This window comes from Meleagris gallopavo, chromosome Z (assembly GCF_905368555.1).
Source record: "Meleagris gallopavo chromosome Z, MGAL_WU_HG_1.1, whole genome shotgun sequence".
Classification (NCBI taxonomy): Eukaryota; Metazoa; Chordata; class Aves; order Galliformes; family Phasianidae; genus Meleagris; species Meleagris gallopavo.
Window position 1 is genome coordinate 70,065,703 of NC_139435.1, and position 144,179 is coordinate 70,209,881.

Consider the following 144,179-nt stretch of genomic DNA (forward strand, 5'->3'; position numbering starts at 1 on the left):
GTTCATGGGGAAGAGATTTATGTGTATGGTTATCTGTACTTCCTGAGGGTATGCTTGAAATATTGTTCTGTTTAGAGATGGACTTTATAGCTCTAAATGCTTCTGCAGCCACAGTGGTTTCCCAGATGATCTTGATGGATTGGAGCTGTAGAAGTTTTTATTTTAGTTAATTGGTTTAAAGATTCAATCTGAGATTATATTCATCTGCTCTGATTCAGGAAACTCTACACAGGAAAATTTGAACATGTTCCGACTGATTTAGGAAATGGGATTTTCTGACATATTCACTAATAGGCACCTAATCTCTACAAAGCTTGCATGACACTTGCAGAACAAAATACCCCAGTGTATTGTGCTGTTATTATGCACACACAAAGTAGAGTTGTGCCAAAACTTGGTTGTTACGTAGAGATCTTTCAAGTGAACTGTAAGTTCCCGGACAGAAAACACTTCCAAGTAGTCACCAGTGGCTGTTGTATCCTAACATGGATAGCTGGTGGGCCCAGCACCAGAAAAGAATTAAGTGTTGCATTGTATAGAGTAAACGTTTATTTCTCTGACTTGCAGGTGGGGTGTGTTCTTTGGGACACTTGTGATGTTGCTCCAAGAAGCTGGAAGCCTCACTGCAGGAACTGCTGTTGAAACAGAAGTTTCAACTCAGGAAACAGTGCCGTGCATTAAGGAGAAATGGCAGAGATGTACTAACATGCGGTGCATATTCAGTGTCAGCGTCTTTCTCTTTTTACATGTAATTGATTATGTTGTGTCAGGACAGAAATTTCTGGTTTCCACAAATAGTATTTATCCTGAGACCTTTAAATCTGTCTGCACTTAGGGAAATGTACTGAATTACTGAGTGGTAAGGTGTTGTTAACGTTAAATGGAGCGATGCTGCAGGCACAAGACATACAGAGTATGTCTTAAGCAAATGAGGAGCTGAGACGTACAGCACTGAAAGATTTGGAAACTTTTCCTTTTTTTTTTTCTTTGAACAGAATAGGGTGTAGGTCCTGGGGAAGATGTTCGCTGAAAGCAGCAGAAAATGCTCACACTCAAATGATGTACTTCTGGGAAAAGAGAGAATGTGATTTTTATGGTGCTTTTCTCTGTGTTGTGTTGCAATAACAGATGTTACCTCAAAACTGTTTACCAATTGATAAGTGAAAAGACTATTAATTTGTTGACCTGTGCATAAACACAACTCATTATCCCCCTACATGCTGGACCTGCCATACAGGACAATACATAACTCTGAATCTTCCTAGGGCTTTCAGCTTGCCAGTGTGGCAATGTGCACATGTGGCTGCATATTGGTGAAGAAGCAATGTGAGAAAAAAGTCAGCCTGTATTATTTCTACTATGTACAGAGTGACCCATGAACCCTCTCTCACAGATTAATCATGTGAATAATAGTTGCTTTGTGATACTGGTTTATGATACTAGCATGAAGATAAGCCCTTATTTGCTTTCCCTCAAAATAATTCTAAGTGATACAACTAGCATGCAAGAAAAAAAATCAGTGTTAGCTGACTTGGAGATGGACAGAGACTCTTTCAGGTCAATATAATTGCGATTTACTCATCTGAAGAACTCCAAATGCTTGATTGTGGAAAATGCATCTTCCAGGCTTCTTTTCAATGTCCCCTGGCACATTTCTGCTTCTGTAATCTCTCTTTGGCCATCTCGGTAGCTCCATCCATGAAACCAGTTCATGGTCCGAAGTCTAATTGATGAAACCAAAGCTGTTCTATTTGAGCTAGAAGTAAAGAAACTAGAGTGTTCAGAGCTGGCTATTGAGAACTCACTTGGTTATTCCCTCCTCTACTTCTACTTTCCTTCCTGAGCTGCCACACTTGGGCCAGAGGAATCCCAGGCATCCATACAGACTGGGAGGAGTGGTACTTGAGAGCAGCCCTGTGGAGAAGGAGCCGGGGGTCCTGATGGATGAAAAACTTAACATGAACCAGCAGTGTGCTCTTGCACTCGAAAACAAATGGTATCCTGGGCTCCATCAGAATAAGGGTGGCCATCAGGGACAGGGAGGTGATTGTCCCACTCTACTCTGCTCTTGTGAGGCCCCATCTGCAGAACTGTGTCCAGGTCTGGAGCCCCCAGTACAACAAAGACAGGGAGCTGCTGGAGAGGGTCCAGAGGAGAGCCACGAAGGTGATCAGGGGACTGGAGCACCTCCCCTACGAAGACAGGCTGAGGGAGCAGGGCTTGTTCAGCCTGGAGAAAAGAAGGCTGCAGGTGACCTCATTGCAGCCTTTCAATACCTAAAGGGAGCCTACAGGGGGGAGGGGAATCCACTCTTTGAAAGCGTAGGTAACAGCAGGACAAGGGGAAATGGTTTGAAGTTGAGGGAGGGAAGATTTAGTTGGATGTCAGGGGGAAGTTCTTTACAGAGAGAGTGGTGAGGTGCTGGAACAGGCTGCCCAGAGAGGTTGTGGATGCCCCGTCCCTGGAGGTGTTCAAGGCCAGGTTGGATGGGGCCCTGGGCAGCCTGGTCTAGTGTTAAATGGGGAGGTTGGTGGCCCTGCCTGTGGCAGGGGGGTTGAAGATTCATGATCCTTGAGGTCCCTTCCAACCCTGGCCATTCTGTGATTCTGTGATATAACCCGCATCCAGAAGTTGATCTGGTGAATAGTAACTCATACAAAAAACACAGTTAACTTTCCAACAGATATATGAAGACAGAAAAGATTCTGTAAGACAGTCCAGTATCAAAAGAATGAATGTCCATTCAGCGATGCCAGAAATCTAGGAGATTTACTGCCATTACTTTCTCTCTGTATGATTTCCTATGATATCATTCCATGAAGAAAAAAAAACAAAAAACAAACAAACAAAACAAAACAAAACAAAACAAAAAAACAAAACAAAACAAAACAAAAAACAACCAACGTTTGGAAACCACAAGAATATTCTGAGGCGGTATCTCTGTACATCTGCCTTGCAACTCTCTGCTTCCACAAAAGTCATTGGCACAGATGGGTGAGATGGGCCAAATTCATCAGCAGAGATTAGTTAGGCTTCCAAGTAGCTCTGCTGCTCTATTAGCATCAGAGGAAAATCTTCTATTTGTATGGAAGATGATCAGTAATAATGTATTTGTCCTGTAATGATTTTTTTGGTTTGTATTCCCTCAGGAAGCACATAGAGTGACACAGCTCAACAAGTGCTATTTCCCATCTAAAGAAATGTGACATTTTCTTAAAGTTGTCTTAGCCTTTAATATTAAAGTTGGAATTTTCTGTCATGGCAAGTGTGCTCCAGGAGAAGGTGGAGCGTCAGTTAAGTCCCATATTCATTTTTCTCCTGCAAAACCAAAGTTACTTGCTGACACACTTCATTAGCTTTCCTCCATGGCTTTAGTAGTGAAATCAACCTCTATGCAGGAACACTGAAAAGAAATTATCATCTCTCTCATTTCTTAGTTAGTTTGCTTTTTGTATTCACTTCTATTTCACGAATTAACAGCAACCCCTTTGTAGAAAGCAGATCCAGCATGTCATGAGTTTTTTCTTTATATTTAAAATAATCTCTTTAAGCTAATTCTAAACATTCCATTTATGCATCTCATGGTTCTCGTGGTTCTCTTTGCTCTGGGGTAATACATAACAACTATACAGAAAAGTACCTACTGTTCTACAGGATATTTAATTTTTAATTTATCACTGTTAACATTTTCATCACCTTAAACATAGTTAACATAAAATGTTCACAGAATCACTCAAGTCAACTTATTTACATAATCTATCTTTTTTTTTTTTTTTTTTTTAATAATAGCTTTGACATTAGATAAGCAAGCCAAAGAGTCTTGCAATTCATTATTTGATCCCAGTCCTTCCAAATTAAGTCTTGGAATGGAATCAAGGTGCTCATCAAGCAAGAGTGTGCCTTTATTTGTTAAAAGACAGGTGAGCAAGGGAGGATAAAGAAAAGAGAAGAAGAGGAGAGAGAGGAAAAAGGAGAGGAAAGCAAGTCACCCATGATGTCCCATGATGTCCAGAGGTCCATCCTTCTTCTTCTTCTGGGGTGGTAAGAATGTGGTGGGGCACGTGCTGCTGGCTGTGGGGCTGGCAGTGCTTTTTTAATACCATATGATGGTCCCTTTGTGGTCATGGTTGAGGGGGGGACCCAAGACCATCTTCAGCAAGACAGCTACCTCCTGGCTCCTCCACACCTGAAGAGGTGAACCTCTTCATGAAACTACCGCTGCTTTGAATATACAAGAAAATTCACCGGTCTAAAAAAAAAGAAAGAATCAAGAGATTAAAGACTGAATTCTACACATACTGCTAAGATATCATGCAGAGTATTCAGATACAAGATCCTTTTTAACCTTTTAACTGAACACACAAGATCCAGCAAGAGAAAAAGTAAAGAATGAAAGAGCATATTTAGAATATATTCAAGTTTGATTTCCAGATTTGTGAAAAATACTATCTTGAATGTCCAGTTTAACACCCACCTTTGCAAAAGCTTTTATTTTCTGTCTTCCTGAAACCTACCTTTACCTGTGTTTTGTTGTTTTTTTTTTTCCCCAAGATTGCGTATTGAAAGACCACAAAAGCAGTTTGATTTCCAGGCCATAAGTATTTATTCTGGTCTAAAATGATACAGTGGAACATTCTATCTTCTGCAATATGCAGGAATATACTGCAAAAACAGATGCATTCAAATTACATGGGAAGACAGAGATTTTAGTATCTAAACAATAGAACATGCTTTCTTAAACAGCTTTTTTCCTGGCACTGTCATTATTTAGTAAGAATATCTTTTTGTTCTGTTCTTCTTAGGTCATAGAATCATCTAGGTTGGAAAAGACTTTAAAGGTCACCAAGTCTAACTGACCTGCTGAGTCCCACCACTGAGCATGTCCCTTACTGCCACATCCATACACTTCTTAAACACCCTCCTGAGATGGAGGCCCGACATAGCCAGATTAAGGATATGGAGCAGGCATGTTTATTGCAGCAGTGCACATATGCTGGGTGCAAGGGGGATAGATCCTCTTAACTTGTACACAGTAGAGCAAAAGCTTGGTACAGATATATGCCGAACTTAAACATAGTCAAGTGATTTTCCTGGAATTCACATACATACTCATCATATTTTCGAGAACCCTGAGCATACGGTCCCTCCCCCTCACGTGTGTGTCGTGAGCAGTGGGGGTCTCCTCCTGGTGTTCCTGGGATGAAGGCTCATCATCTTCCTCATGAAGGCTCATAGTCTTCTGTGCTGTAAACTCTTGACTCTGTGGGAGGGGTAGCTCCCAAACCAGTTCTAACTTGCCTTGTTATTACTTCTTATCACTTACTCACTAAATGTCCTTGAGCTGTTCTCAGAACTCTTATCTTTATGTCCTCCACCCCTCCACATTGTCCTAATCCTAGCTTGTTGCCATCCCCATTCTTTTAGCAGCCTCTGCATATTTGCTTCTGTAAACTATCTTTTACCCTTTGTTTCTGTGAACCATTTTCTATTCTTCGATGGGGAACACCCTGTGCAGCCCCTTCCAGAATTTGGCCATCTTCTCTGTAAGAAACTATTCCTCACACCCAAGCTAAACCTGTCCTGGTACAACTTGAGGCCAGTTCCTCATGCTCTATCACTTGTCAACTGAGGAAAAAGACCAACACTGTCCTATGCAAACTACTTTTAGGTAGTTGTAGAAAGCAATGGGATCTGTCCTGAGCCTCCTCCTGATTAAACAGCCTCAGTTCCCTCAGCCACTCCTCATAAATTATATTTTCTAGTCCCTTCATCAGTTTGTTTGCCCTTCTCTGAAAGCATTTCAGCAACTCAACATCCTTTTGTAGTGAGAGGCCCAGAACACTTCCAGCTCCCTGAACTGCTTTCTAATAAGAACATTTTGCTGAACAACCTGAGCATTTCAATGCACATGTAAGGGTGTTACTGCTATGCTTTATTATAACCGTGTGGTGTCCTGGGCCATCCAAGAAAGGTGATTGAACTTGGAAAGTTTTAAGCTGTATAGGATTTTCACTACTGCATAATCAGCCCACTCCTGGCTCCGCTTGGGAAAATGGTTCCCAGTTGTACTCTCATTGCCCCCAGACTTCTTCCCTTGGAAAATTTTAGATCTCCAGCAGTTTCACCAATTCTGGTAGTTGTTACCTCTGGGGACACTGCCACATAAAGCTTTGTACCACTGCTGTTAAATAAGAGGGTGCATTCCCATTGGTTGTTCATCCCACATTGGTCCCATCAGTAGGAAACCTCAAAGAGGAGACCTATTTAAGTTGAATCAGGCACATCAGTTGCCTAAGTAAATGAGCTTGTATACTCCTAACGATGCCTAACGATGGAAAACAACAGTATTCTTGCAAATCATGCCAGGACTAAACGTGAGCAGTACATCACAGAGGCACTGCAGAGGGTGCTATTTTAGAACAAACACCAATCTTTTATTATTTGAAATGGTCTTGATGTCTCCCCCAGCATTTGTCTCAAAACAAACAAACAAACAAACAAACAAACAAATAAATAATGGCAGCCTTACTAAGAAAGTAGCTAGAAAACCTAGCTCAGCAATAAGTAAATAGCAGCAGTCTGGATTGTCTCATCTCTTAAAACCCAAGAAGTGGTCAAAATGACAAGTCTCTGTATTGTGATGGTCTCTGTTTGCACTGCAATGGCACACCCTCTATCCTTTGCCTGATTACATAACACACTGTAGTGCAATTAGAGCATGAATTGCTGCGTTGGGTGGGCTTACACTGGCACAGAGGTCTGAGCAAACTGGGGCTTCTGGCTCAGGACCTTTTGGCAGCAGTGCAAATTGCAGCACCAGAGAAGCAGCACTATGCAATCTGCTGCCAGCATGCTCCTATCATACTGGTTACTTAATGGGGGGGAAAAAAAAACAAAAACAAACATTTTTACTAACAATGTCTAGTTGGCTTAGTAAGGGCACATTCAATAGAAAGAATATGAGCAGAACAAAAGGTGTCCATTCACACTTCTGGTGAAGAATCAGTGGATTTTCAAGTTCCCCTCAATCTTATGCAACCAGCCAATTTCTTTCATGAGGATCACTAATGGATGGGAGTTGCTAACCTAGGATTTTACTGCCAGTAATGTGAGTCATGCCCTTCACCACAGGAGTGCCTGGGCTTTTTGAATAACCAATGCCACCTGCCTTCTTTCACATCTCTAGCTATTAAACTATTAAACTCTCTATATCTGTTGAAGTTTCTATGGAAATAAATAGAAGGCACTACTTTCAGAGCAACCAACGTACGTCTTAAATAATTTATTATCTCCTGGAGGTGACTACTTGGCTGAAACAGTATTATTTTTGTCTTTTGGAGTTAAAGTGTCGTATAACAATTGTATTAACCAGCTAAGGCTTTTACAGAATAAAGTGGATTTAATTCCCAACAAAGAATTAATAACTACAGTTGTGCTGGAATATAAGAGACCTTCAGAAGAACAGAAGAACACTGAAGTGGCCAAAGAACTTTATGAAGGATTGCAATCAAACTAGTTGTTTACAAACATTAGATATATAGCAAGTTACAGCACACTTTCCTCAGGTAGGAATATATTTCAGAATACCAAATAAAAGGCATTATAAAAGTCCTTGCTCCTCCATGACTTCTACTCAAACATTTTATTTTCTGTGATTAAGTCACTTGCTCATATGTAAGTCTTAAAAATTTCTCTTCCACATAGAGAATAGTGCATCACACTGCTGTAAATAACACATTCAGCTGCTATTTGCAAAATCTAATTAGCAGTCTACTATTGACAAATAGCTTCACCTGGTTCCAGTGCCAGCAATCCACTACTTCCCCTGCTTTCAGAAACTGTGATAGGATACAACAAAGCAGAAGAGTAGCAGCAGTTCAAAGCCTGCGGTTCTGAATTTTTAACATTCACTAAAAAAAAAAAAAAAAAGCAGCAGTGTATGTTTATAAGTAAAAATAAAAAATAAAGTTGTGTTTTTCTCCAGTTAAAAATAGTATAGCAAGAAGAAAGTTATTTGCAGCAGTGTTCCCATCAATATCATTGCACAATAAGCAATATTGTGCTAATGAATAAATTATTGATTGTGTGTCATTTAACACTTGTTATTCACTGGTGTTACACAATAAATAGTAATTAACTTTTTGCAACCATGGAAGATGCTGGGAGAATTTGTATTATAACTGCAAGTTCCATTATGTTGCATACATCAGAAGCTCCAAGCCATGAATTGCTTGGAAAGCAGATTAAATGTTACCATTATTGGTTGCGCTGCCATAGAAGAAGTCGAATGTCAATACAGATAACATGGTCTATGGAATCATAATTTGTACACTCAGCACAAGTCAGTCTGAAATCACAACCTCCCTACAGAGAAAATCTGTTATCTGTCTACAGAAAGTGCTTACAGTGGGATTATTTATAATATGCACTTTATGTACTTACAAAAATATTTGAAGCTGAGAGTCCTCTGCAAAGCTTTTCAAAAGATGGTTTTATTAAGAATTATTAAATCTAAATTTCAAATTAAACTTAAAAAAATAATTTAGCTTGATTGCTGTAATGCTGTATGGAGTTAAAGTTTGCTTTCTGAAGGAGAGGCAGGAAAACTGAAGTGGTTCATTGAGCCTAATAACACTTCTCCTAGCTGTTAGCTCAGCGTGTAAAAATGGCCAGCCTGCTGAATGCTCCTGCTCCAAAACAATGAGAAAAAAAACTCAGAAACCCAAGAGATTTCACAAAATGTAGGTTTATTTATGCATTGAAAAATAGCCCCGTACTGTCCACCCCGAGAGCACTAGGTATCTGTACAAAACTCAACACGTAGTTTGAAGCACAGATCTACCAAATGGAAAAATGGTAAGGAGGCAAGGGATAGAGACAGTGAAGGACAATGATAGGCAACGGAAGGTTATCCAGGCCACCTCAATTCAAGTTTATTAACTCTAGTTACTTCCCCTTTTTCCCAAATATTCTGTATTCCATATTTGAAGTCTGAAATAGTGATTTTATACATCAGAAGTTACACAATTTTTTAGAGTATCTGATTTTCTGACAGAATTAGCATTGTAGTAGCTGAATTTCAGACCATTTTCCTCACCATGAGTTTTAGAAGGTACATGGTTTCAAAATGCTAGGAGAGTTCCTCGCACAGTCATTCATAAGGCTGTTATTGAAACTTGATTCCTTGAGCCAAAGGTAAATCCTTGCTGTAGTTGATTGTACTGGAAGAGAAACAATTAGTTAGAGATCAGAGAGACGGATTATGCAGCCTCCTTCCTATATACACAGCTTCTGACCATGGTAACCAAGTCAGCACAGGAAAATGCAGGAGACAGCAAGAGGGAATAGCACTGCCTGACTGCTAGAAGATACCTTCACAAGATTCATGGAGAGATATCCAACACTTCAATAAGTCACCCACGCACAGGCAAAACTAGCCCCTCTCTCTGTGGTTCCTATTCACTTATTTTCTGAAAAGTTTCAGTTATCTCATAGTTAAACATCAGGCAAGAGGTAAAAGAAAAAGCATTATAAAGCAAAAACAATTTTTAAAGAGTAATTTATGTTTCCAGATCCTAGAAACCATCCTGCTCTGTAAATGACATGTTTATCTTAAGGAATAATGAATAAAGAAATGTCTTTAATGAAATCATTCTCCATTGGGAACACAGACATGATTCCTTACATGTTAAGAAAGAAAAAGTGCACTTTTACATGATTATTTCACATTTAGTGAAGATAACATCCTGTAGTCAGAGATTTTTCTGGGCTTTAATAAGCTATATGTAATTTTATATTTGTTCAAAAGAAAAATGTATCTTACCACGTTGACCGTTTCATATAAAGCTTCCATGAATCACTTCCAGATTCTCTTCCTCCACCAGTATGCTTCTCACCACCTGTAGGAAAAAGGTTGTAAATGAAAACAAAATTTTTTTTGGAGCATGGGAACCTGGATTCACTCAAGGAGGTTCAACAACTGTAAAAACTCATGGAATAAACTTCCCTATCCTTTGTTCTAAGCCTGAAATAAACTACCAAGTCACCACTACATACAACTCATACAGTTAGTTCTCTCTTCCCTTCTTGATTCAAAAACCACCTGCCTGAAATTGAAAATCTCACCATGCTGGTGACAGAGGACGTTGTTTTAAAGATATTTTCTTTAAGCATGAGACAGTTGTACTAGAATGTGCTGGTTCTTCTACTGTTCAAACGATCAGATGAGTATCTCTTCTTCCCTCCTCCACTTTCCTTAGTATACTCAAAAAATAAATGAGACAAAAATCTTGGGAAGTTCTCACAAAGCAATCTATGCTTTAGTTTTTGTGTGCATATGCAAACATATACAAAAAGTGTGTTCAAGACTGTTTTAAATAAAACTTAGATTTAGACAGTTTTCCATTCAGCCATGTCCCTGAACACATTCTGAACATACTTTTGAGTTACTACACCTTAATGAAAGAAACAAAAAGATACATGCAGTACTCAAAAATCAAACACACGTACTTTTACAAGATGGGTCCCAACCACCTCCAGTCATTTTTCTCATTTCTGCTACAGCAGTGCAATTCAAATTAACTTCATTCCTTTCTTCAGATTAATTATTTAGATGGATTGATTAAAGCCTTGAAAAAGTAAGATGACGAGACCCAAGTTATACTAATTTTTCAATGCTTTAATTTGGTCTCCATCTGAAGTTTTTCTTTTCACGAAAAGCTAATAACATCATTAGATAAATGAAGAATCATTGAAAAATGAAACCTCAGGAATAATATCAAGTCACTAGATCTGGCACTAGAGATTTCACTGTTTAAAGAAAGAAGAAGCATACACTGAAAGTAACATACCAAAAGCACCGCCAATCTCTGCCCCACTCGTTGGGATGTTGACATTCACAATGCCACAGTCAGATCCCTTTGGTCTGTGGACAAAGATGAGACAACTACTGATCAGGATCAGCAAAGACTCCTTTTATAAAATAAGAGCTAAACAATGTTCAGCTAGCAGCATAGGTAGGTATAGAAACAAAACAAAATACAGTAATCTGAAGTTTAAATACTGTAAAAAAATATTTTTAATTATACCCAAGCCAGCGAAAAATCCTTCCCAAATCTCTGGTAAAGATGCTGCTGGAAAGACCTTGTTTTACTTCATTATTCCAAGCAAATACCTCCTCTTCCTCCTAGAAAGAAGGAATAACAATAGTTGAAGCGCATCTATTCAAAATAATTAAAAAGAAGCACTGTTAAGGAAATTCCAGTATACTGCAGGTGTAATGCAAATAAGCAGAATACCACTTTGCAAATACATATGTAACAAATCAAGGATAGGATATCCCCACCACTGCAGAGAAAGACAAAACTTGCTATAAAGCAGGCTGACGTAAATGAGAAGATCTGCTCCTGCACAGACTTAGCTCAATATCAGTGCTCTTCACAGAACACGCATAAATGTAGCTATGTGAGGAGATATGCCATTACAGTGCAGAACAACAGCTTCTTCAACTGTCAAGAAAACTGCATATACACAACACACTTCAGAAAATGCTCTCCTGAAATCCCTGACACAATTCACTTTGCTATTTTACCTTAAATTTCAGCACATACAGTATGGGAGCAAATGTCTCTGTGTGGACAATGGGTGCATTATGGGCAAGGCCAATCACAATGGTTGGTTCAACATAGTTTCCAGGGCGATTTATAACCTTCAAAATACAAAAGAAAAGAACTGAGTAAGTTCAGCCAAACTAGCATCCTCCCTAGTACTAGTGTAGGAAGGGAATCCTTCATAGTTTTATTACCGTAGTTGTATCTATCAATCAGAAATTCAAGTTCAGATCATCTGAATAAATAACCTGGAATTTACTTACTTATACGTTTAATATATAGAAGTATAACTTAATTTGCTGAAAAAGGTAATTAAATCTACCAGCTGAAAAAAGAAGTTACTTTTTTCTACTTGAAAGCTGATCAGTAAGTCAACTAGAAATTTAAAGGCAGCAGGAACCATGAAGGTGTCTATAAAAACAATTCTCAATAAATTAAGTCCTGGAGATATAAACAAGATATAAACATCATACATGAAGTCTGCTCTGAAAGTAGTACCTCCTATTTTATAATGTTGGTACACAACATCAAAGGTGGATGGTGGTGATATGGCAGTAGATATTGAACCTTCCCACCAATATTTCAGTATATTTTGTTGCCACAAGACAGACGGCAGCAAAGGGGGCAGCCTGATGAAACAGTCTGACATGGCAACATGTATGAAGCAAAACTGTGGAATTTAATTTCTCCCTGCAGAAAAAAATTGCACCCACGACATTCATTGACACTTGCTGAATGCTTACGTTGACCAAATGGTGGATGTCAGCACAGTAGGTGGTGCATTTTAGCAGTGGTGACAGCAGATCACCTCTGCTGGTGCAGACTTCAACATGCAGGCTCTTGTTCATTACTGGTGAAAATGCATAGCTAATGGTGTTGAATATGTTGAAAAATAGTGCTCTGTAGGTGAGAACTTGATCTATCAAAAAGTGTTATTATTTTCTTTGTATTTGTTGTCATTTCCATGGAAATAAACAGGAAGCAACTTCAGGCAAATAATGAAGATGTGTCAAGAGACTTCTTTGAATCTTCAACATTTCTCAAATTTTGATACAGTGAACCTAGGAATAGAACAGCAATTTTTCTTTGTTATGTGCCCGGCAGACACCATTTACACTGCTGTCAGTATTTTCACCATCCTCTGAGATGGAAGAGTAGTGCAGGGAGTTGCCGAAAACTCAGCCATTTCTTGGTATTCTATATTACTGTAAGCAGAGGACTTCAATTTGGACACTTTGTGACTGACTTCCCATAATTGATGACATAAACTGAAATACAATCTTGGCCGAAGCCACAATGCTACTGCATTTTTTTCCCTAGAAAATTAACTGTAGAAGGGAGAATAAAAGTTACTCACCTTTCCACCATAGACCACAGAGCCACCTTGCTGTTTTGCTTGTTCTACTGCATCAAGAAACATCTTCACTGCTTCTCTAGTGTGAAGGGGACCATACAGAGTGTCAGCTAAAGAAAAATCCAAATACATTATTTCAGGAAGACTGTAAACTTTTAATAACATTCTTACAAAATTTGACGAGTAACTAATCTGCCCAAGATGAACAGTGAGAGCAGGATTCTTTATCTCCCTTTCAGGGCTTGCATTCTGCATAAAACTAGCTATAACCATTCTCTAGGAAACTGCTAAAATTAAAATTAGGTATCTTTGATCTATAATCGCTTTAGAATTTAAACAGAAAGGTGCAAACTTAAATGTCTCCTAAACCCATGAGTTGGAAACTGCTACTTACAATCCCATGGATCACCGATGCGGACCTGGGCATAGGCCTTCGCAAGCTTCTCCACCACCTCATCATGGACACTTTCATGGAGGAACTAAACAAAACGTGGTAAGAAGACTGTAAGCCAACAAAAACCTATGTCATTCCTCCTGAACTACTACTGCACTTTGAAGATTTCCAAAGGAAGTGTAGAGGTAGTGCTGCTCATATTTAGCAAATATTCTGCTTAAATGAATACCACAGAAAGTTTGAAAACAGGAGCACCACCAAGAAGGCAAATCATGAAGATTTAAAAGAAATAAAGATACAAAAACCCACTTTATTTAACCCATTTTGAACTAATTTGGAATTAGTTTTTTAAGTCAGAGCTATCCAAACCAGTTCAGTTAGATTTACACACCAGTCGTCTGGCAGTTGTGCATCGCTGACCCGCTGTTCCCACAGCAGCAAACAGAGTAGATGGGATGACTAGGTTCAGGTCTGCATCTTCAAACACTTAACAGAAGTTAAACATCAGCATGTTAATAAAGCAAAGAGAAAAGGTGCAAAGTGGTGTTTAAGTGTTGAAGGTTCTCTAAATTTGCTAGATTTAAGACACTAAATGGCATGCAATAAATTCTAGCAAGCTGCTCAAGAAGTATGAGGAATAACAGCAATAGCACAGCACATGAGTGCACACAAAGGCTGCTCAGAAAATAATGCCTTTTATTTCATTATGTTGACCCATGTTGGCAGTGGTATGGCAGTAGGGCTTGAACCTTCCCACAGTTAGTCCACTACATTTTGTTGCCATGAGGCAGATGGCAGCAGAGGGGCAGTCAGATAAAACAGCACCTGATATGGAAGTGTATGTAAAACAAACGTAACTGAATCCTTCCGTGAGGTAAAAATTGCACCCAGTGACACCCAACACATGCTGAACATTCATGGAGACCAAAAAATGGATGTTACCACAGTAGATGGTGCGTTTCAGCAGTGCTGATAGTGCCAAGACACACCATGTACAGGACAGTCATGCGCAGCTGTCACACCACAAAATAAGGAGCATCTCAAACAACTCATTTGCACCAATCAGTGAATTACAATTAGGGAGTTGTGTACAGAGCTGAGTATCAGCTTCAGTGTTTTGGAAATGATGGTGAATATCACAAAGTTTGCACCAGGAGGGTGCCATAAATGGGACAGGAACAGGAGGAACAAGGTATGTCAGGATCTACTGAACCAATGCAAAGCTGATGGTAACGATTTCCTGGATGACAACATTACCAGAGATGAAATGTGGTGTCACCACTACAAACCATAGTCAAAATGAAAGTCCGTGAAATAGTGAAGCATGAATTTCCCATCAAAGTTCAAGACGAAGTGATGTTCAAACTATCTTTTGGGACAGAAAACAAGTGATCCTTCTGGTTTCTTGGAACCCCATCAAACCATCCACTGTGACTGCTACAACACAACACTAAGAGGACAGCTCAAATTTCTAAAGATAGAACAGCGAAGACAGCCTTTCCCTAGAAACATGATAATCCAGGCCCCATGGAGCAAAATGACATTCTCAGGTGGACAGTCTGAGTTCAAAGTCCAAGCAAGTAAAGTTTAAGCCTTCATTTAAAGTCAATTTCAGAAAAAACTGGGCTCTTATATGAAAAAATAAACATTCTTCCCTAACTATATAGCAAGTTCATGCTCAAGAAAAAAAAAAGACTGCTCAAATTGTATTTTTGAAAGTGCTTAATATTCTAGACAAGCAATTATATTGGTTCAAGTCACAAGAAAGGTGAAAGAAAAGGCTTTAATAAAATATGAATGGCAATTTAGGTATTCAGGTGGTTTCTATTTTCTCTCTAATGTTCATTTTTACAGTATTTATTTCATTTTTACTTGTTCATCAGAACATGACCTAAATCACCTACACCTGTGAAACAGGCTACTGAAATGAATACCTACGTGCTCTACTTCCAAATACTTTAAGAGGTCAAATACTGCCATAGATGTCACTCGTATGTCTGTCTATACATATGTACATGTCCTTTTACTCTGCAGTGTTAAAAATTGTGCTGAAGTGTTCAGATCCTAAAGTCAAATTCCATTAGCAGCATTGTTCACAACCTCATGCCATTCAATACAAAACTAATAACATGAGTTTGAACATTCATTTTTATCCTAAATCACTGCTCCTCAGCAACACTTAAGACAGAAAAAGATTATAAGAACACACAAAAACATTCTACTAAGCACTTTTTAAGCTCCAATGAAAGAAAAAAGAAAAAAAGAACAATTCGTTACAAACATATGTATATGAAATTTCAAATAATGTCTATGGGACTAAATTTCCACACTGCATATTACCAATGATGGCATTGTTTCCTCCCAGTTCCAGGAGACTTCGGCCTAATAAAAACATACAAAAATTGCATGAGTCGTACATGTATTCAGTATGCATTTCAGCAAAGTCATCAGTAATTGGATTTAGATTTCATTCCACTTTCTTTTCTGGACAGTCAGAAATTTTTAGGCATCACTGTCAACAAACTGCACTAGCCAAAGGAGTAAATTACATTGAATACTACATCTATAACAGACTGTGAAGAATGACACCTGGAGAACAGCTGGAAAAGAAAAAAGTTTAAAAAAAATGAGATAAATAGCACTAGAAAGGAAAAGAAGAAAGCAAAACAAGCTGCAAAATAAATAATACGAGGCAGATGAAGATTAGGTGCTATGCATACAAAAATGAATAAATTAACACTTCAGCAGTCTTACTTATTTCCCTAGCAACTGCTTTATCTCTAATCTGAATGAAGGAATCACCATCTACTTATGAATTAAAGTTTGCAATCTATTCTGTATTTTTTTTGGCATTTAGGATAATCTTGTCCACAATATATCCTTTTTAGAACTAAAAACTTAGATCCCTGCAACTGTGCATGGGTTCACACCTATGCAATTTTTACTGTAGGTATTTGAAGATGTATCTCACATATTTATAAGGAGCAGAGGTGAAGGGATATTTTTTCATGAATGGATTTGCCAAAAAACTATCATTTGTCAGTCTGTCAGACTGTCACAAGAATTTCAAATTAACTGCAGTAAAATGGATTTGTGGAAATCTTGGAGAAAAAAAAAAACAACAACAATTGAATTGTGACTGAACTAGAAGAAAAAACAGTAGCTAGATCTGGGGAGTTTCCTCATCCTCCCTTCATCAAGATGAAAAAATGTTAAAACAGGAGATAGGTGAAACAAGTTGTATTTTAAAATCCTACCTTTCCCAACCACAAAAAAGAGAAACAAAAGACTCCCACTCACCGAATCTCTCCTGAACCATGAGCGCTACCTGCTTGCCCACTTCCGTGCTGCCAGTGAAAGACAGCAGGTCCATTCTCCCATCTCTCGCCATTGCTGTCCTGCACAACAGGACATGCCACCACATTTGCAGGAAGAGTAAACAGCTGGAAAAGCTGCTCACACCTCCCACGTAAACCAAACATTGGGTAAACGACCGAAAAGCCATCAGGAAAGCTTCTTATCACTCAGAGAAGAGGGACAAGACTGCTTCCCTGCTCTGTTTCATGCCACATAATAAGTGCATCACCTGTACAATTAAATACATGCCAAAGAACACAATGAGATCAGTTTCAATTCTTCTGTTCCCTAAGAAGATAAGATCCCTATGACTTCAATAGCTATAATCTATTTTGATATCACTTCTCTTGAAATGCTGAGCTATGCATTTATGCATAGGAGAAATTTACACATTTTAGAGCTTCCAAGCAATGTTACACATCCACGCACAGATGCACAGCTTAGTGTAAGCATGGAACATGGGGAATCATTCTTCTCTACAAATGGTCTGAAAAACTGATGGACTAAAAAAAAAAAAAAAAAAGAGTAAGATGAGTGAAATTTTATGTAGGCCATATTCTTTAGATATAACTACATGCAGTAGAATGAAAACTGATCCATGTCTCTTCATTTCTTCACTTAACTGGAATGTCTGGTAAGTTACTAGTTAGTAGCTAATGTCACAATAGCAAGTTAGAATACATAGTATGTTTACACTAGATACATACTTACAAAACACAAGAAACATTACCTACCCAATGTCTGCTCCACCACAGACCAAAGAACAGACCGCTCCAGGTATCTTGTTATCCTCCAAGACTTCAGCAATTATCCTAGAATCAAAAATATAAAAAATTCAGTTATCCAATAGGTGCATATAATGGGCAATGAGACACATTAAAGACACATAAGAAAGCCTCAGATTATTATTATTATTATTATTATTTTTTTTTTTTTTAAAGCAACAGTCTTGCAGATAGTTTATACAATAAATATTCACTCAAGGATATTACAATCATTGCTCAGGCAGAAAAACACTTGAAAAAACATTCCCTATGGATCCGCATAACTGGCACAGAGAAGCATTAGAGCAGTGTATAAAAACCTAGTCCCTACAATCTTTCACCATTAGAAAGAGATGCTTACATAACTTCAAGAAGAACACACAGATCCTTCTCCATAGAGCACCTTTCCAGTAAGTCAGCCCCTAACCTATATTGATGCACAAGGTTATTTCTTCCTGGGTGTAGGATTCTACACTTGACCTTATTCAATCTCATCAGGTTCCTCTCTGCCCAACTCTCCAGCCTGTCCAGGTCTTGCTGAATGGCAGCACTGCCCTTTGGTGTGTCAGCCACTGCTCTCTGCTTTGCAACATCAGCAGCTTGCTGAGGGTGCACTCTATCCCTTTCTTCAGGTCACTGACAAAGATGTTAAAAACCAGACCCAGTACTGATCCCTGGAGAACACACTGCTAGCTACAGGCTTCCAAACAGACTCTGCACCACTCATCACAATCCTCTGAGTCACTCAGCTCTCAGTCCACCTCACTGTCCACTCAAATATCCCACACTTCCTAAGCTTTCCTACAAGGATGTTAGAGGAGACAGGGTCAAAAGCTTCGCTTTTGCATCCACTGCTCTCCCCTCACCTACCCAAAGAATTACACAGATTGGTCAAGCACTAATTTCCCCTTAGTGCTAACTATTCCTGAAAACCTTATTTTCTTCCACTTGCTTGGAGATGACATCCATAATAAATTATTCTATCACTCTCCCAGAGACAGAGATGAAGCTGAGTGGTTTGTAGTTTCCCAAGTCATTACTCTTGCCCCTTCTGAAGACTGGAGTGACACTGGCTTTGTTCCAGTCCTCAGACACCTCTCCTGTTCTTCATGATCTTTCAAAGATGATAGAAATTGGTTCAGCAATCACTTCTGCCAGCTCTCTCATCACCAATAGGTGCATTCCATCATGGCACATGGATGCTTACATGCCAAGTTTGCCTAGATGATCTCTGACCAGATCCTGCTCCACCAAGGGGAAGTCCTCCCTTCTTCGGATTCTCTCTCTTACCTCTTGAGGGTCAGTCTTAACAGTAACAACTGAAGCAAAGAGGCATTTAGGAACTGAGGCACCTATCTTATTCAGCAGCATACCCACATTTTCCCTAGACTTCTCTTTGCTATTAATATGCTTAATCCCTTCTTGTTTTTCTTGATTGCCCTTGTCAGATACAATACTTGCAAGTGGTCTGTGGCCATGTTCTCAGGTCTACATTAAAGTTACAAGACTATGAAGTTAGTCATTTTAAAGGAGTACATTTATATTTTGCATAAATCTTTGCATCATGCAGTAGATACACACTTAAAATGCCGGCATAGTAAAAAAAGTAGCAATAACTCTAGAGCAAGTATCACTATGACATTTATTTGTCAGGATTCTCCTTTCTCTCAGGAATGAGTTTTGAACCCTGGAAAGCCATGCTATGATGTTACTTACTAGTTTTAGATAGTAAGGACTGTGAAAACATATCTTCAGGAGATAGGTCTGAGGAGCCAACCAAAAGAATTGGCCACGCTCAAAAAATGAAAAAAAAACAACATAACCAAGTGCTGATGTTGGGCTTCAAAAGAAATGGATGATTCAGAAATACGAGTGATTAAGAGTAGCTGAATTTTACAAGCTATTCATCTTCTATAGCAAAGCAAACACCACAGCTAGATGTTCCTCAGAAGAAGCACAGCATCGGTCCCAGAAAAAAAAAAAAAAAGAGCAACAATACAGGTAACAAGCAATATACAGCGTATATTATTGCATTATATGTTACAAGGGAAAAGCAGTTCTTCTTACCACTAAACACTATGTTACCCAGAAGACAGTTTGTTTAAAAAGGAAAACAGAAAGCAAGGAACCAGAACTCACTTTGTAACAGCTACACTTGTGAGAGATGTCGTGGGAGCACCTTTCCTGAAAAAAAAAAAAAAAAAAAAAAAAAAAAAAAAAAAAAAAAAAAAAAAAAAAAGAAGACAACAGACATTGTTTTCAATTCTTCAAATGAAAAATAGTTTAATTATGCATTTAATACGGTATGTCAAATACAACATGCTTAAGCTGTTTTTCAGACAAATGTTCAGGCAAAAACTCAAATGCTTCTGTCCAGCACTGAGGATTCAGATCTGATGAGCTGGAGATGTGCCAGATATTATAGTGAAGCATACAGATGGAAGAGAAGCAGGAGTGAGTGGGGGGAAAACAAACTTATTAAGATCCCTAATTTTATCTCTACCAGTTCTGAAAAATATTGATTTTTTGTTACTAAGAGTGATGCTAAACCTCAATTTACGTTTTCACCAATTTGCCATTTGACTAAACCTTAAATGGTCTGGATCTCAGTACCTCATTAAAGACATTAACAAGGTTACAAAAAAAAAAAAAAACACCAACATTTTTTGACTTATATACCTTACAAAAAAACAGAAATTAGTCCTACATGAAATAGAATCAAATATATGGAAACACATGAAATATTATAACAGTTACATGTCTGAGGAAATAGTTCTGCAATTTTAAAATACTGTTACAGCATGCTGGGCAGCTGTGCCTTACCAGAGACAAGCATTTCCACAGATCATTGCAATCGCACTGTTCCACCCATACACTGCTACAGGGAAGTTAAAGGCCGTGATGATTCCCACTAATCCAACAGGATTCCACTGCTCTATAAGAGCATGACCAGATCCTGAAGGACAAGACAGAATATACCACGATTTGTATCCATTCAATTAATGTATAACATGTTATGAGGAGGGGGTCTGTCATTATTCCCTGTCTATCAGAGCATGAGCTTGTAGAGAGCTGTATTACAAGGGCTCTGCAGCTTATGGAGCAAGATTAGCTAGAATGCAGGGAAAAAAACTAATGATAATGAGAAATTTTGCTACTTTAACTACTTAGTTTATAGAATGTTGGTTGCTCAGTAACTAACAGCTGACAAAAGACTTCTCATTTTTAAGCATACTGACAAAATTTTTACGTGCTTTTCTCCAGCACCTTTACTACAGAGATGGCAGAGAGAATATAATGCTTGATGGAGTAGAGGAAAAATCCCTTGCCTCTCCTGACACATGCCATAGGATAGATACTTCATTAGGTGGCACTACTGCGCACATCTATTTATAGACAACATGCTTGATAAATAAGCACAGAGATTTTGCTGCAGTACACCACTCTATTATTCAACCTTCCACTAACATGAAAACTAAAAATTGAAAAAATGGTGAAGAAAAAAACAGAACACATACTTTCTGAAGGCAAAACAGGTCCACCAATCATTCGGGACAAACCAACAGCATAGTCGCAGACATCAACATACTCCTGTACTTCCCCAACGCCCTCAACATAAATCTTTCCCATTTCCAATGAGACCTGAAAATATCAATAACAATATATATATACACATTAATTTCCAATACATTTTGTCTCTTACTACTATCAGGTATATATGCACACCAAGTAAAATTCAATATAGATTTTTTTCAACATAAGACATTCAATTCTATCTGAGTTATTCAAAGTTTAAAGAAACAACACAACAGATAAAGGAGTCACACTCTCATACAGTAGGAGGAAATTAATAGAGGAAAATAATAAAGAAAATAATAATAAAAAAATATAATGAAAAAATTATTCAACATTTTTAGATTAAAGAACATTTCATTTCAGCCAGGACATTTGTGTACATTTTTTATATAATATAGAGTAAATTGTAAAAGAGGGATAACTACCCCACAACAACACAGTCATTTAGATTTTTCATGAGCAAATGACTCGTTTTTACAGCATCTCAGAGCAAGTATGCAAGATTCAATTTCCAAACATTGCTGAAAATGAATGCACATCTTCAGTCTTTCAGCAACCTGTTTAACATCTTTTTCTAAGCTATGGCCCTCTATTAAGAACATGTTATATGTACACAGCAAATAGAGACTGCCAATAGTATGTTGATATCTGAAATCCACTCATATATGAACTAAGAAGTCCCCTGTTCACTCCCATTTCATTTTACAGAGCTGTTATGATACTTACAAGCAACTTTACACAAATATCACCTACCACCTGAAGTTGAGAATTGTACTTTGAAAAAGCAAAGATTAAAACAGAGCAGATTAAACACATTCCTAGGTATTTCTATGGTGCCTGTCGTCCCAAAGACTTACTAGGCTACTCTGCTCACAGAGGAACTCCACATCTGACTTCTGCTTCAACCTAAAGAACAGGGAGCCATTAAAGAAATGAGGACACAAGAGTTCATGTAACACATTTGCTGGAAAGCTGTTTAGAATTTGTGCAAACTCAGAACAGGATGTCCAGACAGCTCAAGATAGAGGGAAGAGACTGTAGGCTAAGAATATGAGCTTACCTACATGAAGTTATTCAAGGATAGCTGTTTCTGAACAGCTGCAAATATAGGTGAGCACTGTAAAAGGATAGCAGCAAGCTCCTCACTTGGACTCTTTTCTTCCCTAGCAACCAAATAGTGTTTTAAAGGAATGGTCTTTCTACCTTTATATCTGACACAGCAGTGGAAGATAATCTCATTAAGCCCATCTCACCTTCTGAAGCCTTACAGCTCCACATCTCAGTTCTCAAAACCCTACAGATCACCAGAAGAGAGCTCAAGGTTAAACGCTCTTCATTAGAGGAAAATCTTTTTCAGGACATTTTTAGTACATGATAGTGAGCAACATGTCAAGTGCAACGAAAAAACAGCACGGCAGCAGTTACAACACTCTTCCCTAGCCCACATACAGGCTCAAAATGAATTACACTTTTTTTATCCCCACTATAATGCAAAAAATTATTTTCAGTATACAATGTTAGAATGCAGTCTCCTGCTTTTTTTTACACATTACATCTATGTCATGGTTTTATGTTTTCTGGTTTTCAGTATTCCACATCACAACATCATGTAGTGTACTGGGAGTTCAAGTGTTAATGCTCCAATTCCAGGCACCTATCCCTATACATTACGGAAGTCCTGGGATCTGGCCCTTCCGGGTGGGGCGGTCTCTTCCTGCCTGGCAGTGGGTGCTGGAGGTGCTTTCCTGGCTGTTCCAAGCTTTTCAGGTGTGACTCGGTCTCGGGAACTCTCTCTCTCCTATCTTATTTGATTTCTTAGTCTCAATTTCAATCAGATTGTATTATATTGTGTTATCTTGCATTCCGGTATCATAATAAAATAAGTTTTCCTCCATAGATCATTGCTGCTTTTTTTCCCTTCATTCCTTCCCATTTTGTGGGGCCGGAAGAGGGGGAAATGGGGAGGCAGGAGCCTACTGCCCCCCATCACGGGCATAGATTGATCAAGTTAACTCCGTAACAATCTAAAATCTTTTAAGCAAGTTAAAAGAACTAACAGCATTTTAACAGCCATTAAGGTTAATACTGAAGAGTGTGGTAAGACCATATCAAGAGTTTTGACCATTTTACACCCCTGCTTCCTAAAACACCTTACCAAGCTTCCCAGAACTTTGATTTTTTGTCTCAGAGCATCACCAATCTGCCGTACAATTTCTCCACGCTTAGGTGCAGGGATCTAGTAAAACAAAACACAAAACAAAACACAAAACAAAACACAAAACAAAACACAAAACAAAACACAAAACAAAACACAAAACAAAACACAAAACAAAACACAAAACAAAAGAATACATTTGAGATTGAACATCTGTGATTTCTTCATGTATATTATGTTCACTTTCTATGCCTGCAGCAAGAAATCACTGATTGTGGTAATTTTTCACCCTCTTCCCAAGACATGGTTACTCATTCATTTTTATCATGCAGTTTTATGACAAATTTCTTCCCACTTCACAGAGATCAACAACACTGCATACATCTGTATTTGTTCAAAACTGTTTCCACTGAATACGCAGAAATATTCAGGTTAGTAGTTCTCTTTGTTTTACTGCTTCTGTTCAGATGTCCCAATCATAGAAAAAGTAAACAATTTTTTAACATTTTTTTTTAATGTGGTGTTAATATATAAGAATCAAAAATTAGGATCAATTCTCATGCAACAACATATATAGGATTAGAAAGTGCTGATGAAGAGATAGCTAGAAAGTGAGGAAATCCACCAGTGAACAAGAATATGTACTAACAGAAAAAATCTTTCAGATAAGCTCATTAAAATCAACATAATCCTCAAACTAGAAGACAGCTCTGAGATAAGGTTTCAAAGCTGTTGGTTTTTATTTTAAACCGCTTTCAGATTATCTCCAAATACATTATAAGCCTGGCACCCTCTCTCTAATATTACAGATTGTAACAAAATAATGTTTTAAGATATCTCAAGGAAGCTGTGGTATTTCCCCTAAGTTTTTATTTTCTTCAGGTAAGGAATATAATACAGAATGCCCAATATCTTACAAATTCAGTTATATCAAAGAAATGCCCAGTGTCTGTAAAAGCAAGCAAGAAGACTGATGCTGCTTGCAAACAGCTCGCACAGGGACAATGACAGTTACAGCTTCCTAGGGGGAAACAGCAGTCTGATACAGTAACATAACACAAAAGTTTTGGAATAATAGCAGTTTTCTGAATTAATCAGGATTCAATGGATGGTCAAGAATATACAGTCAAAACCAGCAGGTTTACTCACAGCACAAAAGCAAGATTAACTCCAGGAGTTTGATATCCAAATACTCTGCAGAACTCTCACAGGAGAAAGCATGCTAAACTTAAAAAACAAGGAGAGAGTAATTCCTTGCTTACAAGATTTCAGAACTTCAGCAGACCTGCTAGCGATAGCTTACAGGCACTAACTTGGGTAAACACACCAAGCTTCTCAAACAAGCATTTCTCAGAAGTCAATGTGCTCATTTTTGTGCTTAGAGCTCACTACAGATCTTTCCTTTTCTGCAACATATGTGACACGACTATGTTTTTACATCTCCAACAAAAAGGGCAACGTAACACCCTCTAACTGCCAGAGACACAATTACAACGACGAAGGCCATAAAAGATAACTGATAACTTACATCAGCCCAGACTTTCCACGCCTCCTTAGCCTTCCTCACTGTTTCTTCATAATCCTCCAAACTAGCCTGCAGGAAGAAGCAAGCCAAAAAGGAAGTTAGGAATACTGAAACCCCAAAGCAAACTCCGCAGAAAAGCTTTTGTGCCCAGCTCGAGCACAGGGCACCTCGTGAGGGAAGGCCGCGCTACAAAAGATCGCTCCCAGAGATTTATATCCTCTCACAGGATACAAACGGACACAAGCGGTCCGCCACGCCAACAGCCGGCTCTCCTACCTGCCGCACTCTGGCGATGGGCTGGTTGTTCGCAGGACAGTACGTGGTCACCACCTAGAGCAGAAGGACGGCGTCAGCCGACAGACAGAAGGCCGAACATCGATCCGGGCAGACATCCGTTCAGCAGCCCTGCTCTCCCCTCCCCCCCACGCTGCCCACCCGTCCCTGGCCGCACCTGGCCGCCGCCGCCCCAGCGCCCATTGTACACGCCCGGGTTGTCTTCCTGCAGGCCCAGCTCCCGCAGCCAGGCGTACTGCGGCTGGCCGACCAGCAGCGAGGACATGGTGGCCACGGACCGCCGCCACCCGGCCCGAGTCTGCAGCAGCAGTAGCGAGGCGGCAGCGCGGCGCCAACCCAGCATCGCCTGCAGCCCCGCGCGGGTGGGGGAGCGACGCCGCGATGGCCGCCGGGCCCGCCCTCACGCAGCCCACGCCGATTGGTGGGGGCGCGGAGTCGCCCCCCGACAGGCAGCGACCCCTCGCGGCGGCGCCCCCTGTCGGTCGGCGGTGTGCCAGCCGCGCAGCCCGCGCCGCCCCCGGCCGTCCTGGAAAGCGTCGCCCGCCGCCGGCCGTTGTTCCTAATTTCGTGTATATCGATTAGCGCAATTACTGCACTTGGTACAAATTCATCTTGCAAAACTGCAAGTGATTTTTAACCCATGTTTTAAACCATAGCTTCCCTTGACAGGCTGTTTAAGTGTAGATAGCGAGAGTTTGAAACTAGATGATCCTTGAGATCCTTCTCAGCCCAGGCCTTTCTATGATTCTTTGATGATTATCATCATTTATACCATCTGTTTTTGGGGGTGTAATATTTTCTGAATAGCCGAATCAATTGGGAATAAGTGCTGGTACTAACATCTAAATGCCTGATCACATTCTAAAAGGAATAGAAAAATGTCACAAATTCCAAGACTGCCTTAATTTATGTTTTGATTTCCACAACTGCTTACTGTTAGTTGCATTGACTGTAAATAATTCATCCTTTGAAAAAAGATTGTTCAAGTAGTTTTTTTCAAATGAAAAGCGCATTTGGATGATTACTTTAAAGTAGTCTGACATAGCTTAAGGCCTGTATATGTCACTGGCTTTAGTACATGCAAGATTGAAGCTTCACTTGTATGAGAAAACTGGTTTTGGAAACTTTAAAACTTGTAGGAGGGATCAGTGCATTCACTTCTAAAGGAAGTATATAAAGGACATTGAAAAAAAGCATCTTGAAAAGGAAAAAGATATATCTGAAAGATAAAGCTCTTTTTCAGAAAGAGGATGAGACCTTACATCTGTCTGGTTAAAGAGCACAGTCAAAAGAATAACAGAACAGCAGATTTATTGCCCTGCTTTGACGTTGTGCTTTTACTTGACCTCAAGAAATTATCCTGAGGATGGTACAGCAAATCAGTCCCTGGAGCTGACTGTTCACTGTTTGGCCGGCAGAGCCTACCAAGAGGGCCCTGGTTAGAGCTGGAACACCTTCTGCTCCTTTCACATCGGGTGTTTCAGTTTCACACGTGACCTGAGGTGAGTTAGTTTTGATCTAGTGACCCAGAGGTATAAAGCATCCTTTGAGTTGTTCTGTCTCCTGATGATTGTTAGTCATAGCACAGATTATCACCTTCTCAAAAGGTAAGTAGTACTATAGATCAAATATACACATTAAATAGGTTCCAGTTGTCTGAACAGCTTTATGCACCTGGAACTTCAGCAGTTCCTCATAGTCCTCAGGGAACTTTCAGGGCTTTTGAAAGAGTATCTGGCTTGCTTAATTGAAAGGCTTTTGTGGACATAACTGTCATTGCATATTACTCATCCTGTATGATAAACCCCCAGCAGAACAGAAGCTCTCTGCTTTATGTTTGAAGTTGTCTAGAAACCTTGTGGAAACTACAGATTCCAGTTACTCTACAGAAACTTCTCAGAGATGACCCCCATAAGATCATCTCTGAGGCTTTGATGCCTCTGAAAGGGATAACGACAGGAGAAATAAATAGCATAAGGATGCAGGCTTTCTCTCAGTATTAAATACCGAGGTAGTAAGTTCACCACCTCAAGACAATCACGGTCCTGACAGCATTAACAGGCCTTAATAGCTCTAGCCAGACTCACACAAACCTCAAATCCTCACTCCCACCCATCCAGACTCTATCAGACCAGGTACCAGTTCAGTCCTTGGATCCTCTCTGCCTGTACCAGAGGAGTGCTGAGCTATGGTTGCATCCATGCTGCTGCCTGACCATGTAACCCAGTGAGGCAGACCTGGGCTGCTGACCTCTGTCCACCACTGCCAGCTGCCAGCTAAGTCCTGACAAGCACACTGACTTCCTGGCTTGACCTTGGACCTTTCTTGTTACCACAATATGGTGTTTTGGCCTTCACCATGACTTTGGGTGGTGAACCCGTCCTGCTACCTGCAGTATGCTCTCTGGCTTCCTGGGGAACAAGGGGCCCTTGCTGGGGGCTGGTATTTTACAATGATCTTTGTAAGGTGGTAATTACTGATGTATTTCACTGTCTGGAATTTCACCTAATTTTTTGCATAATATATATGGTTAAATTGTATTTCACAGTAACACCTACAAAGTGCCCATCCCAGGGATTGGGTTCTAGAGGGGAAAAAGTAAAACAAAGGAAAAAAAAGGAAAAAAGGGAGGGGGGGAAAAAAAAAAGTGTTACTGAAATGTTTAGGTCAGTAGCTGTGGCTTCAATCAAGAAGTTTTTGGTTTCTAGTTCCTGCATGCACTTTCTCTTTTACCACAGGAGAGCAGTTTCTTTGTCTATGTCTACAGATGTCTATTGGTATAGCAACTATTGGTCAAGCAGAAAGAAAATGGAAACCCTGGCACTGTGCCTCACTTGGCCCTCTTCTGTTTTGCTAAAGAGCATCCCAACAGTTCACACCGTCACTGTAACAGTTGTGGCCAAAGTCCTTTCAGGAGGAACACGGGCAAACTAGTCTGCAACATTGTGGTCAGAGATCAAATATGCAATATTACAGTGTGAGTCACATTGGTTTTTGTACCACCCACTGTAGTGAACCTGATGTGCCCAAGTCCACATCTAAATCTAATATTCAACTCAAAAAAAAAAAAAAAATTGATTATGACTCTCCACTAGACTTCTATGAGATCTATATTGCTTCTATATTGCTTCCCTTCTCAATCATGCCTAATTCATGTCATTACTTTTTGGCACTACATACATTTGTGAACAGCTCTTTTCAAAGTTGAAGTACTGGAAGAGCAAAATTTCATCAGAAATCTCAGATGATTACCTTGAGGCCTCACTGAGAATTTCTTCTATCAAATAGTGTTATTGTGCTTTTTGTATCTGTTGTAGTTTCCATGGGAATAATCAGAAGGTATTCCTTTCTAAAGTATCTACATATATGCATCTCAAAACAATTTCACTCAATGCAACCCAAGCAAACCAAAATGGTTGAGAGGCACATGGTTGAGAGGATACAGTAAAAATGTGCAACAGGGAGTTGTGCAACAGACAGGCTGAGACAGAAACCCAGATGAGGGACCCACAACCTTTCTGGGCTGATGTGTACACCCAGATGGACTTCCCAGGGAGCATAAGAACTGCCCAGACCTTTGGTGGTGTGGAACTCTAGAATCTGGAAGAAATCCGAGGTACTGAGATAGGTGGAGAGTGTTGTGGGTACAGGTTTGCTCAGCTTGATGATCTTTTTGAGCAGCTGACCAGGCTGTGAGAGGAAGTCATCAGGCTGAGATGAATCCAGCAATTGGATAGAGAGATTGACACCTGCTATGATGGTGTGGCACAGGCAGACAAACAGCCCCCTCTTAGGAAACAGCAAAGGAAAAAAATGCAAGCAGGCTTCCAACAGGAGTCAGTACTGGGGTTTGTCCTGTTTAATTTCTGTATTGATGACCTATAGAAGGGGACTGAGTAAGTTTGCAGGTAGCACTAAGTTGGAAGGAAGTGTAAATCTGTCTAGGGATAGGAAGGACCTACGGAGGGATCTGGACAGGCTGATAGCTGGGCTGAAGTCAATGGGATGAAGTTCAATAAGACTAAGTGTCGGGTCCTGCAATTTGGCCACAACAAGCTCTGGCAATGCTCCATGCTTGGGGCAGTGGAAGAAATGAACCTGGGCGTGTTGGTCCATGCTCAGCTGAACATGAATCAACAGTGTGCCCAAGTGGCCGAGAAGGTCAATGGCAACCTGGAAATAGTTTTGCCAGCAGGAGCAGGGAAGTGGTTGTCCTTCTGTACTCAGTCATGCTGAGGCTGCACCTCCAGTATGGTGTTCAGTTTTGGGCCCTTCACTACAGGGAAAGCATTGAGGCCCTGGAGAGTGTCCAGAGAAGAGTAATGAAGCTGCAAGGGGTCTGGAGCCTTATGTCTTAAGTCTTATGAGGAGTGGTTGAGAGAGCTGGGATTGTTCAGTCTGGAGGAGGCTCAGGGGAGACATTATCATTATCTCCAGCTACCTGAAGGGTTGTTGTGGTGAGGTGGGGGTTGCCTATTCTCCCATATAACTAGCAATAGGACAAGAGAGAATGGCCTGAAGTTGCAAGAGGGTGTTCAGGCACTGGAAAGGGCTGTCCAGGGAGGTGGAATCACCACCCCTGGAGGTGTTCAAGAAACATTTAGATGTTGTACTGAGGGATGTGCTTTAGTGGGAAATATTGGTGGTAGGTGGATGGTTTGACTAGATGATCTTAGAAGTCTTTTCTAACCTTGTGATTCTATTCTAAGCACGGCACACAAACACATGGCATAGGGAGATAATATGCAGGCTTGTGCAGTATCTTGGCAGGGAGTACAGTAAAATAGGTGTACTGTGTGCTGTGTGAAAATTGTTCCCAAATAGTATTGTATGAAATCACCAAAAGTCATGTGTCATTGAACATGATCATGTGGTTCTCCAGATTGATTTCTTAAGCAATATTCACTTAGAATTCTTGGCTGTCATTTTGTGGCTGCAAAAATAGTTTAGAAGAAAAGGATGAAAATGTATGGATTTCTGATATAGTTGTCTGTAATACTATTTTGTCACACAAACTTGTGTCTAACCTGTGCTGATCAAGGAGAGAGATAGGACACAGTAGAAGTATTAAATATAAATATTTATTCATGTGCATGAAGTGATCTGGTTATGTTGGGGCATTCTGAGTGTGTTTTTACATAAATTTTATATCTTTCAGGCGTACAGGTATAATATAAATTATCCAGTCACTAATTAACACAGACTTATGACTTCTACTCACAGTAAAAATTAGCAAAGCAACTCAACTATTATTGATTTTGTAACAATTACTTATCTCTGATGTCAGACAATGATGGGGTGGGCTGGATTTCAAGAGGGGGCTGAGATGCTAGGATTATCCTGATTGTTTTGCTTGTAAGTCTACTACTCTGGTCATCTGAGTAGCAAAGTCTATATCTCCAGGGCAATGTGCTTGTACCCTTTTAGTTTGCTTACCCAAGCATATACAATACCAAAGTCCCCAGTAAAATTTCACTAATCAGCATCTGAGACGAACAAACACACTGTAATATTTAATGATTGATTGGTACATTTGCCAGGGAGGAAAATTTCATCACAGTGAGGAATGTTAATGGAATGGAAATGAATGAAAAGAGTGAGGTAGCTACATGTTTATCTAGAAGTGGTGACAGTTATAGCCCAGCTGGAAGAGTATACTGATTGAATGCATACAACATGTGTAGGAGAAAAATTTCCCCATGCTCTCTCTCTGTTTCAATTGATGGACAACATTCTAGAGGCTGGTCTAGCCCAAAACAAGAACTTGACAGGCACAACTAGTGATTCCCTTTTTCTGTCATCAGGGTGGAATAGCAGCCATTCCCTCTACTTTATGAATGAGTCTCTATTCTGCATCCTCTCATATTCTCTTTTATTTACTTAGTTCTCAGTACAGTTTGCTCCAAGTGCATCTCATATGGTCTTTGCCTATAGCAAATTTTATTGCTGATCTCTGTTGATTTGACTTTTTTTCCCTCCTCTGTAATTTTCCATCTGATACAACATGATCTGATAGCAGGACAGTATTGACCTGATAGCAACAAAATGTCACTTTTCATTGTTGGTAGGTCTGAAACAGTCTCTTTAACAAAGGGGATTAATGCTAAGCAGAACCAATCTAAAGCAAAGTGCACACTTGCTGGGTGAAGAGCTCTCCTCTTCCAGGCAGATTTGAAGGTTCTTTTCTTATAGACTGCTAGGGAAAATCAGGTGTCCACATCTGTCATCCCACTCCCCATCAAATGAGGTATGTTGAGATGGAGCAACTGAATAGCACCTCTCTACCTCTGCATGTGCTTCAATGGTCTGTCAAAACTTGATTGTTCTCAAAGAAAATTAAAAGGCAAATGTCCTGGGAGGAACAGCACAAGTTCCCAAACTTTCTCCAAAAATGGCATTCATCAGAAATAAAGGTGTACTGAACTCATTTTCTGCCATTTTGTCTCTTTGCTTACTGCAGTAAGTTTGACAGTGAAGCTTAGGATTCAGAGTTTAAGCAGGAGGTAAATCGGAATGGGTCCTGCCTGGAGCTGTGTCTGCTTCACACACAGGGCTGATTTGGGCTGCTCAGGGTCTATAGGTGATACATGAGCAATGGATGAGATTAAAAATAAAGGATTGAAATTAAGCTGCTTGAGTTCTATGAACAGGCACTGAAGAAAATACTTTCCTTTCAACAGTGGTAAGCATACACAGCATACACAGTTTCCTGCTGACACAAAATAACTATGGAGGAGAGATGCATGTGCTACTTCAGGTTGAAACCTCCATTGCACAGACAGGTGCTGAGGAATGGATCCTCCATGGGAGGATCTCTGTACTTTTCCATGGATATTTCATAGAGTTGTGAAGTCATAGAATAGCTTGGGTTGGTAGAGACCCAAGAATCATCAAGTTCCAATCCCCCTAACACAGGCAGGGCTGCTAGCCACTAGATCAGGAACTAAAACAGATTGTCCAGGGCCAATAGTGGAGGACAGTTACCTCCTGTCCCTGTTGGCCACTCATCTTCTGATGGATCCCAGGATACCAATGACCTTCCAGGCTGCACTGGCTGTGATCTTCTAACCAGTTCTTTATCGACCAGATAGTCCACCCTTTCAAACAGTACCTCTCTAATTCAGCGATAAGGATGTGGTGGGGGACCATGTCAAAGGCTTTGTAGAAGTCCAGGTAGATGACATTTGTTGCCTTCCCTTTGTCCGCCGATATTGTCACTCTATTATAGAAGGTCATCAGACTGGTCAGGCATGATTTGCCGTTGGTGAAGCTCTGCTGGCTGTCTCAGACCACCTGCTCATCCCTCGTGTACCTTAACATGTCTCCCAGGAGGATCTGTTCCATGATCTTCCTAGGCACAGACGGAAGTGAGGCTCACCGGCTTGTACTTCCCCAGGTCCTCTTTCCTCCATTTCTTATAAATGGGAATGATGTTTCCCTTTTTCCAATGCCCAGAGACTGCACCTGATTTTTCAAATATGATGGAGAACATTACACCAGCCATCTCAGACTGCTCCTTTAGGACTCTGGGATGCACATCCTCCAGCCCCATAGACTTGTACACATTCAGTTTCATGAGACGATCTTGGACTTGCTCACCCTGACAATTTGGAGGTGTTTGCTGTCCCAGTTCCCACTTGGAGGTCCAGGTTCAGGGATGTAAGAATCTTGGATGCCAATAAAGACAGAGGCAAAGAACTCACTGAGTACCTCAGCATTCTTCGTATCTGTTGTAGCCAGTTCTTCTTTCCCATATATCATGCTCTCTCTGGCCTATCTCTTCTGACCTTTGTACGTGTAGAACCTCTTCTTGTCTTTAACATCCCTTGCCAAGTTAAGTATTTCACTAAAGATCACCAAGAGTTCATCTCCAATTGAAATTAAATGTAATATCAGCCATTTTCTGTATTTTAGTTCCAGGACTGAAGCCCAGGTGGAGTTCAAACTGCTTGTTGTTGAATATTTAAAATAATGAAGTGCTTCATTTTGGTTACACAAGTTTGAATCCTTGGGGAAAGTGGTAACATCTTTAAAGAGGGCTGGGTGTGGAATTTTTGGTACGTGATATGTTTTTTCATCCTCATGCACCATCAAAAATGAGAACACAAATTCTTCCCATAGGTTATGAAGTGTCTAGATTTCTAAAGTAACTGGGACACAGTATTTTAAGCCCAAGCCCTTATCATCTGAATTAACTGAGGCTTTGCTGAATTTCTCCAAAATCATAGGCGGAAAAGGTCAGAAAGGAGAGAAAACTTGTTTTGAGAATTCCCTGAGATGATGCATATCTTGTATTTGTTATCATGAGGAGGGTTTCTGTTCTGATGTGGGCTTAGTCATGATAACAATATTGCCAATAAAATTAATGTACTTGCAAAATTCTTTGGGACATACAGATCTCTGTGGCCACCACTGTGTCAAGGGTGTTTTGTAGAAGGACAGAGTATTTGTGAATGAGTGAAGCATGAGCAGTGCATGCAAGCTGACCAGCTGTTCCTGTGGAGGATTGGCTCAAGGACGGTGGTCATGTTTTCCTGTCCTTGGACTGTTGTGAGCAAAACAGCACGTGGGCTCAAGGACGGTGCCTCTGATCAAGCCAAATTGAGGAAGTCACACCAGGGCAGGAACATGATAGTGTTTGTTCCGGAATGGCATCTGGAAAACCTCTTGTGGATGTAACCTTGGAAACGAGATTGCGAGCACTGCTATTGCTAGCATGTATAAAAATATACTGATCAAACAATAAACAAATCATTCCGCATGTTAACCATATTGGTGTATGGCATGATTTCTATGTGCGCTGGGAAACTCCAGAGAAACTCTCCACAGTTCCCAAAGGCAACCAGGGACCTGCCTGCCAGGGCAGACAGGGCTGCAGTGGAGATGAAATCTGCTTTGGTCACCAGATCTTTAGTAATTAAGTACCAGTTCCACTTCCAAGCTCTGCCACTGGAAGACTCAGCTAACTTGGAGCACGGATGACCTGTCATGTTTTTTGAACCAGAGGGTAGCCACCAGCTATGCCATGGGTGTCCAAATTTTGGCTTGCCTGAACCATGCTGAGTGAAGAGGAATAGTCTTGGGACACATATACATAGGTAGTTCTGAAAACAATGGCTTCATAATTATTTCCAGGGAAACTAAATAGATACAAGGAGCACAATAACACTATTTGATAGACCAAATTCTCAGCTACAAAATGTTATCTTTTCAATAGTCACTCATTTTTTGCCAGCAATGAAGAGCCTGCATGGCATGCTCATAAAAATCTGTGCCAGCTGAGGCGATCACTGATGCTGTTGCCACTATTGAAACACAGCACCCATCGCCTCACTGTGCTGACATCCACTGTTCAGTCTGCATAAATCTTCAGCAAGCATCAATGAATGTCTGGGTGCAATTTTTTCCCCATGGAGAGAGATTCAATTCCGCACCATTGCTCCACCTACACTTCCATGTCAAATGCCATTTTGTCCGACTGTCCCTCTGCTGTTGTCTCTCGCCTTGCAACAGAATGTAAAGGAATACTGTTGGGAAGGTTTAACCTCTACTGCTGTAGCACCAACATCAGCATCTGACATCATGGGCTAACATCATAAAATATGAGGCATTACTTTTGGAGCAACCCTCATAAAATATAGAATATAGTTAAAATATATAAGTAATGATTTATTTTAATGTTTAATATTTCTTATTAAAACATTAAAAAAAAAAAGGGAACAACAAAACCATAAACTAGTGGGACATTTGCCTAGAGAAAAGAAGGCTGTGGGGTGACCTGATTGCAGCCTGTCAGTACCTTAAGGGAGTCTACAAACAGGAGGGGAGTCAGCTCTTTGAAAGGGTAGATAACAGTAGGACAAGGGGAAATGGTTTTTAGTTGAAGGAGGGAAGATTTAGGTTGGATGTCAGGGAGAAGTTCTTTACAAAGAGAGTGGTGAGGTGCTGGAACAGAGATTGTGGATGCCCCGTCCCTGGAGGTGTTCAAGGCCAGGTTGGATGGGGCCCTGGGCAGCCTGGCCTAGTATTAAATGTGGAGCTTGGTGGCCCTGCCTGTGGCAGGGGGGTTGGAGATTCATGATCCTTGAGGTCCCTTCCAACCCGGGCCATTCTATTAGTCTGTGATTCTATGACCTTGTTTTTGTGAAACTAATTACAAAATCACAGAGTCACAGAACTGGGGGCGGAAGCTGCTTTACCAATTGACAGGGCCAACAGGAAAGACGCAGACACCAACAAAAGGGATAGGCTTATTTTACTGTCTGTTTAAAAATAATTCTAAAATTAGCATTATTAGAAGTGCATATAGTAAAAAGATAAGGTTAACAGTAAAGAAAATAAGCAAAGTAATGTATCTATTCATTACTACATGATGTTAGTGACTGATTAAGAAAGATAATTCACCAATTGTCCTAATACTTTACCATCATCCAGATCCAGTTGCTGGGGTGCCCTGGTTGCAGCAAGGAACTGGAGAACCTACTCTGGCAATTAGGAAGTTCTATGGTGGTGCATCCATCCCATAGGTGCAATCTCCAAAGTCACTGCAAACAGATCTAGCCTTTATACCATTAAATAAAAAAATCTATGTAACAGCATAAACTAGGTGTTAAGTGTCTCCAGACAGAAAAGGTAATTAGTGTTTTTCTACACATATTGAAAAAGACAGACATAGAAGGCTTGCATTTGAAAAAGCAATCTAAGCTTTGAGTAGTCCACTGGCTGCTTGCTTGCAGCCTCATGAAGTGCAGATGTCCTGTGTTCACTGTCAGTGAGTGCACCTGCTGAGAGTAAGCTGCTTAATTGTATGCAGAACTGATAGTAAGCTCTGACATGAGATGCATTTCCTTATCAGGTATACAGGATCCTGAACGTCACTGATTTCACTTCTTGAAGTTGAAAAGAGACTTAGGCTGAAGAGTGGAGGTCATATTTTTACAAAGGATTACCTTTACTCGCACAATGCAGTTTTCTTTCAGCCTTTATGACATTATAGACAGAAATCTTTGCAGAAGGCAAGTGATGCAATGCCTTCAGAATTTGCTCAATATTCTTGTGGTATCTGGATAGTAAAAATCACTCTGCTTTTAGAAAATAGCACCAATGTAAAAGAAAGGATAAGTATACAAATCATATTTATCTGTAACATACACTCTCATTACTCTGATCAACTCTCTCTCACATATATTTGAACCTTGCTTTAGAAAAGAAAGCAGATGCTGACAGGCATTTCCTTTTTTTTACAATCCAGGAAACAAGTAATTTTTTTCTTTGGTACAAAATGCTTCCATTTTCTTGAAATGAAAGTGCTGCTTCTCTTATTATTGAGAAAACGCATTGTTTCCTTTCCTGTATGTTGGACATTGCTTCCAAGAGAGGGCAGCAAACAAGCACAGAAACCACATGCCTGGACCTACAGTAGGTTATATGTGAATTTATTCCAAGGGATCGTTTAGTACAGGACCTCTGTATCTCACTGTGACTATGTTTGAAGCATTTAACTTGCTGCCAACTCATTCCTGCTCCAAAACAAGCCTCTGGTTTGTGTCGTTTTCTTTGTGTTTTCTCTCAAACAAAAGAAATGAGCCAAAACCTTTGCTGAATCATTTGAGAACAATTGCTGCAATGTGAAAGCATGATCAGACACACTAAAGGCTGCTCTTGAGTCAGTGCAGAAGGAACAGATTCCACCCTGCATTCCCATTCCTGCAGCTCACAGGGTACTAACAGTATAATTAATGAACAAGAACACATAAAGATAAGTTATGTCTTCATTTCCACGTGTAAGATATCTTAATTGTTCATCAACCTTCCTATTGCAGACTGTTACAGATAGTATGCTGTCTTGCTCTGCAGCAGGTAGCATTTTTTCTGAAATCCATCATTGTAATTTTCAGAACCATCTCTCTCCTGTTCAAGGCTGCACGACCAGATCAGCATATATTATTAAAGACATTTTTATTCTAGTATCTGTTGACCATATCTGTGGGAATACAGGAAAAACTGTTCAGAGCAGCAGCTGTGGAGCAAGATAAACAGCATGAGAACCAAGGACACCTCTAGAAGAAGAAAAAACATCTCACGGCTCTGACTGGATAAGTGCCTGCATGAACGATTGAAGAGTGTTTGTAGAATGCTCTGTTGACATGTAAAGGCGGATGGGAAAGATGTAGGGGCAGATGGGAAAGCTAGAAAAAGAAAACTTGTGAAGGTACATATGTGATGTGGGAACTTGTAATAAATGATTTGGATTGTTCACATCCGAGTCCGTGCATCAGACGCTGCACACATTTAGGCTGAACATGTTCCAGGCACAAAAGCAATTGGCTTAGGGGCAGCTGGGTAACTGTACTTTTGAGATCTCAAGATCAGAGCATCACATGCATTGTAGACCTTCACTTAGAGGGAAGTACCACATTCCAGCAGATGACAGCAGTTACTCCACAACAGACCTTTTCCTGCTGCGGGACACATGCACTGTGGCTGCCCAGGCCCTGCTCCACCAGTGCCAAACAAAGATAATAGTACTTCACCCAGCTATGGGAACAACTGATGCTCTAGTGGTAAAGCAGAGCTAACATTTAGTGACAGAAGGAGCAGAAATCAGGGCCTAACACTCTGTACAGAACTGAGAGGATTTAGCACCATGGGACAGCACAATACAGTGGGTGATTCCTGTCACAGGTCCTATACTTAGACCTGAATGAATTTATGTGGCTTAATCTTGTGTCCAAGGAAGGAAAAGCTGTAAGTCAGACTTGACACAGCAAGTGGCTGTTAATGCTCTTGATGGATGTCTCAAAGCAGGTAGGGCAGGACAGCACCCAGCCCACCATCAGCACACCTAGACCCAGGCTGCTTGCTTAAGAAGCCTCAGCCTGGTAAGGGAGGACATCCATAGTGGATTTATCTGTGGATTTGCTCATGTCTGTAAGGTGTGTCCATGGTATTAAGAATCCTTGCTCTTCCAGCTTATTTGCACAAGGGGAGGATGCCCCTATATGTTTAGCTCCAGCCATGTAAACAACAATTAAAGGAATTAACAAGAATGAGACAGCTTAAAAGCCGTTTGTGTGAGTTCCCCAGTGTGTCCCCCACCTCACCGACTTTATCTGGAGCAGAGCACAGAGGGATGGATAACCTTCCAGCCTGCACTCTCAGCAAAGCATCTCCCTTCACAGGACAGGCTCCATGCCTAGACAGGATCCCAGGGTTTGAGTCCTCCATCTATGGTGACAGGTGTGTATCCATACATATCAGATCTACCCATGAGTGACAGAGGGCCCAGCATCCTATTCATCAAGGAAAAGGGATGGCAAGTATTGAACTGGAAGTGTGGCTTTTCTCTGTTTTTCTTTCATTGCATGATAGCTTTCTTAAAACAAACCTATATGTGGCATTTTAAAAAGACAGGGAGTTCTTTTTCAGCACTGCCCTCACACTTTAACACTTTGTAGCTTTTTTGCTTTTTTATTTCGTTTTTTTGTTTGTTTGTTTTTTGTTTTTTGTTTTTTTTTGTCATTCAGAGAGGAGACAACAGATGCCAGTCACACCAGCAAATCTTTCCGGAGCATGACTATTGTAACAGGCAGTTCTAAGCCCAAACAAACTTCCCTCACTGACAGCTGAGAAAATCTAGCAGCCTGAATACAGGCCAAAGAGACTTTAGGTTAACTAGTGACCTGCATGGTCAATCTATTGAAATCTTTGAGAAACAAGTATGTAGATATTTTGATTTTGTTGCATTTGTGATGTTTTTATATACAAAAACATTTTCAGATTGCTTTATTATTTCAACGGAAACATCCTGGTTCATTTTCACTAAAGACCGGTATGTTTTTTAGAGCAAAAAAACTCAGTTTTTAGAGAAAAAAACTGAAGTGGGAAGACCCACAGAACTTGCACTGTTTTGAATCACTTTTATTTTTATTTCCAAATATCCAAGTTCTTTACCCATTATGGATAGATTTAAGCAATATCCTCAGTGGTGCTTTTTATTCCTGTGTTTGATAAAACTGCCACTTATGATTCAGTAATCCACCTTACATTAGATTTCAGAATAGTTTGTTGCTGGTATAGACTGCAACTGCCAAAAGAATATTGGAAATCTTAGTGGGTCTTTTTGTTTGTTTATTTTTTTCCTGGTGGAAATGCAATTCAAACATGGCAGATTATTATTTTCTGAAGGACTAAAAAAAAAAAAGAGCACGTTCTGAATGTGAGGACAGTCATCTCTGGCCAAAACTGTGCTTTGCTGAAGAGAAAAAACTATTAGAGGGGCTCCAGTGTTGGGATCTGTACTGACACTGTAGCAGTGGAGAGCAGTACCAGATAGCATGGTACTTGTGCCACTGCCTGCATGCAGCCTGATTTTGGACACAGTGTTTTGTGTTCTGTTCTACTTTGCAAGTAAGGAGCATATTAGCTGTGTATCTCTGCCTCAAGGCTCGAGCAAGAACCGGTTACAAACACACAGAGTGCTCCAATCACCTGCAGGTCACACCCCTGTGCTGTGGGAGAGGTAATGCACAGATCAGGGGACATGCTGGGGCAGCCCTGACCCACCAAGCCCCTGGTGCCAGGTGCAATGCCCATCTGGACAGGCAGCTGCCTTCAAGCAGAGGCACACTTCACCATAAGTGAAGGTAATACACTGCGTCCCTGAACCCCTCGTCACAGTGGCACTGCTGGAGCTGATGGAGCAGAGCCATGAAGAAGGTTCCAACTGTGGGTGTACTTCTGAGATCCTCTGCTGGTGCTGATTTGTCTAACTTTTCTTACGGTATCTTTTTTTCCTGTCTGGTGTAAATTTAGATTTTCCTGTTAAATTGGTAAATGTAAGACAGCACATCGATAGTGTACAGTATATAAAACCACACTTGTGGGAAGATTATGCAGAGTAGGCAGAAAATGAAAGGAGAATTGAAAAAATCTCAGAGAAAAGGGAGGAGGAGAGGTGTATCCCCAGCTATTATGTAGCCAAATATTTCCAAAAAGGGAAGCCTATTCTTAGGCTCCTGCTCCTGAGCTACCAAGTCAGTACACTACTGTTAGTTGCTGTTTCCATTTCTATGAAGTTATTTCTTCTGGCTGCACCCGGAAGACATCAGTAGCTCTGCAGTGAGAAACCAATACTTGCAGGCAATGTCCTACAGTACAGCTTCCAGGCAATGTCTGGGAGCAAAAGTCTCCAGGTCATACATGTCTAAATGTGGTTCTCTTTCATTAGACATTTCAAATGCAAAATGTTCCTGCAGTGTGATACTGTCTGCTGATACTAATGCATACTGCCTGCAAGAACCACACTTGTAGCTATTCTGCATGCTAGATGCCTGCCAGTAAAAATTTCCATCTCATGTTAGTACCAACAAATGCAGCTTGTCATTACTGGTGCCATACTCAACTTGCATTTCAGAAACCTTTATCTTTCCCATTGTATGATATGTGACTGTAGCTGAGCACTGCTGGACTTACTGGGCTGCTTAGTGTGCTACCAGCAGCAATCAGCTGCCCAGCCATTGAAAGCCTGCCAGAGTTGCAGACCTCAGCTAAGCAAACCTCCTATCACAAGCTTTAGACTGTACCCACTGCTGACTGCTGCTTCTACATGCTTCTTATAAATTGGCTGTGTTTGGGCTGTCTGCAGAGTTTTCAGAGTACGTATTTTCTAGTGCTTAGAAGAGTGTGTGGAGCTATTATGAGAGGAAATTTGTATCTGCACTAAGAAAAGCCTGAGAAATGTGTAATGTCATCCAGCTATGATCTGCCCCTGCTCTCATGCTTGTGATGTGAGCAATGGAGAAGCTAGCTGGGTCACCTTACCCCATCAGCAGTATGGTAAAAGAATTTGTGAGCATACCACCAAGCGAGCAACAGAGTACAATACACTGCATATATGAAATTAAGACTGAGGCTGAATTTCCTCTCTGCAGAATATGGAGCGCAGTTGCCATGACAATAACATTTGTAGACTCTTGCTTGCATCCCAGAGCACACTGCAACAGACAGCCCTGACATCACCTCCTCCCTATGAAGGTCTCAGATTTGGAAATCAGTGGTGGTGAGGCGAAGGGCTACTCCACGCACTGTGCATCTCCCACCCACTCTGGGGCGGCTTGCATGAGGGGGGAGACACCTTCCTGGATGCCTGGGTGCTGAAAAGCTCAGGAAGCACACTAGAAAACTGTTCTGCAACGTGTCTGGTGGGTTAGGTGCTGAACAGCCTCTGAAAGCACACGAGTAACCTCTGCGCCTTATTATTTACAGCTGTAAGCAAGGATAGCAATTCATATGTTGCTATCTGTATTTTATTTGCCAAGATTTATTAGCTGGAGTAAGACATACGCTCTTTTTTTCTCACTTAGAAGTATATTCCTGTTGCAAAATTTCTAGCCCAATCAACCTGGCATGTGGCAAACACGAAGCCTAGGTGCCATGTCACCTGTTCACATAGAGAAAGGGCAGGGTTAAGTTAAACCAGAAGCTCTGCTTCTCAGAAGATAGAAATTCTCATTCAGCATAACTGCTAGGAGGGACAAAAGGCTCTCAAAATACAGCCATTCAGCCTTCCCACGCCTTCTCAAATTTCAGTGCCAGAGATAGTTTTCCTGAGCTCCTTGGCTGGCAGCCAGAACTGGGGGTACCTAAGGAGAGGACTGTGGCTATGTACCCAAGGTACTGGTAGCATAAATTCAAGGGATCTATAAATCTTAAATAAACTTAAGGCCATCTGTGGAGAACAGGTTTAATAAGCTGAGTGTCATCAGTGTAAAAAAAAAACAAGCAAGCAAACAGCTCCAATCTGCTCCAGAAACCTCTTCTAAGGAGTCCTAGTCTGTGAGAAGCCCTAGTAAACTAATCTGTGCAAAAAAAAAAAAAAAAAAAAAAAAAAAAAAAAGGAGAGAGTAAATTCTCATATGCTGCAGCAATGGAACAGGGAGGCTAGATAAGGAGGGAACTGGCTGCCGTGGTAATTGCTGCAGATTTGCTCAGAAATGCAAACCGCCCTAACCTCCCTACTAAGAGCTGCTGGTGAGGAGTTACACAGGCAGATAAGGTGGCCAACGGTGGTTGTGGCCAGCAGCAGCTCTATAAGGAGAACCATCCCCCAGAAGTCCCAGTCTTTCTTAGCAAAAAGCCACCAGGCAGACAGGCAGAGGAAACATCCCCATGCAAAGGAACTGGAAATATTGAGAAAAGAGCTTCGTGTTGCAACAAGCCTCCTAGCCTAGAGTGAAGCCAGGCTTGAAAATAACTTTCTGACCAGCCAACACCAATGTTTCTCAGTAGTGAGTTGGGGACAGCGGTCAGAAGTAAACCAACAGAAAAGTCACAACTTGCAATCTAATGAGAAACAGCTCCCGGAGATGAGGGGCAGCATATTTGCCTCTGACCAGCTGCCACTGCAAATGCTCTGAAGGCAGAAAATGAGAAGAGAAGCCCCCTCTTACCTGCAGACATCCCTATACACACAGATAGAGTGCACTGGCCTGCAGGTTTCTGGTTATATTCAGAAAGACAATACTCACGCAAACTGCATGTTGCTGCTGCTGCATGCTTTCAGGGACAACTACAGCTGCAGATGTCTGAAATTTAGGGCCACGCTAGAGCCAACATCAAAGCCAAAGGCTGGAGGATAGCAGAACATTCCCAGCCATCCCATAGCTTCTGCTGCAGCTGCTTCACGCTGCGCCAGGCCATGCCCTGCAGTGTTGCAGTCCTGCCTGTTGCCTAGCACTCGTGTTGTATTGTTGTGTCTATTCTCTGTGCTAGTGCTGCTTACAGCAAATGCAGCATTTCCCTGGCTTCCAACTGCTCCCATTCTACTAAGTCTTCTTGAGGGAAAACAGCTTTACCACAGAGATGCTTGCTTCCAATGCTTTGGAGCCCTGAGAGCCTTCTTGAGCTCTGTTTCATTCCAGATGATCAACTCCTTCCTTTTTGTGGGTGTGATCAATCAATGGAGGGATGCATATTACCAAATATCACAGCTAGCCTAATAGGCACCGTGGTAGGTGAAACACTTAGAAAATATTTAGAAAACAGAGGTTATTATGTATTTTTTATTCCACTCACTGAAGAAATCTTTTCAGTTTCATAACTACAGTTCCATGTATCTGTATCAAAGCTGTCAGGCCTGTCTTTGCCTTGGCCTGTGAGCAAACAAGGGAAAAGAACAGGAGGATAATATGGATGGGGTAAAGAAGGGCAGGATAGAGGCTGTCCTGGATTTCACTTGTGTAACAAACCAGAACAGGTATACCCTGCGGGATGTAAGAGGCTTTTGGTGTCACAAGGTCTTGACCTGGATTTTAGCAAATCAAGGGATTAGTCACACCAGCTCCCTGCATGCAAAGCCACCACACACAACCAGTGTCTCTCTGGTGTGGATCCCATCAGGGCACAGCATGCCTTGCTCTGGCCAGGATAGCACCATCAGAATTACCACCTCTGCCTAATGGTTAAAGCAGGGCAGACTAATTTTTAATGTGTTTGCTATCTACAGTTTAGTCAATTGCTGACTTGGAACAACCATACCGATAAATCTGAGGATATTTTGTAAGTGGCAAATACTGCTTAAGGAATCAATTTTATGTTTGGCAGTTTAAATTTAAATTCTGCTGTATTAAATTCACTAGTTTTGCTGTTTGGAATAGCACTTATACACTTTCAATTAGTAGACCACTGTGCACATTTACGGAAGTGAATCAATAAATCACTTTCCATTTTACATTTATAATACATGCACATGTGTACATATATGCATAAAACTAACTTAAAAGCCTGTAAAATTGGTGTGCATGTTTTTTACATATTGTAACTAAATTACTATTTTCTTATTTATCTCTCCAAATTTCTTAGTACAACTATAGAAAATTAGCGAGCCAAATACAAATATAGAAAATTAGCAAGGCTTTCAGTGAGGTAAAATCCTAGCTCAGCTGACACTGTTGGAGGCAAAGTTTCATCTTTTCTCTCCAGGGCACAAGGGCAGAGATGCTCATTTACCTGTTGAAGTGAGGAAATAAAGGACCAGACCTCTCCCTCTTGGCCTGTGTCCACGCATGGGCTACAGAATGTAATTCACAGTTGTGAATTAATGGCCCAGGTAGAAGGAAAGCTCGCAACTTGCAGCAGGGCTGCAGCAGTTGAAGCAGAAAAGGGCTTTCTACCATGCAGCCAACACAAACATTGCTCAGGATATATTCAGGCTGGGGAGGGGTCAGAAGTTTCTTAGGCCCTCCCTCCAGCCTTGGGGCGCAGGTTTATCCCTTGGCCAGCTCACATGACACAGTCCTATACATTCTTCCTGATCTAACTCTTGGCCAGACCAGCCTGGGTAACTGAATACTTCTTGAGATGGGACATGATAGGATATGAGATGTGTAAACCATAAAAAGCAGCTGGAGCACACCGGTCATAAAGAAGCTGCAGGCTGCCATGAGGTCTCCCCTCAGTCTCCTCTCTGGGCTGAACAAACCGAGGGACCTCAGCTGCTCCTCATACATCTTGCTCTTCAGATCCTTCCCCATCTTTGTAGCTCTCCTTTGGACATTCTCCAATAGCTTTGCGTCCTTCTTATATTGTGGTGCCCAAAGCCACACACAGTGCTTGAGGTGAGGCCACACCAGAACAGGGATAGTCCCTCTCTCACTGGCAGTACTGGGTCTGTGCACCCCAGGGTACAACAGGCTCTCTGGCTGCCAGGGCACACTGCTGACTCAGCTTCAGTGTGCAATCGAACAGAACCTCCAGAACCTTCCTGTGAAGTTGCCTCTCATCTCCCAGTCAGTAGATATAACCATGGCTGCCCTGTTCCAGGTGCAGAATCCATCACTTGCTCTTAAACTTCACATAGCTGGTGATTTCCATGCCCATATTTTGTTATCAACTCTCTACAAGGCTCCTCAGCCATCAAGGGAGTCAATGTCTTCTCTCAACTTAGTGTTGTCCACAAACTTAGTATGTCTCCAAGTCCTGATCCAAGTTGTTGATAAGAACATTAAAGAGAACTGGCCCTAGAATGGAGCCTTGCAGAACCCCTTTAATGACTGGCTGCCAGCCTCATCCAACTCCATTTACTAAACACTTGGAGCGTGAGACATCTGCCAATTGTTCACCCATCACAGTATGTTTTGTTGAGCTGTAGGCTGGATATTTTGTCCAGAAGGATACTGTGAGAAACAGAACTGGAAGTTTTGCTGAAATGCAAAAATATTACATTCATGGTCTTCTCTTGGTCATCTAGACAGGTGACTTTGTCATAAAAGCAGGTTAAATTAAACAGGATCTCCCTGCAGGCAGACCTGCTCCCTTCCCCCCAGTGTGTTACATATATACACTGTGATCAGCCCACTCCCATTATAAATGACTGTCAGAGTGCTTCCAGAACTCCACAAACGATTCCATCCTAACAGCACCTTCCTATCAGGGTATTATTTTCGCCGCTCAGCATGCACTTCCCTTTGTTCCTCCCACACACCGCTGATTAACTCTTGTAATCCTTCAATCACTCCTCAGTTCCATCCACGTACCTCCCAAAGCTTCTCTATTCTCCCTACCCCTTTATAGCTCCCATTTACACGGTTTTGCCTTTTCCTTGACCCTACAACCCGCACCAACAACCGCCACCTCCAGGCGGGACGCCATAGCGCGCACTGCGCCCCGCTCCGTACAGAGATCCGCCCCTTCCGCCCTCCGCCCCCCGCCCCGCCGCGCTCCCGCGGCGGCGCAGTCCCTCCCTCCGTCCGCCCCCAGTGGCTGCTGGGCGCCCGCGCGGTTTCTGCATTGGCGGCGGCTCTGCCTGCCAGGCTACGCTGCGTCCGGGTGCGCGGCCGCGGCTGAGCGTCGGCGGCGCGCCGCGGTCTGTTATGGAGGCGCTGGAACGAGGGTGGCGGGCGGCAGGAGAGTTCGCGTGAAAACGGCGGCAGCGATCCCGTGGGAAGGTAACCCTTGGTCCGGGCTGTGCCGTGGCGGTTGCGCTGCCGCGGGCAGGGCTCGGTCCGGCCGCCGTCCTGGGGCGGCGCTGCGCGGCGCCGGGAGGGTCCGCGAGAGGCCGCTGGGTGGGTCGTGCTGGGTGTCTGCGGGAAGGGTGGAAGCATTCTGGATTGTTTTTCTTGCAGATCTGTCAAGGAGAGCCGGTGATTGGTCTGAACCTCGCTCACGGACTCCATGTTGTCCCATGTAGGTAAAACCGACTCGAGAGAAATTTGGGGGCTTGCTGTTGAGCGATTGTGCTGCCAGGAGATTCGTGTTCGTGACTGAAAGAAAAGAAGCAGGCGTGCATCTGCCCGGAGCTGGAGAGGCGCAGGCTAGATGGATCTAAAGACAGCGGTGTTCAATGCAGCTCGTGAAGGCAAGCTGCGGCTCCTTTCCAAGTTACTGGCAAGCAAGACAAAAGAAGAGGTGGCCTTACTGATGTCAGAAAAAACCGATGGTGCCACCCCACTTCTGGTGGCAGCCCGTTATGGTCACCTTGACATGGTGGAATACTTGTTGGACCATTGCTCTGCATCCATAGAAGTTGGCGGTTCGGTGAGTTTTGATGGTGAGACCATTGAGGGAGCTCCACCACTCTGGGCAGCGTCCGCTGCCGGCCACTTGAACGTGGTTCAGTCCCTGTTGGATCGTGGTGCTTCTGTCAACAACACAACTCTGACAAATTCAACGCCCCTCAGAGCTGCCTGTTTCGATGGCCACCTGGAGATAGTAAAGTACCTTGTGGAGCACAAAGCAGACCTGGAAGTATCAAACCGCCATGGGCACACGTGCTTGATGATTTCCTGTTACAAAGGCCACAAAGAAATTGCTCAGTATTTACTTGAAAAAGGAGCTGATGTTAACAGAAAAAGTGTTAAAGGTAAGTTGTTTTATGCTCCTAGATAGAATTACACCTTTAGGAAACTGTGAGGATCCAAAAATAGTCTCATGTAGATGAAACAAAAGATGAACTCTACCCAGCTATGTCTTTACTGTTTCTTCAGTGTACTCTGTTAACACTGACAACACAATTTATTTCTAGACTGATTAATATTAAGCCTCACATTGTTAAATTGTCATGTGAACTGACACCTATGCACATGTAAAAAGCACATATACTTTTCCTGAGAACAACTGTTGGTTAATAAAAGTCAAATACTCAAATGTGTAAGTATGTATTTTTAGTTTTTTAATGCTGTTTCTTAAAAAAAAAAGAACTGTATTTAAAATTGACTTGTGCCACTAAGACTAGAACAGAGAAAGATGTAAAAAAAAAAAAAAAAAGAACATAATCTTTCCTACTGTGAAAAGAAATGAGCACGTCACTCTTCCCCGTCCTCTCCCTTCAAATTCTTGCATCTTTTTGGGCCTTTATTTTTTAAAATGTTAGTAAACAAAAGTGTATGTTAAGATTTAAAATTTAAAAAAAAAAAAAAAAAGCTTCAGGTGACCAAGCTATAACATCAGGATATCTATAAAATAGAGGCAGAGTCATGCCCTTCATAGTTTACACCGTTGGCAGTCCTGCTGTTGCAGACTCAAAGTGAAAATTTGACTTTTTGTCTTCAATAGGAATTGCATAGCATGCTTGACTGAACCACTACTGTGTTCTGTTACCCATCAGTTTTATGTTATCATAGTATTGGCCTAAAAAAGCATGCCAGGTATTCCAACTTGCAGTTAATTTTTATTTCACTGATCCAGTATTGTGTGTCATTGTGTTTCAGTGTCTTATTTTATGTATTTTTTTTTCTCTTTTTCTAAATTGAAAAGTCTTTTTTTTTTTTTTTTTTTTTTTTGGTATAATGCTTCCACTCCCTGTTTCTGTAGCAAAATAGTAGAGTTAAATTTTGACAGAATCAACCATTACTTTGTACTTGGATTATCATATTATACTGGTAAATGCCAAGCATGCACGTAATATATTTGAAAAAGCTGTTAAGCTAATACACTTTATTTCAGCAAATCATGCAGACATGTGGAGGTTAACGTAAAGCAAGATAACACAGTCATAAGTGTAGGCAGAGAAAAATAAATCCTCCTTTGTAAGGATTTAAGCTTACTTGTGAATCATCTTGGGCATGTGTTAGGACAAAAATGTCATTTTTCTAGAGAGGGTTTTCGGAACAACACATATTGCATAAAATGTGCATCCTTCTTTTTGGTTTTGACCAGAGTGTGTCCCTTTTCATGATAGGTAAGGGCAGAAAGAGCTGTTAAGTATCTGATATAATGGGGCAGGGGGGCAGGAAGGAGCAAATCTGAGTCTCATTCCTTTCATGTCAGTAAGAAGTAGACTTTGATTTGCTGCTTATTATTTTACTTTTCTGCTCTGTTAAGGTTTTTTGTTTGCTTAAAAAACTCAAAGGCACTCCTGAGGATTCTCTCCTTACTCTTCATTTCTCTGTCTTCATTCCGTACTCTGTTTATGTCCTTTAGTTTCTAGTGTTACTCATATCTTAGGCACATAAGGTAGAGTTAGTAAGGTGTAACTGCTCCCTGTTGATTTAAAAAGTTGGATTGGATAGGATATGATTTAGATTGTAATAATTCAATATCTTGAGCTGCAGTGCATCTGAATGATTGTGTGTGGATAACATGTCTTGGCCGGGTGTGGCCTGCCTTTTTGTACTTAAAAATTCTCTCTTATGTGACATGAGTATGCATTTTGGCATCTTAAGGTGATCAGATTTGTGAAGTTATTCAGTAAGCAGTGACAAGGTAGGGTGAGAGAGTAAGTACTGTAAAACCTGAATGTGAAAGATGAGAGAACAGAGCTGAGTAAAACTGGTAGCTTTAAATATTGCAGCAGTATGAACATTGCAGTGGCTGAGGCTCAACAGAATAATCTCCAGAACTAACTTTTGCAATGATATTCAGTACTGTTAATTTCAAAGTGACTATTAGATAGAATTACAGAGTCATGGAATGGCCTGGGTTGAAAAGGACCAGAATGCTTATCTAGTTTCAACCCCCTTGCTATGTGCAACCAGCAGACCAGACTGCCCAGAGCCACATCCAGCCTGGCCTTGAATGCCTCCAGGGATGGGGCATTCACAACCTCCTTGGGCAACCTGTTCCAGTGCATCAACACCTGGGTGAAAAGCTTCCTCCGTCACTCCATCAAACTATATTTTCCTATTTCCAACAGGATTTGTGCTACATTGTCATATTCCACCTCTGCATTATTTTCAGTTTTTCCTCTCTCCTGTGTATTAAAGAATTGGCAAAGTGTAAGGCTAGGGTAGTAGAGAGATGGAAGACTTGAGTGCTCCGCTCTTCAGTAGTATAACTTGTTCCTGTGTCTGAGCTCTTTTTTAGATAGGCTCCTTCCTGAGCCATTTATGGGGAAGCCTGCTGTTCTATGAAAGAAGCTATAGCACAGAATTTGATTGGAATGACTTTATAAAATAATGTAGTAGGAAGGATGAGTATTGTTTACTTAACTTGCTTATTTTGAAAGCTATAGAAGTACGCAGACCTCAGTCACTACACGTTCTTTTATTAAGAGTATTCAAACAGTGGTACTGTATTTCAGTTCCATTTTTTGTGTGGAAGACTGAAAAGTATAATGCTCAAAACTGTTGGGAAAGGAAAAATCTTTAATTATTGTTTTAGTTTTTTTTCTTGTTTTGGCTACTACTACATGACAGAGCACTGCATTTTTGAATGTTCTTTGTATGATGCGATATGAACCTGAACCTCAGTAGGAATGACTGTGAGTAAAATAAGGAAGATATAGTTTAAAGAAATAAATCATTAGTTCCAACTAAAGAGAAGTTTATGGTGAAATTAAATGGTTAACAGCATACTTTATATTGTTAGTTTTGACAACAGAAGTTATCCTGAAATACATTTGTGAGTAAGGGATGCAATTATTCTTGTTACAGAATATCAAGAATCCACCAAAACTTAGGAAGGTTAGCAGTTCTTAGCAATTTGCCCTTGATTTCTTCTTACAAGGAAAGCCTACCTGGAGCATTTCTTTGTTATGCATACTGTGTGTAAAAATTTGAAAGTTCTCTTACCTTATTTGTATGTTGTAGCTCAGTATATATATATATTTTTTTTAAAATAAAATATCAGTACAGCTGCTGAAGGATTTAATTGCTTCCAGTGCTGTATTGAAAATCAGTGTTATATAAACAATTTCATTTCAAAAAAACTGATTAACTTAATCTGTAAGGATGCTTAAGCAGATACATGTGGCTAGTTTTCCACACTAGTCAGTCATTCTAATTACATCTTTTTTCTATGGTGTGTAATGTTCAGCAGCTTAGTATTTATTTTCACAAACAGGCCCTGGATATGAAGTCAGATTGGGACAACATTTTAATACAAGTTTTACTACCAGAAATCTGGTCTTTTTTTTCCCCTTCTTTTAGGAAGTGAGTGTACTTAATATAGGTTGCAAATCAAGTCTAATCACTTTCTGTGTCACTGCCTTGCTTTCTTTTCATTCCTGTGTTACAAATCTATTCTGGGAATTACTTCTTTCTGACATAGAAAGACACGACCTCATTATAAATTTGAATCCCTATCAAATTAGTGTTTTGTACCACGGAGACTTAGGAATTTGATCTGTGATACAGAAGATGGTTTTGTAGTGCTTATGATACGTTAAAAAAGTATCAAAAGTATAGGGCAGTTATGATGAGAAATGATAACTTTTTCCCTAATCTTTTCCTGCAAGGTTTGAGAAGACCAGAGGTGGGAGTTACTCTCTTTTCATTTTGTTATGGTTTTTAATTGAAAGAAGTTATTAGGTAATGTAAGAGTAATTTCTTTTTTTTTAAGTACAGACAGAAACAACGTAAGTTGTATTAGCAATGCAGTATCCCAGCAATAGCTTTCTAGCAAAGAACTACCCAGCCTACTGTAACACTGCGAGTTCGGTTTTCTTCCTGTGCAAAAATGAGCCTCCTGTGTTCTTGTAACATCTGCTGTCTTTTATATGTGATCAAATTCCTGTAAATCATTTCAAAATTGTAAATACACTAACAACATCTAGTAATATATTATTTGAGATATCATTCACAACTAAGAAAAACAACAAAAAATAGCCAAACATGCAAGAGATATGTCAAATTCAAGTTTTGTCACTTAGAAAGTTACTTACCAAAGAATGACTTTCAGATGCTTTTCTTTCTTTTTTCTAATATGTTTATTTTAGTTTATTGCTAAATAAATAATGTTGTAGATATTGGACTAGTTAGCTTCTGAAATGCATAACATCTAGCCTCTGTTTATTCCTGTCACTGGAGATGGTGCAGTGTTTTTGAAATAGATGGAATTTTTAAAGCCAGAATAATGGTTTATCATACTTGAACTGTTCACTGAATCACAGAATGGCTTGGGTTGGAAGGGACCCCGAAGATCGTCAAGTTCCAACCCCCCTGCCACATGCAGGGCCACCAACCTCCCCATTTAATACCAGACCAGGCTGCCCAGGGCCCCATCCAATCCGACCTTGAGCACCTCCAGGGACGGGGCATCCACAACCTCTCTGGGCAGCCTGTTCCAGAACCTCACCACTGCCTGTGAAGAACTTCCTCCTGACATCCAACCTAGATCTTCCCTCCCTCAACTTAAAACCATTTCCCCTTGTCCTATCACTATGTACTATTGTCCTATCACTATGTACTATTGTAAAAAGTTGATTCCTCTCCTTTTTATAATCCTCTTTTAAAAACTGAAAGGCTGAACAAGCCCAGCTCCCTCCGCCTATCTTCATAGTGGAGAAACTATTTCCTATGTAGAATATAGGCTTAATGTCTTTAATGTCACTGTCACAATGTCTTTTAATTATGTCAGTGCTTCCTGCTCATTACTGCACTTCTACTATCATAGTAAGTGAGGTGTAGATATTAAAAATTGATGGTAATGATCTTCCTTTATTAGCCTGCACATCATGGTCTCCAAGGGCTACTACAGTATAAGTAGCTAAAAAATTACCTTAATTCTGATAATGCTATTAGTAGCCAGTGTTAGGTCCTGCACAACATCCTTATTTCTAAATTGGAGATATGGGTTTAAAGGTTGCACTATTCAGTTGATAAGGAATTATTAGCTGGAAGTTCACAGTAGTAAGAGAGCTACTGAGCCAGAGAGTTGTGGTCAGTGGCTCTATGTCCAGGTAGAAGCCAGTCTTGAGTGGTGTCCTCCAAGCTCTGTCTTGGGCCAGTGCTCTTTAACATCTTTGTCAGTGTCCTGGATGATGGCATTGAGTGCATCCTCAGCAAGTTTGCAGGTGGCACTGAGTTGAGTGGTGCAGTTGACACAACAGAAGGAAGGGATGCCATCCAGAGGGACCTGAACAGCTTTGGGTCCATGTAAACCTAATGATGTTCAACAAGGCCAAGTGCACTTGGATCAGTGCAATCCCAGCTATGAGTATAGACTGGGAGAGGAACTCCTTGAGAGCAGCCCTGCTGAGAAGGACTTGGGGGTCCTGGCAGACAACAAACAACATGAGCCAGCAGTGTGTGCTTGCAGCCTGGAAAGCCAACAGCGTCTCAGGTTGAATCAGAAGAGTGGCCAGGAGGGCATTGTCCCTCTCTGCTCTGCCCTTGTGAAGCCGAACTGATGGAAAAGTTTCAAGAGCAACTGTTAAATGTTGATGTATGTAGTACAAATAGCTTTGTAGATCCTACTCTCAAAGCCAGCAAAGTATTTAATAGTTGAACCACTTGTGAGTCCAGCATTACTAATGTATTTTTTCTTTAGTGTAGTTAAGATGTAAAAAATGTCATAGTGTAAAATGTTGACCTGAAGGTCGGATGGATGCAGATGCAAATTCCAGAGTTCCTGAGCACTGCGTTGAGTGGGGGTCTGGACTTGAAATGGCTGTATTAACTGGTGATTCAGGCAGCACCCAGATGCGTCTGGTTTTGCTTTCATCACTAAGTGCAGATGGCCTTAGGAACCAGCCAGTCTGTAATTATGGTTTGAATGATGTAGTTGCATTTTTAAATAGATTTTCTCTGGCATAGCCAGACAACGTACATAAGGAATGTGTTGGCAAGTTTCACTAATTTTCTCTACTTTTTTAGTCCATTGCATCTTAGGAGTTTAGAGGTCAGATGCTCTTATACATATTGAGTCACCAAAATACAGAGAGAGTATTGATTAACTATGCTTGCCAGACTTTTAATCTGCCTGAAGTTGGATAGATCTGTTCTTGTAGTTGGAAAATTTGTTGGTCTTAATAGACTGACTTAACACTGTCCATTACTGACAATAATTGACTAAAGTAGTAAAGTTTGAAAATCACTTGCCAGTGTGTGAGCTGGATTTAAGTTCAGAAGTCTTGATCTAGTAGGTAATTTTAGGCACCACTTTGTGTTTGATGTCTTCATCTGCTTACTTGTTTTACTTCTTAGTAGGTGATAGTGAAGTAATTGTCCACCACTGGAAAATTTATTTGGAAAAGAACACTTTGCAAGTTCGCTGTCTGAAATCAGATGCTTTCTCTTTTTTTTTGGAATTTGTACTTAAAACACTGGTTGATGGGCAAAATGCATTCATAGCTATTTTTTTGCTGCGATTCCAACAAACTTCTAAGCTTTAGTATTTGAAAAGAGTTGTTTGCACTTCTTTGTATGAATTTGATTAGTATGGCAGCAGTTCATTTTGTTGTATATTTGGTGTGCTTGAGTAGAGATTCAGTTAGTCTTGAAAAGCAACCATTTGTCCTTTCCTTTATTTTTGTGACTGTTGGAAATGAAAGCAAGAGAGAGGTATTGAGAATGCTGTCATGGTTTGCAAGCTGGTTTGAGGAAGGAGCAGCAAACTAATTTTCAGGTGAAGTTTTGAGAAGTGAAAGATAAAATTGAGAAGGGGCAGTGATTGAGGTAGTTATGGGGAATCAAGGTAAAAGGCTCTGTGTCCTTTATAACATTTTTGTCTGAACGGACTTTGAGTCTACGTATTTCTGCTATCTGCCAAAAGCTGTGAAAGTGTTGGATGAATATTTCCTTGTCTCAGCAGCATATCAACAGATAAAAGCAGGCTACTATACAATAAACTGTTACTTGAAGTATAGCAACTGCTTTGCACTGTGGATCTAGATCATCTAGTTCTGCTGTTAATAGGTAGGCACTGAGTTTAGAGGAAAGTTATCGTGGTCTGAGCAGATAATTGTGAATTTTGCTTTTGTAGGATTTTTCTTAATACTTCACTTTTGTATCCATTATTTTTTCTTTTTAGGAGGCAAGTGCTGTTAAGTCACATACTGAAAAGCTAGGAGATGTTAAATTTGTGGAGATCTGCATGAATTCTCAGAATGGAAGTAATAAAGGGAAAGATTATTTTTATTTTTGAAATGTAATTCGTAAGCGTGAATAATTTTTTCATGTATGTAGAGACTTACACAGTGCCAACTTCATACGTTTTGTGTCTCAATTTACTGTATTTAAGGGAGCAGAAAATAAAATGGAGATAAAAGCTCAACTTAGTTTGCTTATATATGGAGTTCAGCTCTTAGATGTCCAGATTTACCTTTCGTTAGTTTAAAAAAAGAATGAACCACATATTCTACAGCGCTCAGGAGAAGAAAAAAGTTGAAACAAAACAAAATCTAAGTTAAATACGTGCTTTTCCAAACACTGTATTAAAATTTCAAGACCGTTGCTTTGTTTCCTAACCTGCTGTCAGTCTCTTGTGGGCTCAGGGATACAACTGCTGCAAATTGCTGTCTTGTTGTCATACAAAAGCCTAACAAAAATAGAAAGCTCTATGAAATTTCTCTCCCATTTTTTTAAAAGCAAAGTCCAGTGACTGCGATCTTGGAAAAGATCTTGTTTGGAAATGTGGAAACTTGCTAACTGTGTAATAGAAATGGATGATCTGGCAATCAGTTAATTAGGATTTCACAGTGCTAATAACAAAAAACAAACTAATGGAAGCAGTAAGAACAAGTTACATGAGCTTTCTGTTAATTATTTTTGTATTGACTTAGTGGGAGGCTGAAAAGTTGTTAAGCCAGAATCTGTAGTATTCATAATACAGTGTGGGTTTTACTTGTGATTGTTTTTGAATGACAGAGTGTGAGATTCTATACTGATGGAGGAGATCAGGAGAGCTTATCATCCAGCTCAGTCACTTCTCAGTGATGTATTTGCATTTGAAAGGAGCAAAACTTTCATTTATTTGAAACATAATAGTTCAATATTTAACTGTTGTGCCCAATGTTATTTCTAATTAGCTGTGTATATTATTTTTAATCAAGTGGTGCTAATGAATGCTACAACTTTCTCTACAGTTTTAGAACTGGAGCCCTCTTAAATTAAGGACTATGCAGTGGCAGGCACAGAAAAATAATCTGAACATAAATAAGACTCTTGCAAAATAGATGGCTGTGTGCTGTGTTGAGGGAATTTTCTTAAGTTAGCTCACCTTTAGCTTTCATAGAGATCACATTATTTTTAAACATTGATGAAGATAGGGAAGAAGAAAACTTGACAGGTGAAGAAGGGAAAAGAAAACAATATAGAGATAACAAACTTAAGAGTTTTTTGCTTCCTATTTAGAAGCAGATCTAAAAGAAAAATCGTGTGTGTAGTTGGGAAATCTGCTTTAATTTTCTCTTTATGAATGAGACAAAAAGGCCCTTAAGACTTGCCTAATTCCTTCGGACAGTAATATCAAGCATTTTGATTCTTTCAACTGCCTTGTAATCTTGATGTTTTAGTCAGATCTTAAAATATTTTAACTGTCTGCAAAGCTTTTCATGTTGCATAAAGGTCAAAACAGACTTTTTAAAACGGTTAAAGCAGTAGGATTTAGCCTATAATTTGATTGTTTGTGTAACTGATTTTCTTCTCTTGTGTAGGAAACACCGCATTACATGATTGTGCAGAATCTGGAAGTTTGGAGATCATGAAGATGCTTCTCAAGTATTGTGCTAAAATGGAAAAGGATGGTTATGGAATGACTCCACTTCTGTCAGCTAGTGTGACAGGCCACACAAATATTGTGGACTTTCTGACCCAGCATGTGCAAACCAGTAAGGCTGAGTGCATAAATGCTCTGGAACTTCTAGGAGCAACGTTTGTTGACAAAAAGAGAGATCTTCTTGGCGCTTTGAAGTACTGGAAGCGAGCTATGGAAATGAGATACAGTGATAGAACGAATATCCTGAGCAAACCAGTGCCACAAACACTAATTATGGCCTATGCTTATGCTAAAGAGGTAAACAGCTCAGAAGAGCTAGAAAATCTTATCGCTGATCCTGATGAGATGAGGATGCAAGCTCTGTTAATTAGAGAACGTATTCTTGGCCCATCTCACCCAGATACATCCTACTATATTAGATACAGAGGTGCTGTCTATGCGGACTCTGGAAACTTTAAACGTTGCATCAACTTGTGGAAATACGCGTTGGACATGCAGCAGAGCAATCTAGATCCGCTGAGCCCTATGACATCCAGCAGTTTACTGTCATTTGCTGAACTTTTCTCCTTCATGCTGCAGGATAGGGCGAAAGGCCTACTAGGCACTACTGTTACATTTGAGGATCTGATGGGTATACTGTGCAAAAGTGTTCTTGAAATAGAGCGGGCCATGAAACAAACCCAATGTCCTCCTGATCCAATACAATTGAACAAAGCCCTTGCCATCATTTTGCATTTAATTTGCTTGTTGGAGAAGGTACCTTGCAGTTCAGAACAGGAGTATTTTAAGAAACAGACTATTTATAAGTTTCTTAAGCTTCAGCCTAGAGGGAAAAATAACTTCAGTCCACTTCACCTTGCTGTTGACAATAGTACTACATGTGTGGGTCGCTACCCAGTTTGTAAATTCCCTTCTCTACAAGTTACTGCTATCTTGGTGGAATGTGGTGCTGATGTAAATGTCAGAGACTGTGATAACAATAGTCCATTGCACATTGCTGCACTGAACAATCATCCAGACATCATGAATTTTCTCATTAATTCAGGTTCACACTTTGATGCCACAAACTCGCATAGAAAAACTGCTAGTGATTTGCTGGATGATAAAGAAATAGCCAAAAACTTAATCCAGCCCATAAATCATATTACACTGCAGTGTCTTGCTGCTCGTGTTGTAGTGAATTGTAACATACGCTATACAGGCCACATCCCTGAAAAACTAGAGAACTTTATTTTGCTCCATAGATGATAGCGTGAGATCCGAGAGCACTGTTTTAGCTGAAGCACGACTAGATGACAGTGTTTTGCTTTGAACAATGTTGTGATACACCAGCATTCTCTTAGCTTGCTCCATCTTGCTTTCATTAGCTAAAGCATTGTTAGCATCAGTTTGGCAGAGTTGGTTACCTGGTATTTAACGTATGCCATATATTATATTTTGTGAGTTAATTAGAAATGAAATGCCATATTTAGACTCTTAAAACTGTTTGCCAAAGGCTTGTCTATTGTGGTCTTAATTGCCTGATGGCTGTTTGGAACTGAGTTGAGTGTTTTCCTCTGAAGTCTTATAGTATAACTGTCGTATGGATTTTATACAGTTGGAAGGTTATCTTTTTTGTTGTCTTATTTGAGCATTTCTGCTCTCTTCTTTTCTATGGACTCATTGCTAAACTGTTTAAGTTGGATGAACTTGTTAACATTTGCAATTACCATAAGTGCTTTTATCTTTTCTATGCACTGGTTGAGTTATGACTGTTGCGTGTGAGCATACTTCTATGCAGCACTTGGCCAATTTTGAACTAAATGTAGATTTCATTTTGCAGTTTGTTTGGAGATTTTTTGAGAATGCTGGCTTCATAGCATGACACATTTTGGAACTACTTACCAGCTCTCCAAACTTGGATTTTACTTCTCTGAGTGCTGTAACTGAGGTTTCTTTCCTCTTGATCCTCAGGAGATTTGACTAAGTTTAGGAGAAGAAAATCTTTCATGTGATAATTTCCCTGAACTTTAAATCTGGAAATCATTCTGTTGCATCATACAGTTAGGGGAAGGGTCCTCATTATATACAACTGACACCTTCCCCTTTGCAGTCATGTCTTGCTTGTGCTATTTATGTGACTAGATGTGAAGTTTGTTCAAAGTTTAACTTCAAACTTAACAATACACTTTAGTGAGAAGTAGATCAAATGAATGCTGTAGTTTAAATTTACAAATGAACTTTAGCTACAAAAGAAACTAAAGCATGTTGGTGGCATGACGCTTATCAGTCCAGATCTAGACATCACTTAGCATTATTTTGACTGTGTGACTGTATGGCAAGGTATTGGAAGTTCTATAGAAGTGTCCCTTTTTTTCATTTTGAATATCTTTATAAATATTTGCATGTTCTTTTCTCTAGTATGTCAGCTATATTTAAAAAAAAAGCAGAAGTTATGTTGTGTATAAAGCTCCTGATGAAAGTACCTATTTTTATAATATTTGCACAACAGCTTAGCTTTTACAACAGAAAGGGCTCTTTTGACTTGTTAAATCTATAAATGGAGATCATAAATGTGCAATTCAGGTAATTAATATAATTCAGCACTTTACTGTTGATTAATAGTAGATTATATTACGGCACATTAGCCCTGCGAATATCTTGAAGTGAAATTCAGTTCTGTTGAGTAGAATATGCTTGTAAGTTTCTTAGCCTAGCATATTGGATATTGTTGACTTAAGGTTTCATTCCACTGGTCGGTAGTAAGCATATCTAAGGGCTTCTTGCTCCAGAGATTGAACAAGTTTGCTTATGGCTTTTGTCAGATTTGTAGAATTTAAAGGCCAAATTAACCAGATAAAGCTATTATAGAAGAGTAATTGTTGATTTTCTAACCTTATGTTGGAACATCTTTGTCTTCTGTGAATTAAGTTGAGGAAGAATGTATCTTGAGGGCATGTTAGAATAGTTCTTCATTGCTTTCTGACTATTTTGGGGTTCCTTTTTAAAGTGTACACTACTAGCTTGGTCGTTCTTGAAAAAAAATATTGGAATGTTTTTAAACAAAGGTATGTTGAAAGTGCCATTGGTGTATTGCCACTTCTAGGCTTTACTTAGAAATGACTTTCGCATGTTTATCCCATGCCACACGTACGCTTTTTGAAAGTCTGGAAATGAAGAAATCCAGATACTACAATGTATTTGCAAGGTAAACTATTAGCTGAATTTTTTTGATTTCTGATGATTAAAACATGTGCCACCCAAATTGTCCTATCTGAGCACAATAGCTTGACTTTTATATTCCTTATTTTTTTTTTTAATGTTTCTCTATTACTTTGTAAGTAGAGGTAATCAATAAATGATGCCTCAGTACAAATAATCCATATTATACCAAGTCATAAACGTACTTCTCTTTCTATAGGTTGCAGAAGGACAAATTTTAACATCTTTGGAGTTTTATACTTTGGAATCTTACTTGGTGATTTTAGTTTAAATTTGTCTTCATAATTTTCTAATAACTAGTTTAAAATGAGTTATTTGGACATTGTTAGTCCAGAAATATAATCTCAAAAAAATTAACTGTTAGCAAACAGTGTCTGTTCTATTGAATGGAAGACATTTCAAAATGGTTGGAAAGCAGATTATCATTAAATATATGTAAATCCAGTGGAGACATAAGTTTTCAGGGAAGGCCCATTGTGTGAACTATTTCCTTTAATTTTAAAATATATCTTATATGATAGTACTGATTTATTGTGTATGATTCTGTCTAAATACCTGTTGGCATATGTCAGTTCTGAAGTGCATCACCTCCATTCAGAAGTTGATTTTTCACGATGTTGAGGCTATCTGTTGAACTCAGTGTTGTGATTTTTGCCAGGTACTTGATGCGTTTAATTGTCTTTTCCATTTCCTTCTTCACCTGTATGTTTACATTACTCTTTAATTTTTGCTTCATTAAAAAAAAAGAAAGTATAGGGCCTGTGTCAGATAATATGTTATGAATTAATTTCAGGATTTTTTGATTAGGCAGGTCTTGCCATATATGCTTGTACCATTGTGGCCAGTGCTGATGGGCAGTAACAGATTTTCTTTCAGCTCCAGGTTTAGCCAGTTGTCTCCATTGCAATCTAGATATCAACCTTCTGGACAAAGAGGCTTTGTTTTGTTTTGTTTTTAGTCTTGTTACTCATTCAGAGGTGGCAGTAAAGTGATTTTAGTGAAACCTATTGATTTTAAATGCAGTAGTACAGCTAGCTGAACTTGATGTGGTCAGGGCAATGAACTAAAGAGCATTCAGAATACAGTTTTTTGTTGTAACTTTAACTATTCTTGTCATATCTGGGCTTTTCTCTGGTGAACTGTGCAGTTCCAGAGCTACCAGCACAAAAAATGTTGAGAACACTGTGGAAAAAAAATTGCGATGCTCAGCAAGGGTGACACAGGTTTTAAAACTGATTAAGCAGTTTACAAATGCAGATACCTCCTTGCTTGTTAAGACCTCTTTAAGGTGTATTTGGGGATTATGAGGAGGGAGCAGGATAGAAATACTCATTGGAGTTTTTCTTCCATTTTTCTTGGGCTTCAACAGAAATACTTAAGCCAGGTAGATGAACAGTACTGTAGTAAAAAGTGAGATGCTGTTCCTATCAAAAATTATATTCCTGCTCTTGTATGATACTGGTAACAAGGTTCCAGCTGTTTGTGACGTCTCTGTTCTTTTTAAGTGCAATATGAATGCACTTTTTGAAATGGAAGGCAACAACTTGTTTTCCGTTTGTACTTCACAGCAGTCCCTGGCTAGGAAGTTATTTTGCGTATTTCTGAAGTCCTCAAAAAGTTCTCTCTTAATAAATGTTTTGCAGCTCATTAAAATTAAACTTTCAATTTTTTTTATAAAACGCTTAAAAAAAAAAAAAAAGAAAAACAAAAACACTTAAGAAAGGGGAAAAAAAAAAAAAAAAAGGAATAGAATGCCATAGCAAAATCTTTACAAAAGTATTTTAAAAGGGGATAAAAATGTGCCTCTCCTCAGTTTTATAGCAACTGCAAGGTGATGGTGGCAGAACATGACTACTGTTGAAAGAGCTTCCTCAAGCTTTGGAATATATGGAGTGGAATGCATGTTATACTCTGAAATGTTGACAGATGTGTCCATGTAGAATTAACACTAATTTCTATTTTCTGTGACTGCAATAGAGTCAAGTGGTATTTGATGTTTCAAAGTAGCTATGAGGAAATCAATGGGAGACCTACTAGACTGTCCGTAACTCTTGGCTTTGAGTGTGAATGTATTTGTTGAACCCTCAGTGAGGGCAGAATGAAAAGGTATTGTTTGGTTTTAACTGATTTTGTGTTTGTTCCATTTTACCAAGAGAATTCATGTATGGAAACATTGCAGTTTCTTTTTTATGTGAAATAATTTAGCTTTAGCATCAATGTTTAAAAAAAAAAAAACAAAAAAACAAGCATATTTCTGTGCTTACGTTCTCTGGAGGCTCCAGATGCAAATTATATTAAAAATATGTTTTGGAGAATACCTGTCTGAGTCTATAATATCCCTTCTCTTTAAGGTTATATCAGTGATGGTTGATATGCCTTTCTGAGTTGAAGGTAACTGATGTCAGTGATGGAACTTTAGACTTTCATTTTCATTAAGAATTATACCTTAAACAAAATGCAGTGTTTCATTACCTTTTTCACTGTGAAATGGTGGTCTACTCAAACCTTTGTATTCTGGTAATGGGCAATAGTTAGGAAAGGCTTTAAACTGAGAGATTATTTCTAGATGATGTCTGCAGAGGTTGTCTAGACCATTGTAGTCATGCTATCTAACTATGCAAACGTATTGCTAGCACAAAAGAAATTAAAAAGACCTTGTAATAAAAGAACAACAGATATTTAAGAAAATTGTACAGATTAATTTTCTTAAAGTTTTTAAATTCTTCCCCATATTGCTTGCACCACTTGAGGAGAAAAAAAAAAAAAAAGTTCTATAAAGGTAAGAGAAAAAAACTAAGAGATCTTTCTTAAAAAGAACTGCAGAATGGAAGACTTTGACGAGCACTGCTATCATAATTGCAGAATATCTCTGTAGATAGTCATAATCCTATGAGGTAGTGTCCAATTCAGAGAGCTGAAGTGTTAGTTTTATGCCTACTCAGTAACACATGCATCAAAAAATGATGTTCTGGATGAGATAGTCTGATTCAGAGCTTTCACACACTTGTTAAACAGATGGCTTAATAAACTGAACGTGGATTCACTTTATTAGGAAAGGGAAAAACCAGAAATGATAATTTATGTTGTTTTTCATCCCTCTGCAATTGCAGGTGATGGTAGCTGTTTCATTTAGGAGTGTCCACCTGAACTGTATACCCATGCAAAATGCTTTTTGGCAATAACGAGTGCTGGCTCAGTTGAAGATGAAAATTCACAGGGAGAGAGCAAAAGAGGCTAAATGAATGGTAGGTTACTCTGCCAAAGTCAATGCATTTGTGGTTTCTTTTCCTCTTCCCGTATAATTTTTCAAGAGCCACATACATGAACAATGGAAAACAAGGTCACACCTCCCTCCACTCCTTACCTGTCTTCTCTGACACGAAGGAAAAAAGTTGGTAAGAGGGGACATGGAAACACAGAAGTTAAAAAGAAAGATGTGCATAAAGGAGAAAAAGACAGAATTGCTTTCTGACTCTTACAAGTGCCTTTTTGAAATATGAGGCTGTGATGTAAGCAGTAGCCTTGACTCCCTGAAGGCTGTAAGAAACATGGGTTGCTATCTGAAATTTTAAGGATTCCTTCCATTGCTTCTCTTGAAGTTTTATCTAGTTGTAATTTCCTTGCCAAATTTTTTTCCTTGGTCTGTTTGACACTCTAGTCCTTCAGTGAACTTAATTCCCATTCAATATTTATTTTTTTCCACAGTTATTTATGTTCAGTAATTTCAGTGCTTCTTTGCCCTTGATGCAGAGAGTTATCCTCTCAGTGTTTAAGTGAAAGGCCGCACAAATGCTCAAATCAAGCTTTCTTAACTGTAAGGATAAGCAAATGGAAACATCCAGTCAGTTAAACCAACCTTTTGATGGCTTGATTCCTCCTTTTTTTCACCTCCCTTGACCTGCTTAGCTTAGCTAAGTCACACTTAGCTTGTATTGTCCTGTTCTTGTTAGATACTATTTCTTCCTTTCGAGTACTCATTAGCCTAACTATAAAGAGAGGCTAAATATTCTATGTGTAAGAGATTATTTTGTGTTGTCTTCCCATAGTTTCTGAATAGCAAACTTGCTTTTCTCCTTTGCTCTCTTCTTGCACATGTGACAATCAGAATTGCATTGTCTCTTTAAATTTCTTTGCAGCTTTGGTAGCTGTTGTCTGGCCTCATTCTCTATTTGCTAACCTGTATGATAAATTTCTAAACTGTGTGCTGCTTTCTGGCTTCATTCATCATGCTTTTGTTTCATCGCATTTAGTATAAACTTCAGGGAGCTGAAAATAAATAAATCAAGACCTGTTAAATATTAAAATTCTCCCTGGGGGAGATGGTCAGCTAGTTGCTAAACCAGGAGTGCATATGGCTTATTTCAGTCCCAACTCATGTTAACCTTGGAGCCAAAGGGCAAGTTGTCCTGCCCATGCTGAGTGAACATGCTTCTGAAGCAACTCTTCCATTTGCCCTCACTTGCTGTGCTTTCGTTCACATCACATGGTTGTTTTATTCCCTGACCTGGATTCCTTTTGAATGAAGCTAAGCTGAAAAATGTTTTTTACACGCTCGCATAACAGGCACTTAGCACTAATGGGTTGTTCAGTTTGTTGGTTTAGATTGTAAGTTGTTCTGAAATGAGCACTTCTTCCTCTCATTTTCCCCTTCTTTACCCCAGAAGTGTGCTGTACAACTTTTGGTCCTTGGCGCCAATTCTGTTCTGCGGATCTACTCCTTCCTAATACAAACATAGTCGTAATTATGTTTCTCTTCCTGCCTTAAATGCAAGTTGTTACACTGCTTGTTGTTTTTTCCTCTTCCTTTTAAGTGGTTACTGCATTTCCAACATAACACCCTGTAATTTGTGCAATGGTTTGACGTGGAAAATGAGATAATGTACTTGATTGCTATGGTGGACCTACCACATCATTAGCTGTTGGAAAATGAATCAGCCATACTGTACGTGTCTGACAGCATGATTGACCTTAATGCAAATGCTGCCAATGTGATATTAAGAAGTATGTGCTCTACTACAGAAATGCAGAAACCAAGACACAGGTTCAGAGCTCTCTCAAAATGACCCTTGGAAACTTGTCTGTAGCAAGGAACACGCTCAGGGTTGTCTGGCTCTGGGAATGTTACTTTTGAGACCCTTTACTGCTGGTATATTATGATGTCCGTAGTTTTGCTTACGAAGAGTCTGCTTTGAGGAAAAATAAAATCAAAAAGTTCTCATCTGTTTCCTTAGGTTCACTTCTTAGGGAAGTGATGCTGATATCATTGCATAATTGTACTGTACATGTCTATCCTTAATAGTTTTTTAACATGTTCGGCCAGTTCAGTATATTCAGCAGAAATAAGACAGCTTTGGAAGTGTCAGTAGTTTTCTCAATAGACCACACAGGAGGCAGAGATCCTGACAGCAGTTTCCACTGTACAACTGACACAAGCTGGGCTGTTGCTAAGCATGAGACCATTCACATAGGATTAGATAACTCACAACCACAGGAGAAGCCTTTGGTATCCTTCTTGTTGTTAGACAGCAACAGCTGCAGTTGCTGGTCAGGGCAGGTTATATATTTGTTACACCACTACACCACATATATAATCCTTCCACTTGCTCATCCAGGTGGTGCTATCTGACCAACTAGGATATAGTTTCATGGAATCACAGAATGGCCAGGGAATTCAAGGACCATGAATCTCCAACCCCCCTGCCACAGGCAGGGCCACCAAGCTCCACATGTAACACTAGACCAGGTTGTCCAGGTCCCATCCAATCTGGCCTTGAGCACCTCCAGGGACGGGGCATCCACAACCTCTCTGGGCAGCTTGTTCCAGCACCTCACCACTCTCTCTGTAAAGAACTTCCCCCTGACATGCAACCTAATTCTCCCCTCCCTCAACTTCAAACCATTTCCTCTCATCCTGCTGTTATCAACCCTTTCAAAGAGTTGATTCCCCTCCCCCCTGTAGGCTCCCTTTAGGTACTGAAAGGCTGCAATGAGCCTTCTTTTCTCCAGGCTGAACAAGCCCTGCTCCCTCAGCCTGTCTTTGTAGAGGAGGTGCTCCAGTCCTCTGATCACCTTTGTGGCTCTCCTCTGGACCCTCTCCAACAGCTCCCTGTCTTTGTTGTACGGGGGGCTCCAGACCTGGACACAGTTCTGCAGATGGGGCCTCGCAAGAGCAGAGTAGGAGTGGGACATTCACCTCCCTGTCCCTGATGGCCACCCTTCTTCTGATGGAGCCCAGGATACCATTTGCTTTTCGAGCTGCAAGAGCACACTGCTGGCTCATGTGAAGGTTTTCATCTATCAAGACCCCCAGGTCCTTCTCCACAGGGCTGCTCTCAAGTACCACTCCTCCCAGTCTGTATGGATGCCTGGGATTCCTCCGGCCCAAGTGCAAAACTCTGCACTTTGCTGTGTTGAACCTCACTATGTTCACCCGGGCCCACCTTTCAAGCCTGTTGAGGTCCCTCTGAATGGCATCCCTTCCTTCTACCATGTCAACCGCACCGCTCAGCTTGGTGTCGTCAGCAAACTTGCTGAGGGCGCACTCACTCCCGTCATCGATGTCCTTGATAAAGAATTTAGAGAGCACCGGTCCCAAGTCAGACCCTTGAGGGATGCCGCTTGTTACCGGCCTCCAGCTGGACATAGAGCCATTGATCACCACCCTCTGTCTGCAGCCTTTCGACCCATTTCTTATCCATCGGGTGGTCCACCCATCAAATCCACATCCCTCCTTACATGGAGATAAGGATGTGGTGGGGGACCATGTCAAAGGCCTTGCTCAAGTCCAGGTAAATGACATCGATCACCTTCCCCTTGTCCATCAGTGCCATCACTCCATCATAGAAGACCACTAGATTGGTTAAGCATGACCTTCCCCTGGTGAAGCCATGCTGGCTGTCTTGGATCACACGCTCATTTCTCATGTGATCAAGTGTTCATTCAAGTTTCATTTCTTTTAATTTCATGATGGCAAAGACCAAACAGGAAAATTGGCTGAGATGGACAAAATGAGAACCTCTGACTGTTGATTGTTTCTTCACATGATGTGTTATGCCTTGCGTGAGACTGCTTGCATACAGAGTAGTTGTTGATGGTGTAAGCTGTGGTGATTCTGTAAGCAAATCTCATTCCAGAGTCAGTAGCATTGGATTTCTTCCCATGCAGGTATATATAATTTTGCCCTCTGTTGAAACAGCCAGTCCTATGTTTTCAAACTTGCTGATTCTGCAGCTTGTGGTTTCCCATACTTGAATTAAATAAGAAACTATTTTCTCTACATCCTAAGGAGGAAAAAAAGGGAGCTGGACATGCTTTCAGGAAGTGAAGCACTGTGTGTGCAATGATTGCACCTTGGCCCAAGACACAGACACCTGCTGGTGGGTCTGGAGAAGCACGTAAATGCATTTCTGTTTGAGCCCTGAACCTACTCACACCATTGCTTATTGCCAGCTTCATTCTGGCTGGATAATAACACCTCTGCGGATTTACAATAAATGGCACTGCTTGCACAGAGCTGCCAAAGGCTCCTTGGTAAAGCAGGCAAAAGAAAATCCAATCTCAGACTGGTAGGGGGCTATGTTTTAGAATAGAAGAAGGAAGAAAGGCTTGGAATGCACCTTTAGAGAGGAGGATAATGTGCTGGGCAGTTGGACTTCCAGACGCTAATGTGAATTAGGGAATTAGATAAATAGATGCCTATTGCCAACCCGTGTTCATCAGCTCCTTTGAGCTTTCCTTGCCATCTTTCATGCTGCTGGGCAAAGCTCTGGGCTTGATTCTGCTGCACTGAGAGCAAGGGACAAGGCCAAGAGGCACACTTCAGTTCTTGCTGCTTTTGCAAGCACTCATCTTCTTTCAACTCATGCACACAACAGCCATTGCTCCTCTGCTGTTGAAGCAGGTGCTGTGGAAACAGTGTGCTGGCTCAGGCAGCTCTCCACTTCAAGCTGGGCCATCATCTAAGCTGGTATGCAGTACCAGTCAGGGTGCCTGAAGGTGTTGGTCTGCCTATAATGGTATTGAGACAAACTGGAGGGGTGGTACTCTTTTCTATACCCACCTGATTTAGTCTTCAACTGTGTAGCACTGGTTGTACATGAACAGAAGGAAAGTGAATGAAGAGCATGCAGCTATCTCAAAGCAGGCTGGTTTAGCAGGAAGTTGTATGTTTTATTTCAGCTATGAGAGGATGGTGGAAGAATGCTTGGTGGGAAAATGAAGTGTCATTACTGTACCAGTAGCAAAAAGCAACACAAGGCAGCTACTATAGATAGAATACTGATGTCTCTGTTCACATATAGTAAACTGCCAGGCTAGAAAAGAAATTTGAAATAACACTTCAGTAATTTTAGCAAGCTTCAAAACCAAAAAAGATGTAAGTACAAATCTAGCTTTGTCTTTTCTAGCAACTAAGATTTTATGCGTAGTCATCAAACTGTTCTCTGATATGGTGCTAAAATCTCCACCACAACAGATGCTAAATCACTGCAGTGTTTTCTGTAATAGACCACTCAGTACAAACTTTGTTTCTGCAACCAACTCAGTGCTGAATAAATTATTGTTCAGAGGGTGGGAAGAAACATACATAGAATAATAGAATAGTTTGGGTTGGAAAGACCTCAAAGATCCCCTAGACCCAGCCCTCTGCCATGGGAAGGGTTGCCAACAGCTAGAGCAAGCACTAGATCAGGTTGCCAAGAGCTGCCACCCAGCCTCCCATTGAACACCTCCAGAGATGGAGTATCGACGGCTTCTCTGGGTGTACAACAGAATGGCTTATGTTGAAGTGCACCTTTAATCTAATTTCAACTCCTTGCCATGGACATCAGATGAGGCTGCCCAGCTTCCATCCAATCAGCCCTTGAATGCCTTCAGGAATGGTGCATCAGCAGCTTCTCTGGGCAGTTTGTTTCAGTTACTCACCACTGTCTGAGTAAAAAAATTCTTTTAACATCAAAACTAAATCTCCACTCTTTTAGTTTAAAGCCATTCCCCTTTCTCTTATGACTGTCAGACCCCTACTGCTTATAAACTATCTTGAAGTACTGGAAGGCCACAGTGAGGTCTCTTCAGACCCTTTGCCAAGATAAACCAAACCAATTCTCTCAGTGTCTTTAGAAGTCCAGCCCTCTTATCATCTTTGTGGCCCTCCTCTAGACTCTTTCCAAAAGCTCCACATCTTTTCTGTGTTGCAGGCCCCACAATTGAGCACGGTACTCTGGACAGGGCCTGAAAAGGGCAGAGTATAGAGAGGCTATCAGCTCCATTGCCCTCCTGGCCACTCTTCTGATTCAACCTGAGACGCTGTTGGCTTTCCAGGCTGCAAGCACACACTGCTGGCTCATGTTGTTTGTTGTCTGCCAGAACCCCCAAGTCCTTCTCAGCAGGGCTGCTCTCAAGGAGTTCCTCTCCCAGTCTATACTCATAGCTGGGATTGCACTGACCCAAGTGCACTTGGCCTTGTTGAACATCATTAGGTTTACATGGACCCAAGGCTGTTCAGGTCCCAAGGCTGTTCAGGTCCCTCTGGATGGCATCCCTTCCTTCTGTTGTGTCAACTGCACCACTCAACTCAGTGCCACCTGCAAACTTGCTGAGGATGCACTCAATGCCATCATCCAGGACACTGACAAAGATGTTAAAGAGTACTGGCCCAAGACAGAGCTTGGAGGACACCACTCAAGACTGGCTTCTACCTGGACATAGAGCCACTGACCACAACTTTCTGGCTGCAACCTTCCAACCAATTTCTTATCAACCAAATAAACCACCCTTTGAACCCATATCTCTCCAATTCAGAGATAAAAGTACGTAATTCTCTTAATGATTAGCAGCTGGAAACAAAAACAAAAACAAAAACAAGAACAAAAAAACATTTCCGTCATCTGTAAAAATTGGCTAGAGACCTCTAGAAGAATGATAGCTGAGATTGTTCAGATATTTTACTGTATGTTCTCTGAAAGATGATTTATGGTGCTTCTTCCAGAAAGTGCTTTTGGCTTGCAGTAGAATACTGTTCAGTAACTGTTCAATTAGACTGATGAATTCTGAGAATGTTGCTGTTGCTAACTAAATCAGGGAGATGGTCAGCTTCTGTGTGGAGGTGGGATTTTTATTAATCAGTAATGCCAGACAGACTTACGAATCAAAATTTTTTCTAGAAATTGTAGTCTCTCTCTCCAACCTGAGCATGTAAGTTCAGCAACCTGCTGCAACGTGTCCTGATGCTCTAGCACTTAGCAACTGGGGCTGGAGGCAGGCAGGTGATGAAAAACAACTTGAAACATGCTGAAAACATTCCTTTGCCATTAAAAAGGCAAGGCAGCAAGTGCGCATGCCTTAAGTAAAAATTTTTGTACAGCTCATTGCATAAATATGCATGTGCATATGTGGCATAATGCGCTGTGCATTGGCATGCACCTACAAATAGGGAAGCAAACTCTTTGTAGCAAGAGCTGTGAGCTTTTCTGAGCAATTAAATATGATTTTAATGCATCTCCTTGCATTTGCAGTAAGTAGCAGAGGCAAAGCCTTTTGTAAATCTTGAAGTGGCAAATTCAGAGATTACAGCTAGTTAAGCTGAGGCACTAAGAGAAGAAGAAATGTAAAAATGTCACTGTTATAGCTTGTGTCTTTGATGCTGCTGAAAAAAAAAAACACAACTACGTGAGTGGACAGAGTTACTCACTGAGTGAAAAACTGATTTTCATGAGATTATTTGGCTTTATGTACTAAGGCATTTGATACAACTGTGTATATGGATAGATAGGCACTATTTTTCTGTTTCGGTGTGGTTATATAAATATGTGACAACTTAATATTTAGAGGAAAAGTAATCCATGCCTACCTTTGTTTCCTTTCCTGCTGTGAGTATTTCACAAGCCAGCACATACGCTTTAATTGCTTCCCCAGTAGAGAGAGGTCCTGTATGAAATCTGGCAGATAAGTACATGGCATTTATACTGTGGCTGTTCATTGAGTGCAAAGAAAAAGGAGAACATTTTATGATATTGGTAATGATATGATGTTTTGGAAAGGAACACCTTTTTTTTCCCACACATGGAAAAACTGCATGTAAATGAGAACTATAAAAAATTAAAAAAAAAAAAAAAACAACTCAAAATGACTGTTTTAGCTGCAAAATGTGGCTTGCTTAAATAGTTCACTTGCAAAACTAAATTTGCAAAACTCAATTGAGAACTTGCCTAGAGGATTAGAAATCTTTTTTGGCTCGTCTCCAGGGTATGAGAGCATCCAGAGCGCAGTAATTCCCCACCGTGCCCTACGAAAAGTGGTAGCAGAGAGAAAGTGTGGTTTAGTTACAATTCACCTCAGTACACAATTACTGTTACTAAGATATGTCCCTAGCTGTGTTTTATGCTGCAGAACTTGTGCTGGTAAGAGACACCTCTGAAACAGGGCAAATTACACATGTGGGAGTCAGCAGTGGGAAGCTTTCAGAACAAACATCTCTCTCTCATGCCTGATCTCTAATTTTAGACTTTTGTTTCATAAAATTGGATGAAGATGTTAATGTCCGTGACTGTGACACTTGCATCTGGAAGTGAACCAGCTCTAAACTGGAGATCTCATGTTTGCAGACAGTCTGGAGCTTCAGCATTCAGAATTAAGTTGTTTTTGAGTCCTCTCTCAAGTGTGACAATTGTGAAAGCTCACAGTGATATTATATTTACATAGTTTTCATGTTAAATGCCAGCCCAAGCAGTTATAGAAGCCAAAGAAACAGGATTATAAATACTGTTGACTTCCAGCAGCCAGTCAAACTTAGCAGAGCACTATCATCATTCTTATCTTGCCTAATTCCTGCTGTCTTGGTGTTGTGGACACATTCCAAAGGGGGTCCCCCAGGAGTCTGCATTTGGATGAGGTGCATTCCCTGGGGGCTTGTTTCAGCTTCTCTGTGAGGGTAACACATCCCTTGCAAAGACATCTGTGTTGTGTGCTTCTTTCAGCCACAAACATCACTGATTGCTTGTTGGCGATGTGCAGTGCTCTCTAAAGTCACTGCTTCACTGTCATCTGAGGTCACGGCTGTTGTGAAAGAACGTCTACATTGTGTAAGGGCTTGCCAACAAAAGGAAGTTAATGCCATCAAAATACTCAGTACTTCAGCAGCAGGGTGATGGCATGTTCCCTGTCCTCCAGGAGTTTGGGTTATTTCTTACTGCTTCAGAGTATTCTGGAGACAAATCACAGAATCATAGAAAGGCCTGGGTTGAAAAGGACCACAATGATCATCTGGTTTTAATGCCCCTGCTATGTGCAGGGTTGCCAGCCACCAGACCAGGCTGCCCAGAGTCACATCCAGCCTGGCCTTGAATGCCTCCAGGGATGGGGCATCCACAACCTCCTTGGGCAACCTGTTCCAGTGTGTCACCACCCTCTGGGTGAAAAACTTCCTCCTGATATTTAACCTAAACCTCCCCTGTCTCAATTTAAAGCCATTCCCCCTTGTCCTATCACTACCTTGTAACCACCCTTGTAAACAGTTTTCCCCCCTCCTGTTTATATACTCCTTCAAGTATTGAAAGGTCACAATGAGGTCTCCCTGGAGCCTTCACTTTCCCAAGCTAAACAATTCCAGTTCCCTCAACCTTTCCTCAGAGGAGAGGCGCTCCAGCTCTCTGATCATCTTAGTGATCCTCCTCTGGACCCACTCCAAGAGCTCCACGTCCTTCCTGTACTGCAGATGGGGCCTCCCAAGAGCTGAGTAGAGGGGGACGATCACCACCTTATCCCTGCTGGCCACTAGATTTTGCCAAAACACAAGACAATAACAATGCAGTGAAGTTGGTGAAGGAAGAGGATGTGGCAGCTCTGCAGCAGTGTGTCTCTCTTCCACTGGTGGTATTAAGGCTTCATAAACCTTGGGGGAACCCTTGTGCTTAGCAGTCTGGCACAGCTCCCTTGCAAGGTTAATAAATCAGGAGAGCTGAAAGTGGCTGGATTGTTTTTTTCTGATTACATTCTGCACCTGATGTGTGAGAGAGCAGATGCACAGCAAAATGAGGAGTCAAGAAGAGCATGCCAGCAGACATGGGGGAGACGTTTTTGAGGAGGATGCTTCCTATAACGACTCACGTGGTCCCTCCAGGGTGCCTGTAAGATACGCAGGGGAAATACCATGGGATCACCTTTCTCCCCTCTCACTCCTAGGTGACTACTGCAGCTACAAGGGTTGAGGCAAGATCCTTAGTTGTTAGTGTGCTCAATCCTTATCAGGGCACTCATCAATCCTTCAAAGCAGGCTTAAATTGTTCATGCAGAGATAGGGATAGACTGAGTAAAGCATTGTGCAAAACTGAATTTTTCCAGGTACTAGCATGATCAGCCTTTTAATAGCATAAAATCTATGTTGACAAAGAGCATGTAGAACGTCTAATAAAGCTAACCGTAGTTGTGTTTTCAAGCACACAAAAACCTTTCAAAACATATTTGCAGCATAAACATTCTTGTCTTTCCTTGGCAGATTCCTGTCTTTGATGGCCTCATGGACAACTTTCATACCTGTAATACTGTTGGAAGCTTAGAGATTGGAGTAGCCTTGGGACAGCGTGTTTTATATTACCACAGCCCATCCGGTTCTATTTGTATTAGGTTGACAGCTGAGTGTGATTCTGCTCAGCTTTTTCCTGTGAGTAGCCCCACTGCTGCCAAGGAGACTGGAGATGTACGTTATGTTTGACTCTCAGCCAGATGCTAAATGTTCATCAGACACTGCATGTTTTTCAGCTGCTGGTTCCATTTGGAGTCTTTCCTGGGATAGCCCAGCTTGGAAGGGGGCTTGGGATTTCTTGTTCAATCTCTAACTGAAAGAATGGTCAGCTATCAAGTCAGGCCGGGTTGCCTCAGGCTGCACCTATTTGGTCCTGAAAATTTGGGTAGTATGTGATTCTTACATCTTAACCTTCTTATGTGTGTCTGGCAAAGAAAAAAACTCCTTAGCTCTGATCTTGGTGTAGAGTCACATGTGTATTTTACCCAAGTCAGGACGTGGTGCGTGGAATTTTGCTTTGTCTTGGCTGGTTCAGTGCAGTGGCCTCTGCAGAGTGAGCTCCAAGAATGCACAAACTGGGAGCTGTGTACATTATCTGAGCTGAATTTGTCCCCTTGGATTTGTGCACTGAGCAGGATGTGATTCTGAATGTGAGTCAGGGCAATGTATTATAAAATATGACTGCTGTTCTGTGTGGGAGCTGTTGGTGCCGTAGTGCCCCAGATGCTTTCCTCCAGGGTCAGGTCTCCTTTTTGCCCTCCTGCTTCTCACTTTGACTAAACCAAAGGGAATCATTTTTATAGCAGCAGAAGTGGTCACCACCTGTGTTCCCATCAAGTGCATAATCAGAAGAGCTGAAGTAAGATTTCCTGTGAGGCTTTTTATTTCAGAATTGGAATCTTCTGCTTCTGGAGCTTGCATTGCCTGCCCCATACCTTCAACATCCCTGTTCATCCCCTTGATCTGTCACTTAATTTCTATCCACAACACATGAGATGAGGCCTTTATGGGGCAGAGGGCACACGGAGCAGGAAGGGGACTTCAGCAGTCAGCTCTATCGCTTGGGATGATTTAATGCTGCAGGACAATTTCTGCTCATTTTGGTAGAAAATGTTCTCCCTCAGATACTGCAAACAAGGACAAACATATATTTTCCTGCTACTGAACAGTGCATTTTGATAGGAAGCATGCAGCTCACCTTCAGTTTCCATCAAGCACTGAGAAACATAAACAAATGCATAAACTGCCATGCATTTGGGAAGGGACGGACTGCTGCAGTCCAGTTGGTAATGTGCACCCTGAGGTCTGATTTAAGTAACAGCCATGTGACACAGGTCAGGGAGGACTGCACACATCTTGCACGATCTCCTTATAAAAAGCACTAACTAGCTAGAGCATGATATTGAGCCTGTCAGTTCAGGGCAGAAATTTCAAACATGCAAGCAACAGGTGTCTCAGCAAAACCACGGGTCTCTGAGGAGGGGCTGTGCTTTAAATACCCATGACTGCATCTGTTTGGTGACAGGTCACCCAGCAACCTGTGCTGCCACTGGGCTGCAATGTGGTGTAGCCTCTGCAGTGCTCTGCAGTATGGTCAGCACTGCATGCAAGATCCCCACAGTGCTTCCTGGGCAACCAAGCTGACCAAAAAAACTGTTGGAGGGATAAAAATAAAAAAATATTTTCTAGAATTTTGAGTGTATGTAAAATATAACGGTGCAAAACTGTGTGACTGAAAACCAAATAGAGTTATGTCCTTGGCAACTTTTCCTTCTGGGAGCAATGCTCCAGCATCTGTCAGTTGGTCACACAGAATTTAGCTTAGTGAAGCAAACTAGTGGGTCGTTTGTCATGAGGGATGTAAACTCTCTCCTAAAATCTCTGAGACTCTGACAGCAAGGCCTCTGCTCAGGACACCAGTGGAGCCTGCTGCAGGTGGGGGCTTAGGATGTAGTTATGACTTTTCCTGTGTCCTACAAACACCTTTGTGATCAGCAGGATGTGTTGCTAGCGAACCTGCAGGGGATCTTGGTTCCAGACTGCTGGAGTGTGTACAGGAGCTCGATTCTGCCCTTTGCACAGGAACTGCAACCTTGGGAAGCCAGTGGTCTTAAGGTGCTTTAAAGTAACCCAGAGCATGTTTTTTGTCACTATAAGGCTAGACAAATAGTAGGAATGAAGTAGCTGAGCAGTGTGAAGGCTGAACAAAACAGCTTTTCATCCCTCCTTTGCTGATAGGAGTGAGCTACCCTGGAGAATGAATGGATCCTAGTTGTATGAATAACTGGAAGGAGTAAACAATAATGCTGAAATTTATCCTAGGAACACTAGTGAAAAAGCATTGTGGAGTCATTTAAAAGCACTTACACAGTAAAATACATTGGCACTAACAGGAAAGCTGGATGCTGGGATGCATGGTCATGGCATTGTAATTTTTGTGGCAAATGTAGCAAATGTGATTTTTGTAATTCTTCAGTGATGTCACAACCTCAATGTTGCCATAGTGTGTTTTAGCACATCTGCATTTTATAAAACAGAAGTTACTTGAGTGTAGAGATGTTTGAAAGTGAAAGATTTCTTTGTTGCTCCCCACTCCTCCTCAATAAGAGCAGGACGTGTGCCCCAGTACAGTGCATGTGTGATGTGAAACCAGTGCGGCACAAGGGAGGAAGAAACTCTGATTTCAAAAGATTATTCTCAGGTATTAACTGGAAGAGACACGGCAGTTTTACAAGACTGCTGCAGAAAGACAAATTTGTTAGATTGATGATGGTATATCTTGCATTTACACTTTCACTTTTAAGATCAATTCCTAGAATGCCTTTCGTAAGCACCAGCACAGTCAGTGCTTGGTGCCATACTGGGAGAGTATAAAGGAGCAAAGACAGTGGGTGAGACCAGGGACACTGCTGTCATCTTGCTAGCAGCAGGTCATCTTGCTAGCGCTAGAACCTGCTGACTTCTAGTATTTAGACAAGTCCATTAATATCAAATGCATCTCCATATTTTGTTTGCTTCAGTTCATGCACTCCTAGTTTGGAAAAGTGAAACACTCCAAAAACGTCAGTGGAAGCAAGGTTGGGCAAGCAGAGCTCTGGGATACTGCAGGCTGGGCAGAAGGGATGAAGGACTTCCCTGGGAGTGATGAACAGAGTGGGTGCCCTGCAAAAATTTGAAGATATTAGTGATTAAAAAAACTCACTTTGCTTCCTCTTGATGTGTTTCCTTATTAGCAGTGCTGAGGGCTTAATAATCCTTGGGATCAGCTTTCTCCATAAAAAGCAGACTTTTAAAATGAACACAATTCAATGCGAGTTGCAGCAGAAATTACAATAGCACTAGACTTGTATTTTCAATTTTGGTGTGATCCTTTCTTCACTATTCCTGCATATCTGCATATCTATCACGTGCTTCTTAGATGGTCCTGCAGGGAATAATGCAGTGGAGAAAACATGATTTGTTTATCTTGCAAAAGCTTTCCTTGAAAGGGAAAATCCTACAGTCAGCACACGTATGATGTTCTGCAAAGTGTGGCAAAAGAGCAGGGTCTGGTATTTGTAATGCTACAGAGGCTCAGGAGCATGTTGCTATTCCTGCGGCTTTCATAGCTTCCATCTCCTGCTTGTTCTGCTTGTTCTGCCTGTCCCTGTCCCAACTATGTGAGGGCACAGAGCTCAGACAGGCTTGGGCACCTGGACAAACATGTGCAAACTGTTATGGATATAGAGTATATTATCATATGTATTACCACATATATAACATAATATATATTATTATGTAATTTATTATCAATTCTGACTGCCGTAATCTGGTTGTTCTTACGTGGAATGTTGCTTGAGAGTGAATTCTGTTGCTGATCTTGTGCAGTGTGTGCACAAGGATCCTTCAGAAATGGAACATAAAAGTAAAATAGAAAGAAACTCACACATCTTTGGGGTCAGTCCTCCACTGCTGATTCTGTTTTCTCTATAACTATAATATGACACAGAGGAAATCGATTAGTTTATGCTTCAATTGCATAATGGCACCTTTTCCCAGGCATTTCTTAAACTTTTAACGAGATTAGACCTGATAAAAAGTACAAGTTTTGCTTTTTAGGTTGAAATTTTCCGCTCTGTCCTCAGTAGAAATGGGTGGTATGAACCTAAAGGAAGATAGCCTTAGTAACAGCAGTGTTGGTGTTAGATCAGGCACAAAAATCAACTGATCTAGAAAAACAGTTGAAATACCTCTAGAGCGTGTTCCTAGATTTCCATGAACAAAGCTTCTGAATGTGATTCCTGCAGTAATGTAAAATGACAAGAACAGCCCAGCACATAGTCTCTTGGGAGACTTCATTGTGGACTTCCAATACTTGAAAGGAGCATATAAATATGAGGGGGAATGGCTGTTTACTAGGGTGGATAGTGATCGGACAATGGGGAATGGTGAGGTCTAGGTTAGCTATTAGGAGGAAGTTTCTCATCCAGAGGGTGGTGACGCACTGGAACAGGTTGCCCAAGGAGGTTGTGGATGCCCCATCCCTGGAGCAGTTCAAGGCCAGGCTGGATGTGGCTCTGGACAGCCTGGTCTGGTGGTTGGCGACCCTGCATACAGCAGAGGGGTTGAAACTAGATGGTCTTTATGGTCCTTTTCAACTCAGGCCATTCTATGATTCTATGATAGTACTGGGAAGTATGGCACTTCATTGCTACCTTCTGGAAGTTAATTTGATAACCCCTTGATTAAATGAAACAATAATAAATAAATAAATCCAATATATCAGCTGGAATTAATGTTTTGCCCTATTTAATACCAACTAGCAGTCAGATGAGAGTATTACTTACTAAAATAAGCAATTCATGAGCTTCAGAACAAACAAACTAATCTGAAGGTTATATTGTTGAAGGATGTTTCTATGAGTCTAAATACTCCAGTTCAGTGTGAGAAACCTACTCTCTATTCCAGAAGACTTGAGAGCTGAAAGCTCTCCAGGAAAAGGTATGCTTCTCCTGAATAATTTAAGAGCAATATTTCCTTGCTGGCACTCAGATGAAGGCAACTGAAGCTCCAGGCAAGGGGTGGGGACTCTGAAGCTGTTAGTGAAGCTGCATCGTTGCTGGAGATGATCCAGACAGAGATAAACGTCAGCAGCACCAGCGCTGGATGTCAATGCTACCTGTGCCACTTTGCCACAGTGCTGAGGGACTAAAAGTACAGCTGTGTCCAGAATGGGATTAGATGCATTAAACTGATAGTTCAGAGCCTGATCTGTGCCAGTGTTGTGAAATGCTGGTTCTGTGACTGAGAAAGGGCCTTCCCTTCTATGTTTTTTATGTCATATTAGGGCCTGGAATGCCCTGCTCATACTCCCCATGCCTAGACTATTCCCTCCTGATACAACTTATGTCTGAAAGGTGTGAAAGGTGGACAGCAAGTCCCAAGAGGAGCAATTAATGAAGTTCTTATTCCAGCAATTGCGTTCATCTCATCTCATCCCTACAATAGTCAGTCATGTAGTACCTGAGCATGATATCCACAGTAGGGTGCTGTTTTTGGCCCTTTCACCTTCCCAACAGATTTCAACAGCTCGCTGTCTGGATCCTTCCCCTGCAATGGTCAGGCAGCTCAAGACAGCAGTCTCTAGAGAAAAGTGAGTGCACAGAAATGACAAGTGCATTTTAAGTGACTGGAGAGCTGTGTTAGAAAATCATGATAGAAAGTGCTACAGTACCAGGACAGGTCTGGTGAACAGTACCAAGCTCTGCCACAGGCTTGGGCATCCCTTACTGCCTAGTTTTTGCACTGGTAAAATGAAGACAACCTCTCATTCTTTTGCTGTTTATTTAGATCTTAAGGCCTCTGGCAGTGGCCTCAGCTTCCCGCAAGGTTGTGATTCTGTGATTCTCTGATTCTGTTTGTACAGAGCCAACAGTGATATGGGGTAGAAGGTCAGGGTCCCACAGCTGTGTCTCATGGTGAGCACAGCATGATGTAGCTGCAGGAACATAAATAGGTTGATTCTGTACAAAAAGAGGGCAGTGACTAAATTCGGAATGGCCTACTTTGGACATGCAAATTGAGTTACTAGGTACTAATGAAATCCCTTGTAAAGAGTCGCAAGGCAGTGAGCAGAGGGAGCTGCAGTGACCTGTGGAAGGTCACTTTCAGACTTTCCCCTCTAGAGTACACATGCAAGTGAGGAAAAGGGCTGGGAAATAGAAGTAACTGAAGCAGTAAATAAGCCTCCTGCATAGAATTTAAAAACAGTGCACGAAGGTCTTATGACTGCCTTTAAAAATCTGTCAGTAAAAATGCTGAATAAACGGCAAGGGAGAATAATCCAAGCTTGGATTGTTAGAAGAGCCTTCCTCCATCCCACTTCATGGTGACCACATCTGCCAGTGTAAGTAACACAAAGAACTGTGATGGAGCAGTCTGTGAGAAAAGGGAAGGATTTGTAATGTGGTGTTCCCCTCTTATGTAATGTTATGTAATATGTAATAATATGTACATGGATTTTATTGAGTATCATTTGGCCTTATGGGACATGTGATGCACTTTGAGGCAGTGATAACCACGCTGGAGCACAAACAAAACTTCCTTGGAAGAAAGTCCAAAGGTTGGATTCTGTTCTTGGGAGAGTTTTTATCCAGATATTTGAGGCCTGAAACTTGGATCTTGTTTAGTACTTGAACTGGAGATAGCAAAGGCTGCAGTGATGAGGTGATCTGCGCTTCAAATAAATTCTTTGTTAAGACACTGAGATCTTTGCTGATGAAGACCTTGGCTCAGTAGATGAAGGGAAGGTGTAAGTGGTGGGATGCTGCACAGCAGAAGTGTTTTATAGCGATCTCCACGTGTGAAACCTGGAATGTGCATGGTCCTAAAGGTAAAATGTCCTTACTGCATGGTGGAAGCATAAAAACTGATCAGACTCAGGGTGACATGGGCTGCCAGGGTTTCTGGGTTTCTAAGTAGCAGTTGAACTTATTGTTGCTCCAAATTATTTAATGCGAGAAGGTGGGGGTAGTGGGGTGGGGGGGGAGAAAAAGAGATATTGCTACTTATTACTTTGTTTCTGAGTTTGAAATAAATAGATTACGAAATGGATAGACCCTATCTCTCCTAAAGGAAGCTCCTTGTCTTGCACACACCATTGCATTCTCAGACCAGCAGGACACATGGACACTTCAGAGTCTTTGCCCTGTGGAAACTACACAGGACTTTCCAAAGGTAGCCAAGAGACTCACCAAAATAAATTAAACTATCGTTAATAGGTTGGAATTTATAATGAAAGGTTTGCATGTATCCTAGCAGTCTAATTCCAGCCTCCTGGTTCTTATCCATAACACGTAAGCCAGCTAGAAAGACCTCCCAAAGTGAAACACGATCATTTCCTGGCTATGTGCCTTTGCTTCTCTTCAAAGCCGATCTTTGCTGAGAAAATAACCACCTGTTTTTCTTATGCAAGGCAGCATTTCGTAGGGCTCTCTTTGATGCATGGCCACTACTGGCGATTTTAGCCATTTCTTCCTAGATTCATGACTTGTCACTTGCAAAGGAAATACCCAGGGAGAGCAGTGTATAGGCAGCCCTGGACAGCTGCTGTGAGAGCTGCTAGCTGCGTAACCTCTGTACCAGAACTGGGGGAACGAATTCCAGCCTTGACACTCCTTTGATTGACTTTTGGTGGTGAACCCAAGGGCCAGAAGCAGACCACCTCAAACCCCAGGGAGCACAGGGGGTGCATGCTTTGCTGTTTGCCTGTGCTGAGTTCTCCACTGGCCAGCATTACAACTTTCAGGGATGTAATGCTGCAGCAGCTCGTGGAAGCAACATACATGGAAGAACAGATCATCAAGCACGCTGCTATTCACAATGTTTATTTAACTTCTTCCAATGTGGATGCATGTTCTCACTTCCATTCCTGTGATACACACATCTCTCCAAAACTAGGTTGCATTTTCAAGGAAAGTGTGTAAATAAATCAGCCCTCCCACCTGATCTGGACTGAATAACAAGTTAATGGTGATGTTCTTCCCAGACTAAACATCAGCAGATATTTTCTTGGTGCCAATACCTACTGTAGAGGACTACAGATCAGCAGAGAACTATCACAGTGCTGGTAGTGCTCTGGTTGAGATTTCTTTCCAATGATGAATGCATGAAGAATCGTCTCAGCACAAAATCATGCTGTTATTGATGGGAAGATTTTGAAAGGAGAGCAGAGAACATCTGGCAGCTTCTGGTTTACATTTCCTCCTTCCATGAATAATTGGAATACTTTAATTGAATTGCAGTTTTATTTATCACCAGACTTTTTGGAGCCTTTCATCCGAGGGCCTTAAAGCAAATTATTTAAGTCACAAAACATTCTCAGGAGAAATACTGTCATTTTACTGATAGACAAAGAATCCAGGAACACAGAAATAGTCAAGTGGCCAGAAGACACAGGAAACTTTAAGGAGTGGGAGGAAGGAAGCCAAGGTCTCTTGAGGTTTCTGAGCAGTGTGCTCTCAGCTGCAGCTTCTTCATGGAAACTAAGCTTGACTGCAAGATATTGTATCTCTGTTACTTCAAGATAATTGTACTGGACAAGATTTCTAATATTGTCCTTCCAAGGGCAACAATACTTTCTAATCTTCTGAAAATGCAATGCTGATCCAAGGCAAGGTCACTGCACCATTCCTTCTGCTGTGTTTAAAAATATCTCACTATTATAGCCAAAGTAAACAGGTTGCCAGCTGCCAGGATAGGCCTCCTTGGCATCACTAGTGAAGTTGCTTTTGAGTAAACAACAGAGTAAATAAAATCATGTTGATGGTTCTGCATATTGAAATTGTACATTTTTTCTGTTTCCTTCCATGGGAGTCCTGAACACTTTATTTCAGCAGTTTCTAGAGAGCTGTGGTTTGTGCAAAACCTCCTCTAACATGGCCACCAGCTAATCCACCTGCATGACAAACTGCAGTAATCCAAGCAAAAGTCATCCTGGCACTTCCATGAAATGTTGCCTGTACCACACTGCCCACCAAGCTCTCTTGTTTTCATGACAAGCTTTCTCCTGAATCTTTATTTCATCACTTTCTATAAGTACACTGCTGTGCTTCAAGCAAAATGATTCTTCCATTGCTCTGAAAACTGTACATCCCTGTTTGGTCATTTCTGGGGTGGAATTTAATGGAGCAACTAAAGCAGACTTACTCCTACCAAAGTGAAACTTTCTCAAAATAAGGTAGTCCCACTTGTTTGTCAGATCTATCTCCAACATTGTTTTATTACAGAAAGGGAAAAAATAAGTCCCCCTTCTACCTAGAATTTGATTACAACACAGTTTGAAAAAGTATTCTTCACCTGCATGCTCAATTTAAACTTGCTGGGTGTAATAGCCCATCTAGCATGCAGAACACTCCTGAGCATGGATTTGCACCTTTGTTAAAATGTAATGTATCATTTCATAACTGTGGGCATACTTGCAGATGGGTGTAAAGTATATCTAAATTACCTGCCTGGAAGGGCTCTTCCTGTGGGTGCTGCAATGACTTGTTACTCACTATTGACTAACCTAGCACACCATGTCACTCTCTATCTGCTTCTCTCCCTCTCATGATCATGAAGAAACTTAAAAAAACACCACCTTTAGCAAAGCAGAGACAGAAAAACAGCAAGACCAAATGAAGAAGTGTCATTCCTTTCTCCTTCAGAGATATGCTCTGCTGTTCATTTGCCGCAATACGCTGGCAATTGCTGAGTCCTCCCATGGAATATCACCCCCAGCTACATTTGGAGAAGTGGTGGTGATGGTGAACCTGAGATCAATTGTGATAGTGGCATTTAAGCCCCTGTGGATAGCCTCAGCCATTCACTTCATGCACTTAGGAGGAATTTTTTCACACCGAGGGTGGTGACGCACTGGAATAGGTTGCCCAAGGAGGTTGTGGATGCCCTGTGCCTGGAGGCATTCAAGGCCAGGCTGGATGTGGTTCTGGGCAGCCTGGTCTGCTGGTTGGCGACCCTGCAAATAGGAGGGGGATTGAAATTAGATGAGCGTTGTGGTCCTTTTCAACCCAGGCCATTCTATGATTCTATGATCCTTGATGATCAAAACCTTCCCCAGCCACTGTTGGTGATAGTGTAGTGGCATCCTGAGACCAGAAAAGGCCTGTGCCTTTTAAAAATCCTCTACCCCTCTCAAACTCCAGTTCAACATCAAGGAGATGCCCCTATTCTCCACAAGGATGCAGGTACATTTCTAGATGGGTCAGGAGAGTTGAACCATCTGGTTTCATGTAATCTGAAGTGAATAGAGGGTTGTATGCATTTTAGTAGTTTTTTCTGGGAGAGGAATTAATGCTCAGAGAATAGCTGATGTGATCAAAAGCTCAGAAGATTTTTGTGCCTGTGGCTAGTTGGATACACAGAGATGTTTTTCATCTGAAGAGAGTGATCATCTCAGATGTATGGAATGGGAAACCTGAGCTGTAGTACATTTGTACTGTGTACAGATGATAGATACACATGCACACATATGTACATGCTATGCTTTATCTGAAAGAAAAGTACCTTTGGCATTAGTAAAGGCACTGAATTAACAAAAGGTGAACTTAGTTTTGTGCATAATGCCAAATGAGTTAACAAGAGAATGCTGATAAAACTTGTTTATACAGCTTTGAAACGATTATACAAAGCATTTCACTTTAAGTCAGAGATTTATTTCCTACCATGGGGGTTGCAGGCAATGACATAAAGGGTAATAGCATTAGAGAGGTGCCTGTTTTGTTCTGCAGTTTTCCATAATAGCATGGCAATAGGCCTTTCATGTCAAGCAATAGCAAAGGACTTCACAAAAAAGCCCAGCATGACTGATGGAATGTAGCACTTATGTTCACCAACTAATTCCTCCCACACAAGAGAAATGTGCACGTGTCAGAGAGGTTAAAATAATGGGTTAATAGGAGAAGGGAGAAAATGGGCTGATGTTGTTAACCTAACATTAAATGCATTTCTTTTCTTTCCTCATTGATTGGCTGATGCAGCATTAAAAATCTAGCTAAAAAGTCAAGGGATAATGCCAGCACTAGACCCTGCACCCAACGCAGTGCAGTTTCACAGAATCACAGAATGGCCAGGGTTGGAAGGGAACTCAAGGATCATGAGTCTCCAACCCCCTGACATAGGCAGGGCCACCAACCTCCCCATTTAATACTAGACCAGGCTGCCCAGGGCCCCATCCAATCTTGCCTTGAGCACCTTTGGGGATTGGGCATCCACAACCTCTCTGGGCAGCCTGTTCCAGTACCTCACCACTCTCTCTGTAAAGAACTTCCCCCTGACATCCAACCTAAATCTTCCCTCACTTCCAGTTTGCCCTGCAAGTAGCCTTGTGTATCCCAAGCAGTGAATGTTAGCCACAAAATGGCACCTCTTGTAGCTGTTTAATATGTTAGAAACAAATATGCCTCACAAGACTCTGAAAAACAGGCAGCTGGGGGGAGCTGAGCACCCCAGGCAATGTTTGGATACTGTGCCCATGCTGCTATTCTCAGCCCGGCTATCCCAGGGAGGATTAGGGCTGCTGCCTTTCTGCGAACCCTTAAGTGAGGTCATCTGCAGCTTTAGTGTCTGCACCTCTGCAAGTGCTATGTCCTGTCTCACAGATAGGCCTTGCTGTCCTTGCTGCCATCTATACCAAAGCAACCCACAGCTAGGATCCTGGTGGCCAAAAACACAGTTCGTCCCCAAAGCAGACATTTGCTGTGTCAGTAGAACCCAGGAAAGATGCCAGAACTCCTGTCCGAATGGAATTCGGATGGAATTTAAGTGGAATTTTTTCCACTCAAAAAGTGCCCTTTCTAACATTTTTATTAAGTAGTATCACAGATATCTCAGCCTGGAGAAGAGAAGGCTCTAGGGGAATCTCATAGCAGCCTTCCAGTACATGAAGGGAGCCTACAGGCTGGAAAGGGGCTTTTTGTAAGGGCATTGAGAGATGGGATGAGGGGAAATGGCTTTAAACTGGAAGAGGGTAGATTTAAACTAGATATTAGGAAGAAAATTGTTTCTGTGAGGATGGAAAGACACTGGAACAGGATGTCCAGAGAGGCTGTGGATGCCCACTCCACAGAAGCACTCAAAACCAGGCTGGATGGGGCTGTGAGCAACCTGGTCTAGAGAGAGGTGTCCCTGCCAATAACAGGGAGTTGAAACTAGGTTATCTTAATGGTCCTTTCCAACCCAAACCATTCTATGATTCTATGATATGTGTGTTGCTTGTATTTCTCAATCTTTTTGCTGAGAATCTACTACAGAGTTTTACTAAACTGTAGTCATCAGGTCCAAATGTACTCCTATCCAAAGCTGATAAGTGACACCTTTGGTACTGCTTATGCCTATTCAACTTCTATTATTCTGGAGCTTTGTTTTCACATTTCCAAGATTTGGTTGGCAGTTTCAGATTTTGAGAAGACAGATAAGTGTGAAGAGCTTTTTGAAAAGGAAAGGTACGTGTTGCTGTTTCATGGTTATAACATCTGAGATTATTCTACATGCACTATGTAAGAGAAGTATTTGACAGGAGTTACTGATCCATTTACTTCAGTGTAGAAAAATAATGCCTAGCTGACTTTTTCTGGTATGTAACACGTTCAAGCCTGCAGCTGATTTGTTTTAGCAGTTCTTCCCAGACTCCCATATGAAGAGCCCTCCCTGTGAATTGTGTAACTGAAGGTGGATAAAAGCCGCAATAAGTAAATATCACTGGGAAAGGAGAGAGCATGAAAGGGAAACAATAGGTGTTTTTCTCCCCTCTTATAGCCATCAGCAACATGTGTTGAGAAGATACATCACACAGGTCTGGTCGCCCCAGGGAAGGGCTGCAAATTCAATTCTTTGCACTGTTGCTGTCTCCAAGATTGATGTCTCCTCTTGCCAGTAGCTCAGCATGAGGTGAAACTGGGGCAGGTGAATGGGAAAAGCAGCAGCCACATCTGGTCAGGATAGAAGTGTTTGTTGCCTGCATCTCTGAGCAATGGAGAAAGCTTAAAGGGGAAGGAAAGCTAGGACAGAAAACAAGAAACTGCAAGAGGAAAGAATCAACAGCAAAGAGGGAAGAGAGAGGGAGTATGGCACCCAGTAAGGGGTGAAGCTCTTCATTTCTCAGTGATGTGGGAAAGTGAGTTGAGTTGGTTCCTTAATTGAGAAGAGTTCTTTTTGCATGTGTGTGTGTATTCAACTAGTTTCAGACATCACAGGAAAAGGTATATATATATTTTTCTGCCTTACTATGACCCAAATTCTTTCCTTTCTCTAGAGACAGTGTCTCGGAATATGTATATATTGACAATTCATAGCATTATTACTACTGTGGAACTTATGTTCCACAACATAACTATTACATTTAATAGTACCTTAGTCATTTGGGTGCCTTTTCACTATAGCAGAGCTACCAGCTGGTAAGCAAAAAGCCCAAGAGGCTGCTGTAGCTTCACATTTGCTGGGGTATCCTCACCAGAAAGACCGGGCTGGGCTTCCCTCTGCTGCAGCCCTGGGGCAGACATCTCCCTCCACCTCCTGGCAAAACAAGAGATGAAGCAAACCCACTGTCCCTTAGAAAGGCAGAGCCACAACCCAAGCGATCTGTGTGGGCAGGATGGCTGCAGGTTGGGTATCAATCTGGAACTCCAGTTTGCAGAGGGCTTAAACTTTGCCAGCTCTGTATGGAGATGCCTTCTGCCTTCTTAATACAGCCTCACAGTTGTATGTCACATGCTGTACCACTCAGCACACCTGTATGTGGGTACTACCACAAATAGCTTAGTGTGCTCTGCAGGTGCCTGACCCTGTCTCACACAGAGCTGAGGCACTGATTTTCTCCTTACAAACTGTGTGCTGGATTCCAGTGAGCAGATGTTTCCTTGCTGCCTGTGGACCTTCCTCCTGTAAGCATGTCCTCTACATAATGCAGTGATTTTGGCCTAAATAAAACACAGTGAGAGAAATGATCCGGTTCTGTTCATCCTACTTCTACTCACTTTTTTTTGTTGTTTGTTGTTTTTTTTTTATTTTTTTTCCATGCACAGCCATTTCGTTTGTGTTTGTTCCTAGCTTGCTCAAACCTTCACACCAGAGTGCAGTTGCAAGCAGCTTTCTTTGTTTAGAGTATGCATGTTTCTTCACATTCCTCCTACCTAACTACAAATATGAGCTTTTTATGGGACATTACAAGTAATGAGAAGTCCACATGTTAATAGTCCCCTTGTTGACTGTCAACTAACTTCTATTTCTGAGCCATTCTACCAGAATCATCCCATTTATAGGTCAGCATAGGCAGAGTCATGCTTCGTACTAAACTGTTAAGTTAGGCTATGGTAAGGAGAGTCAGAGAGTTCTTTTTGCCAGTGGCACATTCTACTTTCCTCTGGAAAGCCTTGTTAAATAAATCAGTAACTATTCTCTCCACTATGCCCTGCACTGATTCACAAATGCTTAAGGACCTTTTCATCTCTCACTTCTTATACATCTTCATGAGGAGTGCTTTGTGTACATCAAAGGCTTGTACTACAGCCCAGCATATAGGCATCTCTAAAATGTCAAGGCTTAATCCTATCAAAGATGAACTATTTCACAGAGATATAGCTGAAACAGAAAGGGAAAGAAACAGCATCATGCAGATGTTCATGGAATAAATGTATACAGTCAGCAGACATCTCCTTGTGAATGTTACAGTGAAAAAGTGAGAAAGATTTCATCATACTCTGTGTGTAGTTCAGGCAAGTAAGAAAAAGAATACAGGGAAGATATTAGTATGCTGGTGACTTTTAAGAATTGACTTTTTTAATGTCAATGTAAATCCCTTGTCTATGTGCCCAAGTTTCAAAAAACTTTCCTTGTGCTGAGAGCAGTAGACTGGGAATTTGCAGATACAGCACAGAACAAGCTATTTTTCTGTAGGAGTGCAAAGATGCAGAACACGAATCAGTGTTTTTTCATGGAGTCAGCATACTTGATTGACATCCTCTGAAGATGACAGATTCTTGTTGTTACTTTTCTGTTCTTCCTTACCCTATTCTCCCTATTTTACCTTCTCTCCTCTTCCATTTCACTGGAACACAATAATCCCCCACAGTTATTAAAAAGGAGTCAGCAACCTCTGCCATAACTTGCCATCACAGACTGAGTGAGCAGCCTAATCTAGGCGAGGCAGCAAAGGTAAGTCAGAGAGTGGAACATTAGCAGCACGCTTCTTCAGTTGAACTGTGGTTCTCTGCAGTACTGGGAGCAGTTTTATGCTGATCAACCACTCCGAGGTTGAGGACTCTGCCTGCTAACTGCTGAGGGAGCAATAGCAGTTCCATGGAACCACAGTGCACAGTACAAGTTCAGCCAGTCAGTCACTTCTAGCTGCTCTGGGGCAAGGTATTTCTGCAGCTGTCATAGGCAGCCTTGTCACAGTGCCTCTGGTATGCTTCTGGTGGTTGCCCTGCTGCTTTCACACTGGCAGCTGCAGTGCCAGCCAAGTTATGAAGGCAGCTGCGGGAGGAAACTTCATTGTTTGGGACACTAAACACGTTTATATTGGATTTGCTGCCAGATTTCCTACACAGGAAAAACTGGTGGGTGAGGGGAAGTACTGTCTCAGATCATTGTTTTGCCTCAATCCTTCCATAATTTCAGAAAATCTTCTAATTTAAAATATGCCTCATAATCCAAGCTCTGACACCTTGCCTCCCAAAACACGGGGCAAGTGTGAAAGGCTGTGTATCACAGGCTGCTTTGCTGTCATGGAATCTCACATCAAATACCAAATTCCAAGTCAAATCACCCCACCTCAGCCTTGACTGAGGCTGGCATTCATGAGCTACATCTACTTCGCAGCACTTGTGTACAGGGCCATGTGTTTTGTCTGAACTTGTTTGAATCCAATGAAAAGCATCCTTTTATAATATTTTGACCTACCACTGGGCTATAGAAATCTATTCTTAGCAGCAAATGGTGCTATGGCAACTGTCCCTGCAATATGACACATTAGCAAGAATTCTATTTTCTTTTAATCCATAACTCCCAAAATACCTTCTGCACATCCCAGACCACCTGGCTTTTCCCATCCTGCTCAATGTCAGGGAATCAACTCCTTCCCAATTTATTTTTCTAGTTCATTTTGATGCAAAGTTATCTTGATATGTAGATCTGACATAATATACTCAGTCCCAGCTGTCATAACCTATATTGCAGGATGCTCTCTTGCTTTCCTATAACACTTCCCCAGTTGCTCATGTGATCCCTTTCTGAATAATTCTTTGACATACATGGGCTCTATCCCCCAGTGTGAGGACAGAGCAGGTCCGAGACAGCCTCATGAGACTGAATGCGTACAAGTCTATGGGGCCGCATGGCCTGCATCCCAGGGTTCTGAAGGAGCTGGCTGAGGAGGTTGCCAAGCCACTCTCCATCATGTTTGAAAAGTCGTGGCTGTCAGGTGAGGTCCCAGATGACTGGAGGAAGGGTCACGTCACTCCCATTTACAAGAAAGGGAGCAAGGAGGATCTGGGGAACTACAGGCTGGTGAGTCTCACCTCTGTGCCTGGGAAGATCATGAAACAGATCATTCTGGATGACATGCTTGATCACATGAGGAATGAGCCAGCATGGCTTCACCAGGAAAAGGTCATGCTTAACCAATCTGGTGGTCTTCTATGATGGAGTGAGGGCACTGGTGGACAAGGGGAAGGTGATTGATGTCATTTGCCTGGACTTGAGCAAGGCCTTTGACATGGTCCCCCACCACATCCTTATCTCCATGTAAGGAGGGATGTGGATTTGATGGGCGGACCACCCGATGGATAAGAAATGGGTCGAAAGGCTGCAGATAGAGGGTGGTGATCAATGGCTCTATGTCCAGCTGGAGGCCGGTAACAAGCGGCATCCCTCAAGGGTCTGACTTGGGACCGGTGCTCTCTAAATTCTTTATCAAGGACATCGATGACGGGAGTGAGTGCGCCCTCAGCAAGTTTGCTGACGACACCAAGCTGAGCGGTGTGGTTGACATGGTAGAAGGAAGGGATGCCATTCAGAGGGACCTCAACAGGCTTGAAAGGTTGGCCCAGGTGAACATAATGAGGTTCAACACAGCAAAGTGCAGAGTTTTGCATGTGGACTGGAGGAATCCCAGGTATCCATACAGACTGGGAGGAGTGGTACTTGAGAGCAGCCCTGTGGAGAAGGACCTGGGGGTCTTGATAGATGAAAACCTTCACATGAGCCAGCAGTGTGCTCTTGCAGCTCGAAAAGCAAATGGTATCCTGGGCTCCATCAGAAGAAGGGTGGCCATCAGGGACAGGGAGGTGATTGTCCCACTCCTACTCTGCTCTTGTGAGGCCCCATCTGCAGAACTGTGTCCAGGTCTGGAGCCCCCAGTACAAGAAAGACAGGGAGCTGTTGGAGAGGGTCCAGAGGAGAGCCACAAAGGTGATCAGGGGACTGGAGCACCTCCTCTACAAAGATAGGCTGAGGGAGCAGGGCTTGTTCAGCCTGGAGAAAAGAAGGCTGCAGGTGACCTTATTGCAGCCTTTCAGTACCTAAAGGGAGCCTACAGGGAGGAGGGGAATCAACTCTTTGAAAGGGTTGATAACTGCAGGACAAAGGGAAATGGTTTTAAATTGAGGGAGGGGAGAAATAGGTTGGATGTCAGGGGGAAGTTCTTTACAGAGAGATTGGTGAGGTACTGGAACAGGCTGCCCAGAGAGGTTGTGGATGCCCAGTCCCTGGAGGTGCTCAAGGCCAGATTGGATGGGGCCTGGACAACCTGGTCTAGTGTTACATGTGGAGCTTGGTGGCCCTGCCTGTGGCAGGGAGGTTGGAGATTCATGATCCTTGAGTTCCCTTCCAACCCTGGCCATTCTGTGATTCTGTGATTCGGTGATTCTATCCTACGCTATATTCCTCTTTGTATATCCTACCAAGATGATTTGTCATCTTGAAATGTTCTTCTTAAACATTTGTTATATTAACAACTTAACAAATTATTTACTTGGAGTTTAATACAGCTGTTCAAAGCCTCCTATGACAAGACAGGCTTGTGTTCTATGCACTTGTTTATCTCCGTTAAAATTGCTAGGAGTTTGTGAGCTGATGCACATCTAGAGCTTGCTTTGGTTGGGAGGAAAGCGCACGCTGAGAGTTGAGCTCTGCCTCAAAGAGCTGCAAACCAGGCATTATAAATACATTCCAAACTTGCTGATCACTGAGATCCTGATGCGCTTTAGGGAATAGACCTATAGAACAATCTGAAATGTTTCAGCTGTCCCTGCCCGCACTAATCATCTACAAAATTTTCAAGTGTGCTGTCGGCTTGTACACAGCATTCTGCTAATAATTGGGCACTGAAAATGCTGTTTGCTTGAATACTGAGCCACCTACAAGTTTCACAGCATTTGGTGAGTAATTGAAGGATTTTTGTGTTTCAGTACATCCATATGCCATGAATCCTTCAAGTAGCAACACAGGGATAGCAACAACAATGCTACTGAAAAGTTCTGCAGATAACAGGCTAAATTCATCTCTGATGTAACCCCGGTGCCTGGAGCTCACTGATAAGTGCCCTAGAGCTGGAAAGAGGTGTGTGATAAAAAGTGGTTGTTCCCACTTTCCTGCTCAGGTCCCTTTCTACCCCTGCCCTGCCAACATGCCAATAATATTGATTTGCTGAGGCATGGATTATAACATCATTTACAGATCTTCAGCAGAGTCCCACATGCTTGGGAGTCATAAAATGTCAGTGCCACAATGTAAACCTGAATACAAATAATTGCCCTGGTTTCTTTACTACAACAATCAAAATTTCTAGTATAAATTATGTTAAACTCCTTCCTCTCATAAAAGGTTTTTTAACACTTCAGTGTGAAAAATGGTCACAGACTATAATGCATGGTGTTTTAAAATTAACCTCCTTTCTTATTTCATTTTACTGATTCTGAGGAACTTTTAGTGACCAGCTCCCTTTCACGAAACACAAGCTTTTGTTCCCTATGTGGGTTTTCCATGCTTGAAATACTCACTACTCCCATTCTGTGTACTTGCTCCATCTTTCCACAGCATGCAAACCACTGAACTCTGCAGAAAGAAGTCAGGAAAGTGGGAGAAGGCCCGTGTGACAGGTCCTCCTCTGCCCAGCTGCCAGGCAATGGATCCGAGCTCTGTGCTTGGCCCTGGAGCAGTGGAGCACTGCATTGCTTTGTGTCAGCAGCACCCAGGCCTGGCTTTGTCTCCTGTGCCTCAAGAGAATGCCCTGAGCCATTAGGCCCAGCCTAAGAGTTCCTCTACCTGTCCAGTGGTTACTGAGTTACCTTGTGTCTCCAGGAGAGAAAGTGAGAGCTGTCAGAGCAGGAATCTGGGCCCAGAGCCCCCCAGGCTAGTGGTCTGTCTGCTAAGCACCAGGGCAAGCTTCTTCACCTGAATGGCTTTGGGGTCAACTGAGCTATTTATGTTATTCATTTACTTAGTCTTATAAATAGCCATTTGTCTGTCAGCAAATGCCCTGCTGCTGCAAATGCTGCGAGGAGTTTCTGACAGCCCCAGGGGCGAACTGCAGCCTGCCAATGTGGTGCTTACATTGCCAGCAAAACATTGCCACTGTGATCCCTTCTGCTCTGCCTGTGCTTCCCATGCAGGATGGAGCTCATCCAGCCACACTGCCTTGCATCCTCCTGATCTTTCTCTGAGGGCAGCTGCACCATAGCCTGCCAGGACCTGAGCTCAGGCAGCCTCCTCTATTTTATTTTAGGTTTGTTGGCTGCTAGCACCCAGCATGCACTGAGCACACATTTCTAATGGGGCAGTTTTTCCTTATGCTGAGCACAGTACTATACTCAAGCACATGTATTCAGCCCATACCAAGTTGTGTGCTGCCTTTCAACACTATCACAGTTGCCTTGTGGCTGCCTCAGTTTGATGGAATCCAGGCATCCTTCTCATCACTTCATTATCCACTTGCTTACCAGTTATGTTCTCAATCACAATATTATATTTATTACAATGTCCCAGCAGTTAGATTTCCTGTTTTTTGGGCTTGTCTTCCAGCCTGCTCAGGCTATTATTTTTGCCTGCAACCACACATGAGGAACGAGCGTTGCCAATTTGCACTGCATGCTGACTTGAAGGCAAGCTGCAAGTACACTGGGTGTTGCAGAGCTGCAAAGGCTCATAACATCACCCCTCCTGCACAGACGTCTCCACCAAAGGATATAATAAACCCTGTCCCTTCCAGTCTTTGAACAAGTGATAAAACATTTATATTTTCATACAACCTCAATATCTCATTAGCAGTTTGATTGTAGAAGTACTTAAAATCAGCACACAAAGGAACAGAAGCAAAGTGAGAGCTGCAGGAACTGACATTTCCCAGCCAATTAGCCAACTACATCAGAAGTAGCAGCACTAGTACTTCAGTCACATCTCCAACACCTTCAGCATTTATTTTCCAAATACAAGAAGATACTTTGTCTTTCTCGTGCAAGATCTTCTTTCCACCTCAGTTTTTCCATTCCCTACAGTAAATTGTGCTATTCATAAGTAATTCCTGTACGTATTCGTTCCCATATGAATAATTTGCAATAGCATTGTATTAACATGGAAATGCATTTATTTCCTGTAGTGATTATTCATAATTAACAGATTTTATTCCACTCTGTCACATTGAAAGGATTATTTCAGGCTTGTGTATTTTCCTGTTCTTTTATGAAAACATGATTTTGTTCCATTTCTGAAAATATTGCAGGATGTCAATAGTAAATTATTTACTCAATTTACTATTTACTAAGTAGAAAATTACCCCCAGCCACACCCCCTCTGTTACCAGGCTTCCTACACCTTGATTGTTTATGCCAGTGAAGGTGGCAGAGAAATCCTTTCTGCTGCATGAAATCTTACTCATTAACCAGCAATCTCTTATATTTAGCAACAGTTTCCTCTCACTTTGCAGTGTGTCGCAGAAAGTACCTGTGGTTTCTCTTGGAACTTCACTTTGGTTACTTGAATGTAATTCCAACCTTACTGAAGCCTCCTGGGCATGTTCTCCACTGAGTTGTGGAAAAGGGTAGAGTCATTTCCGGTGAAGCTTTTGGGTCAGCTGGGATTGAAATGATTACAGCTCTGGCCAACAAATAGCAGCATGTAAACCACTCATGAACCCTAACACAGCTGACATGGGAAAACACTACCCCTAAACTGGCAAGGACACTACAGTGGGGCAGGCGCTGAGGAATGTGGATCACTTATGGGTATCTCCAGGGGTAAAAATATTCAATGAGCCGTGCAGAACTGCAAGAGCCAAATCGATGTCAGGGACCATACAAACGCTGGCAGCTCAGCTGGGGCTGATCCTCAGTCTGCCCCAAAAAACCCGGGATCTGGCCAGGTCCATTATGGTGTCTGATTGAGATGCTGTGATTTGGCATAATGTGTTGGTGGGTCACAGGGCTGGTGATGGTGCTGAGTAAGGGTGGGCAAAGAAAAGGTGGAAGGGGCTGTGCCTGCATACTGAAGTCATTCCTCATTGGACATCCCAGTTTTATAGTTACAGCACAGCCTTTAGAAAGACATATTTATTCAGTGCTGAAAAGTGTCAAAAAGCCATTAAAGTGACAGTGCTGCTTTACTTCTGGCTTAGTAAATATGAAAGAGTTGGTGCAGTTTTGGTATGAGTACATTCTTGTTCTTACCAGCTGTGCAGCGTGTTTCCTACTCCCCATATCTTCTATAGCATTTTTGGGTTCTTTTCAAAATGCACCTGTTGGTGATGTTCATAGAGGCGCATTTGACCAATTGTGCCATGGTAATTTTCATCAGAGGTTGCACAAATTGCTCTTCTCCTTTCCCAGTCTAAGTAAACGCCATTTATTTTTATGCACTGCTGGATCCAAGGCACAAATACAAACGTGGGCCCAGCTAGGTCCTAATAAAATTTTTGCAGTGTTTTGAGATATGAGGAACACTGATTCTGAGCTGTTCCACAACACCATGAATGGTACAGTCTTATCTCTTCCTGGAGACTGCTGACCTGAAACCACTTCTTGGTGCCTGCAATATGAGTCATGCTCAAAGGGAGACTCTTTTTGGCTATAAAAACATGAAAAAGAAAATCTCTCAGGTCAACAGAAAATCCCATACATTTTCACTCTTACTAACCAGAGCAGCTACCTATCTTTATCCTTCAGTGCAGCTTGGATGTGAAGTACCATACTGTTCAGAGAAAATTTAACTGGTAGAAAAAGAGGAAGATCAAAACAGAAAATGACCACAGCTCCATGGGAACCAGTTACTAAATAATTTGCACTGGGCACAGAACTCTCCCTTAATTCAGAAGGGAATTAATAGAGTACCAGAAAAAGTATTTTATTACTGCATAACAACTATACAGCTTAACTGCTGTATTAAACTTCAGAAACAATTATCACTTGTAATTTCAGTTCTGGTTAAAATGGAGGCAGAATAAAAGTCATTAATGACACATAAAAACTTCTGTCATTGCTTGCAATTCCCTTTGCACACAGTCATGTCAGTGAGGCTAACATGTTTGTATTCCCACAGTCTGCTGCAGCATGCATTTGTGGATGTGGATGCTGGCAGAAACCTGCTGATAGCTTTGCCCCAGCAGTGCTCTCAATCACAAAAGCTCTGAAATCAAGCACCACCGCTGCCCTTTGAGAGGAGCAAGAGCAGCAAAAGTAGATTGTGAAAATTGTCTTGGTATTGAAACCTCATCCAGAAGAGCTCTAAAGCTGCCACGTAATTGCATATTATATCCTAACTGCCAAACACCTACATCCTTTATCTAGGTTTTCCTCTGGGAAAGAGGCCTCGTCCTTACAGGGATGGAGGCGAATGGGTGCCAGGTCCCATGGCTGCCTGGAGGTGTGCTGTGTGCCAGCATGCTGACCTGTGTCTGCCTCGTGAGCCCAGGCAAAGCAGCCAGGAAACCTGGGCCCTGGACAGTCTGCTACCATATTCTTTTAAAATACTGTGGTTCCAAATTTGCTAAAAGGACTAACTATTCCAACATGCTACCATACTAACTGATTTTTTCTCTCTGCTGACCAGACAAGGCACATGAGCTTAGCTTGGGTGACATAGGCAGGGTTCTGATTTGCTGTTCACCACTGACATGGTTGTACATGCCAGTTTGGAAACACCAGTCATTTTTTGCCCTGCTCACAGGCCCCTTGCAGCTAAAAGCCAGAACACCTTTGTAGTAGTCCCACCAACCCCTGGGTAACCAGGAACTCCAACCTTCCACCCTTGTGCTGAGTTCAGCATTTTTGGTCTGCAGAGCACACACTTAGCACCAATACCTGGGGCAGAGCTGAGAGCAAGGCTGCCACATGCTGCTTAGCTGATAACCATACAGGTGCATATTGTCACAAAAGGTGTGCTGATTTTCAGGAGTGCAGATTTTCTTTTCAAAGGGGTACAGCCGGAGCTTACTGAAGTCAGTGTGAAAACTGAGAAGTTATTTCACACAAAACAATACATCAAGCCCCTAGTTTTGTAAATGCACAATGTCATTCTCAAGCTATTCTGTGAGTAAGCATTTGTTGCTAGCCAAATTAGTGGCTGCAAAGGCAAGGCAGGAACTCAATGGACTTCTGATGCAACAGGAATCCAGTGGAGTTCAAATATCCTGTTGTCAACTATTGCATTCCTGCAGGGAAGCGGTAGAAATCACTGACTCAGAGCTACCTACAGAGGTAAATACTGGGTCACCACACACTCGGCAATGCTAACATGAACAGCAGAAAAATACAGAATGGATATAACAGAAATGAATGAAAAATATAGTGTTTCTGTAGACAGTAAAATAGAAAAGGGGTTGCTGTGTTGCGACGTCTGTGCTCCAGGAACATTGCTCAGAGAAGGTCTGTAATTGTTTTTTACAGTTTTCCCTCTATAGCAGGAGCTGAAAAACAGCTGTAGCAATTGCAGTGAAACTGGACTCAAAGGAGAGAGAAAAAAACTGTGTGTGCTCTGTCTTATTGTGTCACCTGGTATGTGGAACAAAACTGTGTGGCTCATAGGCATGTTCAGAATGACAGCTTGGCACTTTGAAACTAGATCAGTTGGGCATTTACCATACATGAGGTGGGATCAGAACAGATTCCTCCTGAAGATTTCCTTAGGTGTCCTTTGATCCACTCAAAGATTTCCCCTTAGTCACAGAAAAAAGGAGGCCAAGGCATATCTGGAAGGCACATAAACCGCTCCAACTGCTAAAATTCCCTCCAATCTAATTCCTTTATCAAATGGAAAGCAGAGCTCCATGTTTGTCACTGTTCACAGGACTGTATTTAGCTAACATATCAAAATGTATAAAATTATTTGCCGTAACTTGAACTGGCTGTAATTTAAGTTTAATTTTGAACACTGATGTGGCTTGAAACACAGAACAGAGAAGTTGCTTTCCACCTTGACCATGCATGTTTTACTGATTTAAATGAGTGGCCAAATCCATCAAAAATGCCAGATTTGTGAACTGTCACAAAACCAACCCAAATCACTTTTTATGTGCTTTTTGAGATGTCGAATATTTCATAATTTGTCCGCACCACACAAATGTTCTGGATATTTCTTCCACAATGAGCATGTTAACTTACTAAACTATTTTATGAAATAACACCAGCCCAAGTTTAATAATTAAACAAGAAAACTTATGTCTGCTTAATGACAAAAATAAATCTTCAGAAGCGCACACATGTGGGTAGGTTAAAATATTATTATCAGTAATCGCTGTGTTACTCATCAAGGGGAAGAAGTACATGTCAGGTATAACACAGATGGGTTTTGATTAAGCTGAGTGTGTGGCAGCATGAGAAGGAGCCTATAAACAGGAGGGAAGTCAACTCTTTGAAAGGGTTGATAACAGCAGGGCAAGGAGAAATGGTTTGAAGTTGAAGGGGGAAGTTCTTTACTATGAGAGTGGTGAGGTGCTGGAACAGGCTGCCCAGAGAGGTTGTGGATGCCCCATCCCTGGAGGTGTTCAAGGCCAGATTGGATGGGGCCTGGAACCTGGTCTAGTGCTACATGTGGACGTTGGTGGCCCTGCATGTGGCAGGGAGGTTGGAGATTCACAATCCTTGAGTTTCCTTCCAACCCGGGCCATTCTGGAGAGAGCTGGAGCTAGCACTGCATTGTGCCCTTTCTTCCACAGCATTCCATTGCACACAGTCTGTGCTCAAGCTACACATAAAATGAAAAACATCACTAAAATTCACATCATAGGTTCAACTGGTATAGCTGTCTCACTGACTTTTTGTTCCTCTCCACCTCACAGGTTTCAAGCAGCCAGTCCACGATGCAGTTAGCCTTGGAGAAATGGCACTATGAAAAATGGACCACTGCACCAAAGGCACTCAGGAGCAGCTGGTCATCTGAAATTCAGGAAGAAAACTAACTCCAACATGGTGTTGGAAATGTTGTTATTTTATTCCTCATTGTATGTACCAGGTGACTTAACAAATCAAGCGTGTCCAAGACACGCATACACAGTACATCAGCTTACATATTCATTGTTTTCCAAAAACTCCTTAATATATGCTAATGTCCCTCTGGGCATATGTGGTAGCACCTTTGGTGCTCTTTGACCACTTACTTCCTTCTCATTTTTCCAACATCATCTTCATCACAATGACATTCAGTCTACCTTTAGCTCTATTTCCTCAATTTGGCAAGTTTCTATTGCTTGTCACACCATAAAGAGCAACTTTCTGTCTTGGTGCACTATAGCCCAAAACAATATATGTGAAATCCAAGGGAAAAGTCCTTGCGCCTGGTGGGTGCAAAGAGAAAAGTGGTTTACTGTGACTTCAGTGCTTTTGTGAAGCTTTACTCCGCACAGAGCTAAACTGGAAAGTTTTAGAAGCAGCACTCATTGATTCCTTTTGCTAAACTAATATATTTGTCTTTAAACTAATATCCGGGTTACTATTGCTAAACCAGCCTACATCAGTGCTAAACTAGCCTATATCAAATTCATGGGTTGAATCAGCCTTAATGAAAGATCCCAGATAAAATTACAATTAATTCCTTAACCTTTGATCTGAATAACATCTCAATTCATTAGGAATAAACAAGGAAGGCACTCAAATAGGATATGGATATTGAGTAGGCATAGGCAGAGAGAAATCTCCAGCGTTATTTTTGTGACAGAGCTTGCCACAGATTGTCTTGCTGGAATCTGTTCTCAGCTGCTCCGAGATCTGCAGTTTTTATACTTACTGACATTTTGGCATCCTTTTCTGCACTAAGATTATTCATCCCCTGAATTTTTTGTACTATTATTTCTTCACTGACTCCTAAAAATAAGTATGATATTTAAGTAAAAATCTTAATATTTGAGTACCACCTATTGAACTAATAGTGGCTCTGCAATATTTTTCATTTTGTGGACAAAATCCTTGTGTCTGGACTCATTGCAGATGTTGCTTGGTTAATACCTACACAGATACTAAACTGCCCGCAAGAAACAGCTTCATTCAGATCATTCACTTAAAACATTTTCTGAATCCCATTTGCATGGGAAAGTTGAACTAATTGAACTGTCTGGCATTAATCCACATGGCTGTGAGGCGTGAGATGTCCTTTGCCTGGCTGCAGGGCCTCATGCACCAGAGAAGACTGGTCAGCGAGAGATCCAGAGATCCTCTCTCTTCAGTACTTGCTGCATAACATCTGTGAAACATGCTCCTCATGCTCAGTCATGTCTGCTGTGCTTTTAGCAGAGTTGGATTTTTCTACCAGCATGTTAGAAGGCTAACTGGGCATCAAAGCTGAAGAACAATTGAAAGGTTTGAAGTGCAATTTAGAAAATAAAAAATATATTAAACATGTCTTGTTGCTGCTTTAGAAGAGTTCTGGGAGCATATTAGCCTGGGTGAAGCATGAAAGAGCAAGGAATAAAAATGAAAAGCAAGTTGATGAATGTGGATGGTTAAATGGAATTAAACGTGTGATTATGTGAGAGGTGGGTATGGGTATGAATCACACACCATGCTGCCATTTTAAAATTAAAGCTGCACAGAAATAGACCACGCTATCATTTTAAATGATACAAATGGGGCTTAACCTTGTTTCTTTCTATCAATCTCAATTGATTATAAGTTTTTAAAGAAGTAGTTAATTGCTAGGAATGCATTTTGCTGTTTTCAGAGCAAGCAGCTGATGAAGAATATGATGAGTCACCTAAACTGAATAGAGATTTGTATCATTTTATAAGGAGAAAAACAGATTAAAATATTTCCTGAATGCTGATGTGCATTCTGATTTTGATTACAGTAAATAGGCTTGGAAAGATTTTATTTCATTGATGCAAAAATTAAAACAGGTTGAAAATTGGGTTAGGCTGGAAGATTTGGGACATCAGCTTAAAAACAAATTTAAAAAATATTCTTGTTTCTACTGAACCATTGAAAATCTGAATATTTTCTGGTATGAGAAAGAAGAAAGTTCTAAAGCTGTGGGTTGTTTATAAAATGTGGACTATAGCCCTAAGCTGAACACAGAAGCAAAACAACTGCTTGTGTCATGTGGCTGGCTGTACGTGCTTTAGCACTGGGATCTGTGCTAAAGGCAGCAGCAAACAACTGTCCATTATCCTTCCAGTGAATTTCTGCCTGATAATAGTATCTGAGCCATTACAATTAATGAGCTGCTCTTATCTCATGAAATGCATTGGGTAGGGTGAACATCTCTCATGCAGCACTCCTTGAAGAGGAGGAAGTGCCCTCCCCACACACAGGGATGGTGAGCTTGCTGGAAGCATGCCTCTTAAATTCAGTGCTCCAGCGTGTTGGAATTGGGTATACATATGTAATGTATGTATTGGGTATGTATGTATAGACCAGAGTCATGCTAGTGTGAAGGCATTTGCACCTCTTAAATTAGCCAGGTTTCATCTCCTCATTTTGGAATCTAACTTTTTTGTTGATGATGAAAAGCTGCTTGTTTTAGAATAAGTCTGGTTTGGTCATTTAATTGAAAATAATATCTTATATAAGTAATACTAACGATAATAATAGTTTGATGGCTGTTAATTAGGAAAATAATTAGTCACATGGCAAAGTGTCAGTTCTCCACATGAAGGAACTGACTACTAGTTGTCTTGGAAGAGTCTGGTCTCCTACTTGAGCCAGTGAGTATTATCATACAATAAACAAGCACTGGTTATTGATGAGTACTTTTTCTTTGAACTATAGAAATCTGTGCTCTTAAAATAATCAAAGAACAGGCTCTACCCTCTCTCCTTTTGCACAAAAGTGCCAATGTGAGCTTCTACTGATAAACACCATAAAATTATTTAGGATAAAGAAAGCTAGCCCTTTGTTGGTTTGATGTGTTAATTCAGGCATGGCCAACCTTTTGGCTTGTCTGGGCCACACTGAGTGAAGAGGAATTGTCTTGCTCTGCAGATACATCAGACGCTCCAAAAGTAATGCCTTCTATTTATTTCCATGGAAACTACAACAGAGACAAAGAGCGCAACAACACTACTTGATAGAGCAAATTCTCAGCCGCAAAACACTGCATAGTCACCACCATTAGCCATGCATTTACACCAGCAGTGAACAAGAACTCACATACTGTGTTCATAAAAATCTGCACTGGTGGAGGTGACACACTGTCACCACTGCTGAAACGCACCACCCACCACCTCACTGTGCTCACATCCTCTGCTTAGTCTCCAGAAATGTTCATCAAGCACCAATAAATCTCACTGGCAGCCATTTTTTTCTGAATGAAAGAACTCAGTTTCGCACCTTTGCTTTATATGCCCTTCCATGTCAGACGCCATTCTGTCAAACACCCCTCTGCTGACATCTGTCACATGGCAAAAATTGTAACAGACCATTGTCAGGAAGGTTCAGTCTCTATTGCCATACCCCCAAAATCTACCTCCGACATTGTGAGCCAACATAATAAAAAAGGAGGCATTACTTTCAGAGCAGCCCTTGTAAAATATACAGTACTGTTAATAAATAAGTAACAAAACATTTTAATTTTTAGTATTTTTCATAAAACATTAAAAAAGAGAGGAACAAAAAGATAAAACTGGTGGGATATTTGATCTTCCTTCTGTGAAACTAACACATCATCCTGGTTCAGTGGCAGTGGCTGCAGCTCTTCATGAAGTTTTAAGGTGCTCATCAGAGATTTTTGACAAAATCTTATTCTCTGTATGTTTCATCCTTGACAACTGGTCACAAATGTGCATACTGCCAAAACGCGTGACGCGAATAAAGCACTATTGCTAACTGAACTCTTCTTCCTGTTAAGAGAGGGATTATAAAAGTCTGGTAAAGAGACATGATTTTTATCAGAATTGAATATTTGATTCATTGCCCCGATGTCCCTTCTGATAGTCCTTAGGATCCCTCAAAGACTGACTCAGCCTGAACTATCAGTAATGGATAATAACCAAAGAGGTGAACCAGACAAGGGAGTCTCCTAGTAATGTCCCTGACCCAGACTCCAGGGAGGCAGAATGCTTCCGTTTGTGTAAGGTCTGACCAACGTGTGTGGCCTCCATCCCTCTCAGAAGGGAGTTGCCTTTACCCTTCTTTTCTTCTTGGCTGGGGAGGTATTGAGGCATAGAGTCAATTGCTTTGCCCTAGACAACCTCATGGGTGGACCTTCCACTGTACCCTTACTCACCTCTCCCTTGAGTTTCAGAGCCTCAAACATATTACCTAGGGACACTTGGAGGATCGAGGTAGGTAGGGATGTGGTTTGCCTCTGACACTGAACAGAGAACTGCTTCCACTCCTCCTCCTCTCCCAAATCCCCACTCTCTGCTCCATGGAGGCAGGGCACAAGGCTCACTACTATTTATGGGATTTCACGCCAGTATTGCAGGGAGTTATTTCACCAGTCTATTGTCTGCTTGCATTTCCTGGTACTCCTTAACCTCTCCACCTCCTCCTTGAGCTTCACCATCATACGGAGTAGATCGTCCACTTGGTCACACCTCATACAAATCATATCCCTGCTGCCCTTCACTGGCAGCAATAGGCATAGGAACTCTCTGAAGCCAGAGACCTGAACCACCACACTTTTGGGCAGGCAAAATAACAAGTGTGCACCATGGCTGGAGGTACTTCCTTACTGGGAGGATGCATGGAATGGTGGGAGCAAGCTCTAGGACCAACTGCTGACCCCAAAAATTCATTTAATATATAGTCCTCTTATTGAGGACATATCAGATATTAAACTGATGTGAACACCTGATCTTAGCCAAAAGGCCAAGAAATGATCTGTAGCTATCTACTTGCATCACACCAACAGAAAGCTACATTAATAACAATCTAATTAATAAATATTCTTACAGATCCCCTCTAGAAGACTTTGCTTTTCTCCAGGTTTCGAAAAACACACTCACAGTTGCATAATGGGGAAAGCAACCACTGTGGTTGCGGTTAAGTCAGAACCGCGCTAAGAACCAAGGCAATCTCACAAGAAGCCACACTATCTTAAAGCCATGCAGCATGATGTGCAAGGTGCCAAGTATAAATTTTGTATTTATACTACACTACTAATCTATTTAATTTTTTACAAACTTGAAAGACCTGTAGAAAATTGCCACAGAGATTCTAGTCATTATTAATATAGTGTTGTGTGTTTTTTTTCTAAATGCAGGCATATAAATCAATCTGTGAGCAAGTTATGAAAAACCTTAGTATCCTACTGAAAATCAAAACCTCCAGCAATCAGGTAACAAATCTTGATTTTACCAGCAGTTTGTCCTTGGCATCAGTGTATGACTGTGCTTTGAAGATGCAAGCACGCACTGTGAGAGAATTGGCCAACACCACTTACCCATTTCTAATGCATGCATAATCTCGATGGAGCAGTAAGGGATTACTAAATATTTAGTCAGTAGAAAAATAAAATAAATTATGCATCATTTTACTTCAAATGAGGAGGAGCAGAGGACATGTCCTGTAATTTTAACAAAAGAAGACAAATGCTATCAAGCAAAATAAAACAAATTCAATTATGTTTCATGTTGTATATTATATAAGTGTCTGTGTGGCAAGGTTTTGTTAATGGCGGGGACTGCAGGAATGGCATCTGTGAGGCAAGATCTGTAACTGTCTTAGTTTCAGTTGGGATGGAATTGTTTTCTTCAGAGCACCTGGCATGATGCTATGTTTTGGTTCTAGGAGAAAAACAACATTGATAGGACACAGATGTTTTTAGTTGCTGCTAAGCAGCACTGTAAGGAGTCAAGGCTATTCTCTGTGAAGGACTGGGAGGGAACAGAATTAGGACAACTGACTTACACTGGCCAAAGGGATATTTTATGCCATATGACATTGTGCAGAAGGAGTTTCGAAGGGGGTGGGAGTGCATCTCACTCTTGTCTACTGGTCAGGGGCTAGCTGGTCATTGGTCGGGGGAGTGGTGAGCAATTATTGTACATCACTTGTTAAATACATTTATATACAGAGAGAAAGTCAAAAATTTTCTTTTTTTCTATCTTAGCAAATAATTTTATTTCAACCCACAAGCTCTACTTAGTTGCTCTTTTAATCTCTTTCATACCCCTTGGAAGGGGGGCAATGAGAGAATGACTGCGCAGTACTGAGCTACCTGCCAGGTTAGACCACAACAGTATCCCATAGGAAGGGGGATTCCTCGGAGCAATCCTGAGGAATGGTACCACATGGAAGAGATCCCGTGCTCAACCAGGGGAAGTGCATGAGAAAGAAGGAGCAGCAGAGAGGAGCTGAGTGGACTGAGCACAGGCACCAATCCCTTTGCCCATGTACCATATAAGGGGAGGATCTGGGAGAAGGGAACAGGAGGAAGGAGCTTTTAGTTTTGTTTCTCTGCTTTGCTTTTACTTTCCAATAAATTAATCTACTCTAAGCTGAGTGTTTTGCCTGTGATGGCAACGAGCAAGCAATCTGCCTTTTCTGAGCTCAACTCATGATCATTTCACCTTATTTTCTTGGGAGTGTGAGGAGAAAGCAAATGGGTAGGTACCTGGCAGACAGCCCAGGTCAGTCTCGGATAGTGACGTAATTGCTGGGGAGAAAAATGTGTTCACGCACATTATTGTAGGTGAAAGGAAATGTTTCATTTCCAAGCTGCTACCCTGTGTTGACATCTGTTTCTTAGAAGACAAGCTGATCCCATGCCCTTTATTTGAGACATACCTTGTTTGATCCTCTAGTAGAAGAGCAACAGAACCTGTATTAAAAGTAACAGATCAAATTTCCAGCTATCACCAGCCAGAAGTGGCAGTGATTGATTGATGAAGAGGAGCAGAGATAACACTGCAACAGGTGTATGTTTACACCAGCCTGACATGCTCTTGCCTTGCAAGGAACACTGCTCTTGCAGTAGTAGGCAGAGCAGCTTGCTGTAAGCTGATTGCTTGACATCAGCAGTTCTCTGCCCCCAGTGTGATAAAATCTCAGGTTGCTATGCCTATCAGAGGGATGGCAGTGGGTGTTTGCTGTGCTAGTCTGACAGACAGTAAACTAAGCCTTCAGGGTCTGAGTAGCAGCACTGAACACTTTGTGACAGTTCTGCACTGGACTGATGTAGTAATAAGGTGATAAGTTTGAAGGTTGGTACTGGAAGATCAAAGTGAGGAAATGTAATATAGTAGTTCCAAGGGTGAGAGGATTACAAGCTTAATATTGTAATTATTTTTTCATTCTCTATTTAATAAAAATAAAATTGTCCTTTTCCTACAACCTGCCACAAGCTTGAAAGAAACAGAACAATGTTGTCCATGTATGCTTATGGGGCTTGGTACTTCCCATCTTTGAAGGAAAGCTTGTCTGCTCACTGCACTGTGAATGAGTTCTGAGACACTGCAGAACAGAGCTCAGGAGGTTTAGTTTTTTTTTTAAATGAACAGATCTCCTCTTTTTTTGGAGTAGCATTGTGTCCTCACAAGTATATATGAGTTTTTAATCGTATGCCAACTTCAGTACACAAAATTCATTCTAAAGAATTGCTATTGGTCTTCCTGAGGTAGAAAGAGAAGTTGTGTTGGCCTAGCCAATTCTGTTAGACTCCTTTGGCACCTGATATTAATAAACATTTATTTTGTAATCTATCCCTGCATGAATTTCAGGTAAAGCTGTCACTGAAGTATCATGATTCTATGGCAAATTATATTCCTGTGAGTTTTGTGACTAGAACTAAGAGGAAAAGTAAAGGGGCTGCATAGGCTGTGGTGAAGTAACACAAGGTCTCTTTTTCCCTTCTGGTGGATCAGAATTGTTCAAATCTTCCATGTCTACTTTTTGTGGGCTAGTATTGGAACGTAATACATCAGGTCATTCAGACGTCAATCACAATTAACTCTGAATAAAGTTGGAGGTAGCATACGCACAGATGTCATCCTCCCCTGTACTACACAGGAGTGAGGCCATGCTGGAGCCTTTTGCAGCTGCAGCCACATAACATACCGAATTTCAGTATACATCTGGGCACATCCTAAGAGAATAAAGACTCTTTAAGAGGGGTTGAGTTCTTTTCCACTGTGGGCTGGGATGTTCTGCAGGGCAATCTGAAGCTGCCGAGCTGTATTGCTCACTGAACATAGGATCATAAAGTATTTCTGAACAGATAGAGTTTGAACCACTGAATGACTCAGCTTGGAAGGTTAAATTAAAGACCATCAAGTTCCAACCTCCCTCCCACGGGTAGGGCTGCCAGCCATTAGATGAGGCTGCCCGGGGCCCCATCCAACCCGGCCTTGAATGCCTCCAGGGGTGGAGGCAGCTTCTCTGAACAACCTGTTCCAGAGCCTCACAACACTCAGAGTAAAGAATTTCTTAACATTTAACCTAGGTTTGCCCTCTCTTAGTTTAAAGCCATCCTACCTTGACATGTCATTTATCAGACTGTGAAAAAAGTTGCTCTCTGTCCTGCATATAAACTCCCTTCAAGTACTGCAAGGCCACAATGAGGTCTTCCCAGAGCCTTCTCCAGGCTAGACAAGCCCAGCTCCCTCAACCTTTCTTCATAGTTGATCAGTTCTTCATAGGAGAGGTGCTTCAGCCCTTTGACCATCTTTGTGGCCCTCATGGTGATGTGTTGACCTTTTCCCTTTATATAAACAAATTTTCCTCTTAAAATGTATTCTAGCTAGAGAAAGACAACTTTATTCTAATATACTTCTAACGCATTTTGCTCAGGTTGATAGCAGATTATATTGAATAAGGAATTTCTGCTTTTTCAAGCTCTCCTTCCATGTGACTCTCTTATAATAATATATAATATATATATATATTTATATGATAATATATAATATAATAATAAGAATAAAGAAATCATAGCAGAAGACAAGAACATCTTATGCATATTAAGAAAATAAAAATGCAAATCTATTTCATTCACTGAAAGAGAGATAGGATCTTCTCAGACATGCAACAGCTTCAAAAGGCTTATATCCCAGCTGCAGTGGAGATGCAGACAGCATCTGTACCAAGTAAAATGGTAAATGTAGCACCTGGGAAATGTGAAGAATGGACACTGATGACTTTTGGAAAGAAGGTTTGTGTTCCACCTAAAGGCCCACAGCTATCAAATGTGGTGAAGAGGAGTCAGGTTTGCTTTAAGCCAGGCATCACAGCCACCAGACCATTAGGAGGGCAGCAGAAAGAAACAAGTGATAGCAGTGGGCAACTCCCTCCTTCCAGGAACAGACACCCATCCGCCAACCTGATCTACTGTCTGCAGAAGTCTGCTCCTTGCTGGGTCCCAAACAGGTTTGGGTCGTAGTAGAAAGAGTGCTGAGGCTTGTCCAACCCTCTAAATACAATAATTGAATGGCTTGGGTTGGAAGTGATTCTGCCAAGGGCAAAGTGAACAGTATCGAAAGTGGCTACCAAGCCCCAAAGGAGGTAATAAAGGGCAGGGGTGTCTATTACCACCTGTTAACAACTGCCTGCAGAGCTAGTGTCAGCTTGCAGCCCAGAAGGCCAACCGTGTTCTGGGCTGCATTCCAAAAGGGGTGGCCAACAGGGACAGGGATGTGATTGTCCCTCTCTACTCAGCTCTTGTCAGGCCCATTCTGCAGTACTGCATCCTGGGGCCCCCAGACCAGGAAGGACATGGAGCTTTTGGAGTGGCTCCAGAGAAGGGCCACTAAAATGAGGGCTGGAGCACCTCTTCTATGAAGAAAGGTTGAGGGAACTGGGCTTGTTTAGCTTGGAGAAGAAAAGGTTCGGGGGAGACCTCATTGTGGCTTCCCAATACTTGAAGGGAGCGTATAAACAGGAGTGGGAACGGCTATTTACAAGGGTGGATAGTGATAGGACAAGGGGGAATGGGGAGGTTTAGGTTAGATATTAGGAGGAAGTGGTGACACACTGGAACAGGTTGCCCAAGGAGGTTGTAGATGCCTTATCCCTGGAGACATTCAAGGCCAGGCTGGATGTGGCTCTGGGCAGCCTGTTCTGGTGGTTGGCGACCCCGCACATAGCAGGGGGTTGAAGCTAGATGATCATTGTGGTCCTTTTCAACACAGGCCATTCTATGATTCTATTATTTGGTTTCTGTGAACAAGAGAACTTGTCTGATGTCAACATCTGCTTGGGGAAGATGGAACCCTCCTCATGAAATCAGGCAAAGACATCTTTGCCAGGGACATGGCCAACTGATAAGGCCAATTGATTTAACAAAGAATGATGGGGGAGGGAGTCACCAGCATCCCGGTGAGGCAGTGAAGGTCAACAAGCAGAAGACCTGGAGAAAAGCGACAAGAAGGGATCCCAAAATCATCAAAACAAGGCTTAACCTTGTATTTTCAAGGTTGCAGAGTTGTATTTGCAAAGAAGTATTTACAAGGCGTCATTATTTTAATGATAAAACAAAGAAAAAAAAATCCATGACCATTTCTGAGAAATCAGTATAGTATGATGCCCCTATGAAGTGCATGTACTAAATAATGCAGTATGGAGAATAAACATCATGAACTAAGAGATAAGTGTGCAGCTGCAAGGTTGTGACCTCAGTGGGATCATGGAGACACTGTAGGACGTGTACTATGACCGGAGAGTGCAATGAAAGGACCTGGCTGCTTAGGAAGGACAGAAGGGGAAAATGAGGAGGGGATGTTTACTGTTATGAAAGCAAGCAGTTGGAGTGCATGGATCTCTGCCTGGAAACACAGAGTCAAGAGAGAGTTTAGGAGTAAGGACTAAAGAGTAGACGATTATAGACAACACTGTAATGGGGGATGCCATAGGACACCTGACCAGGAAGGACAAGTGGATGAGGCCTATAGAAGAATCTAGGAACAGCCTCATATTCGAAAATCTTGATCCTTACAGGAGATTTCAGCCAACCCGATGTCCACTCCAGCCATCCAAGTGGTTCCTGGGGAGCATCAATGATAACACCCTGACCCAAGTGACAGAGCAGCAAGTGTAGTGCTCACCTGGACACAGTAGAAAGGTGGGCTCATGGGCATGTGAAGGTCAAAAGCAGCCTTGGCTGTGGGGAGACTGTAAGATGCACTCAGTGTTCTGGGATGGAAAATCAGGACTTAAAGGAAAGCATATTTTGTGTTCTTCAGGGATCTCCTTGGAAGTGACCTATGGGATAAGGCCCTGAGGAAAAGAGGGGCCCAACACCTTCGCTCTCAAGAACAGACCATTCCAATGAACTGAACTTCAGGCAAACATATCAGGACATATCACATACCAAACATACCAAACATACCACATAGATGAACAGGATGTGGACCAAAGTCAAGCATAAAAAGGATCCAATAACCTTCAGAAATCTCTGCTACTCTCAATCTTTCACTGATGCTGCGAATAAAGTCAAGGTAAATAGGCTATTATGTTATCTTTCTTCCATATACGGTATTGGAACAGCATAGAGGCTATGCTAGTTGCTCTGACCAGTTTTCAAATATCCTAATAAGGGCATTAGTCTCAAACCAGTGATAACAAAGGATAAGCTTACCCTGTTCTGAAGTTAAGGGCTTGCTCCCTTAACTCCTGGAAGGAAGCAGTCTCCAAGTAGAGAAGTTTCCCTCTTGGCAGCCAGTTCTTAAGTGAGGTTATGGAGAAATGGACCCAGGGTAGGGTAGGTGAATTGCTTGAATGTCTGCATACAGGGCTGGTTATGCCTCTTTACCAGATGCACTATCACTGATTCAGGCCATGATCTGACAGTTCCCATCCAATACCCAGTAGGTATTTTCTCAAGTATGTCTTCAGTTCTCACATGGAATAAATATTTTAAAAGGTTCCAAATAGTCAAGAATAAAACAAAAAGGAGGGAGCTGTCATCTCCCACTCTATAAGAACTGTAGAGTGATGCTTACCACACTCATCTAATGTAGGCGGATGAGGACATTAAGACAGCACAGCTGGAGTTAATGGAAAGCTCCAGCTGTGATAACATGTATGCACACGAAGAGACAGGTTATTTTTTACTTAGTATGTCTTTGGTGAGTATTATACAATTTCTCTGTAAATATTCTTCCTTTTAAGTTTGCTTCTAATTCCATGGTATTGCTGCTGAATTTATTATTTCCCCTGTGACTTTCTCCAGTATTTAGAAATCTCTAAACTTTAGGAAGATTCTTAAGTTCCTTTAAAATAAAAACAGCAGGCAGATAAAAATACAAATCAAATATTTGGTTAAAGGCATGACTATCTGTTTAATAAATATTATGTAAATATTATTTCCAAGAAAAGAGAAATTTTCTTTTTTTTTTCTGAACAAAGGGCTAATTGTTAAACTAAACATGATGAAGACTGAAACACACTTTTAGTAGGTTTGCAGGAAGCTTCTCAGTGCTGGCACATGTGCACTGTGGTATATGCATCAATCTGGCATTTTGAAGGTGGGTTGTCAGGATTAGAGGATCAGAGGAAATATCTTGAAACAACTGCTTGTTGTATGTGCTGCTTTTATTTGACAGTCAGTGCTGAACAACGATTCTTGGCTGTGCAAATTAAACACATTTGAGAAAACTCCATCCATTGTGATCACTGTCCTCTTGGTAGTGAAGGACAGCATCTCACACCTCAATACTTGCCAGGATTCATGCTCCTCTAACACAGGCGCACTTATGCCTTTACATAACAAAAGGTAAAATTAATCTTTAAAAAAGTAATTAGGTGTTATATTGTTGTCTGGTGGAATTCTAGTCTAGTGGTAAAAAAAAGTCTCTCACTACCTATATCTGTTTGTTTTTTTTTTTTTATAATATTAATAACAGCATAACCCAAGTAATGCTACTGCCACTATGAAGTGTGACTAATTAGATACATAAAAATAGCTTTCCTCATCTCTAGAAAGCATTTATCTTCCTAAAATAGCCCTTTTATTTAATATTTTAATTTTCAAGTATGAACATGTGAGGCAGAGTTTGACAACTAAGAGGATCACTTGTCAGAGAAGACTGGATAATTTTGCAGAGCAGTGGGTACAAAAGAGAAGGTATTCTGCAGCTTGTCTCTCTCTCTGTGTTTGTACAGTGCCGCAGGGACTGAACTCTCCTGGCTTAAGGTTTGCTCCTGCTGCCAAAACACAAGTGTGAAATCATTAAACTGCATCAGCCCCTTCCAGCGTGAGGATGCATCACTAGCTAGCACTGACACCACCACCAGCACTCCAAAGATGATGCCCATGGCAGTGTGATTAACATGGGAGCAGCCTCTCCCACATTTCTCTGCTTTCAGACCTGCCAGGACAGGCCAGGAAATACCTGGTCTGCTTTCATCAGCTGAATTCAGAAGGGGCTTTGAGATGGGTCGAATTAGAGAGGCAATTCTAGAAGGAACAAAAGTACTGCAGATGTGAATTGAGATGGCTCCCTCGATTTCAGAAGGCCTATTTACACAGTTTATACAGCAGACTATCTCTTTCTCCACCTTAATCTACTCTGCCTGGTAGTGCCAACATCGTTAACAGAGTTGCTGAGATGTCTGATAACAGGTAGAAAAAAAGATGTGATTAAAAGATGCGCATAATTTTAAATAAGTGCATTCCTCACTGTCTAGAAAGTGATGTCAATGAAAAAAAAAATTAAAAGAAACTTAAAAAAAATGCCAGACTTCAAATTCCTTGGCTTTTTCACTGACTTACTGACAGTCTTTTTCTTCTCCCATCTTATTTTTGTAAGTGACAGTGAATGTATTATGGCTGTTACCACAGCAGGTGATTGGTATGCTGTACATACTGGAGAATGAGAAAGCAGTGGGTGACAAAATTGTACTACTGTGCATAATTGTGACTAAAGAAGAGCACATTGCCAGAAAACTGCAGCAGATCTGAAAATAACCAACTCCCTCCCTCTTCTTCAGCTTTCTTCTAGTTCTCCTCTTATTCTGGGGATGCTTCAGGATTGCCTCAAACGCTCATTAAAGCTCTGCCTAAAATGTAAATTTCATATCCTTCATGGTATAAAAATGAAAAACCTAACCCCTGCTAACACAGGCAATTATTTCCTTGGTGTGCAGTGCTCATTATTAATGACTTAAACCCACTTATCACTTATGGTAACAATTTATGCTCTACAGTGCCATAAACACTTCCCCATGGAATCTGCTGTATGCAGCACAGTTATTCACATGCCATGGCAGAGTGATAAATGAGTAAGGGTTTTTTTTCTTCTCCCTTCTTGATATTCGTTTGTAACTGCAGGTTGAAGTTATCCCCCCCTCCTCCTCCAAAAAAACAACCAAACACTGCTGCTGGCTGACTCAGCCCTAATGGTATCAGAAGCTGTAAGAAGGTTTGACTTGGTTTTAAGCCATAAGGTTTGTGGATTTTTTTTTCCAGTTTTTATCAAAAGCATGCAGTATAGTGAATTACTGCAATTTAGTATAATAAGCAGGAGTCTGTTTTGTGTATTTCATGACTGCTCAGTCCATCTCTCATCTTCCACTCTTTTTAATGTATAAAAAATATTTGATAGAGTAGGAGGTAGCAAATGTTACCTTGCATTCAACTCTCTTGTATGAGGTGAAAGTTTGTTCCCATGAAAAGTCATGCTGGCTCTACTACAGTTTATTTGCCTGAGCAAAATGCATCCTGTTCAGCAAGGTGATCAGCACTGCATAGCCACTGCATATTTGGCTACTTGGTTTTCCAAAGAGGATAATGTTTTTAAACATTTGAAGTGTATGTTGGAGGATCAAGGGATATCTGTTCAATTGTTACTCTTAATTTTCCCACATTCTCGTGCAAAGTAATAGGATGTATTTTCACTTCACATAAGGAAAGAACAAGCCACCTGAGGCAAGCCTATACAAACCTTTTCCCATTTGCTGCACTACACTAGAGTTTTCAGCACAGTGTGCTGTCAGGCAAACAAAGGCCACACACATTTTTCTTGGGTCCAGAAACATCTCTGGCAGATTCAGTAATGCAAGTTTTCAATGTCAGTAAAGCCAACAGTTGTGTCCTAAAGAGCAGTATGTCATGTCAGTGCTGCCTCTGCTGCCCTGTGCTGCTGGGAATGGTCCAAATTCCACCGAGTGATTCAAAAGTTTTTAAGAAGATAGATTTTAGTAAAATCTTACAGGATTTCCCTAATCATATTATTTCTCATGCACTTGAATTGTCTCTGTCTGGCCCTCGAGCTTGGTGATAGATAACATCATACTGTGGAATGTATGGCAGATTTATTTTTGGTGGCTTTAATCAGTGCTGCTTTAAATGTATTGCACAGATGAAAGATGATGTGCTCATAAGCAAATACAGTCTTGCAAGTGTGAGAATACATCTGCTTCACTACATATTCTAATTGAGCATCCCTTAATGGTAGTGAAGCTCGGTTGGAGAAGATCAGTGAGTAACTGCACAGCTCAGAACATTTGCACAAAATCCTGTTCTATCAGCTTCACAGATCTGGAACTGTTCAGCCTGGAGAAGAGAAGAATGAAAGATGATCTTATCACAGAATCACAGAATCATAGAATGGCCCGGGTTGGAAGGGAACTCAAGGATCATGAATCTCCAACCCCCCTGCCACAGGCAGGGCCACCAACCTCCCCATTTAATACTAGACCAGGCTGCCCAGGGCCCCATCCAATCTGGTCTTGAACACCGCCAGGGACGGGGCATCCACAACCTCTCTGGGCAGCCTGTTCCAGCACCTCACCGCTCTCTCTGTAAAGAATTTCCCCCTGACATCCAACCTAAATCTTCCCTTCCTCAACTTAAAACCATTTCCCCTTGCCCTGCAGCTATCTACCCTTTCAAAGAGTGGATTCCCCTCCCCCCTGTAGGCTCCCTTTAGGTATTGAAAGGCTGCAATGAGGTCACCTGCAGCCTTCTTTTCTCCAGGCTGAACAAGCCCAGCTCCCTCAGCCTGTCTTCGTAGGGGAGGTGCTCCAGTCCCCTGATCACCTTTGTGGCTCTCCTCTGGACCCTCTCCAACAGCTCCCTGTCTTTTTTTATACTGGGGGCTCCAGACCTGGACACAGTTCTGCAGATGGGGCCTCACAAGAGCAGAGTAGGAGTGGGACAATCACTTCCCTGTCCCTGATGGCCTCCCTTATTCTGATGGAGCCCAGGATACCACTTGCCCATCTTATCAGTGCTTATAAATATCTACAAGTCAAGTGGATGGGACCAGGCTCTTTTCAATTGTGCCAAGCAACAGGATAAGAGGCAATGGGTACAAACAGGGATACAGGAAGTTCCATGTGACATTAGAAAAAAACTCATTACTTTGAGAATGACTGAGCATTGGAACAAGCAACCCAAAAAGGCTGGGGAGAGTCCTCTTTAGAAGATACTCAAGACCCACTTGGATGCCTTACTGTGCAATCTACTCTAGGGAACCTGATTTAGAAGGGTGGTTTGACTGGATCATTTCCAGAGGGCCCCCCCAACCCTTACAACTCTGTAATTCTGGGATAAGATGTTTGGAGGAAATTCTTTATTCAGAGAGTGGTGAGGCACTGAAACTGGTTGCACCGAGAACCTGTGGAAGCCCCATCCTTGGAAGTGGCCCTGGGCAACCTGATCTGGTGGTTGACAACCTTGCTCACAGAAGGGGATGGAATTCAATCACCTTTAAAGTCTCTTCCAACCCAAGCTATTCTATGATTATATGATTCTGTGATCTCAAGCATCCCACAATTCTTGAATGTGTGTGTCTGCAAATGCATGCTATGGGGAAACACTAAAGCGAAATACTTTAAAGCAAAGAAGACATCTATTTCTTAAACTGATACAGCATTAAGATCTTAAATGTCGTATTATTTTCTTATAAAAATAAGCCATGGTGAGTACCAGCTTCAGGGACACATTTTGTCTCCTTTCCACTATTCTTAAGGGTCTGTCTGTTCTTGGATATGTATTGAAATATTAACTCCAGATAATGATGCTGTCTTTATATACAAAATCAGCAAGAAAGCGAACGAACAAAAAAACATTGCCAGGACTTGTTTGGCTACACAAAAGAAAACAAATTAGCTAGTTACCCGCATCTTTTGACTAAAAGTTTCTTCCCATTTTTACAGATAACACAAGCATCCTGCTGCAAAAGAAAGCTCTTGACTTAAACATTCTTTCTACTATTTTGGCAGTTCTCATTTCTAACTGGCAGCAAGTAAACTTCAGTGAAAACATGAGGAAAAATTGTCCTTCTGTGTTTCTTCTAAATTTACTGGATGCTGTTTAAGTATTTTCAACTCTGTACTACTCAACCAACCTAATTACCAACCTAATTACAATTTGCTTCTTATTACTGGCAGCCTTGAACTAGAAACTTGCACAAAAATATGGCCAGTCTCAAGCTGTTTGCAATCAATATCTCATCTTAAGGAATCATACAGCTTTCTGGAGACAAATTATCAGTCTGTGATTCACTGTTGCAATTTTAACTGGCCAAAATTACAGCTGCAGATGAAAATCCTATTAAGAAATAAGATGCTTGATACCAGGATCTACATCTTGAAGCATGGGTTCCATTGTGACATTTTTCATATTCTTACTTTGGCTTATCTGAGATAATAAGTCCTTTGGACAAGCAAATTGGGTTCAGCTTTTCAGAAGATGAGTTGCCTGTGTGTGTTCTCTGTTTCCCTAGATACCAGAGATTTCAAATCACAGCTCAACTACGCTTACATTTTCTATTCCATTGCAAATTGGCATGTGAATGAAAATTCCTCCAAAATTCTTACATGTGAACAACACTCCAGGTGAAACATCAATCAGAAGAATCCTACAGGTGAACAAGTAAAGCAGAAAGTTCAAAGCTGCATACATTTCTCAGTTGTGCTTTCTCTTTACTTTCTAAACAGAGAAGTATTGCATAGGAACATTCTCTTTTCTTCACTGTTCTGTCATTGCAGATTTATTTCTTTTTGGCATACATTTGAGTGACAGATCAAAATATAATGAATAATAATAGCATGTGGATAGTTTGGACTACAGGTCACATCAGCACCACTTTCTTCTGTTTCTGATTTATTTTGGTTGATGTCCTGAGCTTTTGCCAGAAGAGACCATGATAATGGTCACTTCTCTCAAGTCACTCAAGATTTTTCAGTCTCTTGTATCTGTTCCTTGCCAGGCAAGTTGTTTGAATTTCCGTTGTTGAAAAGTTGCACTGTAGCTTCAAAAACCTTGTCAGACTTCTCCTAACTTTTCAATTCTTTAACCATATTTTGGAGATGTTTCAACTAGATGTACTGTTAAATATGCAGATGTATCATAGGTACACATACAGTAGCATAATTACATTCTCTATTTAGCTCTTTATTTTTTTATGAACAGTTAAGTTTTACCTTTGCTTTTCTGACCATTGCTGAGAACCAAGCTGATATTTCTTCAGGATGTGCCTCACTCTCTCCTTGGACTTTCCTTTTCCTATCTCCAAAAAGAGGAGACATAGTTCCTCAGGCATAGTTCCTCAGGCTCCTTAGGCAATGGAATGGGCTGCACAGGGAGGTGGTGAAGTCACTGGCCCTGGAGGTGTTCAAGGAACATTTGGATGTTGTGTTGAGGGACATGGGTTAGTGAGAACTATTGGTGATCGGTGGATGATTGGACTGGTTGATCCTGGGGGTCTTTTCCAACCTTGGTGATCCTATGATTCTATGATTCTCATTTAACCACTCCATTCAGTCACTAAGGTAACATTATTAATTAGATCTTTGAATTTTGTCAGATACTGCAAAGAGAATTTTAAGCAGAATCTAGCAAACTCTCATTATTTATTATCAAATCTTGGCAAAGATATATATACGTATGTATTTTCTCTTCCAATTGCAAGTTCAAGGTCACAAAGATCTCTCTTAATCTCTTTGCATTTCCAGTTTCCTTTAGAGAGATGAGAAGATGCTGGAGCCAGGGATGCAGAAGCTCTGCCTTAGTTACTAAATACTAAAGGTGAAATATCATTACAGGTGACACAGTGTTTCATTTAAAAGTTGGGGTATATCTTACCATCTTTTTCACATTGGTGATTGTGATGCTTAGTGTTAAATGCTTTCACCGATATTCTGCCACAGCTTGTCTTCACCAGCAGTACGCCCATGTCCCTTAAGACACAGAAGGGTTTCCCTCAGGCTGGAAGATCCTCAGTGGAACACAATCCAGAAGATTTGCAGCAGCTTTGCAATGCCAGCACCTGCCTAAATGAGGCAAAAGCCAGCATGAATCAAGACTGTAGAGAAAGACTCTAACCAATTTTCCTAGCTGGATTCTCAATATATTCTTGCTCATGGAGAAGGAGAGACCATGGTGGTCAGCCTCCAAATTGTGTAGCAGGACTGCCACCAGTGCTCGGACAGGACTATTTTTTACCAAAAGGCATCAGGCCTGGGAATGGTTCATGGAGTATTAATGTCCTACTAGAAATGCACGAGAAATAATTTCGTATCTAGACTTGCATGGCTGATTTTTGTCATTTGTTTCACAGAAGTATTTGCAAGGATGATGGCCACCATCTCTTTAGAAGAACAAAGGTCTGTGGTTAGAGTTCTTGCTTTAGCATATATATTTCTTGGAATGTATGATATTTCTTATATATAAACTATGCAAAAGCTTTTTGACATCATATTCTGCTATTGCCTTCTGTCATATTGGTGCTACTTATGAGATAGAGACACCCTGTGCAAAGCACTGAGGCCTTGGTTTTATGCCAGACACAAGCTCAATACATTTTTGATGACTTGGCATGTGTCCTTTGGAACAATGACATTTTCATTTTCACAAGTAGTTTTTTACATAAATAAGGTTGTTTCAGAGGCAGACAGTGAGATATATGTGTGCACAGAGAAGTAAAACCCTGCCATCCAGGGCGTTCACCAGTTAGTACAGTAAATTTATTCAGGATACCTCATTTTGCCCTCTCTGGAACTGCTAGTGTGATATATTCTCTAGGCTCTCATGAATAAATTCCAGAACAATCTTCACAAGTCATCAATTCCCATTTGCACAAAGATGATGTTAAACAAAATGCAAGATACTCTCTTCACATTCTTTGATATTACAGTGAAATGCAGTGCCCCACAGGGGGCCTACAGAGGGGCAAGCTGTACTGATCTAGACTGCTGAGAATAGAGATGGAATCAACTGAGAAGTCACATGGCTGTATCTTTACTAAGTAAGTTTGCAAAGAACATTAAATTAGGAGAATTCGTTGACTCCCTTAATGACCTTACAGAGGCCTTACAGAGTGATCTGGACAAATTTCTGAGCTGGACAATCACAAGAAGTTTAACAAGAGCAGCTGCTAGACTCTGTACCTGGGATGGGACAATTCTAGCTACACATACAGACTGGAGTACAAGAGGCTGGAGAGCAGCCCCACAGACAGGGATCTGGGAGTTCTGGTTAAAACAAGTTGAATGTGAGTCAGCAGTGTGCCCTGGCAGCCAAAATGGCCAACTGTGCCCTGGGGTGCACCACGACCGGCACTGCCAGTGGGTGATGGCAAGGATTGTCCTGCTCTGCTCTGGGCTGGTGTGGCCTCACCTCAAGCACTGTGTGCAGGTTTGGGCATCACAATGCAAGAGGGACATAAAACGATTAGAGAGCTTTATGAGTTTTTAGAGAGTATTAGAGAGTTTACATCGGAATAATGATCAAAAGTGTGCTGGAATCATAATTTGTTGACCTTCTTTTAAAAGCTGTACATCTGCTTTATTGACACAGTCTGCAGCTGCATTGGCAGCTATAACAGGTGAAATCGTGCCTGTAGCGTTACAGGCTTGGCTATACGTAATTTGAAAGGTATATCATGAAAATACCTTGCTAGAGATGTCAACATTCAGCCCTTAGAAATGTTATAAGACTTAAGTCCCATTGCAGTGATACTCTTGGCACTTGCAGATTTATTGACAAGCATATCCACATTCATTTTTAAATGTCCTCCCACAAGGAATAGAAGGATGGAACCAAGTTTGTTGGTTTGCATTTAAGTCCAGTTATAGGAAGGAAAACTTCATTTATTTTCATCTTGTCTTCTTTTATCCTAAACAACAAGGTATCTGAGAAGCAATGGAATTCTCTAATAAGAAGTAAAATGAAAACTCAAGATGGTCATTGCCATAACAATATGCTTTGGCATTTGCAAGTATCTTTGAACTGCTTTATAACTAGTAGCTTTTGCTTGGGCTTAATCTTTGAATAAGCAAGTCTAGATCTCATACATATAATTCTGGCAAGCTCTCTTGAATTTATTTTCATAGGAGATTCAAAATAACACGTATTTTACTTGATACTGATTTCAAAACTGTTTAAGGAGAAGTCTGCAGAGCCTATTTTTTGTCAAAGAAATGTTTCTCAAAGACTTTTCAGCCACTACTTGTGACTAAGGAGCTGTTATAGTAAAGCCATGAAGAGAGCATTGCTGAATCCAGAATGTTGGATCAGGACCTCCTGGTACATTCGCACATTCCTTATTATTGAAGGCAGCACTTGAATGGACTTGGCTGTAATTGACCAGAGGGAAATAAATTAATGACACCTCAGGGTTTAGTAACTAGCATTTCTGGCAGATCTGTGCTTGTCAGATACGTCCTACTGGATCTGCACTGCTGTTGGTACCCAAGGGCTTAGTGCTAGCATGTGCTAGAGATCACCAGACCAGCTGTGGATTTCAGAAAGATCACACTAGCTAAAGGAAGGTTGATTAAATTGGAGCAAGTACACTATGTGCCCAGGAAACTCATGCTGTGAGAATTAACAAGTGTCCTACATAACCAAAAGTTAAAACTCTGTTGTTTATTCTTTGATCAAGCTAGAGGAAGATACTCAGCACATCTGTATTTTCAGAAGCAAGTATAAATCATTATATGTGTGCCATGAATTGCACTGAATTCTGAGGAAATAAAAATAATCCATGTTAAGGTATTTGTCCTGAGTAAACTTTTTTTTTTTTTAAACTAAGTAAATCTGGATTTGGCCTCCAAATCTTTCTCTGCTGACATTCAGGCTCTGAGCTTATCTATGGTTAGAGTTATTCCCTGTGACAGTAAACAGAACCTCTATGTAGAAATTTCCCTTGATACAGAAATCCATTTTCCTTGCCTTTGCTCTTCAGAAGTTGATTTGTTTCTTCATTTGAATTCTTTTCCTACTCTGAGAAACACGGCAGGATAATTGCCCTCCTTTCTTTTTGTTCTATTTGAAAATCTTAGAGAGAAATTCAGGCTTTCAGAGTTCTTTTGGAAATTATTGAAGTTGCATAGGAACAAGCGAAATATGAATTCTTGTTGTCTGCATTACAATAATTTGCCATTTGGACTGGAGTCAAAATGATATCTTTTTTTTTTAATTGTTTACCACAGAAGCACTGGCAAGAGAAAAATTCTTCTGAGGGCTTATTCTGGGAAACACTGCTCTTTTTGAAGTCTCAGAGTGTGGAGAACTTTTGCAGATTAACTAACCCATTGGTAAAGGACCAGCATACTTTATCTACAAGCTCAATTCAACCCTCTTCAGACTAAATGGATTTACTACAAATATTAGAATATGTGGAATGGAGTCTGCAAGGTTGCCTTCATCACATACAGGACTCCAGACAGTGCTGCAGGACACTGGTGCCTTCCCTGAAGTCAGTGATAGCTGCCTGAATATCTCCCAGGCTTCCCCTTGTGTTTCTTCAGAGGCCTTGGGCAGGTGCTTGTGCCCATTTCAGTCCTAATCAGTCTTTAGAAAGTCCAGAAAGAAAACTCTAATTCCAATGTGGTGTTAGAAAGCAAGCCTTCTTTTAATTCACAATATGCACCAGGTGATTTAGATAGTCAAGCATTCCCTCTCAGAGTTCAGGTTCTACATATAGACAGTTAAGACATACATAAGCAATACGTTTCCCAGAAACAGCTTAAATAGTCATTCTTTTTCCAAGAACTCACTAATATATGCTAATGAGCTTTAAGCATGCATGATGCAGCCCTTTGGTGGTTGTACAACCCCTTACTTCATCCCCATTTTGTCTTGAGCTACTTCACAGTGATCCTCAGATGACTTTCAGCTATTTTCCCCTTTCTGGCAAATTTCTATTGCTTCTTATGCCATAATGAGCAACTTTTTGTCTTGGTACATTACAACTCAAACAATTTATATGAAACCCAAGAAAAGTCCTCGCTGCTAGTGGATACAAAGCTCTCAGTACATACTACATAGATAAGTAGTGCTCTGTTGTGGCATCATTGATTTACTTGGAGAAAACAAGACTGCTGTGCAAAGTTAACTGGAAGATTTCACTGAACTAGCATACATCAATTCCTTCTTCTGAACCAATACATTGGTCCTTAAACTAATATGTATTTATCTCTGTTGCTAAACCAGCCTGTATCAATATTTAGGTTATTTCATGTTTGATCTGAGTTCTGAAGACTGAAATGTGCCTACACTTGACCAGTACCTGCACTTTGTCTCTCTTGGGAAACTGTATAGGACAAATGTTTGCTATTCTACAAGACCAACCCTTCATACTTTTGCTGGTGATACTTTTACTGTAAGCCATCTCTATCAAACAGAATCCTAATATTTGACAGGTCTTCTGCTTATGGCTGCAGAGCTGACAAAAACTGGAATTAAAATGGATGACATTTGTCTTTGACCTCATTTGCCCAGATGAAGAGAGCTGACAACACCTCATCAGTAAAAATCTTCTGAACAATTGAGGGTAATTTGAATAGTGTCAGGTTTAAAGAACTCTTATGATAAATACACATCTGACTACTTTTATGAAATACTGAAAGGATAGAAGTGCACTGACAAGTTTATCCACTTGAAAAAAAATCTCATGGAAGAAAAAAAAAAGTTTAAGGGGCTCCACATGGTAAAATAAAAGCTAAATGTTTTACATGTTAAGAAATCAATGAACTAAATTAACAGACACCATTCGCAGCAGAAGGTACAGATGGAGAGGACAACAGTGGAGCCTTTTTCTGCTAACATCTGATCAGCTGCACAGGCATGTCAGGGGATACCTGGCAAGTGCACATTTCTGGCACAAACCAGCAAGTTTGCAGTCCATTGCTCAGCTTCAGCAGTTATTTTGGACCCTCTGTCAGAGCAGCCACACCTCTAGGCATTCATTGTGCCAGGCAGAAGTTTCCACATTGCAGGGACAGATTTCTGGTTTTGTGCTGGTGTGTTTTCAGGAGTTCTCTGGCAGGTTCTCTGGTGTATGGTGAGCATTTTCCTGTGATTGTGCTGTCTCTCCAGTCTTTCCCTTCCCTATTTCCCTCTTTGTTTTTTTCCCTTCAGAAGGTCAGTCATTATCACTAAGGGACCTGCAACACAGGGAGAGGGCAAAACTCATCTCCCATACATTGCCTGATGTGACATAAATATTATTGTCCTGTTGGGACAATAACTTCTGTCATTGACTAGTTTAAAACATAAAATGTATTAGTGTATATTTAGATTTATTGTAGCGTATTTTTAAACTGCAAAAGTAAAAACAAAAGCCAGAAAGCAAAGGTTATTCTACTTATTTCAACATTGTTGCTCCACATTGGTTTTGTTTAGATACCAAAAATTAAGTATGCTAATACTTTCCTGCAACAAAAGTTTCTGAAAGACACTTAATGCACTGAGAAAAGCCAAGAAAATGATGATGCCTTCAAAACTAATGAAACAGATGCCTTGGACGTAAGAGTCTTATTTTCCTCTTCCTCATACACCTCATCACTAATTTTGGTGCTAAATTTTTAATTATAGAGCCAGAACTTTAAAAAGTACTAAAAAAACAAACAAACAATGTTTGGTTGATATCAGTGAGATTTAGAGGACTGCATATTTCAGAACTGTACATAAAATCTTCACAAGGCGAAAATGTAACTTATCGGTCTGATTAAAGTTCTAATCATTTAATTAGATGCTGTATTGATATCAGGTTGTTTCTTTTTCCAAAAGAAAACTAAGTCTTTCTGCAGCTTTAATTTTATAAATACTGCTGAGCAGTTATGAATCTAACAGCAATTAAACTGTTAAGCTCCTTCATTTAGTGTGCAGTGAAAGTATTTGTGGTCTGGTTTATTTAGAGTACCTGGAATATGGCTACGTCGTTAATATTTTTGGAGTACACAGTGTTCTAGAGCAGTTCTGCAAGCAATGCATAAAATCCGTAATATTGATATGTCCCTGGATTGTAGACAACTGACTTTCACTCAGTCATTTTAAATGAAAATACCATACTAACTGCTTCAAATCAACTTTTCAACAGACACAGATGTAAGGAGATAAAAAATTACTGCGTATATAAGCAGAGAACAATTGCATTTGGGGCAAAAAGCCCATGCTGGCTGTACCCTCCACAGCACAGATTTGTGTAGGAATGACACCTGTGATTTAGCCCCAGATTAACATAGCCCTTTGGAAGATTTGTTTGTGGTAACATGTCCAACATTATTTAAAAACTCTGTTTCTCTACTTGACATGGATATTAAAAATTGTGATCCTCGTATACACCCCAACATAGGCATGACTGATAGGTGACGCAGTGGACTTTGCACGTAAAAAGTGAATGATTCTTTTCAATTAAAAATTGAAAATTGAAATTCCAAAACCGTATTTCCCAATAGCTCTTAATCACAATAAAAAGTAATTTTATTATGCCTTAATTTCAGTAGCAGGACATTTTTATAAAATAACTGAAATGCACTGGTTATAAAATGCATGTGGGTTTTTAATGAGAGATGCTACTTCCATTGCATAGGTGCAAGCATAGTATTCTGAGGGAAATCATTTTTAAACCTCCACGTAAATACTGAGAGTTTGGTGCAAACACAAGCCACAAAAGGCCAGTTTAAAATTCAGTACATTTTTGGTGCTTCATGCCTACTTTTTCAATCCAGTTTAGGAAGTACACTTGAGTACTCAGAACATTCATGGCTTGACACCCAGGTGCCATGTCACTATGTAAGTTGTGTGTGAGGTTTACCCAAGCCAGAACAGTGTTGGAGATCTGAATGCAGAGTGCTTGTGCCTGCTACAAGACCAGTGGCGTGGCAGGACTGATTGCAGAGCACAGACAGGACAGCTGCGGCCTGAACCCACTGGCTGCAGGGCAGGATCCCAGCAGTGCATTTCCTGGCAGGTTCAAGAACTGTAGTAAAATGGAGACCCTCTGTTATTTTCCAAGACCCAGACTCTTCGGGAGCTAACTCGCCCAGGAAGTGTGGGTTTCAACCAGCATGTAGGCAGCTCTGGGCAGGTCTGTGTCCTGGATATGAGAGAGATATGGTTTGCCCTCTCAAGTGCACCATCTCACATATTGCCAGATAGTTCTCAACATGTGGGATACATGTGTGCAGATTCTAATTGTTGACTGTGACCTAAGCAGGTGGCTTTTTTTTTTTTTTTTACCTTGCTCCTCTGGAATCTTTATAGAGAGAATTGCTTATAGAAAGCCTTCCTTAGGAAAGGTAAATCTATGTCTGTAAGAAGAGAAATGCATATCTGAACTTCTAATTTATATTCCTGAACTACAAAAATACAACTGAAATAGTTCCTGTTTAAAAATAGATTTTCAAGTGAAAGTGTCAGTTCTAGCTGAACTTGCAAAGTCTAGGGCAGGTAAGTGCATAAAAAGAAAGGAAAGAGGCCATGATTTCCCTGCAGTTACTCTTGCATGCTAGATGTAGCAAGACAAGAAAACAACTTGATATTGCACAATATAGGGAGATAAGACAGAGCCATTAGATAAGATATGATAGCTAAGCTTATTTTCAGGAGTGACTGCTATGAGAACATATACAAGGGCTGCTCTGAAAGTAATACTTCCTGTTTTATTATGTCGGCCCACAGTGTCAGTGGCGGATGGTGATGGTAAGATGGTAGAGGTGGAACATTCCCACCAATATTCCATTTCATTTTGTTGCAGTGCCACAGAAAGCAGCAAAGGGGAAGTCTGACAACATATAATCTGAAATGGAAGTATGTATGAACGCAGAGCTATGTAATTGAATACCTCCATATGGAAAAAATGATATCAAGTGATATCCATTGATGCTTGTTGAACGTTTAGAGAGACCAAACAGCGGATGTGAGCACAGTGAGCCAGTGGGTAGTGTGTTTGAGCAGTGGTGACAGCAACATGAAATGCAGGCTGTCTTCTGAACAGCTAGGCAGATCTTATGAGCGTGGAGTGCAGGCTCTTGTTCATCATTTGTGAAAATGGCCAATTATAGCAACTGTGTTGAAAAACAGTGTTTTGTAGCTGAGAATTTGCTCCATCAAACAGTATTATCGTATTCTTTGTACTTTGTAATGCCTTTGAGGAGGCATTACTTTCAAAGCAACCCAGCTATAAGCATCATTAGGCTCCTGCAAAGATATGTCTTGAGGCTAGTTATCATCCCTGGGATCAGGACTGTATAACATACTCCTTAATATATTGGAATCTGAGCCTACAAATATTTGTTTTATGGGGGAACCTTCCGAACCATTTATTATTTATGCATGTATTTGGTTATGGGTTTTGGCACTTGGACTAGAATTTACCTTTGAGAGAAACTGCATGAGACATGATACAGCTGACAGGAACAGGCTCAATCTGAACAGCTGTCTCCATTGCCATGAAGCAGCTCTGCTTTAACACCAATGGTCCAGCAGCAGTGGCAGGGCATCATTAGCACCTGCTGCCTTGTTTACCTAAGTAGAATCTCATCCAGTAAAAGCAAAGCTTTGTAAAAGTATAAAATTAAAGGATTAAAATACACTTTGCTCTTTTCTCATTTGGATCTTCCTGAGACTAATTGCTGGGATAATGCTTAGAGACAGATTTGAAAGCCCGAGCATTTCCTTTCAAATTCTTGGCTGTGGCCATACCACTGTGCCTGCCCCTTTACTTTTGCAGGGACTTGCATTAGAGGAAATATGATAAAAGCATTTGTAACATAAAAAATAATCAAGTGTTTTGACACATCACATTCACTGCAGCCAAACAGAGACTGAGGGCAAAATGGAAAACAAGAGATGCTGAGCTGTAGGTAAACCAAGCCCCCCAAGGGGGTAACTCACTGAACTCATCATTCCTATCAAACTCAGCTCTTCCCAGGTGCATGGATTCCCAAACAAGCACATTTTATGAATAAACATGTGCCTGAGCTCACAGCTCTTTGCCAGCTGGGAAACTGCTGGATGGGGAAAATCTCTGAGTCATTTTAGCAGGTTTTGAAAGGAAACAAGGTGACCTTTTTGCATAGCAAGATCTGATGCTGCAGGCATAGGAAAAAAAAAAAAAAAAAGTAGTGTTAGAAGAATTGCTTTTGTTCTGAAGGAGCTACTGCAATGTTGATATATGCCTCCGACATAAAATCAGCCAATCAGCCACAAGTATAAGACAATGGAACTTCCTCTCCCACTCTGTATCTGAGTGGCCCTTTGAGCCACTCATGCCACATAAGGACTATGGAGAAGCCATGCATCTCTCTGCAGTAGAGTTCTTCATGAGGGGGAAATTGGAAAGAATATGAAAAGGATTATCTTACAATAGCATTGTCAGGGAGGCCATACATCTAATCACATGCTCATCTGTCATATGAGTTATCTCTGGATCCTAACAAATGGTCACTCATTTCAGCGCTCATTGTATTACTGTCACAGAAAAACAACTCCAAGCAAAAAAGTAAATTAAAAAAAAAAAAAAGTGTATAGAGAAGATTCAACCTAAAAAAACAAACCCCAAAAGTATTAGAAAATACTAGTTCTAGTGCTCTGTCATAAACCTTAATTATGATCAATGCTTCAGATTACAGTCTGAAGATACTAAAGAGTCTCAGAAGGGCAGCACACCCAAATAAATCTTATCATTACTCTCACTTGAGGAATGGTCAGAATCCATATTCTCTCTTCCTAAAAAAATATAGAATTAACAGAAAGAGCTCTTCCTAGACGTCAGAAGGGAAATAATGGAGAAGAGGGAGCATATCAGTCCTGCTGGAATTCTCCAATAAAACAATATAATGACACTGGGGGTGGAGGAAACGGTAAGGGGAACAACTTAGCTTGGGAATGGAGAAAATTGCCCAGGAAGCTCTTTCAGAGCACTTAATAGTACATTTAATGGTGTGATTGCACAGTGAAATTGTTTCCAGGAAAAATGATGAGCTTGAGGGATGTTTTCCAGACTTATTCTATGCCAATTGAGAACAAGTTACCAAATAGATTTTTATATACTCTGTGATTCAACATCTCTCTATCACAGAGTCATCTAAACATCTGTAAAGGGTGCCAATCTGTTTTGTGTTTATTTTTACCATTTGTTTATTTACTTATAGAACACAGACGGTTATGTCCATTGCCTTACAGACACATGCCTTTTGCCATGAGCAAAGCCCTAGCATCCCACAGCTTGTTGTGTGTTCTCTACCAGTGAACACTGAATTGAAAAGCTGAGAAGCAAGGAGAATAATGGGGGAAAAAGTGGCTTTAAGCAATCTTTGATATTCCCTCAGCTCTGAGGATTACTGATAGGAACGGTGTTTGGAAATGTCCTGTTAATATGTGTAAAGTGGATGCTGCTTGTGACTGGAACCCATGGCAAATACATGGAAAAGTGGAAATCTGTGGATGCTATTAGCAGCAGTTCTACAATAAACAAATAAACGAACAAACAAAAAACATCCACTCTTCACTGTCACATATCTGTTTGGCTTTGTAAGCATATTACTCTCACAACATTTAAACCACTTGTAATCTGGCCTTGGCCTTTAGATTTTGTTGCTTACTCAAACATAGCTAAAAACATATAATAATCCTGGGCTGCTTCCTAAATAAACGTCTCTGTAAATTCCCCTACTAACAACTATACCCGGTTTTACTGTTCTGAAACTATAAAGCTTAGTACTCAGCATATTTTTCCCCCAACATGCCAGAGAGCTCTGTAACATATGGACAGGTTCCTGCCTTCTTCATGCCTCTCATTTTCCAAGAGTATGTATGGCAGGGATTTCCTGTCACAGGTGTCAACAGTGCTACCTTTACGTGCACATTTCACTACGGGAAAAAAAAGCACATTTTATGGCTTTCTTCATTTCCTTATTAGCTGCCTGAACTATGGCTCAGCCTGGTACAAGAGGTTGTGAAGCAAAGAATACCTCACTTTCTCTGTTTTGCTCCACAATTTTGTTTGTTTCTCAGCCAAGCATATTTCTGCTAATTATCTGTCTAAGGACTGCTGTGACCTGCAGGCCTGTAGTCTTTGTTAACTAGTAAGGATAGAATATTTTACTCAGACTCTACACCTGTTTGTTTTTTTTTTTCTAAATCACATTCTCTGCAGGTGTGGTTAACAGCAGCTCAAGTACAAATTCAGACGTGTCTCCTCATTTAATTTCACATACAGCAAAGTGAATTCTTAACAGAATGCTAGTAAGAAATTCTCAGTGCTGTTTCTCCTGATGAAATTCTCATTGCTGATCCCTGTGATCAGCAATGACACTGTGCTACCAACCAAGCCCTCACAGCACTGTGCAGGAGTGTCTGTTCCCAGGGCCCAGGGGGCTCCTTGCCTCATGGTTCCTAGAAAATCAGTGGCTGTGCTGGAAGCAGGCATCTTTGGAATCCCAGTTTCTGCCTCAGATCTGCTCCCTTGCTATGCCTCCACCATGAGCTTTTCCACTATAGCTTCCTCCCATGCCTTGTATATTTGGTATCACATTATGCATGCCAAAACATTCAGCACTTACATGTAAAAGACTACGTTTCATACATCTTGATAGCCCATTCTTTTCACTGAAAATTTTGCTACTATGCCAATATGAAGGGACTGATCAAAAATGCTCTGCATTTCCCACTTTGAAAGGGACAAGACTCTGATATCTAAAAGCAAACAAAGAAACAAAAGACACATAAACACACACAAAAATATATTAGAATGCTATCTAATTACTAAACCCAGTTTGACCCTGGGATACTTACTGATACAGTATTTTCAGCTCGCATTAGCACATTTGCCTCAGAACAAAGGTTTCCTACAGAAGAGTATTACTAATGTTCCTTGGATTCAGTTTCACTTTTTGGCTTATATCAGATCTTTTCTACTTTCTACCAACTGCATATAGAAAATTGATATACCTATGTTCATCCTTCTAAGGCAGTTATTTAATAGTAGTAATCCAAAAAAAGAAAAGCCACACCTGTGGCACACTATGTGCTTTGCTGACCAGCTATACAAGTAGTATTCAGTTTTTTCAAACAAGTCTGCAGACCATCTACACAAAGTATTTTTAAGGTTCCCATCACAGTCTCAGCTTTCCGCAGTGGTGCCAGGAATGGCAAGTCTGATATCTTGGAGGTCAAAAGGTCCAGCTTCAGGAACAGTTTTGTGGGAATGCTAATGAAGCAGGCTATGAGATCAGGCCCAGTGTACATAAAAGGTAGTGTAGGAATTGTTTTTTCTGCATTAGATATTGAAAAAGGGGAATCGATCTGAAGAAGTAGAGCACAATGTATTTGTATTTTGTAACTTGTCCTTAGAAATAGCTGATGTGAAAAAGTAGAAATACCATATATATTAGTAACATATTTTAGAAATATAGTTGCTGAATTATGTGTTTAATTCTTGCTTGCAAAATTGCAATAGTTTTTAAATGTTCCAAACAGTATAGGTATAGTATTATGGACTAGAAAACACATTGTAGGCCTATTCTGTTTGGATGAGACACTCTCAGCAAAAGGAAAACAGACTTAACAAACATCAAAGAAGCCTGGGCCTCTACACAAGGCTGGATTGCCTTGCCTTATCTCTATGCAAGGAAGAGTAGATGTCCAGAAACAATGACTGAGTGTTGAATGAGTAAGTATGATAAATTAACTAATTAGCAATATGTGCTTAGCTAAAATTGATGTTTAGCCTGTATTCATATGTTTATTTGCACGTCAGGAAGAATTGTGAACCTGAAGTACTCAGCCAATGAGGAATCAGGGGAGAAAGAGATAAGGTCGAGTAACAGGGCACAGAAAATGTAATGCTGTTTTCTGTGTGCTCTCCTGCTTGCAGGAAGTCTGCCATTGCAATTGCAGATAAAATCTGCTTTAGCAGAGATACCATCTGATAAATTATCTGGATATTTCCAACAGGTACTCTCTCCTTCTCGTGTGTATATCTGCTTCTGCTTGTAAAGTTTTCCCACTGAAGCTCTTCTGGGTCTAGGTATTATTTTAAAATTCAGGAAAATTTAAATGGAAGACAATACCATAAATGAAGGGTTTGGGAGACTCCTGAAATCTCTCTTCTCACACTAGTTGTGAATGTTGCTTCTGCAGTATTTGTGATTGATACCTGATCACAAGTAGTCTTGAAATCTGGAGGCAGTGTTACAGGCCTGAAAACCTGCCCAAAACCTAAGGAAAATGAAGTAACTTTGTTGTTGCTATGTCATGACTGACTGAGTTATTCTCTCTATTGGTGAAAATCCATTCTGCTTTTGTTCCTGAGCACTCACTCCTTGCACAGCTCAGCTCTGCTAGCCATTGTCCTTAAGCATTTTGGAAACTTTCTGCAGGGCACACTTCCCCAGAGAACCTTAATTATGATGTTATCACATTCTCATTTATCTGCTTTTAAGTTATTTGAAGTTTTTGGAGTGCAGATGGAAATGACTTGAATTAGTGGATGAATGGCCTTAAATGGGAATGATGGAATAAAAGTTCCTGACATCCCAAAGTGGGAAGCAGCTAGAGAAAAGGCCAACAGAAGGGAGAACATAAGATCATGCATGACACTTGACTGCAATAGTAAGCAGTTACAGAAAAGTAATGCAGAAGCTGATAAATTAATATATGCATTTGAACTTTCAGCTATCTATCACTGTCATATTCAGAACGATTTTAGGAAAACTTTAAGAAACAGATTAAGAAAACCTGCTATCACTTTTTGTTTATTTTCTTTCACATTGAGTTATGGGAAATATATTTTTCTGCCTTTTATAACAGGTGAAGGAGACAAAAAATGAAAGAATTACAGAAGAATGACATGACCTCACTATCCTATCCGTCCCCTCCCAGGCTTCATTATTACAGTATCTCAGAATAAGCATACACAGATATACAGATACATATGTTCAATGTATCTGCAACAGAACATTTTTTCTCTCTTTTTTAAAACAAACAAACAAACAAGCAAACATTTACATATTCTTTCATATTCTACCAATAGTTTATTCTTGGGTTATTTCTGACATGCGTAGGAAGCTATACTATCATATTAGGCTTGAATGGAAACACTGTTCTCAGAAATCAAAATACAAGGAAAGCTCATACTGTAACCAGGAAGTCTGTACTTTCATACCTTAGGATACCTAAATGATTTTATGAATTCTTTGACATATATATATTCGTACCGACAGATTTCAGTCTCTTCTGATCACTAACGTACTCCTTTTTTCAATTACTTCCAGTTTGTTTCTCTAGAAAAGTCTGTCCTTTTTACTTGATATTTTACAATTGTTCTTGGTGTTTTTGAGTTCATCTGGAAAGAAACACTTATTCTGGAAAGTCTTTTATTCTGGGAGTTCACCTCCACTGAGAGGATGTGGATGCCTCCTGGTAAGAATATAATGCCTTTTCCTCATTCCGCTTGAAGGATTTCAGTAAAGTGGAAGAAATCAAATGAATACTGTGAGAGATGAAGCCTCTTCCATAAAGCAATGTGGCTGTGACAAATACTTTGATTGCTGGCATTGCATCTTCCAAGATGACGGTGCTTTTTTTGCAATTATTTGGAGGGTTTTTTTTTGTTTTGTTTTGGTTTGGTTTTTCTGGGGGGGGGCGGGGGGAGGAGAGGATGGGTTGGTTCTATGTGTAGACAGTTTTCATAGATCTTATTGGTTTTATTTTTTTCTGTCCTGCCTTGCCACACCTAATGGCTGCTCTTGGAGCTTCAGATAGCAAAGTCAAAAGTCCCCTCAGATGCTCTCAGATCTCATGACATCAAAGAGCTCTTGTAGCCAGAGATATCACAGCTGTCACCATAGCCAGAGATAACTGCAGGTGAAGTGGGGACTGGTAGAGCAGATTGCAGCCTTTCTCAGATCAAATCCAGGCCAGAATACCTCTATCTTTTTAAGTGATTATTTTTTTCAACCCTCTCCTGTCAAGACAGCAAACGCTGTTAGCACCTTTTCTTCTCAGAACAAGCATGCCTGCCAAGCTCACAGAGGAAATAAGTGGTAATGACAGGAACTGAACCCAATTATCTGAAATTCTAACCTCAGTTCAGATGCCTTGTACTTACAATAGTGGCAGAACACAGGTTCTCCCTGCAGGCTTTTCCATACACAAGAGTGAGGACTGTCACTGCCATCCTTAGCTGCCAGAGCACTGCAAACATTTTCAGTAAACGTGTTACTATATGTCTAAATTCTGAAATACTTACGTGGTTTTCAATCAGATTTTCAATCTCTCTTTTCAAAGAGAGACTGTGAAAAAATTTCAGCATGTGGCCTATTCTGAGACGCAAAGTGCTACAACATTGAGTACAATGAGAGAAACCACAATACAACACTACCATCCCTCTCCATAGTCGTGTTTTAATCTCTACAACAGTTGCAGCAGTGTCAGAAAATCTACACTGTACAGATTAACCACAGCAGATTGTAATTTCATGAGAATTTTTGTAGGCTGAACATCCTGCATCATTTGTTGATAGAAAATATGGTTTTCAGTATTGTTTAACTCCTATGTATTTACTAGGAGGATTATCTTGCTTTATTTTCTATTCATTTTTACTAGATTTGTGCATTAATCAGCTCCCTATCCCAAGTAGTTCCTAACCCTTCTTATGACCTCTCCACAGATTTCACCATCTGGTTGAGCTGGGCACAGCCACAGTTTGGAAGAAATAGAGACAGTGCACAGTTTGCTGTAGATTCCTCAAATCCAACCACTGCCATGCCCAGAGCTGACTTCTGTGATGCAAGTAGCCCAGCCAAAAGTTCTTTGAAAGTGTTGAGCATGTACAGCTTCATCAAGAGTGCAGGAAACACTCTGAATACAGCAGTTAATGACTAAATGGGGGACTGAAAGAACTGATAACAGACAGCTGGTTCAAACACTGAATGCCAGTTGAGAATGTGCTTAAAAATATATATATATTTTGATATATATTATGAGTCAATCATCTTATTCTGTAAATAGTGAGCAGCACAAAAGTCCCTTAGGCTCTTCTGCAGGGCAGCAGGCTGCACAGCAGGATCTCCCCTTGAGAAGGAATGCCTCTTGTGGTTTTGTCTGCACAGAGATCCTTATGTCTTGGTGTCAAGACACATTGCCAACTTACTAAGCTTCAATAGTTTCACTGAGATTATACCTTAGATTGATGGTAAGCTTTCTTACCTTCACCAAGATTACTTCTTAATTGCTTGTGCACATAGGATCCCTTAGACATAAACCACTGACCAAGCTTGGAACTAAGAGTGGATCCAGCCACATCCAGATTCCTTACCTCTGTGGTTCAAGGATTTTAAGGTCCTGTCCAAACTTCTTGACTCAATGGGAGGAGCTCCTTTTATTGCAGTTTAACCTGGCAGGCAGCAGGTTAATATGGCCACATAGCCATTTGTTCAGTCACCCCTTCAGTGGGACGAGGAGGAGAACTGGAAACAAAATAGAATTCATGAGTTAAAAAAAATTTCTAGGTTAAAAAAAAAAAGAAAATAGAAAGAAATATGTGATTATAACTGTATACATATATATTCACAATGCAATTACAATCCACTGACCAACACTCAGCTAACACAGCAACTGTTCGCCAGCTCACACCCCACTAGCAACACGTCTTACTATCCACCAAGCAATGTCCAGCTAGACCATGAGCAGCATCCAGTCCCCAGCTAACTTTCCACAGCTTTATGGCCTTCAGTTTGACGCCATGTGGTATGGAATTACCCCCTGCCAAATTGAGGCCATCTGCCCTAACTCTGCCTCACACCCTCCTGCAGTGCTGTAACAACAGCAACTTTTCCGCACTGAGGAGCTGAGCCCAGCGCAGACCTCATCATTCAGCAGTAACCAAACACTAGTGTGCTATTAACAATGACTTAGCTGAAACCAGGACAATATTTAACCCTTTTTCCATATCATTTATATCATGCTCAGGTCCCACGCTTTCCCACATATCCTGATTAATTACACTGATATCATTTCCATAGTCTGTGGGCAAATCCTGTGAATTGTCTATGGAATTCATTTAGTCTGACTTGTGCTCCATCTATCACAACAGCCCTTCAGGGCAGGAGAAATAATGCATGATGCAGGATTGTTGCATGCTGGAGCCAGTTCTGGTTTGAAGAAGAAGGTCAAAATTCATTACCATGGGTGACTCTTACTGTAGTAGTATTGATAAGGCATATAGCAACCACAGCAGCAATTACATGCAGTATTCTCAGATTATTGGCTATTCTCATCCAACATCAAAACTCCTTAAAGTACACACCAGACTTCACCATTCTCCTGCAGTACTCACAAAGTGCAAAAGCCATTCCACTGATAGTCTTGCCCAAGTGCTCAAGGCACTAATAACACAGGATGTCTTATCCAGCACGTTTTTCATATGGACAACAGGGACTCTGTCTCCTTTTACAGTACATAAGAGCTTCGACTAAGCAAGGCCAACTCAATTGGCAGTTGAGTTCTTTCTCATGTTTATATGGAACTTTGTACTGTGTTCCAGTTTGTGTCCGGTATCCCTTGTCCTGTTGCTGGGCACCACTAAAAAGAACCTAGCCCCATCCACTTGACTTCAAACCTTTTGATATTTATAAGCATTGTTATGATCACCTCAGCCTCCTCTTCTCTTGGCTGCACAATCCCAAATCTCATGAGGCCTTTTCTCACAAGGGAGATGCCCCAGGCATTGATCATCCTTGTAGCCCTCCACTAGACTCTCCAATAGTTCCCTATCTTTCTTGTACTGAGGAACCCACAGCTGGACATGGTATTCAAGATGTGCCTCCCCAGGGCAGAACAGGGGGGGAAGATAAACTTCCTTGCCCTGCTAGCCACACTCTCTGAATTCAATCCCAGGGTACCCTTGACCTTCCTGGTCACAAGAGCACACTGCTGGCTCATGGCCAACCTGTTATCCATCAGGACACCTAGGTCCTTCTCTGCAAAGTTCCTGCCCAGCAAGTCAGCCCCTAACCTATACTGATGCGTGCAGTTCCTCCCCAGATATAGCACTTTACATTTCAGTCTCATTAATTTCCTCTGCCCAACTTTCCAGCCTGTTTCTGGCTTGTTTCTCCTTCTATCCTGCTTTAACTTGAAGGTGATGAGAAGCTGGCCCTTAGTTTTTGGGTGTGAGAAAGCTGCAGACACCATCCTATCACAGAATCACAGAATGGCCCGGGTTGGAAGGGAATTCAAGGATCATGAATCTCCAACCCCCCTGCCACAGGCAGGGCCACCAACCTCCCCATTTAATACTAAACCAGGTTGCCCAGGGCCCCATCCAATCTGGCCTTGAACATTTCCAGGGACAGCGCATCCACAACCTTCGGGCAGCTGCAGTCCCAGCGCTCTGGCTGTGCAGTGCCTTTCCTTTGCACTCACAGCCCTGGGTGAGATGGGAGCAGCCACACACCCAACTGGTCAGATGTGCTGTTATGTCAACCTTTTGAGCCTCATGCTGGGTGCTGAAAGGAGTGCTGTGGTTTAAACTAGCAGGCAACTGTGCACATAAAAGCCATTTGCTCACTCACCCTCAGATGGACAAGGGAGAGAACTGAAAATAAAATAGAACTCATTGGTTGAGATAAGAGCTATTTAATAAGACAGAAAAGGAAAACAGAAACAAAAATGAAATGGGAACTATGCGTATGTATACTATATTCGTAACACAATTAATCACCACTTGCTGACTGACACCACTGAGGGAAAAACAAGATTCTGACACGCATTCAAGGGCAGCCTGGTCTGGTGGTTGGCGACCCTGCCATAGCAGGGGGGTGAAACCAGATCATCATTGTGGTCCTTTTCAACCCACGCCATTCTGTGATTTTGTGATGATAGCTCGAGTGTACTGAACAACATAAAACTCCCTATTTCTTGCCAGAACCATGCCCAGGACAGTCACCTCCCAGCCCGTGCCACGCTGGTGGAAGTCCTGCACACTATCCCCAGTCCAGGAATTCAGGACCTCTTTCCCCAGATCAGGTTTTTTTTTCAGAGCACCAGAGGCTTCGAGTGAAAGCCACTCCCTGCAGACACAGCGCCCTGTCTGATGCACTAAACTCTATGGAACGTTATACCACCGTCCCGCCAGGCGGCAAGCAGCTCCCGCTCAGCACGAGCCCCGCGGACGGACCCACGGTCACGCCCGGCGCGGGGCGGGACGGGGCGGCGGCGGCTGCCGGCGGCCAACATGGCTGCGTTGGCAACGGTTTGCGCGGCGGCCTCCGGGCAGCAGCAGCAGCAGCAGCAGGAGCAGGTAAAGGCTCCACTGCAAAGCCCGCCCCTCCGGCTGCCCTCGGAGAACAGAGCGCGGCCTCTCGGGGCAGCCCCAGCGCGCAGCGAGGGCGCGGGCGGCTCGTCCAGCCGAGAGGCCGTTCTCTGCGGAGCCGCGCAGCGCCGCTGGTGTGCCAGGCTGGCTACAAAATAGGAGGCTTGCAAGTTGAACGTGCACTTTGGCAGTCCTGTTGCTGTGAATTAAGAGTTAACAGTTTGCGAGAAATATTAAGCCTGTTTCAGAAGTCAGGCCAGCGTGCTTTCCTTGGACGAGGTGGCACAGTCTGCCTAACGCTGGTTGTGTGCTTACCACTGAGTGGTGAGTTACCTCTGAATCTTCGGGTAAAAGCACCAATGAAGGCAAGGCTGCAGGTGCGGTTCAGGGAGATCAGCTGTCTCTGCTAAAGTGAGCTGCTGTTCGTTCCATTTCTCTGCTGAAGGATGCGTTTTTATATACACACCTAAGTTTGCCATCCCATCACTTTTGTACCAGCGTGACTTAAAGTTATTTGAAGTACAGCAGTGTAAAACTGAAGTTGTGTTGTTCATCATCTCAGCATCATCTGCTTGAAAACAACCAGTATTTAAAAATAAAATACCGTTTTTGAATAATGTTTTGTCTTGTTTTGCAGAATGACAGTTTTTTCAGTGCTGCAGGTGCTGCTCGAGAAATTCAGAACTGCAAGATGAAAGCTGAACAAGCTATGAAAACAGAATTTGTAAGAATAGCAGAAAATTTAAGAGCTCAGTAAGCAAAAAAATAATAAAATAAAAATCTTAAGTGTAATTTCATGCTGTTCTGAAGGTAATATCTCCAGTATGAGGAAAGCCTGAGACCTGGGGCTCTTGGGTGTGGAGAAGGCTGAAAGGGAATCTCACCACTCTTTACAAATATCAGGTTGTTTACAATTATCAGGTTGTTACAAATGTCAGGTTGTTGGGGGTGGACTCTGTGTGAACAAAGGGTGACAGGCAGAAACTGGAACACAGGAAGTTCCATACAAATACAAAGAGGAACTTATTTATCTTGAGAGTAACAGAGCACTGGAACAGGCTGCCTGGAGAGGTTGTGGAATCTCCTCTAGAGGTATTTGAGACCTGTACACTTTCCTGTGCAACCTAGTGGAGGGAATGCTAGTGGTGTAGGGGTGTTGGACTCTATATTATCCAGAGCTTCCTTCCAGTCTATGTAATTCCATGACTCTATAATATAAATTATGCTTCAAGGTAATAATTTGTGGTAATTAAGTATTGAGGCTACAATTTCATTTGCAAAATTCCAGGTAGATTATTATGATTGTTATAGTAATTTAGGATAAGCTTCTGAGCTCTGAAGTTGCCCCTTGTTCTAATTACCACCTGGACTTTGATCAGTTGTTGCCTTTAGTTTGCTGGTGCTCCAGTTGGTTCACAAAAATGGAAGTGGTTGTGGCATTACGTGGTTCCCTGTTTTTCTACTTGGGAGTGCTGTGGATGCAGCATTATTGAGTTCTTAGTTTTCCTACTTAGCTGTGCTTACCTTCCTACGGAATTAAAGCCTTCAGAACATCTTGACAAAGCAGAAATTGTAGCAACATTAAAGGACCTTCCTCACAGGAAATTGAAGCACTTCTAGAATGTAGATGCTTTGGAAAACGGAAATTCAGGACAGCTCAAGCACAGAAGTGATTTAAATGTGTTTCCCTATGTCTTGAGTAAGGGCTGTAATAACTGTTCTGGTGGTTGAAAGAACAGTATCCTTCTTGAACAGGTGAGCTTTATGAGGAAGATCTGGCTTAGCCAGCCAACTCCAGGTGGCAAAAGTTTGTAGTTAGAAATCTTGAATGAACTGTGTAGTCTCATGACAGCCCGTTGCCATCTGATTAGATCAGCTCCTCTCATTATCCTGGATTCTGGATAATGACTCAGAAGTTGACTGCTGAGTAATGTAGGGATTCTCAAGCAGCTTTAAACAAGGTGATTTGAGTGCCATTAACTTCAGTCACACTTCAGTCCTGTAGTTGTGCTTTTAAGGCTTCCTGTGTGCTGTGTCAGATCTTATTGCTCAGGTCTGGTCCATGAACTCCAATGGGCAGCAAAGCATTTAAACTGTGTAGAGGATTGAACTACACAGCAGCTATAGCCTACTGTAGAACCAACCTCATTCTGAGAGACGGGGTTTTTTGTGTTGTCACTAGTTCTGCTTGACACTGCTAACTGCTGCATCTTTGTTCAGCATGGCATCAGCATGTACTGCTGTGATCTCTTAATGGTAGCATCAAATTACACAGATATGCTATGGACTTCAGTTTCTGTGGTACTTTTGCATCTGTGCTTCTCCGGGTCAAATTTTAGTGAACTGCTTAGTTGTAGTAGAAGAAAGCAGAATATAGTTTAAGTTGTATTAAAAGTTTCTTACCCTGGTAAGGAAACAAATGTACAGGACTGAATCTGTATGTGACAAACGATAGTCAGTAAGATAGCAGCTTTAATAGTTTGAGTTATTCCAATGCTCATGAACTTGAATTTGAATGTTCAGTTGCAGTAGTACCACTGCCAGTGTAAATAACCCTGAGGGAACACACTTGTTTTGTCTTTGCTGGGGCTCCATCTATGTGTGCAACTGCAGTAATGCAGCCTATGTCCCATCAGTGCTTTCTTCTCATAAGGCTCCCTAGTAAGCATTCATCATACAGATAAAGCTTCACGGTGTTTTACAGTGTGAAGTACTACTTGTTAATTAGATAATTTCCTCTTTAACTTGCTTGTCTTGTTCACGTTCTTTGGTTACATCGTTGTATAGCCTTATAACTGTGGGAGAGTTTTCCTTGAGAACAGTTGTAGGAGCAAACCAGTAAATTGTATACAAATGTAAGATGCTTCTGCTGACACAGTATGACCTATTTACTAATGTTGGAAAATCTTGCTACTTTGCAAAGTATTGCTTGCTTAGTGTGGCAATATTGTTTTTTCAGGCTTGCAAATATACAGAAGGACAAAAATGGATATCTTTACAATAGGAAGAGTGATTCCAGAGCAGAATACAGTATTCTAGAAGAACTGGAACATAAAATGTCTGTCAATCGGAAAGCTGAAAGTAAGATACTTTTTGGGGGGTGTTGCTTTTGTTTTTTTTCTTCAGTTTGCTTGCTGACTTTTACAGTTGTTTGCTTAATTTGTTGATTGCAAGTATTAGAGAAGTGTGGTTGAGAGGTAGATTCTGATTAAAGTGTGGTATTTTACTGATGCTTGTAAAGAACAATTTCTTGATTCACTTTCAAAATTCAGTAGCATAAACATCTTGAGCCTTCTGTATTGTTTTCTTTTAGTCTTGAATGCAGATACCACTCACAAAAATTTAGGTGAAATCTTGCTGTTTTAGAAACTTAGAAGCAATTTTGTATGCTTAATTTAGATTTCCTATGTCAATCATTTCTCTGTCTATCTCAATCGCTGTATGATTATAATAGATTTCTGCAAAATCTATTATACTCTTGCTAAGATAAAAGAAGGTTTCCCTGCACTGTTTTCCGCCTACAAATAGGCTTTTGAACACTTCAATTTTGTGGCTGCATTTTTCTCTTTCTTGGATAACAAATATTCGTAGTGCAAATAGTTCTGTGAGATGACAAACATAGTGTGTCCTGTATCATGTTTTCCACTGCCATACCAATTAAATGGTGAAAGACAAAGAGCGACAACCTGGATGAAGTACCTAAATTCTTTAAAAAGTAGTCAAATCATGCTATGCCTTTTGATACAGAATATTGAAACTGTGTAAGTTGAATAAGGGGAAGATTCCAAGGAAACAACTGGAAATACACTTTCCTCACAAATCTATATGTATTTCAATATGGATGTCTTAACTGACAAATCTTGTCCTATTTTTTATATCTTACATTATATCTTAAGAAATGCAAATATTTCCAAGGAATGACTAAGCTAAAAAGATCAGAAAACGTTCCAGGTGTAAGGAGAAGTATGAAAGTATGGGTATATATACTGTTGCAAGATAAAAAGCTAAAAAAGAGTTTTAAGGTACTAGATGTGAGATGTGAAAGTGTTAGGGTAGGATCTTCTGGGTATATACTATACCTCCCAGGCTTCTCATTTACTGTGCTACTTTGTTAACACATAGCACAACCTATGTGTTTCTACTTGCTCTGTAGTTTTACTGTGAATTAGTAGGATCACATATTAGCTATGTTTCATTATATTTAGGTTTTGGACTCTCTTATTTATTTCTTCCTTTAAACCAATCCTTTTAGGATAGAGAACTCTGTGGTACCTTAAAATGGCCCAGAACTTCATGCTAATTAATAGTGTCTTCAAACTCATAAATATGTAAATGGTAACAAAGTAAATAAGCACATACATGCTTGATGTTCCTGCAAACATTAATTCCACTTCAATTAACACAGCAAATACCATATGATTTCTAACTAGATTTATGTAATTTGTTTTCTTCATTACGATTCCAAGTTTGTTCTGAGGTCTAGGAGAGAGTCCAACTCATAACTGTAGTGGAGTTGCTTTCTTTACAGGCAGTATTGTTCTCCTAACCCCAATTATGTGATAAAAGATTTGAGAAAACTGCATTAATCTATATATGTGACTACACAGTTGATATTTTTAGAAATAGAAGCTACTAATTTTAAAACCTGATGAGATGTGTAGTATGCGCACTCAGCTACATGTAGTTACAGTTATGTTAAAATGGGTGGTATAAACAGCAGTTTCATATGATAAAACAAAACTTACTGCTTGAATGAAATTACCAGTTTATTTTGGATACTTTGTTGCTCTTAATCTTGCATGGAATTTATCAAAGAAACCATTAGAAGTACCAGCACTTTATTTTGTTTAACAGAAACTAAAATCCTGCAGCAGCTAGCAAAAATACATAATAATGTGAAGAGACTTCAGCAACAATTAGAAGATGTGAAACCTACATCAGAATGTAAGTCACACAGACAGATTTTAAAACGTTTTCCTTCATAGACAGGTTCCTTTGGATATTGCTTATGATTTTCTTAACAGTCTTTGGATACTTCTGTGGTTTGTTTGCTCTTCCAGGAATCTGGGAAAGGGGAGATAAGGAACGAGAAGTGTCAGAAATTGTAAAACCTCTTGCAGTTCTCAGCAGGAACTGAGAAATACGTGTTGTCCCAGGAGTCACATGGGTTTGCTTTTTCAGGGTGTTGAAAGTCAAGTATTTTCTATGTGCTCTTTTTTTATGTACAGTAGTTTTGTAGTGCCGTTTATCATCGGATAGAAGGCCACAGAGTATCTTCATGGAACTAATTTCAAGCCATCCACAGACCATCTAGCTTGAAGCGCAAGCAGGAATATTCTGTATGAAATGCTGAGGCAACTTGTTCGCTTTGATTTGAACTTCTTGGGAAATAGGCACTAGAAGAAACATTCTCTTCTAAATCTACTGCAATTGAAGCTCTTCTAGCAGCTGAGGATGCTAGATGAAATGCATGTCATTTCATTTATTGAGTGTCTATATTACAAAAAAAATATATTATTTTCTTCCTTAAGTCATTAGCAAAGATGCCAGAACAAGATGTAAGTGAAACTAAAAGTTACAGATGATATAATGTTATCAGTTAATTAGATCCAAGTTAAGTTAAACTGTGTTCACTGCATTTGTAGGGTTCTGTAGGTTTAATACACACGAAACATCTGTCTACCATTGCACAAGAGATCTTTTCTAGACAGCAGGCTTACCCTCTCTCTGCAGATGAGGATTACAGGATGCTGACAGTACAGAATACAAAGTCTTACTTTCTGAAGTCACTTTGTATGCCCAGATTTGAATAAATCAGTGAGATCTAGGTTAAATATAGTTGTTACAGTCTGGTGTGAAAAAAAGATTAGAATGTGCTTTCTAAGTCACTAACTGCATTGTTATAAAAGACAAAAGTGCTAACTCTTTACTTTAGGATAAGGCTGTCTCATTCTCTGACTCGAAGATTACCTAGAATAGAAATCTTGTTCAACTGAAGTAAACCTTTATATCAGGATTTGTATTTAGTTGACTAATTCACTGTGAGATCATGCCTTTTGATTAAACGAGAGTCTTGTAAGACAGAGGTGGAATTGTGGCTTTTTTTGTAAGCATTTCAGAATCCTTTATATTCTCTTCAATTATGGATAATGGAGAATTACTACTAAATGTTTTAAACTTCTCAGGTGATATGTACGTATTTTCCTTTTTAGTTGTTGACAAGCTCAAGGAAATGTTGGAAGAAACTGAAAATGCAGTCAATACTTTTAAAGATGAACAGAGACAAATGTATGTTTATGCCTGCTTCAGTTACAAAAATGCTTTCCTAACACAATGAAAGCTTTGTATCAATCAAGTAAACTATTCTTTTTATTTTTCTCTTTTGTTAGTGATTTATGTGATATGTCAATCAAAACTCAAAAAATTAACATTTTAATCTTAATTAAAACAGCCTTCCAAAGAGGCTGTGAATATAGTTGTTGCATGGTTCAATGTAACAATCATTTGTTTATGAAAGGCTATTCAGAGAAAAGTTGCAGAGCAGATTAGATTGTTTCAGATTTGTTTTTTTTTTCTCCTTTCTCTCTTGTGGTGTCAGGAGAGGATTGAGTGAATTGTTTGCCTGCCATATGTATACACTTCCACTAAAAGGGTAACTTAATTCAAATTGTATTGTGCTTCATTATGCAGTTGTTACAACTATGTTCTCATCTGTGTTACCATGTCAGTTCTTAATCTTTCGAGAATAACTTTTTGGTGGTATCGAGCAGTTCCAGAATTCATTTTCAGTGAGCATTGATTGCTGGATTCTTACACTCCAGTGTTTTCTCTCTTCTTAGATATGAACAGCTTTTGAAGGATGAAAAAACTGCAGTTAATGAGCTCAGCATCTTTGAGAAAAAAGTGGAACTGTGGGCAACAAGCAGCTCAACAACAGAAAAAGTTTTGAAGTTACCATCAGCTAGGATCTCAGTTAATAAAACACTGGGAAATCATCTTCCTGAAGAAGTTATAGAGTTTGAAAGATTTCTGCAGCAAACAGGGGGGAGGCAAGGAGGTTGGGATGATGGTGATCATCAGAATTTTCTTAAAGTATGGACTAAACACAGAGGAAGGCTGTCCTACGTGGATGAAGCTCTTGAGTATCTCCATGGAAGAACAAAAGAAGATGTTGAACAATATGGCATATGGTATCGAGAATTTCTCATTTTACAAGACAGAAAAAAAGAGGTAAAAAGACTATTCTGGGGGCTTTGTAGCTTTAAGGAATATATACTTATTTTTAAAATACATGCACTTGTTATTTTTGTATTAGATTGTCTGTGGGTCGTGCTCGGTGAATTTCTGTTGCAGTTGGTGATAAGTAACTGAAATCTTTTTTAGCATCCTCAACTTAACAAAAATCTTTGTCTTAAAGAATTACAGGCAAGTGTAGACCTGATAGCATACTGACATGGACTGAGTATTGCAAGAATGTATTATAAATACTTAAATGGAAATTGTTCAGCAAGTTAGCCTGTCTTAGAGAACTAAGCTATCCCATTTGAAGCTGCAGGTCTTGTTACATGTCCTTTAGAATGTTTGTCCCACTATATAAGCAGTATACCAGTCAAATTCTGATGCAGATAATTACGATTCCTTCAAGAATTATATTTATTGTATTGGAAAAATAAAAAATACA

At 41.0% G+C, this 144,179-nt stretch overlaps 3 protein-coding genes, 2 long non-coding RNA genes and 1 other non-coding gene across 8 annotated transcripts in view; 3 read left to right on the forward strand and 3 right to left on the reverse strand.

Moving 5' to 3' along the window:
• Positions 1-8,730: 8,730 nt before the first annotated feature.
• On the reverse strand, positions 8,731-42,716 carry ALDH7A1 (aldehyde dehydrogenase 7 family member A1). Of its 2 annotated transcripts, none has more exons than XM_085212858.1 (18): positions 42,557-42,716; positions 25,011-25,064; positions 24,738-24,803; positions 23,210-23,290; positions 20,997-21,120; positions 20,302-20,434; positions 19,618-19,662; positions 17,449-17,526; positions 16,658-16,755; positions 15,698-15,739; positions 13,749-13,843; positions 13,358-13,442; positions 12,967-13,073; positions 11,591-11,707; positions 11,088-11,185; positions 10,851-10,924; positions 9,824-9,899; positions 8,731-9,221 (listed from the first exon to the last, which is right to left on the reverse strand). In XM_085212858.1, exons 1-18 carry the CDS (start codon positions 42,581-42,583, stop codon positions 9,167-9,169), a joined length of 1,455 nt encoding a protein of 484 aa, XP_085068984.1. In that variant the 5' UTR covers positions 42,584-42,716; the 3' UTR covers positions 8,731-9,166. The 2 variants fall into 2 exon arrangements, with proteins under 2 accessions (XP_085068984.1, XP_085068983.1); XM_085212857.1 differs by lacking the exon at positions 42,557-42,716 and adding an exon at positions 25,186-25,371.
• LOC146542369 (uncharacterized) lies at positions 22,341-32,622 on the forward strand. The gene is made up of 3 exons (XR_014880344.1): positions 22,341-22,821; positions 23,572-23,640; positions 24,663-32,622. It is a non-coding gene; the product is annotated as an uncharacterized LOC146542369 (long non-coding RNA).
• Positions 30,091-42,550, reverse strand: LOC146542370 (uncharacterized). Its single transcript, XR_014880343.1, has 2 exons — positions 35,453-42,550; positions 30,091-33,708 (listed from the first exon to the last, which is right to left on the reverse strand). It is a non-coding gene; the product is annotated as an uncharacterized LOC146542370 (long non-coding RNA).
• A 3,045-nt stretch (positions 42,717-45,761) lies between the features above and the next one.
• FEM1C (fem-1 homolog C) lies at positions 45,762-61,419 on the forward strand. Of its 2 annotated transcripts, none has more exons than XM_085213309.1 (3): positions 45,762-45,973; positions 46,151-46,887; positions 55,840-61,419. In XM_085213309.1, the coding sequence occupies exons 2-3, from the start codon at positions 46,344-46,346 to the stop codon at positions 57,147-57,149; spliced, it is 1,854 nt and encodes a 617-aa protein (XP_085069435.1). In that variant the 5' UTR covers positions 45,762-45,973; positions 46,151-46,343; the 3' UTR covers positions 57,150-61,419. The 2 variants fall into 2 exon arrangements, with proteins under 2 accessions (XP_085069435.1, XP_085069436.1); XM_085213310.1 differs by having other exon boundaries at positions 46,216-46,887.
• A 41,292-nt stretch (positions 61,420-102,711) lies between these two features.
• On the reverse strand, positions 102,712-102,893 carry LOC116217579 (U2 spliceosomal RNA). Its single transcript, XR_004162272.1, has one exon. It is a non-coding gene; the product is annotated as a U2 spliceosomal RNA (small nuclear RNA).
• Positions 102,894-136,373: 33,480 nt separating this feature from the next.
• The window catches only part of CCDC112 (coiled-coil domain containing 112), a 13,921-nt gene continuing 6,115 nt past the window's right edge, over positions 136,374-144,179 (forward strand). Inside the window, 6 exon segments of the mRNA XM_085213194.1 lie at positions 136,374-136,486; positions 137,136-137,251; positions 139,458-139,579; positions 141,353-141,442; positions 142,711-142,786; positions 143,338-143,728. Of these exon segments, the coding sequence (XP_085069320.1) occupies positions 136,421-136,486; positions 137,136-137,251; positions 139,458-139,579; positions 141,353-141,442; positions 142,711-142,786; positions 143,338-143,728 (861 nt within the window). The 5' untranslated portion in view covers positions 136,374-136,420.

Bases quoted from the DNA above. Each gene is read 5' to 3' on its own strand.
- FEM1C (XM_085213309.1), top strand. From the start codon at position 46,344: ATGGATCTAAAGACAGCGGTGTTCAATGCAGCTCGTGAAGGCAAGCTG. The intron at 46,888-55,839 runs GTAAGTTGTTTT...TCTCTTGTGTAG, and splicing joins TAACAGAAAAAGTGTTAAAG to GAAACACCGCATTACATGAT.
- ALDH7A1 (XM_085212857.1), bottom strand. From the start codon at position 25,371: ATGCTGGGTTGGCGCCGCGCTGCCGCCTCGCTACTGCTGCTGCAGACT. The intron at 13,844-15,697 runs GTAATATGCAGT...ACTTCTGTTAAG, and splicing joins AGGAAACAATGCCATCATTG to TGTTTGAAGATGCAGACCTG. The intron at 9,222-9,823 runs GTAAGATACATT...TTTCTCTTCCAG, and splicing joins TATATGAAACGGTCAACGTG to TACAATCAACTACAGCAAGG.